General features: G+C 38.6%; 1 protein-coding gene and 1 pseudogene across 1 annotated transcript; one reads left to right on the forward strand and one right to left on the reverse strand.

Moving 5' to 3' along the window:
- LOC116630449 overlaps positions 1–1,421 on the reverse strand; it is a 1,525-nt pseudogene extending 104 nt beyond the window's left edge.
- A 49,163-nt stretch (positions 1,422–50,584) lies between these two features.
- AASS (aminoadipate-semialdehyde synthase) lies at positions 50,585–121,501 on the forward strand. The gene is made up of 25 exons (XM_032401685.1): positions 50,585–50,662; positions 51,107–51,185; positions 71,248–71,472; positions 77,066–77,242; positions 79,924–80,008; positions 82,970–83,037; positions 83,134–83,280; positions 84,206–84,284; positions 84,413–84,540; positions 85,930–86,078; positions 87,498–87,620; positions 87,956–88,067; positions 97,651–97,710; positions 97,857–97,924; positions 100,316–100,437; positions 100,621–100,747; positions 104,330–104,440; positions 104,533–104,641; positions 106,467–106,607; positions 112,107–112,274; positions 115,749–115,844; positions 117,396–117,511; positions 118,396–118,484; positions 119,213–119,389; positions 120,546–121,501. Exons 2-25 carry the CDS (start codon positions 51,162–51,164, stop codon positions 120,662–120,664), a joined length of 2,820 nt encoding a protein of 939 aa, XP_032257576.1. The 5' UTR covers positions 50,585–50,662; positions 51,107–51,161; the 3' UTR covers positions 120,665–121,501.
- Positions 121,502–121,896: the final 395 nt, after the last annotated feature.

Consider the following 121,896-nt stretch of genomic DNA (forward strand, 5'->3'; position numbering starts at 1 on the left):
GGGAACTAGACTTTGAAATTTTTATTAGTATCGGAGACATTCGTTTGGAGCAAATTCAGCTCCAGGAGCTGCATGGATGAATGCAGGAGGGGTTCCACCAATTGCCCCAATTCCTTCCATTGCAGCAGCTTGGCCAAAGCGTTCAGTTGTTGGTGGGATCGATCCCAAGGTTCCATCTGGCATCATGGTGACAGGTCCTGGAGGAGCTGGGGTACCAGCTGGTACTGGAGCAGGGGGAATGGCGCCTCTGTTGTTGATGCCCATAGCACCTCCCACAGCCCCTGGCCCATCCCTATCTCCTGTTCTCTTGCGTCAGGGCATGTTCCCTTGAATCCTTCCTGCTGTCGCTGCCTCATTTCTCCCTGTTGCCGCCGCATCTCTTCCTCACGGCGCCTGCCGTCCTCCTCCTGCTTGAGCTCCAGTTGCTTTCGTTATTGCCCTTCTTGGTTGTGCCGCTCTTCCATCCTCTGAAGTTCTTCTTGACGCCTCATCAAATCCTGTCTCATTAGCATGACGTGGTGCTCATGGCAAGCAGCCTCCATCTCCATCTCCGGCTTCTCACGAGCTTCTTGATGCTGCGGTCCACTTGGTCCTGCTGCTGCTTCTCCATCTCACTGAGTGCCTTCCAGCACGGGGCATGCTCACACTCAGAGGAGCCAGGCTGTGCAGATCTGGGTGGCTGCTCTCCCTCCTTGTGAAACTGCTGGTTCTTTATCACCAGCTTCCCTGGAAGTCCCTCTTCATCATCCAACTGTCCATGGGCTCCACGGTCACAGGCCAGGGCAACGTGGTTAGCAGGAATGAGCCTTCACTGCACCTGTCCAGAGCTTTCCGGGCAGTTGGCTTCCCTGAGAATTCAGCAGTGCCTTTTCCTGAGGGCCTTCCTCGATCATGCACGAGGACTACAGCCCTTTCCACCTGGCCAAACACCAAAAAGCCTTCCTCCAGCAGTTCATTGGGAACATACCAAGGAAGATTTCAGACTGTCAGGGATGTACTATGGCAGGCAAAGCGCACACGCAGCTGCTTTCCACGGAGCGGCATCTTGTCCAGCTCTACTTTGGCATCTCCCCTAGGGTTCGTGTTTCCAAGCGGATAAAACCAAAGCCCTTATCCTTATGACTGAGGACTTCGCCTGCCATCCCATATTTCTCAAGTTGTTTCCTCGTCTCCTCCTCAGTGATGTCAGGAGGAAGATTGCCCACAAAGAGCCGGCTACGTTGGGTGAAGTTCTTCTCTCCTAGTTTCCTAAAATTCTTCCGGTCAGTAGTCAAGCCTTAACTTTGGCTGCTGGCTTGTTGTCCATTTGCAGGTATCGGTGGCGGTGGTGGCAGCTGCTGGTGCTGCTGCTGGTGATGCTGATGATGCTTCCTTGGAGTATGGTTTTGCTCCTCCAAGTTAAAGGTTTTATTGCTCTGCATTTTTGCATCCTTCTACCGACTGTTCTCTCCTCAGAGTAACAGCGACACTACAGGGCCTCTACCATCTTAAGTCGAATTTTCTCATTTCTGTGTCTACTAAAAATAAAGCAAGTGGTTTGTAACCAAAATGTAATTTTTAAAATTTTAATTCAGTGTAGTTAACACACAATGTTATATTAGTCTCAGGTGTACAATATAGTGACTCAATAATTCCATATATTACACAGTGTTCATTAAGATAAGTGTACTCTTAATCCCCTTCACCTACTTCACTCATCTCCCCACCCACCTCCTCTCTGGTAACCATCTGTTTGTTCTCTATAGTTAAGAGTCTGTTTTTTAGTTTCTCTCTTTTTTGGTTGCTGTTTGTTTGTTTTGTTTAATTCCACATATGAGTGAAATCATAATGTATTTGTCTTTCTCTGACTGGCTTATTTCACTTAGCATTATGCTCTCTAGCTTCATCCATATTGTTGCAAATGGCAAGATTTCATTCTTTTTTATGGCTGAATAATATTTCATCATATATATATGTATATATATGTATATTTCTATATACCACATCCTCTTTTTTTTAAATTTTTTTATTGTTATGTTAATCCCCATACATTACATCATTAGTTTTAGATATAGTGTTCCATGATTCATTGTTTGTGCATAACACCCAGTGCTCCATGCAGAATGTGCCCTCCTCAATACCCATCACCAGGCTAACCCATCCTCCCACCCCCCTCCCCTCTAGAACCCTCAGTTTGTTTTTCAGAGTCCATCGTCTCTCATGGTTCTTCTCCCCCTCCGATTTCCCCCCCTTCATTCTTCCCCTCCTGCTACATTCTTCTTCTTCTTTTTTTCTTTCTTAACATATATTGCATTATTTGTTTCAGAGGTACAGATCTGAGATTCAACAGTCTTGCACAATTCACAGCGCTTACCAGAGCACATACCCTCCCCAGTGTCCATCACCCAGTCACCCCATCCCTCCCACCCCACCCTCCACTCCAGCAACCCTCAGTTTGTTTCCTGAGATTAAGAATTCCTCATATCGGGGCGCCTGGGTGGCTCAGTTGGTTTAGCGACTACCTTCGGCTCAGGTCATGATCCTGGACTCCCTGGATCGAGTCCCGCATCGGGCTCCCTGCTTGGCAGGGAGTCTGCTTCTCCCTCTGACCCTCCCCCCTCTCATGTGCTCTCTCTCATTCTCTCTCTCTCAAATAAATAAATAAAATCTTTAAAAAAAAAAAAAAAGAATTCCTCATATCAGTGAGGTCATATGATACATGTCTTTCTCTGTTTGACTTATTTCGCTCAGCATAATACCCTCCAGTTCCATCCACGTCGTTGCAAATGGCAAGATCTCATTCCTTTTGATGGCTGCATAATATTCCATTGTATATATATACCACATCTTCTTTATCCATTCATCTGTTGATGGACATCTTGGCTCTTTCCACAGTTTGGCTATTGTGGACATTGCTGCTATAAACATCGGTATATACCACATCCTCTTTATCCATCTATTGATGGACATGGGTTGCTTCCATAATTTGGGTATTGTAAATAATGCTGCAGTAAACAGGGGTGCATGTAGCTCTTCAAATTAGAGTTGTTGTATTCTTTGGGTAAATACCCAATAGTGCGATTATTGGATCACAGGGTAGCTCTATTTTTAATTTTTTGAGGAACCTCCATATTGTTTTCCACACTGGCTGCACCAGTTTACATTCCCAACAACAGTGCAAGAGGGTTCCTTTTTCTCGTCAACATCCTCGTAAACACTTGTTGTTTCTTGTGTTTTTGATTTTAGCCACTCTGATAGGTGTGAGGTGATATCTCATTGTGGTTTTGATTTGCATTTTCCTGATGATGAGTGATGGTAAGCATATTTTCCTGTGTCTGTTGGCCATCTGTATGTCTTCTTTGGAGAAATGTCTGTTCATGTCTTCTGCCTATTTTTTTTTTTTTTTTTTTTTTTTTTTTTTTTTTTTTTTTTTTTTTTTATTTTATTTATTTATTTGAGACAGAGAGAATGAGAGAGACAGAGCACATGAGAGGGGGGAGGGTCAGAGGGAGAAGCAGGCTCCCCGCCGAGCAGGGAGCCCGATGCGGGACTCGATCCAGGGACTCCAGGATCATGACCTGAGCCGAAGGCAGTCGCTTAACCAACTGAGCCACCCAGGCGCCCTTCTGCCTATTTTTTAATTGGATTATTTGTTTTTTGGGTGTTGAGTTTTATCAGTTCTTTTTTTTTTTATTTTTATTTTTATTTTTTTTAAAGATTTTATTTATTTATTCATGAGAGACAGAGAGAGAGAGAGAGAGGCAGAGGGAGAAGCAGGCTCCCAAGGAGCAGAGAGCCCGATGCGGGACTCGATCCCAGGACCCTGGGATCATGACCTGAGCCGAAGGCAGACGCTTAACCATCTGAGCCACCCAGGCGCCCTCAGTTCTTTTTTTTTTAAAGATTTTATTTATTTACTTGAGAGAGAGCGAGAGAGAGCACAAGTGGGGGGGGAGGGACAGAGGAAGAGCAAGAAGCAGACTCCCTGCTGAGCAGGGACCCTCCCCCCCCACCTCGGGGCTCGATCCCAGGACTCTGGGATCACAACCTAAACAGAAGGCAGATTCTTAATGACTGAACCAGACACCCCTCAGTTCTTTATATATTTGGGATACTAATGCTTTACTGGATATATCATTTGCAAATATCTTCTCCCCTTCAGTAGGTTGTCTTTTAGTTTTGTTGGTTGTTTCCTTTGCTGTGCAGAAGTTTTTTATTTTGATGTAGTCCAATAGTTTATTTTTGCTTTTGTCTCCCTTGCCTCAGGAGACATATCTAGAAAAATGTTGTTATGGCCAGTGTCAGAGAAATTACTACCTGTGCTCTTTTCTAGGATTTTCATGGTCCTTAATCCATTTTGAGTTTTTTTTTGTGTGTATGGTGTAAGAAAATGGTCCAGTTTCATTCCTTTGCATATAGCTGTGCAGTTTTCCCAACATCATTTGTTGAAGAGACTATTTTTTCCCATTGCATATTCTTGCCTTTGTCAAAGATTAAGTGACAGTGTGAGTTTATTTCTGGGCTCTCTATTCTGTTCCTATGATCTATATGTCAATTTTTGTGCCAGTACCATACTGCTTTGATTACTACAACTTTATAACATAACCTGAAGTCTGGAATTGTGACACCTCCACTTTTGTTTTTTCTTTTTCAAGATTACTTTGACTGTCTGGGGTCTTTTGTGGTTCCATACAAAATTTTGGATTGTTTGGGGCACCAGGGTGGCTCAGTCGTTAAGTGTCTGCCTTCGGCACAGGTCATGATCCCAGGGTCCTGGGATCGGCCCCTGCATTGGGCTCCCTGCTCTGTGGGAAGCCTGCTTCTCCCTCTCCCACTCCTGCTGCTTGTGTTCCCTCTCTTGTTATGTCTCTCTCTGTGAAATAAATAAATAAAATCTTAAAAATTTTTTTTTTGTTTTTTGGATTGTTTGTTCTAGTTCTGTGAAAAATGCTCTTGGTATTTTGATAGGGTTTGCATTAAATCTGTAGATTGCTTTGGGTAGTATAGTATAGATATTTAACAATATTTGTTCTTCCAATCCATGAGCATGGAATATCTTTCCATGTTTGTGTCATCTTCAATTTCTTTCATTTGTGTGTTTGATAGTTTTCAGAGTACAGGTCTTTCACCTCTTTAGTTAGGTTTATTTCTAGGTATCTTATTTTTGGTCCAATTGTAAATGGGATTGTTTTCTTAATTTCTGTTTCTGCTGCTGCATTATTAGTGTATAGAAATGCAGTGGATTCCTGTACATTGATTTTGTGTCCTGTGACCTTATTGAATTCATTTATCAGTTCTAGCAGTTTTTTTGGTGGAGTCTCTAGGATTTTTTGTATATAGTATCATGTCATCTGCAAATAGTGAAAGTTTTATTTCTTCCTTACCAATTTAGATGCCTTTTATTCCTTTCCCTTGTCTGATTGCTATGGCAAGGACTTCCAGTACTATGTTGAATAAGAAGTCCCTCAGGGAACTCTGAGATTAGTAAAAAACGCTCCCTCCCATCTGCCCCAGGTGTTTTTTCAAACTTCTGCTTCAATGCTGTACCTCCATGGGCTGTTTGTTGTGCTATCTCTTTAAGGATGAGGACTCAATTTCCTGTCACCCTCCCAGCTCTCCCAGGGCCATGCAACTGATTTTTAAAGTTCGAGGCTTAAGTTCTGTTGGTTGTAAGAACTCATAAAATTTGGCCTCTCTGGTTTTCAAAGCCAAATGATAGGGAGATTTATCTTACTTGTGCAAGCTTTCCAGTGTGATAGTCTTTCCTCTCCCTTCTCTGCACCTGTGGTTCCCTCCCCTCATCTCTGCCCTTCCTGCTCTCTTCAATGTGGCCTCTTCTCTATATTTAGTCTTAGAGTTTGTTCTGCCTGTCATCAGGTCATTTTCTGGGTTATTGACACTGATGGGTTATCTACTTGTATCCATGGGAGGAGATGAGCTTAGGGTCCTCCTACTCCACCATCTTCCCTGGAAGTCTCAATACCATACTGTTTTGATTACTATAGCTTTGTGATGTAGTTTGAAATCAGGAAATGTGATACCTCCAGGTTTATTCTTCTTTTTCAAGATTGCTTTGGCTGTTTGGAGTCTTGTGGGTCTACACAAATTTTAGGATTGTTTTTTTTCTATATCTAAAAAAATGCCATTGGAATTTTGATAGAGATTTCATTGAATCTGTAGATTGCTTTGTGTAGTATGGGCATTTTAACAATATCAATCCATGAACCTAGAATATCATTCTATTTATTTGTGTCTTCAATTTCTTTCATTAGTGTCATAGTTTTGAGTGTATAGGTCTTTCAGTTCCTTATTTAAATTTATTCCTGCTTTATTATTGTTGACGCTTTGTAAATGGAATTTTCTTAATTTCTCTTTCTGATAGTTCATTATCAAAACAGATTATATTTTATTTTCTTTCTTTTTTGTTTTTAAATTTTTTAAATTTATTTTTTTATTAACATATACTGTATTATTAGTTTCAGAGGTAGAAATTAGTGATTCATCAGTTGCATACAACACCCAGTGCTCATTACTTCAAGTGCCCTCCTTAATGCCCATCTCCCAATTACCCCATCCCCCCACCCATGTTCCCCTCCAGCAACCCTCAGTTTGTTTCCTAGAGTTCAGCGTCTCTTACGGTTTGCCTCCCTCTCTGATTTTGTCTTATTTTATTTTTCCTTCCCTTTCTCTATGTTCATCTGTTTTATTTCTTAAATTCCACATATAAGTGAAATCATTTGGTATTTGTCTTTCTCTGACTTACTTCTCTTAACATAATACCCTCTAGTTCCATCCACATCATTGCAAATGGCAAGATTTCATTCTTTTTGATGACTGAGTAATATTCCATTATATATATAATATATATGCCACATCATCTTTATCTATTCATCTATCCATAATATTCCATATATATTATATATATATATATATATATATATAATATATATGCCACATCGTCTTTATCTATTCATCTATCAATGGACATCTGGGCTCTTTCCATATTTTGGCTATTGTAGACATTGCTGCTATAAACATTGGGGTGCATGTTCAAATCACCATGACCAAACATTATATTTTAATTCCTGCTTTATTTTATTTAGCTTTGTGTAACCATTTTTATATATTCTCATTTTTAAACTTCCTCTGAATCACATTGTTTTAAATGTGTTCTTATAAATAATATATAATTTAAAAAATATCAAATATGAATTTTTCATTTTAGCAGATGGATTTATACTATATTTATTTTTTCACTGTCTTCCATTTTTCTTCCAAATTTTAATTTAAATTCTAGTTAGTTAACACATAGTGAATATTGGCTTCAGGAGTAGAATTTAGTGATTTGTCACTTATATACTATATTTACTGATATAACAAATATATTGTGTTTTATTTATTTTTATTTAGTTTTTGTTGTTTTATGTTAAGTTGTTAATGCTTTCTCCATAGTCTGTCTTTTGCTGCATGGATTTTTTTTTTTTTTTGATGTATGCATGTTTTTCTTTTTGTAATTTGGACAATTATTGTTTATTTTTAAAACTCTACTTACATTTATAACTTTATATATTATACTTAATCTTTTATTTTTAAATTTAGCAACTTTAGACAATACTATTCCTTGCAGAAGGAAATAAGAAAATCAGCAGTTTACACATTCTTTTAGCTCTTTTCTTATCCTCCACTTTCCAAATGTTATTAGTTACATTCTTATTTTCAGTCACTTTTGGTAGTTTGTTAGTGTTTAAAAATATAAATCTTGATTTATCAAAATAAGAATATTTTTATTCTCTAAGAAAGATGCTAAAAGTGTAAAATTTATATTTATTCCCATTTCCCTTCCAAATTTTTACTTGTTATTTTATAAGTGCCCAAATTTAAAGCCTTCATTTTCTGCAATCGTATTTCCATAGTTGTTTGTCTTAGTTCTATATTTGAGTAGGTTCAGTGCTCATAACAAATTATTTGACCCCAGAAGTTATTTAGAATTGTTGTTTTAAGTTTGCCTTGTGGCTGTAACTTTTTGTTGTTGTTGTTATTAATTTCCAACATATTTGCATTGTGGTTAGAAAATATGGTCTGAATGATAATTGTTCAGTTAAGTTTCTTGAACCTTATTTTATGGCTTGTGGTCAATTTTTTGTTTCTCATGTACTGGACAAGAATATGTATTCTTTATTTTTTTTAGGTGGAGGGTTCTGTATACATCTAGCCTATTGATGAAATCTTTTTTGCCTGTTAGCCTTTCAATAATAGAGAGCTATATTGATATCTCCCCCTCTGAAGGTGATTTGTCCATTCCTCACTGTGCTTTTAATTACCTTTTTCTTGCTTATTTTGAAGATATTTTACTAGGTATATACAAAGTTAAATTTTTTAAGCTGTCTTGACTAATGGAACTTTTCATCTTTTTATAGTGATCTTTTTTTAAAAAAAATCACATATAAAATGTTTTGTTGTAAGGTATATTTTGTTTGATATTAAAATACTTATCCCACTGTCTTTTGCTTATTTTTTTTCCTCGTATAGTACTGAAATCTTTTACTGGTTTCTATCACTTTATGCTTTATATTTGTCTCATTTACTTTTCTTTTTTCTTCCTTTTCTGTTTATTTTGTTTATTTTGTTTTTTTTTTTTTTGCTCATTACATACATTTTTCTCTATTAGTTGGAAATTATATACCCTATTTTACTTTATTGGTCATTTTTCTTGAAACTTGGTCATTTATATTTAACAAAGTCCAAAATTTATTCCTAACCCCTATCCCAGACAAGGATCTTAGCACATCTTAATTCTAATCAACACTTCTGTAACTTTATCTACAATTACTTTTTTTTTTATTTTTTTTATTTTTTTTTTTTACAATTACTTTTTTTTTTTAAACATTCATTCCTTTTTGCATTCAAATCTTTTTCTGGACTTGTTTTACTTCTTCCTGAAGCACATCTTTATGAAGTTCTTTAGTAGATCTCTATCACTCTGTGCTCAGTTTTTATCTTCCCACAAAGATGACGCTAGACCCAGACATATTTTTAAGAAAATTTTCGTTTCTAAAAGATAGTTTTAATGATTCTAAGATTCTAATTTTTTTCTTCAACGAACTCTGAATATATTATTTTACTGCTCTATCTAGCATAGTAGCTGTTGGTCTATCCATCAGTCCTTGCTTTCCAGCTGTCTTACAAATGTAAGGTTTTAAATTGGAAATGTTTCCTTCAACCTTCTTCTCCAATTTCATTACAGTATTTCTAGGTGTGAATTTTTATACAGTCTGCTTTGGTTTTGATATTTTTAAAATATGAGACTTGGTATCTTTTATCAGTTCTGAAAATTGCTAGTCATTACCTCTTCCTAGTTCCTTTTCTCCGTCTTCCCTCCTGTCTTTTCTTAGACTCCAATTAGACCATCTTATTTGAACTTTTTTAGCTCTTGAATTTCTTTCATATTTTTCATATTCTTGTCTCTTTGTGTTGTATTATGGTAATTTTTAAGCTCTCTTTTTTAGTTCTTCAGTTGCTTTCAACTGTGCTTAACATGCTGTTAACCTATCCTCTGAGGTAGTATTAGTAGGAGTAGTAGCAAAAAATGTAAGTTACTAGTTCTTGGGTTAGGTGGTGAATTTCGAAGTGTTCATTATATTTTTAAGATAGAATAAAATTTAAATGACCATTCTTGGCAAATGAATCTAATGTGTCATTATTCAAGGGTTATGATTAAACCAATTCTATGTACCTAATTTCCAATAAAAATAATAAAAGTTTTCGAATTCTCAGTTCTCAGATGCTTTATTTTTTGAGCTATTTTATTTTATTTTTATTATTTTTTATTGTAGTTGACATACAATGTTGTTAGTTTCAGGTGTACAACATAGTGATTTGATAATCCTGTACATTACCCAGTGCTCATCATGGTAAGTGTAGTTACCATCTGTCACTATACAAAGCTATTACAGTGTTACTAAGTATACTCCTATGCTGCACTTTTCATCCTTGTGACTCATTTATTTTGTAACTGGAAGTTTGTACATCTTAATCCTCTTCACTTGTTTTGCCCATCCGCCCACCCTTTCCCCTCTGGCAGTTGGAAATTTTAAATAATTGTTTTTCTCATTCAAAAAAATTCTATTTTATATTTTAAAATATTTCCCACCTAGTAATTTGACATTATATATCTTAATTTCAATATCTGAAGCCTTTAGTTTTTGGAATCTATTGTTTTGTTTTGTTTTTTTTTAAAGATTTATTTATTTTTATTTTAGAGAAGGGGAGGGGCAGAGGAAGAGGGAGAGAGAGAACCTCAAGCAGACTCCCTGCTGCACGTGGAGCCCCGTATGGGGCTCAGTCTCACGACCCTGAGATCATGACCTGAGCTGAAACCAAGAGTCAGATGCTTAACTGACTAAGGCACCTAGGCACCCCTCTGTTGTTTGTTTTTAATGCAGTTTGTTACTCATGTGTCTTGTAACTAAAAAGGAAAATATAGATAAGTTGGACCACATTAAAATCAAGAACTTTAATTAATCAAAAAAAGCCATTAAGGGGCGCCTGGGTGGCTCAGTCCGGTTAAGCATCTGTCTTCGGCTCAGGTCGTGATCCCAGGGTCCTAGCATGGAGTCTCACTTCGGGTTCCCTGCTCAGTGGGGAGTCCACTTCTCCCTCTCCCCGCCCCCCCGCCCATGCTCTCTCTCTGTCTCTCTCACCAAAAAATAAATAAATAAATAATCTTTTGAAAGAAGCCATTAAGAAATTAAAAGTAAAGATTTAGAAAGAAATATTTTTTTTGCACCAATATATCTGATTAAAAACATATCTAGAGTAAGAAAAAAAAGCACCTATAAATCAGTAAGAAAATTACAAACCATTAGATAATTGGGCAAAGAACTTGAACAGGTACTTCACAAAAGAGGGTTTCTTTTTTTTTTTTTTAATTTTTTTATTGTTATGTTAATCCCCATACATTACATCATTAGTTTTAGATATAGTGTTCCATGATTCATTGTTTGTGCATAACACCCAGTGCTCCATGCAGAATGTGCCCTCCTCAATACCCATCACCAGGCTAACCCATCCTCCCACCCCCCTCCCCTCTAGAACCCTCAGTTTGTTTTTCAGAGTCCATCGTCTCTCATGGTTCGTCTTCCCCTCCGATTTCCCCCCCTTCATTCTTCCCCTCCTGCTACATTCTTCTTCTTTTTTTCTTTCTTAACATATATTGCATTATTTGTTTCAGAGGTACAGATCTGAGATTCAACAGTCTTGCACAATTCACAGCGCTTACCAGAGCACATACCCTCCCCAGTGTCCATCACCCAGTCACCCCATCCCTCCCACCCCACCCTCCACTCCAGCAACCCTCAGTTTGTTTCCTGAGATTAAGAATTCCTCATATCAGTGAGGTCATATGATACATGTCTTTCTCTGTTTGACTTATTTCGCTCAGCATAATACCCTCCAGTTCCATCCACGTCATTGCAAATGGCAAGATCTCATTCCTTTTGATGGCTGCATAATATTCCATTGTATATATATACCACATCTTCTTTATCCATTCATCTGTTGATGGACATCTTGGCTCAAAAGAGGGTTTCTTAATGGTCAGTAAGTCTACAATAAGGTGCCCAACATCACTACAGTGCTGGGAAATTAAAATTTAAATTAAATAATTACGTATTGGTACACATCTGACATAAGGCTAAAATGAAAAAGACTGGCAATCCCAAGTGTTTGTGAACATGTGGAATTCCTATACACTGCTGCTGGGATTGTAAATTGATGCAATCTTTTTGGAAAACAGTTTGGCAATATCTACTGAAAATAAACATATACATACCCTATGACCCAGCACTTCCACTCCCAACAGAAATGTATACATATAAGCACTAAAAAGCACGTACAGAGAATCTTCATAGTAGCATTATCCAGTAACAGCTCCAAGAATCCATCAACTCTAGAATGGAGAGATAAATTGTGGTATAGTCATACATGGAGCAATGAAAATGAAGTACTGTGACACCACAGCAACATAGATTAATCTCAAGACATAATGTTGAAGGGCGAGAAGCCAGACACTAGAGTACATACTGTACTAGAAAGTTTAAGAATGGGCAAAACTAATCTATGGTGTTAGAATTCAGAACACTGATTACCTTTGAGAAGGAGTTGGTGACAGGGAGAAAGAACAAAGGACTGGGCTTTTGAAATCCTAGTAATGTTCTTTTTCTCAGTTTGGGTCTGTTTATATTTTATTTATTTTTTTAAATATTTTTAAAAAATTTATTTGTCAGAGAGAGAGAGAGAGCACAAGCAGGGGGAGCGGTGGGCAGAGGGAGAGGGAGAAGCAGGCTCCCCGCTGAGCAAGAAGCCCAATGTGGGACTCGATCCCAGGACCCCGGATCATGACCTGAGCCGAAGGCAGACATTTAACCGACTGAGCCACCCAGGTGTCCCTTTATTTTAAATATTTATTGAGTAATTCACTTATTACTTGTGTATGTTACTATACGTATTTGTATTTCAGTAAGAAGCTAACTTGAAAAAACAACCTGTATATTCTTGATAACAGTTTGATACTAACATATTTAATATTTGTGTTCAGTTTTTTAAATGGCTCAAATTGGCCTTTGTGGGCTATTTTATGTATAACATCTACTGTTTCCTAGGAAGTGTACTAAATATTTTGCATTCATTATTTTAAATCTTCACAATAATCCTGTAAGTTAGAAATTAGGTCCATTTTGTATATGAATAATTGAACTCAGAGAAACTAAGTTTTTGACCAAGATCACACAACTATTAGTATATGCTATCCTACCCTGACAATATTTAAAGCTACAGGTTAATTTTTAGAACAGAAGCAGTTTTCAAATTGGAGTCTTGGGCCTGGAGACACATACAAATCATTTAACCTGGGTATCTTCACTTACTACCTCTCATATAAATTACATTTGACAAGTAGAGCAGTGCTGTTTGTTTTTGTTTTTGTTTATTTTAATTTCCTGAGCTTTTGGGCTCCTGTGAACAGAGGGAAAAGTCATAAACAGCCTCTGTTAATACCAAATATTTTACCTGAACATGTTTGCCTGAACTACTTTACAAATAAAATGCTTAGAAAGCTGATTGTAATATCTCTCTATCTGTCATTGACCAAAGAATCCTATCCAATCACTGGGCTTCTGAAGCTCTGATAAATACTTGCTACTGTTTGTCTTTTGATGCCTTATACACGGAGGCAAACTGCATAACACTCCAAAGGGATTCTCTTTCCGCTATGAAACATATTGTCTGACATTATATTAAATAGCTTGAAAATACTGTAACCACTGATGCACTGTTGTTGTTAAAGTATCTTAGAATCAATGAAAGAAATTAATAAACAGAAAACCCAGTCTTAAGAGAGATCTTCTCCTGGTTTTCTAGTTAAGAAAAAATAAATTAGCACTCTCAGCAGGGGGGAAAGCAGTAGATTGTGTGGGATTCTTTTGAAAAAGAAGAACTTCACTCACAATGTTAATTTAATTTGCATGCATTTCTGGAGAAGTCATTTATCACCTTACTATGCATATACCTTGGATAATATTTATGCTTCTATATAAGCTTTTAATAAAATATACTGTCCCCAGCATACCAATTCAGAATTGGTTAATGAAGGAAACAATTGAAGGAAAGTTTCGATAAGAATTTAGTATAATCCCTTCACATATCATTTAGGGACTATACGATCAAAGACTGAGAACAAGGTTGTATTTATTCTCTTCTAGCGCTGTTTATGCTACCCTGAGCTTCTCTTTGATTCACACAAGCCCAGCTGGCATCAGTACACTGATTCCGTTTTTAGTAGGCATGAATTTGGGGAGCTCAGATAGCTTCAAAAGAAGACTAAAGCTGATTTGTCTTGCAGATTCTGAGCAACATTACTGATATCAGTTCGAACTAGGGTGTAAGTATTCTTAACCTGCTCCTGAATGGATGTGCTGGGCAAATAGTTATATTAGAAAGTGAAGCGACTCCGCCATCTTACCTTTGACTGTTTCATCCCCAACTGGGACTTGCTGTTGGGATGCTTCTATCTTCATGGCTGTGTGAGCTCCCAGTTCCAGGTTGCTTTCTGCTTAAAGACAGAGCTGTCCAGTTTTTACTAGGTATCTTAGTGTTTTGGTTTCCTCACTTGTGTAAATTAAGCCCCCTCTCCTTGCCATGATATCCAGAATAATAGATCAGACTGTCAAAATTACTTCATATTTCATAGGAAGAAGGTGAAGGCCAGATATTTGAAAACCAAAGGGATTGCAGATGTTTACTAGATAAGGAAACACCAGAAGGTAAAGAGGGCTGTGTCTGTGCTGCTAGCAGCGCAGTGTAATAGTCAAGAGGGACTTGGACTGCCTAGGTTCATGTCCCCATACCTCCACTCACTGTGAGACTTTGGAGAAATTACTTAACAACTCTTGAATCCTCAGTGTCATTGACTGTAAATTAAGAATAACACCTAATTCTTAGTGGTGATGTATGGATGAGAAGCAACTCTAGGGGTACAATGGTTACTAGTTATATTAATTATAATTACAATGTTTATGTAAATATATATAAGCATAATTTATACATGCATTATATTCATATTTGTGTTATTATATAGTTATATAATATGAAATTATATACACTGACAAATTATATATAGTTATATATTTATAAGTATCGGTAATTGATATATAAATAAATGAGCATTGTATTATTTTTATTATATTCCATTTACTACATTATGTATTTATCATATATATAAATATTTATATAAGTATGTATAACTATAATTATAGTAATTATATTCATTACAATTATACTGCCTGGCATGTTTTAAATATCTACTAGATATTGAATTTTTTTTAAAGTTGAACACTTCTTCAGGTCTGCTTAGTACCTCCACCCCCCTCCCGCCTTCATTTGGGAGAGCACAAGATTTGGGCACATAATTTGGGCATAGCCTATCAAAATGTCCGAAATTATATATCCGGTTATCATAATTAAAGTCGAGCAAGTGACTCAGCTGGGTCAATTATTCTAGATCTTTTTGATCTTCCTTAGCTAATACAGTTGCTTAATGCAGCAACTATAGTTGTTCATATGTTTAAATAATAATGTAAGTAATGAATAAATAGTAAATAAAAATGAAGAAATTTATCACATTTTATGGGTTAAAGGGGGAAAGAATGGGAAAGTGGGATGACTATTAAGTAAACATCAATTTCTAATGGAACTAATGAGTATATTAGCCCATATATTTCCTTTTGTTTTATTCCTTAAGCTGGTTTGAGTAAGAGTTCCATCACTCACAATAAGAAGAGTCCTGACCGGGCGCCTGGGTGGCTCAGTTGGTTAAGCGACTGCCTTCGGCTCAGGTCATGATCCTGGAGTCCCAGGATCGAGTCCCGCATCGGGCTCCTTGCTCAGGAGGGAGTCTGCTTCTCCCTCTGACCCTCCCCCATCTCATGCTCTCTCTATCTCATTCTCTCTCTCAAATAAATAAATAAAAATCTTTAAAAAAAAAAAAAAGACGAGTCCTGACAAGAAATAATAGAAGTAGTCCATGTCCGAGACACTGTACAGTGGGCACTGGGAGAAGTCCTCAGAGCAGCTTAACCTAAGTGCTGTGCAAATCAAAATGAGGCCAGATTTGGATCTTTAATAAAACCATAACATGAAGGTCAGTTTGTGCAAACCAGATTTTCTTTGGGGTTTTAAGAATTTTTATAAATCAGATTTGGGAAATTTCAAATGCCCGGATGCTGGGGTAATTGATATTCGAAGTTAGAGTCTGCAGGGGCGCCTGGTGGCTCAGTTGGTTAAGTGTCTGACTCTTGGTTTCAGCTCAGGTTGTGATCTTAGGGTTCTGATATCGAGCCCCATGCCAGGCTCTGCACTGAGCGCTAAGTGCGGAGCCTGCTTAAGATTCTCTCTCTGCCCCCTCCTCCCCCCGCACTCTCTCTCTCTCTCAAATAAATAAATAAATCTTAAAAAGAAAAAGTTAGAGTCTGCAACTTCTTCCTTTTATTAGAAAAAAGCTTCTTCCTGAATATTTGCTGCAGGCTGCAGGTCTCAGGGCAAATGTCATTTTTCATATATCATGGAATTAATCATTTTAGTTAGAATCCCTTATGTTCCTGAGAAAAGCTTATAAAATTCTGTCTCTCAGTTAGCTAGAATGTATTGTCTGACAGCTACTTAAATTTAAATCTTACTCATTGTGTGTGTGTGTGTGTCCTATCTGAAGTTTTAAATGGAAATATAAATTCTAATTTTTAAAAATTTAGCAGTAAAATAGTTTGGAATGATGAACTGATTGACTTATGTAAAGAATTTTAAGCATGATTTTTCCTTATGTTTGCTTTCACCCAGTGGTGATCATTTTCACCCAAACAGCTTTCAGTACTTGATTGTGAAAACAATGCTCCAGAAAATCTGATATCTTAATGATAATGAGATTGGTCAGTGACATTTAATTGTGTCTTTATCCTTTATCTAGTTGTCTGTCACATCCATTTCATTAGTCATTCCAATATCTGGTCTTCTCGTGTTTTATCTCCAGGACAGAAAATTGCCTGTATTAGAAGACTCTGTAAGTAGCTGTGGGCTCTGGGCTCTCTGCTGCCATTTGAGTAAATAATGCTTTTTAAATAAAAAGACTGTGCAATTTAAAGGTCACATTATAATGACTCACTTTAGTCTTTAATATGACCAGCCATCAGAGGTGGAGTTGGCAGTGAGATTTGGATAAGAAAGATTCACAGTTCTGATTTTCATCTATGCACCTTAGCAACAGTTCCTGAGGACAGTGTGAACGAAACTCCAAGACTAAATAGCCCATAGGATAATACACTCTCTAGCATGCTGAGAAATAGAGAGTGAAGAAAATTAAAGCTCCAATGGTCTCATATAAGGATTTCATAAATTATTTTCTAGTACAAAAATGAGTTTGAAAATAGCTCTCATAACATTTTTTAGACTTGTACCAGATTTAGAACTATGACAAAAATCCAAAATTATGAAGGTATTGACACTTACACAGTGTACTTAAATATGAATGAATATAATTTTAATTGTAACTACTATGTATTGAATACTTATGACTTGCCAGCCACTGGGCTTAGTGCTTTACAGACCTTAGCTCATTCAATTCTCACAACAGCTCCAATGTGGTAGCTATTATGAGGTCCATTTTATACATAAGAAACTGAGGCAAATAGAGATTAAGGAACTTGCCTGTTTCTGCCCAGGGCAGGACCCGGGGTTCCAGTTTTGTGGAGCTTGGACTTTTCTTGACAGTGCTGTTCCATGGAAATATTAAGTGTGTTTGCTTATCTTCTCTACAGATACTCATCTATTTATCATTTCCCACAACTAAACACAAGGTTTTTTTTAAATGGGTTCAGTTCACACACACATATTTATATATTTTTTAACTTTTTACTTTAAAATAATTATAGCATGTTAGAGTTCTCCAGAAAAACAGAACCCGTAGAAGGATATAAATAAATATGTGATTATGGAGGCTGAGAAGTTCCATGAACTGCTGTCTGCAAGCTGGAGACCCAGGAGAGCCAGTGGTATAATACGTTCAAGAACTGGAGGGTCAGTGGTGTAAGTCCTGATCCAAGGGCAGGAGACTACTGATGGTCCAGTTCAACCATCAGGCAGAGAGTGGACTTACCTTTTCACTGCTTTTCTGTTCTATTCAGTCCCTCAGTGGATTGGATGATGCCCACTCACATTAAGGAGGATACTCCAAATACTAATCTCATCAAGAAACAGACACACCCAGAAATAATGTTTAATCTGAGCACCCCATGTCCCCGTCAAGTTGACACATAAAATTAACCATTATATAGAGATACACAGAAAGTTGCCACACACACACACACACACACACACACACACACACAAAGTGCATAGGGAGATACCATGTGCTCGTCACCCAGGCGCTGCCGAAAGTAACATCTTGCGTAATGATAGTACACTGTCAAAACCAGGAAATTGACATTGGTGCATTCCACATAGTTTATTCTGATTTCATCAGTTTTATAAACATTCTTTGACCACCATAGTTTGTTATAGGTTTGTAATTCCTTCCATCATATGGAAGGTCCTAATTTTCTCTAGTCAAATACTTTACTCTTTTTTTTCATGGCTTTGACTTTCATAAGTTGCTTACAAAGCCTTCCTCACCACCAAATTATGAAAATATCTCTTATTAAGTATATTTTCTTTTAGTACTTCATTTCTTTTAGAATTTCCTTTTATGTGTAGTATAAACCGAATTTAATTTTTCCCCCAAATGAACAGCCACTTGTGATATAGCCAGTCCTTTCCTACTGATTAGAATGCCATGTTTATCATATAGATTTGTATGTTTTTGTACTCTCCATTTTGTTCTATTTTTCTTTGACTCTACCAATACTGTGTTACTTATTTATTTAATATTAGACAGCTTAGTCTTTTTTAAAAATTTATTTATTTCAGAGAGGGAGAGAGACAGCATGCAAGCAAGTGGGAAAGGGGTAGAGGGAGAGAGAGATCCTGAAGCAGACTCCCTGCTGAGTGAGGAGCCTGACACAGGGCTCAATCCCAGGACCCTGAGATCATGACCCAAGCTGAAATCAAGAGTCAGCCGCCCAACTGACTGAGCCACCCAGCTGTCCCCAGTACTGGGTAAGTTAGATGTAATTTTCAAATGTGTATAAATATTGTACCTTTCAACAAGAAAATAACATTGATCAGAAGCTATGGAGCATGAATGACTTCTTTCTCTAAGCCCATCATGGTCCAGTGGAGAGCCCTAACTCAAATGCTTCTGGTAACCAGGCAAGTATCAAATGTACAAGGAGGTCAGCACTAAGTCCATAAAGATTGGTTTATACCATAAACATGATTACATATCTTTCCTAAAAGCATCCCATTTCAATTATTTAACATAACTTTCTGTCCAAACACTTCTGTCACCTTTGAATGTCTACCTCTAGTCTAGTGGAAATAATTTGGTATTAGAATCAAAAACCTCCTCAAGCTTCCCCATTTATTAAATGGGAGACTTTAAACAAATTACTTAACCTTTCAGAATCTCAGTTTCCTTATTCTGTAAAAGAAAATGGTTGGACTAATTATTACATGAAATAATACGCATCAAAACACTAAGTATAGCATCTTGTACATGTTTTTTTTGGTACATAGATATTAGTGGAATTTAGGCAGTAACTTATTTAGGGAGGGAAACAAATCTTGTGATCTAGATAAACGTCCATTTTAACCCATTAAATTCAGGCAGCTAGCAAATTTGTAAATAAGCATTTATTGTTGAGCTTTTATGTATGGTACTATTTTGGGTACAATCTGGGGAATACAAATAATTGTCAGATGTAGTACTTACTCTTGATAAGTTTGTGGCCTGGTGAAAACACAGACGTAGAGTTTAGGACATCTTTTTTTTCCTTCTTCTTCTCTTCCTGTCCAACATCTTTTCTCACCCTTTCAGGACTTGACTAACTTACTCTCAATTTGTATATTGGGTTGGGGTTTCTCCAGAGGTAGGCATCTATGTCACAGGCCTGGCCTTTGAGAGATGACCACTTCCCAACTATCATGATTCCTTCAAGACTGGGCATGCGACCTACATCAGCTCAATAAACTGAGAGTTTTGCTGGAGCTGTTGGGAAAGAAACTGTACAAATTGTTACCCCAGGAAAATTTGAGTCTGAAGCTGCCCATGGGCCATCATAAAACAAACAAACAAACAAACAAACAAACAAAAAAACCTGTGGGGCATCTGGGTGGCTCAGTAGGTTAAGTGTCTGATTTCGGCTCAGGTCATGATCTCAGGGTCCTGGGATTGAGCCCCTTGTCAGGCTCCCTGCTCAGTGGGGAGCCTGCTTCTCCCTCTTCCCCGTCCCTCCCTCTGCTCCTGCTCTCTCTCTCTCAAATGAAAAAATAAAATCTTAAAAAAAAAAAACACAAAAAACCAAAACCAAAACCAAACTTCATCAAAAAAGCCAAAACAACTACAGCAACAAAAACAAGCCCAAGAAAGACACCAGCACAGAAGGCAGCAGAGTTGAGAGACAGGGGAAGAAGAGACCAAGGCTGATGCCATTGCTGGAACCCTCAAATTCAGCTGCCTGTGTGTTCATACCTTGAACTTCTTGTTACCTTTTTGGTTTGAAAACACAGTTTGAGGTGTCTTTCTGTTATTTTCAACTAACAGTTCTTACCAATATAGAAATATAATGCATATATGAAAAACATGCAAGGAAGCTTACAAAGCAACATAATCAGTCCTTGAGAAATCTGAAGGTTCATTTCTCTTCCCAGGCATAACTGTTCCAAGTCTGATTCATACAAGCTGGGGAGGAGTTTTGGGAGTAGATAATAGGCATTGGTACAATTTTTAAAAATATCCTTAGAGATTGGGGTTCCATTGACCGTCAAAGATAACGGAACCCAAGATTTAATATCGGGGGACTTTCCTTCTTATAACTAGTCTGTATTATGTATCATGTAGTTTCAGTATATTTCCTGAGTATTTCCAGCATATTTCCTTGGGGGAAATAGTGAAATGGAATTAATAAAAAATATGGAGAGAATTCATTTTGATGTAAAGATTAATGGGCAATGTTTAGGCATGACAGAAAGTGTCCTGAGGTGGGAATGGCCTGCAGAGGGGGCTTTCTTCTGCTGCCCTCCACCCCCAGCTTCCTAACTTTCACTGGGAATATCTTTTGGGTACTGGGAACCTCTGCCTGCCCCGCATGTCTCCCTCTGCCACAGAGCATGCCTCCCTCTGCCACAGAGCTCAGCACCAAGGCCCCTCTTTTGCATGACATTACATCTTTACATCAAGACGTTACATCTTTACATGAAGATGATTCCACCAAACACATATAATCGTGTTTAAAAATGGATATTAGGGATGCCTGGGTGGCTCAGATGGTTAAGCGTCTGCCTTCGGCTCAGGTCATGATCCCAGAATCCTGGGATCGAGCCCCACATCAGGCTCCTGGCTCAGCGGGGAGCCTGCTTCTCCCTCTGCCTCTCCCCCTGCTCATGGTCTCTCTCTCTCTCTGTATCTCTGTGTCTCAAATGAATAAATAAAATCTTAAAAAAAATAAATAAATAAAAATGGACATTAGAGGGGCGCCTGGGTGGCTCAGTCATTAGGCGTCTGCCTTCGGCTCAGGTCATGATTCCAGGGTCCTGGGATTGAGCCCCGCATCGGGCTCCCTGCTCTGAGGGAAGCCTGCTTCTCCCTCTCCCGCTCCCCCTGCTTGTGTTCCCTCTCTCACTCTCTCTCTCTCTCTCTCTCTGTCAAAAAAATAAATAAAAAACCTTAAAAAATTTTTTTTAAAAAATGGACATTAGAATTCATAAAGCAAATTTTTGTCTTTGAGATCAGTTAATAAAATTTCCCAGCCCAGAGCTGAGGCACAGAACTGGGAAGTTCTGATCCAAGTGAGGTGGAAGGGTGATGGAATCTGAAACACAGAGAAGAACCAGCCACCGTGGCCTCTGGCTTCCCTGTGACAATGCAAGAGAGCGTTGTGAGAACAAGGGCATAAAGAATTAGGCTGATCTAGGTTTGGGTCATGGCCTTATTGCTTACCTTGGCAGGTACTAGGAGCTCAGGGTCCTCTTCTATAAAAGGATAAAATGATAATACCTGTCTCAAATGATGTTGAGAGCATTTGCTAGGTATTGACCACAGACCACAGAGCCCGGGCACATATATACATGCTGTTGTCATTATGATCATCATCGATGTTGGTTTTACTATGATAGGAAAGATAGATGCTTTAAGGAAGGGGCTGTGCTGAAGGTAGCTTGACTCTTCACAGGTTTGCTTCAGGAAGGTAAATTTTTGCTATCAGGAAGTACAAAAATTTACCTTAAAAATCACAACCTTTCCAGTCAATGGAGACGAAGAAGCCATTGGATGCTTTTGAGCAGCAGAGTGATATTTCACATTTAGCAGGATCCTTGGTAGCTGTTTTGACAGTAGGCTGTAGGGAGGGAAGGTGGTGGCAGAGGCCGGTTGTGAGGCTATTGATATAATGGAGGCAAGAAATGGTAGTGGCTCAGAGCAGGGTTACAGCAAAGGAGTAGAGTGAAGTGACTGAGTCCTTGTCTTGGTCCTTTCAGGTTGCTGATAACAAAATACCACACTCTGGGTGGCTTATAAAGAGCAGAAATCAGTTCTCAGAGTTCTGGAGGCTGGAAGTCCAACCCCATGTTGGGTTCCGGTGAAGGCTTGCAGACTTCTTGTTGCATTCTCACATGGCAGAAGGGGCCAGGGCTCTGTGGGGTCTTCTTATTAAAATACTCATCCCAGGGCACCTGGCTGGCTCAATCAGTGGAGCATCTGGTTCTTGATCTCAGGGTTGTGAGTTTCAGCCCCATGTGGGGCATAGAGATCACTTAAAAATAAAAAATCTTCAAAAAGAAAGTAATCTCATTCATGAAGGCTCTACCTTCATGACTTAAGCACCCCCCAAAGGCTCCGCCTTTAGGATTTCACATTGGGCATTAGGATTTCAACATACGAATTTTAGAGGGACACAAACCATAGCAGTCCTGAAGGTTGGGAAATAGAGCTAATGGATTAGTGTGAAAAAAAGAGAGTCAAGGATAATTCCATGTATTTCTGGTCCAAGGAACTGGGAGAAAGGAACTGCCCTATGGGACTTTTCTCTTGCCTCCCATGAACTATCCTTTTCTGGTTTTCCTCCTTCTCCTGTGCACAGTTTTTCTTGGTAGTATGCGAGAATGCTGGTTACAATGCCCAACCAGCCCATATACAAAGTACAACTTTTTACCCCTGGTTTTATTCAGGTATAATAGACATATAACATTGTGGGAGTTTAAGGTGCAGAATGTGATGATTTGATACATGTATATATTGTGAAATGATTAAACTACAATATTGGATTGAATTTATAAATTACCATCAGAGGAAAGAGGAAGGATGAGCCAAGAACATGTTGAAGGTTTACACCCTTTAAGAGAAGGCCACTTTGATAGGGAAATCAAAAGATGACTTCTCAGACCACAGAAAGACTAAGAAAACCTATCAAGGGCACAAAACACGGGAGTGAACTTTTAGAGCATATTGTTTAAGAAAATAGGTGGCTGTCATAAGCTTTAGTTACTGTCCAACCTGAATTCACAAAGTTGGAGCACATTTGCATTAATTTCTGTGTCTTTGTACCAAGTTAGAGTGCATTGTGACATGTATTTGAACAGTTTTCCTTTGGGTTAATCTAATTTCAAGTTTAAACATTCATTAGTGTTGTTACATAGAATTTACTTTGAGTCAGCACTTTGTAATTGATATGTTCATTTGTACACATACCCATGCTTTGTTTCTTCAGTTACAAACATGTGGTGAAACAGTGTTGGTTTTTAGCACTGACTTGGGGATCAGGGTGTGATTTTACCTGATTGAAGTGTTTAGTTCTTGATTAACTCCTGTAATTTAAATATTTACTGCTGTTCACCAGTCTCAATCCAATTGAAAATTGATTTTAAAAGGTAAAATTTGGTGCCATCCAGTGGCAAAATTGCAAATTGCAGCACAAGCTCACTTGTGAAGAAAAGGATTTAAAATTGAAATGGTAACTGGCTCATTATTATACCCTGTAATTCACAGAGATATTAATATTTATGAAAGAAAAATAGTATAAATTTGGAATTACATTTAACTGCAACATGAGATAATATAATATAAAAATTAAAACATGGAATTAAGAGACTGGAGACAGATATTCTGGAGTTGTTTCATTTGTAAGATAGGAATATGTTACCTGTATGATGGCGGAGAGCTGGAAAATTTTTATTTTTAAGATATAAATTACAATTACATATCATACTTTGGCATTGACTGAATTTGATTATAAAAGAAGATTTTTATATTACACTCTGTTAAATAACATCTTTACATTTACATATTTGAAAAAAAATTGGGGGTGGGGTCAGAGGGAGAGGGAAAGAGAGAATCTTAAGCAGAGTCCACATCCAGCACCCAGCCCAAAGGGAGGGGGCAGTGCTCAATGTCACAACCCCGAGATCATGACCTGAGCCATAATCCAGAGTTGGACGCTTAACTGACTGAGCCATACCGGTGCCCCTGAAAAAGATTTTTTTAATGTTTTGTTTAACTTACAAGAGCCTTGTAAAAGTCTGAACTTTTGAAAGTCATTTACAGGCAAAATATGAGGAATATTGCCCTACATGCTAAAATTAAGAGTGAAAATATCCATTGTGTAGGAGACTCTTCCTGCTCACAGATGCATTTTGTGGCAGTACTAGGAAGTTTTTTGTCATTCAGGTTGAATGACAACCATATGTGTTAAAAACACTTTTTTAAATAAGAGATATATATTTATAGCAAGACTACCTGGTCAGGACGTGTGTTAGTTAGGATACAGGTTCGCTTGTTGAAAGTCACTCGGTAATAACAGTGTTTAAATAAGATAGAGATAAGTTCTCCTTCATGTTAAAGTCTGAGTAGGTGATTTAAAACCGGGGAACTGTTCTACGATGTCTATGATTATCCAGGACCCAGGCTCCTCCTATCTGTGGCCTTGAACATGAAGCTTCCATCTAATGGTCCATGATGGCTGTCTTGTTCCTCTTTTCATCCATAGCTTTCCCTATACTTCTCCATCTTTTTTTTTTTTTTTTAAGATTATTTATTTATTTGAGAGCAAGAGAGTGAGAGAGCATGAGCAGGGTGGGGAGGGGCAGAGGAAGAGAGAGAAGCAGACTCCCTGATGAGCAGGGAGCCTGATGCAGGACTCAATCCCAGGACCCTGGGATCATGACCTGAACCGAAGGCAGATGCTCAACCGCCTGAGCCACCGAGGCACCCTTATACTTGTCCATCTTTAAAGCCATAGGAGGCAAATGGGTGGAGGAGAGTTCTCAGGACTAGTATGGTTCAAGACTTACTGTGCCTCGTAAGTTCGTGTCTCTTTTTTATGGAAAGTACTGCTTCCAATAGAATATCTGGTACAAAACCAAACCAATATACTCTCTGTTAGTGAAATATGCATGTATACATTAATTTAATTATACCAAAATTAAGAAAGAAGTTAAACTGATGCAACTGGTCCCATAAAACCAGTGTTTCAAAAGCAATGTTCTCAACCTTTGTTACATACTGTAATCACTAGGGGAGCTTTAAAAATACTGATGCCTGAATCAAGCAATCGAGGTTCTAATCTAATTGGCCTAAGGTGTGCTTTGACCATGAACAAATTTCAAGACCTCCCCAGGTGATTCTAACTGCAGCAAGATTGAGAACCATTTTTCTAGATCTTGGTGTAAGTCAGGATCACACCAGGGGCTTCTAAAAGCCCACATCCCACCCTTCATTTCATTATGCTGAAGTTAATCTGGAGTGGGTCTTAGGCATCTGTTTTTTTTTTTTTTTTTTTTCTTTTTTAAATTTCTGAAGTGATTGTAATTGCAGGCAGGGCTGAAAAATCTCTGCTATAGATGGAAAAGTTTCTTTCATGATTTTTTTTTTTTTTGCCACTCTACATACTGACACTTATACTTGAATTTATAGAGCTATTCTGTTAGATTAAATGAGCAGTTTCTGGGATTAGAAAACTATAACTATGTTGTAGATTTAACCTTCTCATATGAGCACTTCTTTGAATCTCAAATTTCCCCCAACTTCACCTGGAATGCTAAAGTAGCGTCAGCAATAAAATTAACTACCATTTTACACACCTGTGTTTGCATACAATTTCTTAACATTTTCAATTGTTAGGTAGCTTTAAATAACTTGATTACAGTTAAATGGTTAAAACTTTCTTTTGTCATCAAAAGATTTGAGAGAGAGGCAATTTTATTGATGGAAAGACTCTTCAGAAACCATAACCTTTCGGGGCGCCTGGGTGGCTCAGTCGGTTAAGCGGCTGCCTTCGGCTCAGGTCATGATCCCAGGGTCCTGGGATCGAGCCCCGCATCGGGCTCCATGCTCGGCAGGAAGCCTGCTTCTCCCTCTCCCACTCCCCCTACTCTCTCTCTCGCTGTCTCTCTCTCTGTCAAATAAATAAATAAAATCTTTAAAAAAAAAAAAACCATAACCTTTCTCTACTGTTGCCAACACATAGGTTATTCTGGGTTGTACTAGGAACCTCAGAATCTTAATGCAATCCAGTTTGGCCAGGAAGTTGTTGGCCAAATACCTACTAGAGCCAATAATTTCTTTGTGCTCCAGATTTCCACTTTTGGGGCCAAAGGTTTTTGTTTTCTGTTATGATAATTAAAATGAATCCCAACAGTGAGAGCTATTGAGTATTTGCATAAATTTGGCCAGATTCTTTAAGAAATGTTTCAAAGAAATCCCTTAACACTGTATGCAGAATGTGTATCCCACTGGGGTACTGTTAAATGCTCCTCCAGGTTAGGGGACCATCTACCCCTAACTCCTCATGTTTTCTTAGAAGGAAGAGAATTTCCATTCTCCTCTGAAGGAGGGAAAGGCTACAAGTGGGACACTTCCATCCTTTTCCTGTTGCTTTTCTTTCTTCTTCCTGTGAGATTGACTTACTGACTGGTGAGTTTTGGAGAAGTTGCATATGCTTGGCTCTGCCACTTCACATTCTCTCCTTTTGAGATCTATTTGTGCAAAAAGGAACTGTAATCCTGGTCCTTGGGGCATAGTATAGCAACCTGACATAGACTGTGCCCTTACATTCATGTCTACTAAGCTCAGGTGCCTCCCAGTGACTGTACCACAGTTTTCTAGTCCTGTCCCACCCCTACTCTCCCCGATGAATACTCCATTCTTCTCTTATCTCATTATGCTTCCAGCACGTCCCTCCTTGAACCACAGGATCAGCTGATGACGCTTATTCTTTCTTTGCTGAGAAAATAGAAGTTATTAGCAAGGAACTTGCACAGGATCCCACTACCTAATCTACTAAAGCTAAACCCACATAACACTCCTCCCTCCACTTAAAGGAGATGAACAGTTTAAGTACCAATCTAAGGCCGCTTTCTCTACTTGTGCCCTGGATTCCGTTTCTTTTCACCTTCCTAAGGGCATTGCTCTAGCAAATTCTCCACTCCCTCTTCAGTTATTAATTTGTTTGATCTACATGATCATTCACATTAGCATATACATGTGCTATAGTATTTCTCACCTTAAAAAAAGGTTCCTTTGACCCTCCTCCCCCCCACTGGCTTCCACCATTTCTCTGCTCCCCTTAATAGCAAATTTTCTCAGAAAAGTAGACCACCTTTTCAGTCTCTGGTTCCTCTCCTCCCATTCCTCATGAATGTGCTCTAGTCAGGCTTCCATCTCCATCACTTTGTTCTAACTGAAGTGAGAAATTACCTCTCCATTGCTAAATGCAGTGGTATATGTAAGTCCTTAGTTAACCTGATCTCTCAGAAGCATTTGACACGGTTGGACACCATTTTCTCCACATCATTGGTTCCTCCTTCTTAGTCTCCTTTTGGGGATCCTCTTCATTTTTCCATATCTTTTTCCTCTTTCATTTTCCATTCTCAATCACTTTTCTTCTCTTCACTCCCTAGGTGACTTCATCCATTTCTACAAGTCTCTTTTTTGTGTGTTTGGGTATTCATTCTTCTCCTAGTTGATTTACACTCCCTTTTTGATATCCTGTTAATTTAAATATTTAGTTAACCACTATTAACACATCTTATGTTAGATAATAAGGAGTAAAGGAGGTAAGAAAACAAAAATAGTCATATAAAGCTAAGTAAAAACACTGATAACTATTACAGTTCTCATTTCTGCAACAGGTCACGTGGATGTAGCTAATATTTATAACTGCCTTCTTCTACTACCCCTTCAGTATTTCCTTTGCTCTGAGCATTTACCTCCACTGGTTGTGATTCTTTGCCTGGTGAGGTGACCATAATTATCATTCTTGAAGGGTCTGAGCCATTAGCAGTTCTACTTAAATTGATTGTTGTAGTTTTCCGTGCACTTTACTCACAGGACATGATAGTATTAAGAAGTGTCCTACAGGACCTTCTGTTTTCCAAATTCATTTCTCTCATGTACTAGCAACCTCATTTTCCCTGTTTGCACTCAAGATCAATCAACCCCTAGCCATACATACTCCTTTTGCCTGTTGATTCAGTGTCACGAGGAGCAGGTGCCAGTCTCAACTCCCAGTACAATGAGTTCACTGGACTATTCCTTAAGCATAAGCTCAATATGGTGGCAAAGTGTTAGGAAATTTATTGAGGCTGATTTTTTTTTTTTTAAGATTTTATTTATTTGAGAGAGAGAGCATGCACGAGCAGGGGGAGGGGTAGAGGGAGAGGGAGAGGGAGAAGCAGACTCCCTTCTGAGCAGGGAGCTGGACACAGGGTTCTGCCCCAGGATGTGGGATCATGACCTGAGCTGAAGGCAGCTGCTTAACCAACTGAGCCACCCAGGCGCCCTGAAGCTGATCATTTAAGCCTCATCCTCCTAGCTTTATCATTAATAAAGTTCATGCTTTGGGGCATGAACTTTCCTTAACTGTAATTCATTACAAAGTGTTTTCTGGTTTCACACAATGTAAAGGAGGTTGCCATAAAGCTCATTGTGCAAAGAAGAAAGGTGATTGGTTAAAAAAAAAAAAAAAGGTATAGCAATAGCAGTCCTTTGAATTCAGCCTGTAAAGCATTTACTATCCAAAATATTTTGTACTTCTTCAGTTATGCACATACTTTCTGCTTTTGGAATATTTTGACAATTGTAACCAGAGAGACAAAGGATGGGAATTTTAAAATAAAACTGCATTTGTAAGTCATTTGTATTAGAATATAATAAATCTCCCTGATGTCACCTGTGCTGTTCAAAAGCAACTACATATTTTAATTGCTAGTGACAAGCTATACAACTGAAAAAAAAGATCATCTAATCTAATCTAAATTCCTTTCTGAGAGAATCAATCAATGATGTTGCTAATAAAAAGGAATAGAAAAACTGTTCACCTTGTAGCCATTATTGCACATTCATTGTTGAGACTTCTGATTTGGTTGCCATTGAAGGATTTTTCTTTGAAAATGTGAAAATCAGGGTAACAGTTTATTGTCAGACTTTTGTTGCTATGGAAGTATTCATTATCTTGGAACAGCTAATGCAATGGAAACAAATACAATTATTGGAGGCATAAATGGAATATGAACTTGTGACTCTCTACATTGCAGCTAGAGTAAGTCTCTTTCCTGACCTTTCTCAGTAGGTTATCTGAAATGAATCTGTGAGAATATGGGTTGGTAGTTGGAAGGGGTCCATTAAACAAAGTCTGGGAGAGCTGAACCAAGACATGTCACAAAGATCACATGAAAGACTGGTTACTCTCATTACTGACTGTCTCCAAAGCAATTCAGACAGCATCCCATTCATTCCTTCTAACTAACCGTGTCTTCTTTATCAGGTCATCAACTCCTGGTCCTTGGTGCTCAATGCCAATCTCACTGCAAATCTTAGGTCTTACCTCCAGATTCTGAAGGGCCATTTTGGCCCTCCTGTTGGTTTTTTTCTACTGAGCAAAATTTTCAACTAGCTTTAAGCTGGTGTAACTCTGGAATTTCTCTGTGGGAAAAGCATAGGGGTGGCAAGAAGGTAGGAAAGCAGGGGTTGGGGAGCTGTAGACAAGTTGCACATGTGTGGTTAACACATTGTTTTGATTCAGCTTGTTTATTACAGAGCAATTAAAATGCAAAGTTTTAAAACGATACTTAGGGATAAAATTGAGAAAATACTTATACCCAGGAATTCTGGTCTATCTTAATATTTGTGATGGCTTAGACAGAGGCAATTAATGGAGATCCTATGGGATTGGGGAATAAAACCTGGCATAGCCCAAGACCTTCATTTTTAAGCACCACAGATTCCAATACCCTGTTGTCCAGCCTATGCCTTTGATTGCCCATCAGAGGGATCTGAGAAGACTGCTAGCTGCACCCAGATGTGGCAGGGTATATTGCCTATATCATAAAACCTATGATATATTGGTCAGAGCTTTTATAACCACGGTGACAGAAAACCCAATCTAAGTTGGCTTAAGCAAAGAGGTGTTTATCTACTATAAGAGAAATGTACAGGGCTAGTGCCTGCTTCAGATCCACATTGCTTCAGAGGCTGAATGTGATCTCTCTCTGTCCCTTGGCATTGTTCTATTCCATAGGTTAATGTCATTTTCAGATGGGCTCTCATCTTGCCACAGTGAGATGGCTGCAGCAGGTCCAACTTCACATTGTCACCCAGAAGAATCCAGGGACCTCTCTTCCTGGTAACTTCCCTGCAATTCCATGAATTCATGAAAAATGGACAAACTTGTGTCACATGCCTATCCCTGAACCAACTTTTATAGTTAGTGAGATGAAGTTGTACTAATTGGGTTCATATTCATTCCTGAACCAGTCACTATGACAAAGGGAACTTGGTATTCTGATAGGTTTGGTATGAGTCACATTGAAATCCCTGGAGGTAGAACCCCATCTTAAGCTCCTGGACTGAGGGCAGGAAAAGCTGGGCTTGCCAAATGCAATTGAGATAATGATCTTGGAAGAGTGGGGAATGGATGTCAGATGGCAAAACTACAACTGCCCACCTCACATGACTAATTAAAACTCAGGCATTGCATCTTTTTCTACCTTCTATTTTCACCATGGTCTTAATTTACAAGTTATGCATTCCATCATTTTTTCCCTTCCCCTTAAATAACTACAAAGCATGAAATAGGATGTTTATGGGACTCTATGCAGGGGCTTGAATGCTTGTCTTAGCCTGTCACTTTTAATTCAATAAATTTGTATTAGATGCATTTATGTAGGCACTGTATTTGATTGCTTGATTACAGAACAGAAGACCCAGACATGCCTACTTTTTACACATGATAGGCATTTATTTCTTGGTAACATAATAATTTGAAGAAGGTGTTCCTAGTTGGCTCTCACTCATGCAATGAGTCAGGAAGCCAAACTCCTTCCATCTTGTGACATCACCATCCCGGGGGCTTGTAGTCATGTGAATCTAGCTGGTGAAGGTAAAGAAGGTGCATGTGCTTCTTAAAAGCCTTGGCACTGAGCAGGACTCTTCCACTAACATTTCATTGTTGAGAACTGGTCACATGGGCCACATACCCGTGCAAGGGCACTTAGGAAATGTAGTTCGTAGCCATCTTTGCCATAGGTTCTGTGCAAGTCATGGTGTGAGGAGATGTGAAAAAGACACAGTCTGTTTCTTTAGAAGGAAGTTGATTTCCACAGACACAACAGTAGCACATAGCAGATAATAAAAAAATCAATTATGGGACCCCTGAAGAGGGAGATGTGATTCATCCTGAAAAACTGAGCATTTTGGTTTTGTTTCACATTTTAACTCCTGAGTGCTGGGCATAAAATGTTGAAATTCCTTTGCATACTGCCATTCCCTGAACTATGCACATACTTAGTGATGTTTGAAGCTGATATTGTTCCTCTTACTAAGGGCAGGTTCTCCTTTCTTTGAAATTCCCCATGTGTCTGGTACAATGACATGCTCACAGCAGGTACATAGGAAGAGTTGGCGGGAATGCATGGAACAGCTCTACCATTATGATCTTAACCTTTTCAATTTCTTTCCTCAACTTTCCCTTTCTCTCCTACTGGAGCTCTTCTTGGCCTTAAATCATGAGCCTTGGACCTCCTTATTCCCAAGAGTGTCATTCCTGGTTTTTCTAAGAGCAGCCACCCAGTGGTACTTATAGTGTCACACTCAGATCCACTACTCCCTTGAATGAACCATAGCATCAAGACAGTATCACCTAAATATTATTTTGAATGAAATTCAACTGTTGTGTGAGGATCCATCCCATCATACTGGAACAGGTTAGACTTTCTCATTACTATAATCTGTTAATTACTACATGTTCTTCACTAAGATCATCCTTAAAAAAAAAAAAACAACCTAGAGAATATATCATTTCAGATTTTTACATAGAGTATTTTCTGCCTTTTTTTTTAAGTGAAGCTCAGCTACAATCAGTTTCAATGCTTTTGTGCCTTTCTCTCTGGGTGCCATTTATCCAAGGCAAATTTTTTCTTAGGAGAATCTCACAATTCTGAAATAAGGGCACATCTCTGTATCTTAATGTGAGCTGTTTTCCATGTTATGTTCATATAGCATATGTTGAAGCACAGTTATCTTTAAGCCTTTAACTCAAACTATTTTATAGTCTCTAACAGAGAAGAGAACCCTAAGAGAATGCATGTTAGAATAAAGACCAGGTTCTTGTAACTGTAGAAATCTCAAGTTGGAAAATCCTTTCATGTGATTGAGTCCAAACACTTTATCCAATGCTTGTTCACCTGACTCATTTATAACCATCTTTTCTAGAATTCCAGTTCTATAGTTTTTGTTACCAAGAGAGTTTTGACAGTGGCATGAATATTGACAGCTTCTTGTTTGGGGAAGGAAAAGGAAATAAGAATTAAGGAGGGAAGGGTGTGTTCTTAGTGGGAGCTCTGAGTAGCACGATGAAGTGGGAAAAATGTTGAAAGACACCAAAACAGACAAATTGCAAACATGGGGATGGATTAGGCAGACCTAGTTTTGTGAGGTCTGAAACTTATACAGTTTGAGGGGCCTCTTTAAGAAAAAAAACATAAAATTATAAATGCATAATTAGGTACAAAAGTTAATAGTTATTTAGAATGAGAAAAGAAATAACAAGTTACACATTTTTGAAAAGGTAGTAAATGCCACAAAGTCACAAAATCAAGAAAAACTGACACACTTCGCTAATACTTTTTTGTCTATATCTTTTACTTTTTAATCAGTTCATGTGAAATGACATTTAATTTAAAGAGAATAGAAAATTAGTCCAGTATTTCATCTAACATGGTTAATTGAAATTTGTTTTTTGACTGTTGAGAGACGTAAAACATGTAACATTTACATAAGTTTGTACACTATAATCGTAGAGATTGTAATAAATTCTATTTCAAGTACTTTCCATTGAAAAAGAAACATCGTGCAGTGGCTTTATTATGATTGTACATAAATGTCTTATTGAATATGTTCTTCATGTCAGGGAGCTTCCATTTACATAAGATGCCAATGAGAATCATCTCCTTTACTGAAATTTTACATGTCTCATCGTTGAAAGGATTTTCCACTCACTGGCTTTTGGCTCCACACCTTTCAACCTTTCTAATAACTCTCTGCTACCCACATATATCTGGTCCTAGATGCTGCGGCACACGTTTATATCCTGCACTTTTCTATCGAACTCCAGACATGTTTGCACATTAAAATTTTAGGAATATCTTTTTTTTAAAAAAAGATTTTATTTATTTATTCATAAGAGACAGAGACAGAGAGAGAGGCAGAGGGAGAAGCAGGCTTCCTGCTGAGCAGGGAGCCTGATGCGGGACTCGATCCCAGGACCCTGGGATCATGACCTGAGCCGAAGGCAGACGCTGAACCATGATCCACCCAGGCGCCCAGGAATATCTTTAGAAAGGTGTTCCTATGTTGCAATAGCTAGAAATAACTATTCATGGAAATGACCGCATCATAAATATATTGACTAAACTCAAACTAAATATATCTCCAGCTCATCTTCCCCTTAGCAAGATACCCCAAATGCCTGTGGCAACTGCAACACCATTCCACCAATGTGGTAGGGGGCAAGTCAGAGTGGAAAGAGATCAAGTATCTTACATACTGTGTTTTTAAAAAATATGCACACATTAAGGTCTGTGTCAGTCAGCCATAGAAACAGAACCAGTAGGGGATATATAGCAAGAGGGTGATTATAAAGAGTAGATTTATATGGTTGTGGTAAGTCTGAAATCTTTAGGGCAGGCTGGAACCTTCAGGCATGAAACTGCTGTAGAGGTAAAATTTCTTCTTCATCAGAGTTATCTCAGCTCTGCTCTTAAGGCCTTCAACTGATAAAATGCCAACATAAAGTCAACTCATTATGGACTTTAATCACATCTACAGAATGTCTCCACAGCAATACCTAGATTTGTGTGTGATTGAATTATTGGGGATTGTAGCCTAGACAAGTTGTCAAAAAACCTTAACCATCACAGGAATGTTTCCAGTCTTTAAGATGGTCCACGTAAGAGAGAGACCCTGAAGCTTAACCTTCATTCACTTTATTTATTTTTTTGTTTGAGTATAGTTGACACATAATGTTACCTTAATTTCAGGTGTACAACAGAGCGATTGGACAGATTTTTACATTATGCTATGTTTACCACAAGTGTAGCTAGCTACTATCTGTCCCATACATTGCCATTACAATACCATTGACTATATTCCCCATGCTGTACCTTTGTTTCCATGACTTATTCATTCCATAACTGGAAGCCAGCATCTCCCATTCTCTTTCAGTCATTTTGCCCATCCTCCTACTCCCTGCCCCTCTGGCAACCATCAGTTTGTTCTCTGTATTTATAGGTCTGATCCCACTTTTTTGTTTGTTTGTTTATTCATTTGGTTTTTTAGATTCCACATACAAGTGAAGTCGTACGGCATTTGTCTTTCTCAGTCTGACTTATTTGACTTAGCATAATACCCTCTAGGTCCATCCATGTTGTTGCAAATGGCACAATCTCATCCTTTTTTATGTTCTGTGTAATATTCCATTATCTATCTATCTATCTATCTATCTATCTATCTATCTATCTATCTCTCTCCTATTCCATTCCGTATATATTTCATTATGTATGTATATATCTCCCATCTTACTTATCCATTCATCTATCAGTAGACACTTAGATTGCTTCCATATCTTGGCTATTGTAAATAATGCTGCAGTAAACTTAGGGGTGCATATATATTTTCAAATTACACTTAGGGGTACATATATATTTTCAAATTAGTGGGTTTTTTTCCTTTGGGTACGTACCTAGTAGTGGAATTATTAGAACATACAGTATTTCTGTTTCCATTTTTTTTATTTATTGATTGATTTTTTCCACTAATTTTGTTTAAACTTCTTAAAATTTTAATTCCAGTATAGTTAATATACAGTGTCATATTATTTCAGGTGTACAATACAGTATTTTTTCTTTGGAGAAATGTCTGTTCATGTCTTCTGCCCATTTTTAAATTGGATTATTTGATTTTTTGGTGTTGAGTTGTATCAGTTCTTTGCATATTTTGCATACTAACCCTTTATCGGATATGTCATTTACAAATACCTTCTCCCATTCAGTGTGTTGTTTTTTAGTTTTGTTGATTGTTTCCTTTGCTGTGTTTAGAAGATTTTCATTTTGATGTAGTCCCAATAGCTTATTTTTGCTTTTGTTTCCCTTGTCTCAAGGGACCAATCTAGAAAAATGTTGTTACAACTGATGTCAGGGAAATTACTGCCTGTAGCTCTCTTCTATGATTTTTATGGTTTTGGGCCTCACATTTTAAGTCCTTAATCCATTTTGAGCTTATTTTTGTGTATGGTGTAAAAAAGTGGTCCATTTTCATTCTTTTCCATATAGTTGTACAGTTTCCCCAAAATCATTTGTTGAAGAGACTGTCTTTTTCTTACTGCACATTTTTGCCTCCTTTGTCAAAGATTCATTGACCATATAATTGTGGGTTTATTTTTAGGCTGTTATTTCAATTTTTAATTTTTTAAGGAACCTCCATACTGTTTACCACAGTGGCTGTACCAATTTACATTCCCACTAACAGTGTATGACAGTTCCTTTCTCTCCACATTTTCACCAACACTTGTTTTTTCTTGTCTTTTTTATTTTAGCCTTTCTCTAAAGAAGACATACAGATGGCCAACAGATACAGAAATATACTCAACATCACTAATCATCAGGGAAATGTAAATCAAAACCACAATGAGATATCATCTTATACCTGTCAGATTGGCTAAAATCAAAAAGCTTCATTCACTTTAGACAAATTTCTGCCTAGAAAGGACACAGATTAGGAGAAGGAAGGAGTAAAAAAGATTATCCAGAAAAACTTCACAATTTTGGATCAAATAAGTCTTAGAGCCTCATTTATTTATCTCAGGCTATTTATTTCATAAATTTCCATTAGTCTTCAGTGATTTCTCTAGGTTGAATTTATAGAAGGAATTACATTGGATTTCTCCCGTGTTTTACCCCTGAAGAATGGGAAATTCATGGTTATATGGAGTAGCATATCATATAGTGAGTGTAAATAGAGTCATTTGCTTCTATTGCTATGTATTTAAGAATAATAAAGGTCAATACCTGAGTAACTAACTTGTGAGAAATTTTGTTAGTTCTAAATGCTCACCATTCTCTGCCTGCATCTAGTTTTCTGAAAAAATAAAGACTTTCAATATCGAGAAGGCAATAAAAATTACCAGGGTTCTGAAACTAGTGATCTTTCAAAATCAATCTATTTGACTGCGTTTTCTCACTGAATTGAAAAAAGGAGTCTTTTAAAATAAATACCAGAGACCCGAATAATGCTTTTGAAACATTGTGCATTAGGGTGAGACACTTAATTCCCCCTTTTCTCCTTCATATATAGAGTTTAGTCAGAACGATGTTTTGTTAGAGCCACAGGAATGCTTATAAGTGGCAGTGTTCAATATATTTGGACCTTGGCTTTGAAATGTTGGTAAAAGTGTTTGAAGGATTAATTTTTGTTCCTTTTGTTCAAGGCACAAAACAGGCTGCTACTGCAAAGGAAGGAATAGCTTCACTGTTTTCTATATCATGTCAGTGAATCTTTATTTGTACTTGTAATTTCATAAATTCTTTTAGTTTGCCAGAGTTTATTTAGCTTTTGCCTTGGGTTCCCTTGACCAATGCTAACTTTTAAGTATTAGGCTTTTAAAAATGTCTACATGAATATGTACTTAAAACCGAGGAGAAAAAAACATACACATCCATATATCTCTAAATCCAGATTAAGAGCTCTTAATACATCCAGATTTTGACACTTTCTTAAGATGTAACCAAACAAAATATATCTGATAATGCAAAATAGGCAAGATATTATTTGGCTGTATTGCCGTCTGTCAGAAGTTAGTAAACTTAGGTTTAAATCACCTGGAAGAGAGATACTCCCACAGCGAAAAGATTAGCATGAGTGTCAATAACAGGGATGGGCAGTGGTGTGCTGAAAAATTAGCCCTCTAAATAAATAAATACATACATAAATAAGCAAGTCCCTATTTCATAGTCCTTGCTGATTTCTATGGTGTAAATACTTCCATCATGGTGGCTTTTAATCTAACAATGGCTGGCTCTCAAAATTTCTAAATCTTTAACCATCAATAATATCCTGCTCCAGTTGGTTCCTGTACATTGCTATCCATTTCCTTCTCTAATTAATTGAATGAACACTTACTGAGCATCTACTGTGTATTAGCCACCATGCTAGATGTTTATGAGAATAAAGAGATTAATTAATATGTTCTGGTCCACCAGGAATTTATCATTCACTCTCTCTTGAAATAAAGAAGTTGCTTAGAATTTGGGATATAAAACTGAGGAACAAATAAAGAACAGCATCTCATAATTTGGGAAGATTGTACCAGTTCATTAAGTAAGGTATGGAAACTTTTGTTCCGAACATTCAAGAATAAATTGGAGTGGGGGTGCCTGGGTGGCTCAGTCGGTTAAGTGTCCAACTCTTGATTTCAGCTCAGGTCATGATCATGGGGTTGTGAGATTGAGCCCCATTTCAGGCTCCACCTTTGGCGTGGAGTCTGCTTGAAATTCTCTCTCCCTCTATGCCCCTCCCCCCCTCAAAAATAAATAAATAAAATCTTAAAAAAAAAAGAATAAATTGCAGTGCACATCTGGTTACCGTTTTCATTGTTCCATAATTCATGAGTTTCCTTGAAAATCAAGTCAGCTGATCTTGTTTTCACTTAAAAAACACTACAACCCAATAATTAATTCTATTTCCTTGTTGTTTAAAATGAGCCTACGACTTGATTTGTACTAAGTGCCCTTCCTACACTAGTCAGTGTTCCTGTTGAAATCTTTGGGTTAATTAACTACTGTGGAAGAGGGGAAGCGTTTCCCCTTCTTTCCTATGTTTCTGTGTCTGTTCATAAACAAGAGACTTGGGGTCCAACCCACACTCACATTTTAGAGGAATTTGAAGTGACCTTCTCTGACCGTCTTTTTTTTCACCCTATCCTCACTCCTCTCTGTGGGAGGAGGAATTACAATCCTGATTCATTGGAGTCTGTCACTGTGCTACATCTGTGCCTTTTGGTGACACAGTCTCTTGGCCTCTGATACGCTCTTTTACTTAAATGAAAATTTGATATGCCCTTGGACTTAAATGAAAATTTGATAAATTGGATAGTGTCTTCACAACAAGCAGAAGACTGGGTAAGTGAAGTAGACCTACCCTTCTCATTCATGTGGCTGGTTGGGTTAGTTAATTAGATTAATGCTTTGCACATCATCTCTCCCTCCAAATGTCCTTCCCTTTCTTCCAGTACTCATAAGAGAGTAGATCTCCCTTTAACTTTGAGCTTTAACTATATCTTCTTATTTATCATTTACCATTGAGATATAGGGCATGTACCAAGTGTTAGTAAATATGACAATAAATTTTTGCTTAGCTATTGATTTTTAGAATATATTCTTTCCATCAGTCTACCTCAGAAGGGCGGAGGGGCAAGTTATAGGAACTCAAGTGCCACTGAAAGCCCTCCAATTACCTTTCACCATTTTTTCATCCCTACGTAGTTTAACCTAATTTTTTTTTTTGTGAATTCTGCCCAGGCCTATATCTCCTTGAATCTTCCCTCTTGACAATAGCTCTCTTCTTTCTTGATCATTCTGTTGTCACCAAACTCCAAAATATTCTGAATAGTCCTGTTACTTTTCTATTCAACAAAACCCTGACTTTGTCTGATGAAACTACATTTATGTCTTACAGTATCTTGAGTACTTTATCAGGTATTTTAGCCCTTCATATCACAGGATGAAGATAAAAGAGCATGAGGTTACTTTTATTATTCCTCTTAACCATTTCCAGCACCAGTTTGTAACCCTTCATTCTAAAATAGCAATTCTAGTCATCAGTGATTTTCAGAACTGGACAACAGGAAGGGACAGAAAATCATGCATGCAATAAATGGTTAAAAAGATGATATTCTGGTGGTGCCTGGGTGGCTCAGTTAGTTACGTATCCAACTCATGATCTCGGCTCAGGTCATGATCTCAGGGTTGTGAGATGGAGCTCTGCATTGGGCTTCACACTCAGTGTGGAGTCTGCTTGAGATTCCCTCTCCTTTCCCTCTGCCCCTCCCCACCCCTTGCTCTTGCTCTCTCCCAAATAAATAAATAAATATCTTTTTTAAAAAAGACGATATTCTGTAATGATATGCTAAGCTGGGACAAAGGAGGGACAAGGACTCACAAGTATAAACTGCACTGTGTTTAGAGTGAAATTGGTCCATGAACACAAGATGTCATTTCCATTTATGTGTGTCTTTTAAAATTTCTTTCATCAATGCTTTGTAGTTTTTAGTGTACAAATCTTTCACTTCCTTGGTTAAGTTTTTTTCCTAAGTATTTTAATCTTTTTGGTGCTACTGTAAATGGTATAGTTTTTTTAATTTCCTTTTTGGATTGTTCAATGTTAGTGTATAGAGATGTTAGTGTATACATATTTGTGTTTGATTTTGTATCCTGCAACTTTGCTAAATTTATATATTAGTTCTAATGATTTTTAAGATGAAATCTTGTTGGTTTTCTACATATAAGATCATGTCATCTATGAACAGAGATCATTTTATTTCTTCCTTTTTGATTTGGATGCCTTTTATTTCTTTTTCTTGCCTAACTGCTCTGGCTAGGACTTCCAGTCTATGTTGAATAGAAATGCCAAGACTGGACATCTTTATCTTATTCCTGATCTTAGAGGAAAATCTTTCAATTTTTCACCCTTGAGAATGATGTTAGCTGTGCACTTCTCATATTTGGCCTTTATTGTGTTGAGGTAATTGCCTTCTATTCCCAGTTTTCTGAGTATTTTTATCATGAAAGGGTGTTCAATTCTGTCAAGTGCCTTTTCTACATCTATTGAGATGATCGTGTAATTTTTATCCTTTGTTCTATTAATGTGATGTATCAGATTGATTTCCATATGTTAAACCATCATTGCATTCACCATTTGATCATGATGTATGTTCCTTTTATTTTTTTAAAGATTTCTTTACTTATTTTAGAAGGGGGAGGGGCAGAGGGAGAGAGAGAAAGTGTCTTAAGCAGACTCTGTGCTGAGCATGGAGCCTGACATGGAGCTTGATCTTACAACCCTGAGATCATGACCGGAGCCATAACCAAGGTGCCCTGGTGTATGTTCCTATTAATGTGCTGTTGGATTCATCTTGCTAGTATTTTGTCGAGAATATTTGCATCTATATTCATAAGAGCTTTGACCTGTAATGTTCTTGTAGTATCTGCCTAGCTTTAATATCAAGGTAACGCTGGCCTCACAAAATGAGTTCAGAAGTGTTCCAAGACAAAATATTGTTAAAATTTCCATACTACCCTAAGCAATTTACAGACTCAGTACAATTTGTATCAAAATCCTAATGACATTTTTTATAGAAATATAAAAAAAATCATAAAATTCATATGGAGTAACAAAAGACTCCAAATAGCCAAAATAATCTTGAGAGAGAAGAATAAAACTAGAGGCCTCACATTTCCTAACTTTTAAACATATTACAAAGCTACAGTAATCAAAAATGTATGGTACTGGCATAAAGACAGGCATATATATCCATGGAAGATAATAGAGAGCACAGAAATAAACCCACACTTATGTGGTCAAATGATCTTTGACAGGGGTGCCAAGACTACATAATGGGGAAAGGAAAGTTTCTTCAACAAATAGTGTTGGGAAAACTGGATACACACATGCAAAAAAATGAAACTGGACCCTTATGTTACACCAAACACAAAAGTCAACTCTAAATTGCTTGAGGACTTAAATGTAAGACCTGAAACTTAAAACTTCTAGAAGAAAATACAGAAAAAAAGCTTTATAACACTGGGTTTAGTATTAGTAGTATTTCTTGGATATGATGTCAAAATCACAGACAACAAAAGAAAAAATAGACATATTGGACTACATCAAACTAAAAAGCTTCTGCACAACAAAGGAAACTGAGTGAAAAGAGAACTATGGAAAGGGAGAAAATATTTGCAAACCATATATCTGATAAGAGATTGGTATCCAAAATGTAAAGAATTCCTACAACTCAAGAACAAATAAGCAAATAACCCAATTTAAAAATGGTCAAAGTACTTGAAGAGGCATTTCTCCAAAGAAGATATACAATGGTTAACAGGTATATGGAAAGATCTTCAACATCACTAATCATCAGAGAAATGCAAATAAAAACCATAATGAGATACCACCTCACCTGACCTGTTAGAATGACCATTATTAAAAAAAACAAAAAAACCCCCCTCAAAATAGAAAATAATGTGTTTGAGAGGATGTGAAGAAATTGGAACCCTTGTGCACTGTTGATGGGAATGTAAAATAGTGAATCTTCTATGGAAAACAGTGTGGAGGTTCCTCAAAAAATAATAAGCAGTACTACCATATGATCCAGCAATTCCATTTCTGGGTATTTATCCAAAAAAACTGAAAAGAGAATCTCAAAGAGATACTCGCAGTGTTGTGTTCATTACAACATTATTCATAATAGCCAACCAGTGGAAATAACCTAAATCTCTATCAATAAATGAATGGATAAAGAAAATGTCACACACACACACACACACGCACCCAAAAATAAGAATATTATTCAGCCTTAAAAGAAGAAGGAAATTCTATCATAAACTATAACATGGATGGACTTTGTAGACCTTATGCTAAATGAAATAAGCCAGTCACAGAGTCTACTTACATGAGGTGTCTAGAATAGTCAAACATTCTCAGATGAAGGAACACTAAGAGACTTTGTTGCCAATAGAGCTGCTCTAAAATAATTGCTAAGGTACATTTTTCAGACAGAAAGAAAATGATACAAGAAGGAAACATGGCATATCAGGAATGATGGAACAGCAATAGAAATGGTAAATATCTGGAGGCACCTGGGTGGCTCAGTCCGTTAAGCATCTGCCTTCGGCTCAGGTCGTGATCTTGGGGTCCTGGGATTTAGCCCTGCATCAGGCTCAATAAATAAATTCTTAAAAATAAATAAATAAATAAATAAATACTTAAAAAAACTGGTAAATATCTGAATTAACATAATAGAATGTTCACCTCTTTTTGAGTTCTGTAAAGTAAGTTTGATGGTTGAAAACTGGATATAAGACCAACAAAAATATTGATTATATTCCACATATTAACAATAACAGTTGAAATTACATTTTATTTATTTTTTAAAAGATTTCATTTATTTATTTGACAGAGAGAGACAGAGCACAAGCAGGGGAGCAGCAGAAGGAGAGGGAGAAGCAGGCTCCCCACTGAACAGGGAGCCCCATGTAGGTCTCTATCCCAGGACCCAGAGACCATGACCTGAGCTGAAGGCAGACATCCAACCGACTGAGCCACCCAGGCGCCCCTGAAGCTGACATTTTAAAAATGCCTTTTAATAACTCCAAAACTTGAAGTACTTTGGTATGAAGTTAACAAAAAAATATACAGGATCTCTATGCTAAAAACTGGAAATTTTGAGGAAGGAACGCAAAGAAGTCCAAATAAATGCTCATGGATTAAAGGACTTAAAAATGAGGATATCAATTCTTCCAAATTGATCTACAGATTTAATGTAATTCAGATGAAAATCACAACAGGATTTTTTTTTTTATATATAAACATTTGTATGTGAAGGCCAAAGAATTAGGATAGCCAAAACACTTTAAAAAGGAGGAATTAAATCAGAGGAACTATAATACTTGATTTTAAGGTTTACTGTAAAGCTAGAACAATTGAGGTTGTGTGGTATTGGCAAAGAGACACATACATCGATGGAACAGAATATATAGTCCAGAAATAGAGCTATACAAATGTTGATTCATTTTTGACACAGATGCAAAGGCAATTCAATAGAGAAAGGGTAGCTGTTTAAACAAATCATGCTGGAGCAATTAGACGACCACTAGCAAAAAAAAAAAAAAGAACCTTGACATAACCTCACATCTTATGCAATAATTAATTTTAAAATGGGTCATAAGTCTAAATGTAAAACTTAAAACCATGATAGAGCCATTCTGGAAAACAGATTGGCAGTTATTTATAAATTTTAGAAGTAAACCTAGGAAAAATCTTTATGGGGTCAAACAAAAAGTTCTTGGATAAGGCAGCAAAAGCACAGTCCATAAAAGAAAAAAATATTAATAAATTAGACTTCATCAAAATTAAAACTTTTCTTTCTGTGGAAAGCACTGTCCAGGGAGTAAAAAAGAGAAGTTACAGATTGAAAGAAATATTTGCAATTCAGATAGTCTATAAAGATTTTATCTCCATAATATATAAGATCTCTCAAAACTGAAGAGAAAGAAAACAAAGACTCCAATTAAGAACATACAAAATACTTGAAAAGTCAGATCACCAAAGGGTTATATGGAAGTTCAACAAGCAAATAAGCACATGAAAAGATATTCAACATCATTAGCCGTTAGGAAAACACAAATGAAAAGCACAATTTTGGGGCACCTGGGTGGCTCAGTTGGTTAAGTGGCTGATTCTTGATTTCACCTCAGGTCATGATCTCAGGGTCCTGGGATGGAGCCCCGCATCGACCCCCGTGTCTGAGCTCAGCGGGGAGTCTGCTGTAGGATTCTGTCTCTCTCTCTCTGCCCCTCCTGCTTGCTCTCTCTTTCTCTCTCAAGTAAATAAATAAATCTTAAAAAAAAAACCACCACAATTTTAATGCCATCATAATACATGTATTAGATTTTCTAAAATTACGATGACTAAACATACTGAGTACTGGTGAGGATGCAGAATACCTGTAACTCTTCCGGATTCCTGGTGGTAATAAAACATGATAGAGCCATTCTGGAAAACAGATTGGCAGTTATTTATAAAGTTAAGCTTCCCATAAACCTCATAATCCCCTTCCTGAGTAGCAAAATGAAAACACAACATATCAGGAAGAAGGATCTCACCAGGAACCAAATTTGCTTGTGCATTGGTCTTGGACTTCTAGCCTCCAGAGCTATGAGAAATTTCTGTTGTTTAGATCACCCAGTCTATGGTATTTTGCTGTAGCAGATTTAGCTAAGACAACTGCTATCTCAGGGATATGTTAATACACCAGGAATAATAGATCTTCTAGTCATAGAAGCTTGGGTAATGTGTCATAAATTATTCTCTCAGAGCTTCACAATAAACAATAAGATATTAAAGACTCTAGGAAACACTTTGTCATAATAAAAAAGAAAAGAAACCTGTTTGACTGAGTTGAGAAAGTTCCCCCCCCCCCATTAAAGCTATTAATTTCTCTTGAACCATTTTCCTGAGTAAACCAGTTTGGGAAGTTCTAGTGTTCAGTAGTCTTGAGAAGTTTGTCAGCAAGTGAAAGAAGATCAATGGGTCTTTCACCTGATAGGGAAGAAAAAAATCAAAATAAGAACTTGTATAACTGTTACTTTATTTTAAAAATAAACATACATGGGGCTCCTGGGTGGCTCAGTCAATTAAGCGTTTGACTCTTGGTTTCAGCTCAGGTCATGATCTCAGGGTCGTGAGATCAAGCCCGGTGTTGCGCTCCCCACTGGTCATGAAGCCTGCTTAAGATTCTCTCTCTCCCTCTCCCTCTGCCCCTCCCCCACTGCACACATGTGCGCACACACTCTCTCTCAAAAAATAAAAAATAAAAATAAACATACAGTAAAATTTACTCTTTTTTTGAGAACAAATTTACGAATTTTAGCATATGTATAAATTCTTAAACTCTAACCACCACCACCACAGTCAAGATACAGAACAGTTATATCATCCACAAAACTCCCTCACGCTAGTAACATCCTGTGTAGTAACATCCCATTCCCATCCTTAACCCCTGGCAACCAATGATTTATCCTCTGTTGCTATAATTTTGTCTTTTCAAGAATGACATATAATTGGAATCATAGTCCAGTCCAGAAGGGTTCCAGAAGAGTTTGGTCCTCAACTCTCTTCTTTTTCTTTGCTTTCAGTATCCTCACCAACTCCTGGTTTGTGTTGTCTGTGCATACACACACCAAATCCTTATCTACAGCCTTAAGTTTTCTAATTCTAGTCTTGAATTTCCCTGTATATGGTCAGGTAGGTATCTTGCTGCAACATTATATTTGGATTTTCTTTTTTTTTTTTAAGATTTATTTATTTTTTTTGAGAGAGAGAGAAAGAGCACGAGTGGGGAGTAGGGCAGAGGGAGAGTAAGAGAATCCTCAAGCAGACTCCTCACTGGGCACAGAGCCTGATGCAGGGCTCCATCCCACGACTCAGATCATGACCTGACCCAAAATCAAGAGTCAGACACTTAACCGACTGAGCCACCCAGGCGCCCCTGCATTTGGATTTTCTAATACAACTCCTCAACTCTGTCTACTGTAGTAGGCATTATCCTCCTACTCAATTGTTTTCAGTTCTGCTGTTTCTTTCCCTGTCTCCCCCTGGTTTCCAGGCATCTTCAACGTTCTATAGATTCTACCACTGTACTATTTTTCTCATCGATATGAGCCTTGCTTTTCATGCCTATACATTCTTCTGCTTTTGAAGTGCTCCAGGCACACCGATGCTGACAGTCATGAAAATTGAAAAGTCTCTTCAACTGCTTATGCTTTGGTTTGGAAACTTCTTCAGATGCTCTCTTATTCTTCTTACATTAAACTTCCCCTTGTATTGGCCCCTTTTGGTTTCACATCATACTTTCTTAGTACCCTTTTTCTTTTTCACTACTCCAGCATGTGCTCCCCAGCGTTCTCTACTATCTACGCAGTCAGACTCTAGCCCCATGCCAATATTTGTATAACTAAGTGATTCCTGATAGGTATCAATATATCTCAAGAGACTTCCAAAAAAATTATTACCTGTCACTAGGCTACTTCATCATGTGCTTTCACAATAGGAACCGCATGCCAGTCAATGCAAGGGGGAAAGAAAAGGAGGTAAACATTAGCCTGGTGTTGACAGAGAAGCAGGAATATGGCTTGTACGCAATGCAAGGCTGATGTTGCAGTATAAACACATCATCCATTATGGGTTGAATTGTGTGTCCCTCAAAATTCATATGTTGAAGCCCTAACATCCAGTACCTCAGACGTGACTGTATTTAGAGACAGAAACCTTTAAGAGGTGATTAAGTTAAAATGAGGCTGTTAAGTTAAAATGAGGCACTTTAACTGGCAGCCTTATAAAAAGAGGAGATTAGTACATACAACCAGGGATGTACCTGCACGGAAAAAAGGCCATGTGAGGATACAGTGAGGAGCTGGCCGTCTACAAGTCAAGGAGTGAGGCCTCAGAAGAAATCAGATCTGCTGACATTTTGGCCTTGAACTTGTGGCCTCTAGAAATGTAAGAAATAAATTTCTGTTTAAGCCATCCAGTCTATGCTATTTTGTTATGGAAATGCTAGCAAGCAAGCTAACATTATCAATAAAATAACATTACCAATAAAAACAGTAAAATGTATTCATGGCACAAGACGTAAACTGGTGTAAGTATTAATGCTCAAGCTTCAGTGAAACAAACACTGGACAAATTTGGCGATCATAATGAAGTAGGGAAAAAAGGAAATTGCATTTCTCCAGTTTCATCCCCTTTCTTCATTTATTGAGATAATAATATACATAATAGTCATTAGGTCATGCTAATGTCATTTTAAATATACATATGTTGAAATAAATTTATCTTTGCAATAACAGCAGCAACCTGAACACAAGCCACCTCTTTCCTGCTTCCTCTCCTTCACCCAAAATGGGAAGTTTATGGGGAGCAATAATAGTAGGTGTTTCTGGTGAGACTCTGAGAGGAGGACATGCAGGAAATGAAGCTTTTGCATACTCTTCCTCAAATTTGTTTTTGGCTCTGTGAAATGGATATGACTGGGCAGGAATAAAACCATCCTGGCCAGGTGATGAGAAATTTAAAAAAAGGCCACATTTGCTTTGGTAATTTTGTTTGCTCTAAATAGCATTGGCAAACATGTACAATATTGTTGAAGGAATATTTCTAGTTGTAATTATATCAAATATAATTTGTAATAAAATTATATTCTAAAACTGATAAATTCCATTTTAACGAAATTGCACCAACAAATTACTCAAACTCATTAAACCTCAAAAGGAAAATATAATCAAAGTAAAATAATTATAAGTCATGTTGGCATTTGCCAAGTAATCTTCCCATTAAGAAACGGATTTATTTTTTAAATTTTTTATTTAAATTCAATTTTGTTAACATATAGTGTATTATTAGTTTCAGGGGTAGAATTACGTGATTCATCAGTTGCATAAAACACCCAGTGCTCATTACATCAAGTGCCCTCCTTAATGCCCATCACCCAATTACCTCATTCCCCTGCCAACCTCCCGTCTAGCAACCCTCAGTTTCTTTCCTATAATTAAAGAGTTTCTTATGGTTTGCCAAGAAATAGATTTAGATAGTGGGGTCCCAGGCCTCTAGAACAGAGAGAGTCTTCCATACATATATAGTCTTTTATATTAATTGATTTAAAGAAACAGATACTGATATTTTTATCCAGTAAGGAAGATTTAAAAGTCTCCTGAAGCTTAAATTTTATAGTTCAGGAATTATAACCTAAAAAACAACTTACTTTTTCAAAAAATGTCTCATTATTATCTGACTACTCCATCTCACCCATTCTCCAGGTTTCTCTGACTTGTTCTGTGACCTTTATGGATTGCATCCCCAGACTGTGCCCTAAATTTTCTTGTTGAGTTGGGTTGATGAGATACTCTGGCCAAAGTTTGGAGTAGGGAAGAAAAAAATGCCAAAGGACTCTCTGAGTGTACTATCATGTTTCTATGAGACCCTGGCTGATATTGTTCTGAGAAGTGACCCCAGGAGGCAGATCCTCAAAGTGGCATTCTGGGATTACAGTGCTCACATATTTGAGTGTATGGATAACTTCCTTTAGGGGGCAAAATGGGATATAACATATCACGTGATGATATCACATTACTCAAATTATTGTTGAAGGTAGCATGTGATGGAATACAGGGAGAGGACTAAAGAGAGATCAAATAGTTGTGGCACTTAGTTGCCACGGCAACCATGAGATAAATTGTGAAATGGATTGGACACTTCTTGCTGCTCTGGAGAGTGTAAAAAAGGGATAGACGTAAAACCCACAATTCCCAGCTCAAAGCACTAGTCAATGAGAAATTGCAATAGCTTAAAAAAGTCAGAAATACCAAGGACTCAGATTTTGCAGGAAAAAAGGTTTTGTTAATTTAGTAGATAAAGAATTCTGTTCATTCCCATCAGCAGTGTATGAGGGTTCCTTTTTTTTCCACATCCTCTCCAACACTTGTTATTTCTTATGTCTTTTATTTCAGTCATTATGACAGGTATGTGTACACACACACACACACACACACACACACACAGGTACACTGGAAGATTACACAGACTTAAAAAAGGATGAGATTAGCCATTTGCCACAATGTGGATGGACCTAGAGGGTATTATGCTAAGTGAAATAAGTCAGACAAAGACAAGTACCCTATGATTTCACTCATGTGTAGAATCTAAAAAACCAAATGACAAAACAAACAAAAAGCAGAATCAGACCTATCAATATAGAGAACAAACTGATGGTTGCCAGACGGGAGGGGCTTGGGGTAATGGGCAAAATGGGGGAAGAGGAGTGGGAGATACAGCCTTCCAGTTAAGGAGTGAGTAAGTCATGGGTATAAAAGGCACAGCATAGGGAATATAGTCAATGATATTGTAATAGCTTTGTATGGTAACAGATGGTAGCTACACTTGTGGTGAGCATAAGATAACATACAGAGAAGTTGAATCACTATGTTGTACACCTGAAACTAATGTAATATTGTGTGTCAATACACTGAAATTAAAAAAAAAAAAAGAATTCTGTACTGCCAAGTATTGGTAGTGGGTAAGGGAATGAGTGATGAAACAGGGAAGCTATTATCAATTTAAGTCTTGTGACCAGCTTCAGAGCACTGTAGAAGCTAGTTTTAAGTTCATTAACTGTTTTCTTCTTTTTCTTCTTACATTTTAAGAAGAGTGCTAATAGTGGCTAACATTACAGTTTAGTTTCAGTAGCAGGTATGGCAGAACTGACATCACTCAACAATGATACTGTGGCTGATGAGACTGTTTCCCCATGATGGGATCAGAAGTTTTTCAACCAGTTAAAGGTTAAGAGTGGAAACTGAGTAGCAAAAGGGAGATGGACTGTATTGGTTATTCTCAGTTTGCTTCCCCCCACCCATATCTTGATCCATACCATGCCCTTCACCTTGTGTGCCCTAGAACACTGACCTCTATGGATTCCATTACCAGTGTTCCTTTGCCCTTTGGCTTCTAGATCAGTTTGGTCAAAGGAAAACAGCCATGGAGTATTGGAAAGTGTGAAGAGAAAGAGGTTGGAGTATTTATTCCCCCTCTCCAACCTTTGCTTGGCCACAGTTTTGGCAGAGGCTGTATTTTATGGTTATATCAGCAGTTCTTCTGTGGCTCCAAACTTTTTCCAGTTTCTGGAAGCAATATTCACCATTCTTGCCTCTTCAGTTCAGGTTGACAATGATTTCCACTATTGTTCCCTGGTGTTTCTCCAGACCTTTTGCTCTCCCTAGCCTTGTCCATCTCTCTCTCTCTCTCTCTCTCTCTCTTTTTTATTTAAATTCAATTAGCCAACATATGTAGTGTTCAATAATTCATCAGTTGTGTATTAACACCCAGTGCTCATCACATCATGTGCCCTCCTTAATGCCTATCACCCAATTAGCCCATCCCCCCAGCCACCTCCCCTCCAGCAACCCTCAGTTTGTTTCCTATAGTTAAGAGTCTCTCATGGTTTTTCTCCCTCTCTGATTACTTCCCATTCAGTTCTCCCTTCCTTCCCCTATGATCCTCTGTGCTGTTTTTTCTATTCCATATATGAGTGAAACCATATGATAATTGTCTTTCTCTTATTGACTTATTTCACTTAGCATAATACCCTCCAGTTCCATCCATGTCGATGTAAATGGTAAGTATTCATCCTTTCTGATGGCTGCATAATATTCCATTGTATATATAGACCACATCTTCTTTATCCATTCTTCTGTCGATGGACATCTTGGCTCTTTCCACAGTTTGGCTATTGTGGACATTGCTGCTAGGAACATTGGGGTGCAGATGCCCCTTCGGATCACTACATTTGTATCTTTGGGGTAAATATCTAGTAGTGCAATTGTTGGATTGTAGGGTAGCTCTATTTTTAACTTCTTGAGGAACCTCCATACTGTTTTCCAGAGTGGCTGTACCAGTTTGCATTCCCACCAACAGTGTAAAAGGGTTCCCCTTTCTCCACATCCTTGCCAACATTTGTTATTTCCTGTCTTGTTAATTTAACCATTCTGGTCCATATCTCTTTGAATAATACTTTCATCAAACCCTTTCAGGTCCAGCCTTTGTGCTTATCATTTCTTTCCTGCTAGTACATGAACTGATACACTATGGAAAGAAGGACAAAGTGGGAGGCATCAGGTGAGGACAGCCATTGGCATTGGGATGCAGTTACAAGTGGTAGGAGACACGCAACTTGGAAAGCAGAACACAGAATATAGAGAATATGGGCAGATAACCAGTTAGTATTCTAGATAAGCAATTGGCATTACAGAGTAATAGCAAGGAGTAGTGGTATGAATTGATGGGCATGTGGAGTAAGGGAGTGAAGAATCTAAGAGAAGGTAGTCTTTGGGAGAATCTGGTGACCAGATAGACAATGAGAGAATCAGGGTTTCCAGACATCGAGACTTCAGGTGCCAGAGTTCTTGTCTCTGTCTGGCACTTGGCAAGTACATGGAAAAGCTTCAGTCTAGATGATTCAGTCCCTAAACAGATTATCAAACACTGGCTAATTTACTCCATATGTCTGTTTATTTGTTCATATGTTCATAAAATATTTATTGAGCTCCTTCTGTATTGTAGGCTCTGAGATGGACACCAAGACTGTAAAGGTGAATAAGATACATTATCTGACTTCATGGGGCTCACAGTCTACCAGAAGGTAAAGACATGCATGAATGTTCGTGCAGTACACAGTGACTAGATATCTGTATACATATTCTGCAGTATTGCAAATGAAATACACATGAAACTTAACTCTTCTTCTTCTAAAAACTCATCCCCTCCTCTACCACTCCATTTCATAAATAGCACTGCTATGACCTTGTACCAGGGAAACAAGATGTGATTCTTTTTAACGAAGGCCCTGGTTTATCCCTTGTTCCAATGGCAATTGATCATTCCTCTTTTTTAAAAATCTATTTTGTATATTGTTATCAGAACATTTTTCTTATTTGTGATTCTGCTGCACAGCCAAGGGCAAGAATCACTGTATTAGATATAAATTCATCCTAAACTGAGATCGTAGCTGGTCTTTAGGGAATGGAGTGAGCTGTATCTTGTGAGGGTGTGTGTGTGTGTGTGTGTGTGTGTGTGTGTGTGTGTGTTTGTGTCTGGGGAGGGGAAGAGTCAAGTATTTCTTGCTAAGTGGATATATGGTCTTGGAACTAGGTGGTACTGGTGAAGATGTCAAAAATACAGTGTGGCTGGCTGGTCAACTATGATTCTCAGTATGGTGTTATTTGCTAGGGACCCCAACATTTAACCTCCCTCATTGTTGTCAGCACTTTTTGTTCTTAGGGACTGACTCATGCAGATTGAACTCAAAAGAGATTGAAAGCCAAAATGTCTGTTTATTATTAATTTGCAATTAGAAGTACATGTCACTGCTTGACAGGGCATTCTCTCCTGCTCAGGGAAGTCTGTGTTACAATGCAGTCTGGATGCAACCTTCTCTGCAGAGGTAGATGTAACATAAAGTAAAAAACCCTTCAGCTTTGGCGCCTCCCGTACTTGAGCCCTGTGAGTGCTGGGAACGGCTGGGAGCTGTAGTGTGTTCTACATAGAGAGGGGAAGTCAGAATTGCAACCAGGAAGACTTTCTATAGACACATTTTTGGAAAATTGCTTAAAGAGATTTCAGAAGAATGGGACTTGAATTTGCAAGCCTCTGATAATTCATTGTAAATTCTTGTCTTTGTATACATAACTATTTACTTTTGTATTTCATTTTGAATTCACAATTTTGCCTTTTATATTAAAAAGGTCCCCCAGGGGTGGCCTGGCCAGCTCAGCTGGTAGAGCATGTGACTCTTGATCTCAGGGTTGTGAGTTCAAGCCCCATGTTGGGTGTAGAGCTTACTTAAAAAAAAAAAAAAAGAAAAGAATAGAAAGAAAGAAAGAAAAAGAAGGTCCTTCAGATAGTATTTCCTCAAAGTCTGGATCTACCCCTGTGTCTCTAGTGTAGGGATATAGACACTCTCCTGGCTTGGGTACAGGGCACTCTTTCATTGCACAAGACCCTGTTTACCTTTTTTTAGATTCCATGCATCTCATTACTCTTCTGTTACCATATCATTCCTTTAGGCGGAAAACAAGCAATTAAGTTACAGTTCGTTTATATTATTGTATCTCATAGAGATCTTCATGAGAAGACAACAGGGTCTCCTAAAGAAGCGCTGGGAAATTTCTTAGTCTTTCAGCAATTCATTTAGAAACAATTTCTAAATTTGGCCACTTCCCTCCTTTTTGCTGTTGTTCATCTGTTTCATTTGAGGGTCATACTTTTCTGACTTTTTTTCTCACATTCTGGGGTTTATTGTGCCCAGTGTACCATGTATAATAATAACAATGATGCTGTTTTCAAGATAGTATTCACCATTTCTGTGATAAGCTTTTTTTCAGCCTACATAATGAGGGAGCATAAGTTACAGACAACCTGTCAAGAATGAAACGATAAAAACAAGTTTGTTTCCACCACTTTTCTTTTCACAATTTTTTTGTAAGTGAGATACTCTTGCTAAATGGGTCTGTAGAAATTGTAGGTATAAGGCTGCTTCTCCAAAATCCCTAGATAAAGGTCTTTTAAAAATAGGATCAAAGAGCTTCAGTGTACCTGTATTTCAAATTGATTTTAGAGCTCACAGTGAGGCTCTAAGTCAGCTTCAGTTTTTCTAGACATTTAGAGCAAATAATCTTTCAAAGATCAATCTAACAAAGTGATCTTGACTTTACATTTCTGCTTGTGAGGTTATTGTACATTTTAACTTTTTTTGTTCATTGTATGATTTTTTTTTCAATAATGGAATTCCCGTCCATTTTTTTTTACTTTTTAAAAAAAATTTTATTATGTTATGTTAATCACCATACATTACATCATTAGTTTTTAAAAATTTTTTATTGTTATGTTAATCACCATACATTACATCATTAGTTTTTGATGTAGTGTTCCATGATTCATTGTTTGTGTATAACACCCAGTGTTCCATTCAATACGTGCCCTCTTTAATACCCATCACCAGGCTAACCCATGCCCCCACCCCTCCCCTCTAGAACCCTCAGTTTGTTTCTCAGAGTCCATAGTGTCTCATGGTTCGTCTCCCACTCCAGTTTCCCCCCCTTCATTTTACCCTTCCTACTATCTTCTTCTTTTTTTTAACATATAATGTATTGTTTCAGAGGCACAGGTCTGTGATTCAACAGTCTTACACAATTCACAGCGCTTGCCATAACACATACCCTCCCCAGTGTCTGTCACCTAGCCACCCCATCTCTCCCAACCCCCACCACTCCAGCAACACTCAGTTTGTTTCCTGAGATTAAGAATTCCTCATATCAATTGTGCAAGACTGTTGAATCTCAGATCTGTACCTCTGAAACAAAGAATGCAATATATGTTAAGAAAAAAAAAAAAGAAGAAGAAAGCAGGAGGGGAAGAATGAAGGGGGGGAAATCGGAGGGGGAGATGAACCATGAGAGACAATGGACTCTGAAAAACAAACTGAGGGTTCTAGAGGGGAGGGGCTGGGGGGAGGGGTTAGCCTGGTGATGGGTAATAAAGAGGGCACGTTCTGCATGGAGCACTGGGTGTTATGCACAAACAATGAATCATGGAACACTACATCTAAAACTAATGATGTAATGTATGGGGATTAACATAACAATAAAAAATTAAAAAAAAAGAATTCCTCATATCAGTGAGATCATATGATACATGTCTTTCTCTGATTGACTTATTTCGCTTAGCATAATACCCTCCAGTTCCATCCACGTCGTTGCAAATGGCAAGATTTCATTCCTTTTGATGGCTGCATAATATTCCATTGTATATATACAACACATCTTCTTTATCCATTCATCTGTCGATGGACATCTTGGCTCTTTCCATAGTTTGGCTATTGTGGACATTGCTGCTATAAACATCAGGGTGCACGTACCCCTTCGGATCACTACATTTGTATCTTTGGGGTAAATACCCAGTAGTGCAATTGCTGGGTCGTACTGTTTTCCATACTGTTTTCCAGAGTGGCTGCACCAGCTTGCATTCCCATCAACAGTGTAGGAGGGTTCTCCTTTCTCCACATCCCCACCAACATCTGTTGTTTCCTGACTTGTTAATTTTAACCATTCTGAATGGTATAAGATGGTATCTCATTGAGGTTTTGATTTGGATTTCCCTGATGCCGAGCGATGTTGAGCACTTTTTCATGTGTCTGTTGGCCATTTGGATGTCTTCTTTGGAAAAATGTCTGTTCATCTCTTCTGCCCATTTCTTGATTGGATTCTTTGTTCTTTGGGTGTTGAGTTTGATAAGTTCTTTATAGATTTTGGATATTAGCCCTTTATCTGATATGTCATTTGCAAAAATCTTCTCCCATTCTGTCGGTTGTCTTTTGGTTTTGTTGACTGTTTCTTTTGCTGTGCAAAAGCTTTTTATCTTGATGAAATCCCAATAGTTCATTTTTGCCCTTGCTTCCCTTGCCTTTGGCGATGTTTCTAGGAAGAGGTTGCTGCGGCTGAGGTCGAAGAGGTTGCTGCCTGTGTTCTCCTTTAGGATTTTGATGGACTCCTGTCTCACCTTTAGGTCTTTCAACCATTTTGAATCTATTTTTGTGTGTGGTGTAAGGAAATGGCCCAGTTTCATTCTTCTGCATGTGGCTGTCCAATTTTCCCAACACTGTCTTTGTTGTTGAAGAGACTGTCTTTTTTTCCATTGGACATTCTTTCCTGCTTTGTCGAAGATTAGTTGGCCATAGAGTTGAGGGTCCATTTCTGGGCTCTCTGTTCTGTTCCATTGATCTATGTGTCTGTTTTTGTGCCAGTACCATACTGTCTTGATGATTACAGCTTTGTAATAGAGCTTGAAGTCCGGAATTGTGATGCCACCAGCTTTGCTTTTCTTGATTTCAACATTCCTCTGGCAAAGAAACACATCGACAACAATACAATAATAGTAGGGGACTTTAACACCCCCCTCACTGAAATGGACAGATCATCTAAGGAAAAGATCAACAAGGAAATAAAGACTTTAAATGACACACTGGACCAAATGGACTTCACAGATATATTCAGAACATTCCATCCCAAAGCAACAGAATACACATTCTTCTCTAGTGCCCATGGAACATTCTCCAGAATAGATCACATCCTAGGTCACAAATCAGGTCTCGACTGGTACCAAAAGATTGGGATCATTCCCTGCATATTTTCGGACCACAATGCTTTGAAACTAGAACTCAATCACAAGAGGAAAGTCAGAAAGAACTCAAATACATGGAGGCTAAAGAGCATCCTACTAAAGAATGAATTGGTCAACCAGGAAATTAAAGAAGAATTAAAAAAATTCATGGAAACAAATGAAAATGAAAACACAACTGTTCAAAATCTTTGGGATGCAGCAAAGGCAGTCCTAAGAGGAAAGCATATAGCAATATAAGACTTTCTCAAGAAACAAGAAAGCTCTCAAATACACAACCTAACCCTACACCTAAAGGAGCTGGAGAAAGAACAGCAAATCAAGCCTAAACCCAACAGGAGAAGAGAAATAATAAAGATCAGAGCAGAAATCAATGAAATAGAAACCAAAAGAACAGTAGAAGAGATCAACGAAACTAGGAGCTGGTTCTTTGAAAGAATTAACAAGATTGATAAACCCCTGGCCACACTTATCAAAAAGAAAAGAGAAATGACCCAAATAAATAAAATCATGAATGAAAGAGGAGAGATCACAACCAACACCAAAGAAGTACAGACAATTATAAGAACATATTATGAGCAACTATATGCCAGCAAATTAGATAATCTGGAAGAAATGGGTGCATTCCTAGAGATGTATAAACTACCAAAACTGAACCAGGAAGAAATAGAAAACCTGAACAGACCTATAATCACTAAGGAAATTGAAGCAGTCATCAAAAATCTCCCAACAAACAAGAGCCCAGGGCCAGATGGCTTCCCAGGGGAATTCTACCAAACATTTAAAGAAGAATTAATACCTATTGTTCTGAAACTGTTCCAAAAAATAGAAATGGAAGGAAAACTTCCAAACTTGTTTTATGAGGCCACCATTACCTTGATCCCCAAACCAGACAAAGATCCCATCAAAAAGGAGAATTACAGACCAATATCCTTGATGAACATGGATGCAAAAATTCTCACCAAAATACTAGCCAGTAGGATCCAACAGTACATTAAAACGATTATTCACCACGACCAAGTGGGATTTATTCCTGGGCTGCAAGGTTGGTTCAACATCCACAAATCAATCAATGTGATACAATACATTAATAAAAGAAAGAACAAGAACCATATGATCCTCTCAATAGATGCAGAAAAAGCATCTGACAAAGTACGGCATCTTTCTTGATCAAAACTCTTCAGAGTATAGGGATAGAGGGTACATATATCAATATCATAAAAGCCATCTATGAAAAACACAGCAAATATCATTCTCAATGGGGAAAAACTGAGAGCTTTCCCCCTAAGGTCAGGAACATGGCAAGGATGTCCACTATCACCACTGCTATTCAACATAATACTAGAAGTCCTAGCCACAGCAATCAGACAACAAAAAGAAATAAAAGGCATCCGAATTGGCAAAGAAGAAGTCAAACTCTCACTCTTTGCAGATGATATGATCCTTTATGTGGAAAACCCAAAAGACTCCACCCCAAAACTGCTAGAACTCATACAGGAATTCAGTAAAGTCGCAGGATATAAAATCAATGCACAGAAATCAGTGGCATTCCTATACACCAACAAGACAGAAGAAAGAGAAATTAAGGAGTTGATCCCATTTACAATTGCACCCCAAACCATAAGATACCTAGGAATAAATCTTACCAAAGAGGCCAAGGATCTGTACTCAGAAAACTATAAAATACTCATGAAAGAAATTGAGGAAGACACAAAGAAATGGAAAAACGTTCCATGCTCATGGATTGGAAGAACAAATATTTTGAAGATGTCAATGCTACTTAGAGCAATCTACACATTTAATGCAATCCCTATCAAAATACCATCAACTTTTTTCAAAGAAATGGAACAAATAATCCTAAAATTTGTATGGAACCAGAAAAGACCCCGAATAGTCATTGTATGATTTTATTTTGTTTTGTGTCTTCAGATAGTGGTACATGAACGATCACCCAAACATTGGATGACAACCTGGCTCTTTGGTGATTTGCAAGTCTATTAGTTTCCTGCTGCTGTAACAAAGTGCCACAACTGGGTGGGTTAGAACCACAGGGATTTATTGTTTTACAGTTCCGGAGACCAGAGTCTGATATCAAGGTGTCGGCACCATCACGCTCCCTCTGTAGCCTCTAGGGGGAGAAGGAGAGAATTCTTTCTTGCTTCTTCTAGTTCCTGGTGCTTTTGGGGTTCCTTGGCTGTGCCAGCATAACTCCAGTCTTTCCTTCTGTCTTCACACGGCCTTCTTCCCTGTGCCTTTGTGTGTTCTTTTCTGTCTCATACAGTGGCATTTTCACCTGAATCCAGTATGATCATATCTTGATTCTTACCTTAATTTTATCTGCCAAGACTGTATTTCCAAACAAGGTCACATTCTGAGGTTCTGGGTGGACATGAATTTGGGGGAGACATTATTCAACTCAGTACAAAGGCCATGGAACTCCGTTAGGTGCTTAGGGACACAGTACCCTTCCTTTCAGGTGAGAAGGTATTTCACTGTTGTGGCTCAGCGGATAGCACAGCCATGCTTCCACAAGTCAAGCCATGGAGCTTTCACGGCCACCAGGAAGAGGCTGAGGCTGAGAGAAGAGGCCAAGGATGTCAGCAGGCAAGGGCAGCCTGTGCCTAAGAAGGGGATTAAGGAGCAGAAGGTATTGCTAGCTATGAAACGTTTCTTGAACTAATTTGCTTCCTTTTTTTTCTTTTTCTTTTTTTAGAGAGAGCAAGCCTATGTGTGAGCAAGTGGCAGGGCAGAGGGAGAGGGAGAGAGAGAACATTAAGCAGGCTCCAAGCTCAGCAGGGAGCCCAATGCGGGGCTCGATCTCACCACTCATGTCCTGAACGGAAACCAAGAGTTGGACGCTTAACTGACTGAGCCGTCCAGGCACCCCAAACTAGTTCCCTTCTTAAAATTAGACAGAGGAATTCTAAGATTTGGGTGTTTTCACAAAATCTTTGACTCTTTTTCCCTTTCTGAAAGGGCAGCTCATTCTTTTCCCTTTCTGTTCTCAGTGGCAGCTCATTCTTGTTTCTCTTGCACTGGACTTGCACACAGTGAATACATTTTGCTTTAATTCTCCTGCTATAGGCCTGGCCCTCTCCACTCACTTCATTCTTTATCCTTGTTTTTTCCACTCTCCCTCATTTTGTTCTTTTCATTTCCCTGTTTTATCCGTGGTTCAAATCTATTTTTCCCACGTTACAGCATGGATCCCTCAGGACTCAGTGTGTTTAGGGTGAACAATAGATTTCAAAAACAGAGCACAGAGTCTCTGACTCCTAGGAATTTATACATTGGTGTGGTGTTTGTCTTGACATATCTTTGGCATTGTGGGCATTTGGCTTCTTAGGGTAGGGGAAGTGTTTATTTAAACTATGTTTACAAAATAGCAAACAAACATTTGGAGTTAGCCTATGTATATTGGTCCAGACAGCACTCTGGCAATTTTGTGAATTCTTGTCTTTTGCCTTTGTTTTGTTTTAGACGGTGGGGTCCTTCAGTAATAGTTAAGTGATAGTGACACAAAGGCCTGTGCCTATCATGGGCAATGTCAACATTACACCATCCAACAGGAACTTCCTCCTTTGGTGTTCTTTTTCTGTTCTTTTCAAATTCTGTTATATTTTTCTGAGGAACTATACAAATGGCAATTATCATGAGAGTCAGTTCAATGTCAGGGATACTTTCTCCACCTGATTTTCTGCTTCCTGCTGTGACCTTGCCAATGCTGAGATTATTTCTCTTAGCTGCTACTTCTTATATTGCAAAAAACCCAAATTTTATGTGGTTTTTTTTTTCCCTCATTCCTAGCTCTGTAGTGAGATGACAACAGTAAAAGATTGGTTTCATTCAGTACCTGACCCAGACTGGGACTAGAATGAGAAGGTCCTGACTCTCCTACCTCCTAAACCTGATCTGCTAGTTGTTTCTGGCTCAATTACACTTACAGATACGCCAGAAAAATTATACTTGTGTTTTATTTTTACTTTGATAACCTATCCCCTCCTTTCTCCAATCTTTTCTCAGCCCCTCAAGTCACATTCTCTCTTGAGACTTTCATTCAAACAAGACTGAGAGGAAAAGCACTGGGTTTTCTTCCTTGATTTGAATTTATTAGATCCATCATTAGTCAGGGAGATATAATCCAAAATTTGCATTCCTCAAATTTGCTTATATTATTATAACTTATAATTCTCAACCAATTTATAAAATACAGTGATATGTAACTGAAAACATGCAAGTCCTAGTAGACTTCGAATAACAGTTACTAAGCAGGCGATGATGGGCAGCAAACTCACCGATTGAGGTATACCTACACACACTTAACTCTCACGGGATGCCAAGACCCTTGAGGACTTTGTGAAACATTAGAAACCAGTAAACGTTGACGCTGGAACTGCAAAGGAGCTTTGAAATTTTCTTGAATTTTATTTTCTTCAGGAATGCTTGTTAAGGACTGCTAATGGTAGAGGAGGTAAACTAGGAATTAGATTTCTCTGCATTTTTATAAAAGGGTGAGTGGGGAACAGTCCCCCAGGACATCACTATCTCCATTCAGAAACTGTTTGCAGGAATTACGATTTATCTGTGGGTGGTTCCTGCTTTTGCCTTACCTGATCAGTTTTAAATTGCTTGAAGATAGGTAGGTATGTTTCATTCCTAAGATAACTGGGGAGGCAACAATAGTAATTGTCATTTAGAAACTTTGCCTTCCTAAACTATTTTTTTTAATTTTGTACATTTGATTTTGCACTTTCTGTCTACAAGAAGCCTGTGTTTATAATAGAATAATTTATTATGGTGGGCAGATTATAGCTGATATAATAAAAATTGCTGTTCATGTAAGAATATAAGGTCTTGAGAAATAAGTAGAACAAACTTAGTAGCATGCTGGATTGCTTCTACCTCCTCCCTCCAAATGTCCATCTCTTTTCTCTTTATGGCAAAATTAACTTAAGATTGAGAGTGGGGGGCGCCTGGGTGGCTCAGTCGTTGAGCGTCTGCCTTCGGCTCAGGTCATGATCCCAGGGTCCTGGGAGCGAGTCCCACATCGGGCTCCCTGCTCTGTGGGAAGCCTGCTTCTCCCTCTCCCACTCCCCCTGCTTGTGTTCCTGCTCTCGCTATGTCTCTCTCTGTCAAAAAAATAAATAAAATCTTTTAAAAAAAAAAAAAAGATTGAGAGTGGGTTCTGAACACAAAAAAAAATGGGGGGGGAGGAGAAGATAAGACAGAATAAAATAGTGAGCACCAATAATAACTCACATATATTGAGAACATGCTTCACTTAATCTTCTTGAGAACTCTATGATTTTTCCCATTGTCCTGACAAGGAAACGAAGAAACAAAATGGCTTGTTAGTGAGTGGAAAAGGAGGATTAAGTCTAGGTCCAGCTCACTGCAGTGTTCAGATGCCTAACTACTACCCTCAGGGTCTTTCAGGAAGGACAGAACCAAAGTGAGGAACAATTAGGGAAGAAAGAAAGCCAAAGAAGGTGGGAGAAAGGCAGCTTGAGTGGCCCCAAATCAACTTTCTAATTTAGGAGTGTCAACCTAGCACCCCACATGGGTAGAAGGGGTCTCCCATATTGAGGGTGTCTGAGGGGTTGACTGTGGGAGCTGACTTGGGGTATATCCAAGTCCTGTTTTTAATCTCATCTGTTGCCCCTTTTCATTGTGAAGAAATTTCTGAGAACTGTCACATTTATTAAAACAAATATCACTATGATGAAAAACATTTGAATTCCCCATTTTAAGGAACAGTATTTCTCATTCACATATTTTGCAAAATTCCTGAATACCATAAGCATTTGAGCAGTAGTTTGGAATTTACACAGGGGGGATTTGGGGCCAGGTTAGTATTTCTTCAAGGTGAGGGCAGGTCAGAAGTGGATGGGGTTTCAAAGTAAAGCAGGAGAGAAGCTGACTGAGCCTCATGGGCCCTTTGTGGGGTCACCATGGTCCAGGGCCCTTTTCCAAATTTGTCTATTCAGGGAAGTAATTTTGATAGTTTTCCCATGAATGTTCAACCATTTGCAGAGTAATTCACAGTAACCAGTCATATGATTCATTAATTTTGACAAGCATTTGCTGAAAACCTTTTGTGCTGAATATTCTCCTTTGAATCTTCTAGAATTTCTGCCCCCTTCTCTACCTGCTCTGTCCCTGAGGGACTAACATTTATGGACTACACCAACCCTCTGGCTTTTCTTGTGTTCAATTTGTAGATAGCACCAGCAGGAGATGGGAGGGTAGGAGAATGAAGGGAGGTTATTCATTCCTTAGGCCAGAGGTCTATAAACTATGACCCCTGGTCCATATCTGCCCTGCAATGTTCTTATGAATAAAGTTTTATTGGCACACAGCCACACCTATCCATTTAAGTATTGTCTATGGCTGCTTTTATACTCCAAATGACAGAGTTGGGTGTTGTGACAGAGACCTTTCTGGCCCTTTACAGAAAGAAGTTTATTGACTTCTGCCTTAGGTAGCTCCCTCTGGGTGGAGTTTTTTGTTCCTTAGGCAGCTCCCTGCCTGCTAAAAGCCACCACTCTCAAGTGGCACTCCCCATAGGTTTAGCTACACCACAGCTACAGCTCTTTCTGAGTTCTGGTAACCATCTCTTACCTGGCCGCATGAAGGCCTGCAGGTACTTCTCACTGTTGCTAGTCCCTGGGGGGTGGGGGGGAAGGCAGCATCTTTTTGTTGCCTTCCTCTATTGCTGCACACACTTACTCCTTTCATGTCTCCTAACTTACTCAGTTGGATTGTGCCATCTGTTTCCTTCTGAGACTCTGATCTATCACATGCATAGTATTGTGTTAGAAGCAATGGGGAAAAAGTGAGTAAGGATATATATACACACACATATATACTTGCTTTTATTAAAGGTTTTATGAGCTGATAGTGAGGACAGGTGAGAGATGGAGATAAGCTAGATACAAATGGCTATTGTATAAGGAAGACTGTGGTAAGTACAACAAGAGAGGCAGACGGAGAGAGAAGGGAGAGAGCGGATCTGCTTGGTATTCAGGGACAGCTTCATTGATGAAGTGGCATTTGAGCTGAACCCTAAAGGATGGATTAGTTTTGGAGAGGTGGACATTTTTGTAAATGAGAATTACAGAAAAGTGGACAGCATGAGGTACTGGGGGAGAAATAATAATTGTCAGTTTCTTTAGACACTTGGCAGAACACTTTGGACATCAGCTTATTTTGTTATCATAATGACCCCGTGAAGTAGTTCCTATTATTATTCTATCAACAGATAAGGGAACCTAGTCTTTTTTGAAAATGAAGTAACTTCCCCATGATTTACAGCTTGAGGGGGAAAAGTAAGGATTCTGATTCAGGCTCCTAATCCTTAGGGATATAGAAAAGCACAGATTGTGTTTCAGTGTCAGTTTAAGGCTGGTTCTACTATAGAAATAAAGCTGAGATGGCTGATTTGGGCCATATCTTGAAGCAACTCATATGTTGTGTGAAGGACTTGGGGCAATGGTCTACAAATAGTGGATAGTCTCAGGGGCTTTTGCTCAGGCTAATGATATGATCAGAGTTGTGTGCTTAAGGGAATATGATCTAGGTAGTGCATAAAAGGGGTTTGGGTGAGAGTGATAGGAGAGGGATTTTAAAGGACAGAGTCAACACCAGGGATAAGGTTGACAGATGGAAGAAGAACTGAAGCAAATTTGGTGTTTCAGGCCTGGCTCAGTGGTGATTAGGAAGCCGGTGATACCAAGAATGGAGCTGGGAAACCCAGCACAAAGGGAAGACTTTGATTAGAGAGGAGTGATTAGGAGTATGATTTTGGGTATGTGAAGCTAGAGATACAGAGGACAGTCTCAGCTTCCAGAAAAGATTTTAATTTTCTCTGCACTTGGAGTACAAGTGGAGTTTATAAGAATGTTCTAGGCTCTGGATTATTGACACAAGAGTTTCATGGTTAAACACATCTGTGGTAGGTATGAGAAAAGTCTGTGTTGGAGAAAGTTATAAGAATAGGAAGGACAGGGGCGCCTGGGTGGCTCAGTCGTTGGGCATCTGCCTTCGGCTCAGGTCATGATCCCGGGGTCCTGGGATCGAGCCCCGCATCGGGCTCCCTGCTCCGCAGGAGGCCTGTTCTCCCTCTCCCACTCCCCCTGCTTGTGTTTCCTCTCTCACTGTGTCTCTCTCTGTCAAATAAATAAAATCTTTAAAAAAAAAAAAAAAAAAAAAAGAATAGGAAGGACAGTTACTTTTTGGCCATTGACTCCCTAAAGGACCACAGATGGGCGTCTGGCATTTCTTCAGCCTCTAGTGCTGAGGCTAGTCTTCATGAAGTGCATTTCCCCCTGTCCCTCTAGGGCCACTTAAAACTTTTTAAGAATATAGACTTTGTCATATACACATAGATTCTTAATATTCATTGGATGTGGATACACTACATTTAATTTCCTAGTCTCAGTTTGTTGGACTCTAAAACTGTTCTAAGAACCGTCATCTGGCTTCACAGGCTTATTATGAAGCTGTGAAACGCTTCGAAAAGTGTGTATCGCTAAACAAACATAATAGACATGCGTTCGCAACTTTTTTCCAGGAGATACACACATCTATCTAGGTGTAATGCCCGTACTATTTTCGTCCTCTGCGTCTCCGCCTGTCCTCTGCTACGGACAGTTACAAACTTGGTCAATAACTGTCCTGGGAGGACGTGGTGCCCCCAGCTAAGGACGCACGCAGGTCAGAGATCTAGAAGGCAGAAGGATTTTCGGGGAGGAGCAGGGGCAGGGCATGACTGAGCACCTGGCAGCGCCGCCAATTGGCGGAGGAGAAGGTTGTTCCCTCAGGGCGGCCGCTGATTGGCTGCGGGAGGAAGAGGCATGACGTCCTCCGAAGTTGAGCAAACACCTCCTCCTCCCGGCCCCCATCCCAATTTCTGCTGGGAATTCGGAGCCTTCTATATCCGGACCCAGAAGCTCGGAGGCGGCAGGACCGGTCGGAACCTCAGAGGGGACGAGGTGAGGAGGGCTGCCCGGAGGGGGCTGAGCCGACGGGCGGAGGGCCCAGCCGGCGAGATGCGCTTGGAGATCGCCGGCGAGGCTGCGACTGTCCTCCGAGAGCGGCGGGCGAGCTCTGCCTCCTACGCCCTGCGTCGCGGGCCACCCGGCGACTCGGCGGAACCCAGCGGTTGCCCGGACGGGCGAGGGAGAGGGTGGCGAGCTTTTGGGCCTCCCTTGCGAGCGTTTCCCTTGGAGCGAGGGAGGGCTGTCGGCGCAGTTCTGGAATTTCTGAATAGCAAAGGGAAGGGATGGCAATTAATTTTTTTTTTTTTCTTTTCTCTTTTTTTTTGGCGGGGAAGCGGGAGCGGTTGCTGGGGAGTAAAGGATAGGTGTGGAAGCTGCAGAACGAACACCCTGTTAATTTTCGGACTGCACGCTTATTTAGGTCGGCTGGCTGCGGGGTGTGGTTGATGGAGATTTTGGGGGGCAGTCCTCTCCCTTAACCCCAACTTTATCTGTGCGCGGTTGCCGGTCGACCTTTCCAGCTCTGGCTTGCTTAGCCAAACTCTGATCACAAACTCCTAGCCCTGACCATCTCGGGCTGGCCATTCTCTTTGAGATGGGGCCTCCCCCCCCCCCCCCCCAGCAAACTGCTGCTCCTTGGCTACACTGTAACAGACCGAGAAGGTGTAAGAAATTTGGGCACCCTGAATATCAGCGACTCCTGAACTCCTGAGACCCTGCAGGGGCTGCGAGGCCAGTGTGAGCACTTATGCGGGAAAGGGGCCCAAGCAGACGCAGTTCGTTGCTACTCTGCCCGATTGAGTTGGGCTAAATGCCCTGACAACTTAGAGAAGTGATGTCCTTTTCAGACACTGATTTTAGGGGAGTGGGAGTGGAGTGGGGCCTGGGGAGAGGAAGAAAGGGACGAAGGGAGAGAGAGCGATCAGTAAGCTGAACAAAGGTGAACATTTTTTGATATTGTGGGTCATCAGTTATCAAAATGTGAGGAAGGTGTGGCTGTGATTATGCAGATGTAGCTTTTCATGGGACTGAGGGATCATTTACTCAGGCGGTAGCTTTCACATACTTTATGGTAAAAACAAAAGTCAACAGTAGCACTTTGCATGGATGTCTATATGTCTCTGCGTGTATATTTTGTCACTTGCACTCCCCCCCACCCCCTTTTCCGCATAGATGAGTGAATCTAGGGGTATATGACCTTCTGGCAGTGTAAACTTGTGCCATTCTGCAAAGTGAGTTAGGAGGACAGAGATTTAGGCCAACAACTTTCCCTAGTGCCTTTCCCACTCTCCAGAAAATCGTATTTGTTTTCAATCTCACTTGCTACTGGTGACAGCATTATCAGAACTTTATTTTGATTTATTTGCAATGGAATCCTCCTACCCACCCCCCTCTCCCCGTCCCAAGCTTTTAAGCTTTAACAGACCTTAACAGCTCAGGATTTTGGAAGTGATCTTTGGTATGTATGCAGTGCCCCTTTAACAGAAAAGTTGTCATTTTTCCAAATATTCTTTTATGAATTATCTCATAGAAATAACATTGCAAACTGTGGCAAGTTGGTGAGATCACAAAAAAATTCTATGGAATTAAGAAACTATACATTTGGCATGGGGAATAACATTATTACTGTTTTCATTGAATCTAAGATGCCATCCATTGTAAAATACATCCCTGTTTCAGGGATGCTAAAATGTGAAAAAGTGTGTCATAAATTTAATGAAATACAGTATTAAAATGGTAAGTTATCTATCTTGAACACCTAGGCCGGAAGGGTGAAGTTGAGGAGAGGGCTTACTGGGCTCCTTTTTGTTTTCCTTGACAAATGGAAAGAGGAAGGGGGTGGTCAGTGTGGAGCCACTGTGGGGCCTTACTACTGTGTAACAAAGAGAAGGAGAAGGTAGTGTTTTCTGCTAGTGGTGTGGTTGTGCTCACCCTTGAGGAGTAGGCAGGCTTGGGGCCTTCTTCGGTTCTTGACATTTATTGAGCATTAACGGCATGCAAGATACTACTCAGTACTTTATGCATATTAGCTCAGGTAAACTTCACAGTAGCCCTGAGAGGTAGATATTAATATGAATCCATTTTGCAGATGAGGCACAAAAAGGTCAAGTGATGTACCAAGGTCACAGAGTAAGCATTTATAGTTTAGCAAAAAGACAGATAAGCAGATAAACATTTTGGATTAGACTCCAATTTAAAATTAACTTTGCATTCCATCTCAATGATACTAAATTTGTGGGCTAAAGACCAGAAGAGTCATGGGTCTTAGATCTTCGGATGACTTTGAGTAGCTGCTTGAAAACATGAATATTCTTAGACCAGATTAATTAATATTAGTAGATTCCCCCTGCCCCAAGTTTACTGTTTTTGTTTGTTTTTTAACATATGGTTAACTGTTTTATAAGGAGTTTAATGTGGAAGCATTAAAAGAATGTACCTATGCAACAGGAAGTGAAAGTCTGGAGGATGATGTTGCTGCTTGCCCAAGCCTTGTCCTAGCCAGCCTTGGGGTTGAGAGGCATTTGGATCAGTTCTAGGCTATCACGAGGTGTTCTATTAATTTGGAACCCTTTTGGGCCTCTCCAGGATTATTATGGTCTGGAAACCAAGTATGTAGTGTGGGCCAAGACTCAATGCCATGGAGCTGTGGTCCTCTGCTCTTGAAGGTAGCTTTTCCTTAGATATAATCTTTTATAAATACATCTCACAAAATCTTCTCTGGTTCCTTTATGTGATTTAGGATGGTGATATACTCAGTGATCATGGTTTATTTCATAGTAACTGAAAGAAAATGGGGGGTATGTATGGAATTCTAGGCTTGCTCTATCATCTTTATCTCTAATGACCATTTTCCTGTTCACTTCTTTGAAAAGGTTAGAAAATACCAAGAACATTTAAGGGTGTCCTCCCTCTGCCCCATTCTCATGTATACATTGCAAAGATAGGTAATTTGTAAATTAAAAGAAGTTCTTAAGTCTTTTTCCCATTGAAAGATGGAAAGAGAGGTACGGTGGTTATCGTAGAATATGTTCTATCGCTAAGTCCATCCACTCATTGTCCTCCTATCTCAGTACATGTCTGTGCAATTCACTATAATACTCCTGTGACTTTTTAGAGTTATTTCAAATTCCTGATTAAAAATGTATACTTTAGTGCTGTTCTTGGTTTACAAAAACAGAGAAGAATCTTTTAAATTTCATTTTTATGATAGTAGGAACATTGGCATTTTATATGTTGAAGGAAAAAGACTGTTTAGAAATTGTCAGGGGAAGGGTCTTATTTCCCTCCGCTGACTATGTGACACTTCTCTTCCTACCCTTTCTCTTCTCCTGTTCCTCCTCCTTATTTTCCCTAATTCTTTCTTTGTCTCTTCATGTCCTTTTCTTGCTTTCCCACCTCCTCCTTGCTCATCCTACAGGCTGTCATTAGCACTGTCAAGTGGTCTCACTAGAGCCAGCAGGTAAGCCAGGGGTCTTCCTGCTTTGTTTCACTGAAAGCATTGTCAGAAATATACCTCAGGTTTACTTCCTGATATTCTTGGAAAAGCCCACAAAATTCAGGACAGGGAAATCCAAAACAGCCCACCTGGGCATTTCCATGAAGTACCAGACACCTGCCGTGCCCTATCTAAGAGCAATTAAGAAATTCTCACTACTGCAGATTTCTTGATGACCTTAGAATGAAATGAATTGTGGGCCTGGAAGGTTCCATGTTGAGGCCAGATTTTGAAGTTCAGGCAATTACTAGCACAGTAATACCTGCTACAATTAAATATCTTGTTCTAAGCACCCAGAAACCTAGAATTTACCTTGGCAGTGACTCAGGAAGGATTTTCAGTGGCACATAGGAAAGGGATCGATAGAAGCACTCCATGCTGGGGAGATAACTGATCACTTACTCTATTAAAGTTGATGCCATATGAATCTAATTTATTTCTAAAATGAGCTGGCAGCAGTAAGATACATCAGATCTACATGGTGTGGATCTGTAGGCTTCGGCGAAGAGAAAAATCCTGAGTGTTAAATATTAACTTAGGAATCCTGCTTCTGCTTAGAAGCAACAGCTCTAGGCAGATTCCAGTTCAGTTTTTTCACCTGTAAAATGAAGAAAATAATAGTATCTACTTATTAAGATTTTTGCAAGGAGGAAATGAAATAATGTCTGGAAAGTGTTCAGCATAGTGTTTGGCATATAAGGTTAAATCAATGGTAATTATTGTTACATTTATTTAAAAACAAAGTTAGAATTATGATTTGAGAATTCCCTACAAAAAGTGAAAGTGAAAGCAGCTTCCCAAAGAAACTTCAGAGGATCACTCCCTGCTACGCTTCTTTTCTAGTCTACAGAAAGTCTGCCTTTGCAGATACATATGTGTGTATTATATGTGTGTATGTGTCTGTGTCTCCTCCCACACCATATCCCCTACCCCAGACAAGGGAGGTAAGGAAGAAGTGGAGGGATGGTCACTGAGTAAGGTGAGGCTGTGATTATAAATCAAGTTTGGGCTGAGGAGAGACACTAAATTATCTGAACGTCTTCCCTCATATTGGCTCCAAGAATTGCTACTAAGAATAGAGGATGCAGGGTCATTTCGTCACCTATGGTATGTGAAATAGGCCCTGTGGGGAAGATGGGACCCTTTCTAGGCTCATTTGTGTGTTCAAAAAAACTCACTTGTCTTTGGAATTGGTTTTATTTGAGAACCGTAGGGATTTAAGTCCTATGGGATTGTTGCAGTTTTTCCTTTGGTTTGGGGGAGAATAAGTGCTATGGACTTGGGCTTGAGTTTGGGCCTAATATAATCTCTTTTAAAAACAAAACTGTATAGGGGCGCGTGGGTGGCTTGTGTCCGACTCTTGACTTCTGCTGAGGTCATGATCTCAGGGTAGTGAGAGAAAGCGCTGTGTTGAGCTCTGTGCTGAGTATGGAGGCTGCTTGGCATTCTCTTTCTCCCTCTGCTCCTCCCCACTGCTCACACATGCTCTTTCTCTTTTTTTCTCTCTCTCTCTCAAAAAAGAATTTTAAAAACAAAACTGTATAAATAAACCAAAAATTAGATAGAGTATATAGCAGTCTTTTACTAAAATATTGCTCATCAGTATTTTGGCCAAGTGAAAAAGCCTGAGTTGGTTTCATCAGCATGTTCGCTTGCTGTGTGCATTATTTTTCTTACGTCCCTCTTTCTAAAGGCTTCTTAGCTGATCTCCTTGCTGTTAGCTTTGTTCTTTTAGTCTGTTGTGTTGTGAGTTGACCTATACATTTTCTATTTCAAGTGTTAAGTAGTTGCTCCCTGGAAATGTACTTGTATGTGCCACTGTTGAGACAAAACTTCCCCATCTGTGAAGTGGGTCTGATTTAGAAGATTGCAGTCTGATGTAGCAGAAATGTATTCATAAGAATTTTGATGTATGTTAGCAGTGATTGGTAGGAAATTTCTAGAAAGTGTGAAATTCAGTCTCTATATTTTGATGCCAACCTTAAACATAAAAACTAAGGCTTAGCATTGAAATGATCCATAAATTATCGTCTGAAATTGCCAAGTGTATGTAACTATTTGAAGAGGGACAGAGTATTGTTTGATATTTATGCTTTAAAAATCTATATAAAATTTACTCTATGCTGGCACATAGTAAGCCTCTTGTAAACATTTCTTGATTGAATAAATTAGTGGAATTATGCAATCTGGAATAGCAGCTAGAAAACTGGTTGAGACAGGTCTGGGTTTAATATCATAGCAGGAGGAAGTGGTATGGAGAGGAAACCCTGAAAAGGGGAACAGCATGTTTATATCAACAAAAGGTTCAGGGAGGGTTAGGACAGTGCTTCTTAACCTTTTAACACCTGTCATGGAGAAGCATGTTTGTTTTGTTTTCTTAAATTTCCCATCTGCCAGGACCAATACTTTCATAAAATTCAGTGACAATGAATTACAGAAAAATGGTCATGTGATATAAAGGTTTCCAAGCGCTTACTTTCTATTTCTGTGCATAGCTCATCCAGGACCAGTAAAAAGCAGGTCACCGACTACCAACAGGCTGCCAAACATACTTTGAGTAGCACCAGTTTAGGGAATGGTCAGAGATGAAACTCCAAAGAGATTGGAGCTGGATTGTCAAGAATCTTGCACACGATTAAAGGATTCCAACCTTTATGCCATCAAAATTGGCATAAATTATCTTCCTGTATTTGCATTGTAGGTTAACATGCTTAAAACTTTTGTGCCGAATACGTTTGATGAAACATGTATTTAAAAAACTCTTTCGGCTTAGCAGATACTGGCTAGTGTCCTATAATTTGCTCAGTACTTTTTTTTTTTATTATTTTGGAAATAAATAACCTCACTAGTGGAAATTTGGGTTTGTTGGGTAAAGAAGCACCTGATGTCACCCAAGGTTTCCCTCCTCTTTTCTCTATCTTGTATCTGTTACATCTGAGTTGGTTGGATTTTACAGCCGATTTCTCAGGAGACCAGAACTGATCTGTGAGCCCTCCTGCCTTTTGTTGTCCTGTTCTCTTATGATGTCTTTACAGTCACCAGGTTTTAAGATGCTGCGAGTACAAAGGACCAAACTGGGCAGGCTGGGGCTCAGCTTCTCCAAAGGGCTTCACCACAAAGCGGTGGTGGCCCTGAGGCGGGAGGATGTGAATGCCTGGGAGAGAAGAGCACCTCTGGCTCCCCGGCACATCAAAGGCATCGCCAACCTGGGATACAAAGTCCTAATACAGCCTTCCAATCGGCGGGCCATTCACGACAAGGTAAATAGTTCTAATTTTTTTAAATATGTGGGAATAAAATGAAAATGAAGGAGCATCTGAATAAAAATGTATATGAAATCAAGGAGCATCTGAGTAAAAATAAAATGATTGCCAGTGTCATTTAAACGCCACATGACAATATTCCTTTCTCTTGATTATAACGAGATATCTAGTTAGAATTTGTACTTGAGTCCAGAATTTAGTCAATTAAGTATTATTTTCACTCCATTCCATGCTTTCTGCAGCTGAGGGATGGAGGGATTGCCTTTAGAACAAGGTAATGTCCTTTTGTCATTGTCTCCATGTGCAACCCTGGTTCTGGGACTGGGGAGACTAAGGCCACTAAGACATTACTGCATTTCCTAGGAATAAATCATTCTCCTGCATAACCATCATCCTGAAAAATTAGTAATTCCATAATACCATCTCACATAGCCCGTTTTAAATTCCCCATTCTCTCAAATATCTTTATGGTCTTTTATTTTAATTGAGGCTTACTTAAGGTTCGTTGCATATATTGTTATGTCTCTAGTTCTTTTAATCTAGAACAGCACACCCTTTTGATTTGTTTGTTCCTAGGACACTGACTCCTTTTTAAGAGTCCAGATTAGTTGACTTGTAGAATGGTCTGCTTCTGGGTGTTATCAGTCTGAGTTTTATCCTGGTGATTAGATTCAGGTTAAAACACTTTTGATATAAATATTATCCAATGGTGTATTTTCTTCCCACTCTATCACATCAGAGACAGAAAATACCAGGTTGTCCCAAGGTTAGGAATTCGTGGTCACTTGGCTCAGGTAGTTGCCACCAGATCTCTCCATTGTCTAAGTACCTTTTTCCCTTTGTAATTACTGAGTCATCTGTGGGGTGATGTTTTGAGACCTGTGAATCTTCTGTTTGTTTCTCAACTACCTTTTGTTAAAGATATTAGCATATGTTGATAATCTTTGCCTGAGTCATTTTTTATACATGGGAAGCTTGCAAAGTGATGATTTTTCTGATTTTATCGCTCTTCTAAGTTTACTTGCTGATTTTCTTCTATAGAAAAGACATTTCCCTTAGTTTCTCTTTTCTCTCTTGCTCTTTTGAGTATCATTACAGTTGCATGGGCCTTTTTCATTTAATGTATGATAATCTATTAACCATTTTTTTTTTAAATGTCTCAGTTATCCCAGATTTGAGATAGAGGGTTCCTTTAAGGGTGCTCCTATGTCCTTTGGAGTACTTTTATCTTTCAGCTTTCTTGTTTTCTGAAGCAACAAATGGTCTTAGTCTTACTTGTGCTTTTCTTGCCCCACACCTGGAATTAGCCATCTGTCTCATCAGGGAGCCCTGATTTCTTTCAGTATATAGAAACCAAGATCTGATATCTGGTTGTAGGTGTGCTTATTTTTACTGGGATATTGTGGCTTTTAGCACTTTTAGTGAACAGAGCTAAGAAACACACAGATTACACATACATATATATACATATATATTATTTAATATTATTCAATCATGAATCAATACTGATATTTCCAATTAAAATTTTTGACATTGCAGGTTTTTCTTACCTCTAAAATTTTATATTTGCCTCTGTTTTCTACAGCAGTGAAAATTTTAATTCTTTATAATATTAATGCATGTTTTTTGCTTTATCCTATATTATACATAAAATAGCTTTGGAATCATACTGTTACTATAACTAATAGTAAACCTATAAATGCTAAGTGAGTAGATCTTACAAGTTCTTATGTAACTATGCATGGTGACAGATGTTAACTAGATTTATTGTGGTGATCATTTTGCAGTACATACAAATATCAATTATTATGTTGTATACGTGAAACTATATAATGTATGTCAGTTATACCTCAATAAAAAAATAAACCTATTAAATGGAGTTTAATATTTTTGAGTAAAAAAAGTCTTTTTGGTTTTAGAATATATCTTAAAGAATATTCAGATTGCTGTATTCAAGTTATTTGAATTATTCTTTCTGTGTAGTTACATTGTCAATGTGATATACAGTTGGATTTATCTATGTTTTTTCTATACATTTTAAAGGTTGCTTTTAAATCCTTTTTGATTTAATTATATTTTTAAAATAAGTGAAACATAAGTTTCAAAGATTAAAACTGTGTAAAATGATACAGTGCAGAGAAGTCTTCCTCTTATCTTAATCCCTTACATCCTATTCCCACCCACTCCATAGGTTACTATCGTCCTTAGTTTCTTTTTTTTAATTTAATTTTATTATGTTATGTTAGTCACCATACAATACATCATTAGTTTTTGATGTAGTGTTCCATGATTCATTGTTTTTGTATAATAGCCAGTGCTCCATGCAGTACGTGCCCTCTTTAATACCCATCACCAGGCTAACCCATCCCCCCACCCCCCTCTCCTCTAAAACCCTCAGTTTGTTTCTTGGAGTCCATAGTCTCTCATGGTTCGTCTCCCCCTCCGATTCCCCCCTTCATTTTCCCCTTCCTTCTCCTAATGTCCTCCATGCTATTCCTTATGTTCCACAAATAAGTGAAACCATATGATAATTGACTTTCTCTGCTTGACTTATTTCACTTAGCATAATCTCCTCCAGTCCCAACCATGTTGATGTAAAAGTTAGGTATTCATCCTTTCTGATGGCTGAGTAATATTCCATTGTATCTATGGACCACGTCTTCTTTATCCATTCGTCTGTTGAAGGGCGTCTTGGCTCTTTCCACAGTTTGGCTATTGCGGACATTGCTGCTATGAACATTGGGGTACATATGGCCCTTCTTTTCACTACATCTGTGTCTTTGGGGTAAATACCCAGGAGTGCAATTGCTGGGTCATAAGGTAGCTCTATTTTTAATTTTTTGAGGCACCTCCACACTGTTTTCCAAAGTGGCTGTACCAACTTGCATTCCCACCAACAGTGTAAGAGGGTTGCCCTTTCTCCACAACCCCTCCAACATTTGTTGTTCCTTGCTTTGTCAATTTTCGCCATTCTAACTGGTGTAAGGTGGTATCTCAGTGTGGTTTTGATTTGAATTTCTCTGGTGGCTAATGATGATGAACATTTTTTCATGTGTCTGTTAGCCATTTGTATGTCTTCTTTGGAGAAGTGTCTGTTCATGTCTTCTGCCCATTTTTTGACTTGATTATTTGTTTTTTGGGTGTTGAGTTTGAGAAGTTCTTTATAGATCTTGGATACCAGCCCTTTTTCTGTAGTGTCATTTGCAAATATCTTCTCCCATTCTGTTGGTTGCCTCTTTGTTTTGTTGACTGTTTTCTTTGCTGTGCAGAAGCTTTTTATCTTGATGAAGTCCCAAAAGTGTCTTTGCTACCCAGAGCGATCTATACCTTCAATGCCATCCCGATCAAAATTCCAATGACATTTTTCAAAGTGCTGGAACAAACAATCCTAAAATTTGTATGGAATCAGAAAAGACCCCGAATCGCCAAGGAAGTGTTGAAAAAGAAAAACAAAGCTGGGGGCATCACGTTGCCCAATTTCAAGCTATATTACAAAGCTGTAATCATCAAAACAGTATGGTACTGTCACAAAAATGGACGTATAGACCAATGGAACAGAATAGAGAGCCCAGATATGGACCCTCAACTCTATCGTCAAATAATCTTCGACAAAGCAGGAAAAAATACGCAATGGAAGAAAGTGTCTTCAATAAATGGTGCTGGGAAAATTGGACAGCCACATGCAGAAGAATGAATATGTGACCATTCTCTACCACCATACACAAAGATAAGCTCAAAATGGATGAAAGGCCTCAATGTGAGACAGGAATCCATCAAAATCCTAGAGGAGAACATAGGCAGTAACCTCTTTGACATCGGCCACAGCAACTTCTTTCAAGATACATCTCGTCATTAGTTTCTGATCGATTATGCCTATGTTTCTTTCTGTAAAAATGAGCGTGTGTGTGTGTGTGTGTGTGTGTGTGTATCCTTAGTTCCCCCTTAGTCTTACATAAAAGGTTGTAAACTATACATACTCTATTGTACCTTGTTTGTTTAGTCAACAACATACCCTGGAACTCACTCCTTGTCTGTTCATGGAGATCTGCTTCATTCTATTTAATGGCTGTGTTTTAATTACTCTGTCATCATTACTCCATCATTTGTGATTTATTTAACCAGTCTACTATAAATGGACAAATAGATTACTTTCAAAGAAACCAGGTATGAATCACATTTTCATCCTTGTAGTGTCTATCCATCTATAGTTTCCTTTAAAGTAGATTCCTAACTGGATTCGTCTTATTTTATTCAACTGCTACTTTTGATGCTCCTTTAATTCTGCCTGGATCATGCTAACCCTTTATTTAGAAATCTGAAATGACTTTCTATTGCCTCCATGTACTAGCTATTCAATCTCAGTTAAATGTGTAAACCTCAGGTTTCCCATTGATAAAATGGCCATAATAATAATACCTACTTCATGGGAGTTTTAAGAAAATTAAATGAGATAATTCCTGAAAAGAGCTCAGTAAAGCAAGTACTAATTTATTAATAAATGTTGATTTTTATTTTTTATCCAATAAAGATCATATTCACCATGATAATATTTAGTCTACTTTTCCAAATTGATTTATCCATTATGCCCTAAACATCTCCTTACTTTCCTGCCTCCATATTTGTATATATTTCTTCAGTACTTTCTACTGATATTACCACCTTGCATTTCCCATCTCCATCTCTCCAAATCCTACCTAGCACTCTGAGAAACGAACTGAGGGTTTTAGAGGGGAGGGGTGTGGGGTGAATGGGTTGGCCCAGTGATGGGTATTAAGGAGGGCACGTATTGAATGGAGCACTGGGTGTTATACGCAAACAATGAATCATGGAACACTACATCAAAAACTAATATGTAATGAATGGTGACTAACATAACATAATAAAATAAAATTAAAAAAAATCCTACCTAGCCTATTAGATTACTTTAAAGTTTCATATTTCCTTGATAATCTCACCCAGGAATTATCTCAATATCCATTAAACTAATGTATCACTTAGCTTCTGCTGTTCATAATTCTTTTGAATTCAGCCTCACTTACTATGCTCCTGACTTCTTTTTACTGTATCTTGTGAGCTTCTTTATAGGAGGGATGTTGTCTGCCTTTTTAGTTTTTTATCATCTCATCTCTAGCACAGTCCACTGGACAGAGTGGGGCAGTAATAAATACTAATTGAACCAAAAAAAAAAAGCAAAGTAAATATTGCAGATATATGCCTTTCTTTTAAAAATACACCTGAGTAATAAATTACTATTTTGCCTTTAGCATTTCAGTACATTGTTGATACAAAATACACATTTCACAAATATTTTTAAATCATATGTGCTAGTGGTTATGATCAAACTATTAACTGCTCTTAAATAGGAGTAGGTGGTAAATTTTCTAAGTTTTTTTTTTTGCTATAAAGTCAAACTTGTTAAATTAATCTTTAGCCAGAAAGTAAAAATATTAGAAGTAATTATTACTTGTTCTAATCCATACAGATTTTATGCCGCCAAAAGATAATGCTTTTAATTGCTATACTTATTTATTAAAGAAAATAAGAATCAACAAATTAGGGAAATAACTTTTAACCCAAATTGCATTCCCAGGAATATGTCAAAGCTGGTGGCATTCTTCAGGAGGATATTTCTGAAGCTTGTCTAATTTTGGGAGTTAAAAGACCCCCAGAGGAAAAATTAATGTCTAAGAAGACTTACGCATTCTTCTCCCACACAATAAAGGCTCAGGAGGCCAATATGGGTTTGCTGGATGAGATTCTGAGACAGGTAATTAGTGACCAGTAGTCATAAATGTTAACATAGAAACAATTTTTCTTTCGACTTTTAAATGTCAAGTGGAGTTTTAGTTTTCTTTCAGCGTCTAGGAAGTACATCATGTTATTCACCTCAATAGGAAAGGTGATCTGTGAGTTAGTGCTTGAATAGTTCTGCAGCTCTTCGGGCTCCTCTGCTGTGCTAGTTTGGAATTTGTAATGAGAAGCCAAGCATTTCATTCCTTTTGTACTGCAATGGAAAAAAATGGTAGAAGTGTTTCTCCCCCAAACGATTAGCACTTTATGAGTCCAATTGCTCAGATATTCCCAAGTAGAATTGAGAGCTAAAAAGAGCCTCAGGGATCATATAATCCACCTCCCTCATTTTTCAGATGGAGCCCAGAGAGGTGAAGTGACTCGACCGAGGTTGCCCAGCTCTGTAGTGCCAGAACTGGACTGGAGATTATTTTTACATTTATTAACATTCATGAGGGAAGAAATCATTTTTTGAGTTATAAGTACTATACAAAAACTATCAGCTGTTTAAAATACAGAGTACTCATTCAACAAATATTTACTGAGTGTCTGCAATGTGCCTGACCCTCTTCACTGCAATGGCAATAAAGTAACTGTCTTCACAGAGCTTACATTCTAGTGGGAGGAGACAGATGATAAATATATAAATAAGATATCTGTCACTTAGAGATATGTGTGATGGACATAAATATGATACAGAAGGGAAAAAAGGGGTTCTGGGCACTGTGGGTGGTGACAGTAGTTTAAATAGGATGATCAGGGAGAGCCTCATTGCAGATTGGGCATTGAGCAAAAATTTGAAGTAATGTGAAGGATCAAGTCATATCCATCGGGGAAGAGTCTTCCAAGCAGAGAGCATAGTAGCACAAAGTCCCGTGGGTCTGGCTGAGTGGAGGGTTGGTGTCAGTCATGTTCTAAAGTGCTTCTTCAGCCTGCTGTGTGGATAATATTGGAGATGGGAGGAGAAAATTGTTAAGATTGTTAGTTTAGACTAGTATGGACCCCAGGTTCCAAATGACAGTGGCTTGCACGAGGCCGATGGAAGCAGAGGTGGTGATGCATAGACCCAATATTGGGTGGATTTTAGAGGTCCAATCCTGCAGAAGTTACTCGTGAGACGAATGTGGAATATGAGAGAAAGAGTGGAATGAGATGAGTCCAAGGTTTTGGCCTGAGCAATTTGAAGGAGTTGCCGCAAACTGAGATGATGGTACTGCAAGAGGGAGCAGGCTTGGATGGGAGGATCAGGAGTTGAGTTTGGGGCCTGTTGAGTTTAACTTGTCAATTAGACATTTAAGCAGATTGCAGACTTTAGACATTAGATTTTAAGGAGGGAGCCATTGATAATGAGTTTGAGGCTCAGGGCGGCTCCTCCTGATACGTATTTGTAGTTGTCAGAGACTTGATGGCATCTACGACCATGAAACTGGATGAGGGTAGGCAGTGAGTATAGATAGAGAAGTCCAAGGTCCAAGCCCTGGGGTACGAATGCTAGATAAGAGCATTAGGAACTAGACTAGAATCTGAGAATAGGCAGAGAACAGGAGACTTCACAAACAGTAAAAGCAGTGGAAGAAAATGTGTTCTGTACAGGCCTATAGAATACATTCCTACTCATTTCAAATATGCTAGACCTGGCCTAGTGAATTCCCAGTGGTTTTGAAAAGCAAATTCAAAAAGTAACTAATGGAAATAATGTAAGAAAAAGATTGCACCTTAAGCAGATAAATTCCTTTAAAAGTACTTTAGAAGCATTTTCTTTGTTATGGATTTTTGTTCATTACAAGAGAATTAACAAAAACAGAATGGGCATGGCTGCTTTTTGGCAGTATTTTGTAACCAGTTAGTGTTGGATGACTATTAAACATTCTTAAATTCAGGCACATGGTAAAAATCATAATCTTTGAGGAAATAAAATGACTATTTAAAACATTCTATAATTACAGTGTATCAATAGCTTTTAAGCATGAGTTAATAAGACTTATTCCTGAGAGGGAAGATTCCCAAAGATAGAGGAAGAATGTGGTTTCAGTGAAGGTGAGAAAGTGAAAAGCAGGCAGTATGTGTTACTTTGTAAATGAAGCTTACTTGTAAAAGGATGGAGAGAAAAAGGAAAGGAGGAAAGGAGAGAGAGAAAATGAGATAGATTTGTGTGTATGGACTTGAGAGGGGGTGTTGTCATTTTTAAGGTAGGAAGGAGCAGTGTACAAAGGGATAAGGCAGGAAAGAAAAAGTTCAAGAGTGGTCTTGGAAGACATGGGAAAAAGCTGGGATCCAGCTCACAGGGATTAGCCTTGGCAGGGACTTGTTTTCTTTGAGACTAGAAGGAAGGATGTGGGGGTGAGTGGGACTATAGATATGTATGTAGGTGGTGCTGGCCTAAAAGTTAAAGGAGATCATGTCTTTGCTATTTTATTGACTACCATCAAGGGGCATTTGTCACCCTGCTAGGACCATCTCTAATCAAAACCTATCATTGGTTTGTGACCCAGCATTTTCTAAATATTTCATGGTGCACCTGATGGTAACTTACAAAGTCAGGTCAAGATATATTTTATAAGCGGAAGAAATGTGAAATATTTATTTGCTCATATATGTGGTCTACTCATTGAAATTAAGCTTAATGGGTCTGGGTGGAAATTTTTATCCTTTCTTCAGGAAATCCGACTTATTGATTACGAGAAAATGGTGGATCATAGAGGAACACGGGTAGTGGCGTTTGGACAGTGGGCAGGTGTGGCAGGTAGGTATGCCAGGGTTTTTACACCACCCACTTTCTAAATTTGCCTGGGAAGTAACTGTGTTTTCTTTTTTTCTATGGCAAGGGCATGGAAGTGTTCATTTCCACTAAAAAAATAAACATGGGGGTACAGCTAAGGGTGATGAATATTAGGGGAATAAAATAAGGTAAATCATTACACATCTTTATTACAAAAGTTAAAAAGAAAAAGAAAGCAGGAAAAAGGAGAATAACTATGAGTAGGTTCTGACTTTTTAGGTAGTTCTGTCTGGAAGACTAGGAGAGGTCAATTTGGTGATTAGAAATTGTGGAAAAGAATAAAGGGGGAAAAAGAGGGAAAAGATACAGGGATGGGAACCAAGAGAGGAGCAGTCTAGAAAGGATAAGAGCTGGAATTGGGGGAAAACTCCACTTGATTTTTGTCCCAAATTAGTACTTTGAAACTTCTTTAGTTGAAGAAGCACCACTTTTATATTAGAGCTCTGCATCAGATTAGCGTACTTAAAGGTCTATAATTGTTGGGACAAGTAGAAAATTTGTGGGGATATAGAACAGTAAGACACCGTCGGCCACCCTGATGCAACTGATGGTTACTGAGCACTCGCCCAGATGGCCCATAAGAACAAAACAGTTCTTAATAAACATAAAACGTTTGAAATCATAGAGTATGTGCTCTAACTATAATAAAGTTGATGTTGAAATAATAATAGAAAGATATCTAGAAAATTTCCAGATATTTGGAAGATAATGTATTTTTGAATAACCCATGAGTCAAGAAGGAATCACAGGAAAAATTAGTAAATACTTTGAATTGAATGAAAATTTAAAACAGCATACCAGAATTTATGGGGTGCAGATAAGGTGGTTACTTAGAAGGAAATTTATAGCATTTAATGCTTTTATTAGAAAAGAAGAAAGTCTAAATTAGTGATCTAAACTTCTATCTTACAAAGCAAGAAAATGAAGAAGTAATTAAATGCAAAGCAAATACAAGGAAAAGAGTAATAAAGAGGGAAAATCAATGAAATCAGATGCTAGTTTTTAAGCAAATCAATAAAATCAATAGGCCTCCAGTTAGACTGATTAGAAAAAGAGAGAAGCCACAATTTACCAGTATTAGGAATACATGAGGGGTCATGACTGTATTTCATATAGACATTAAAAGGGAAAGAAAGTATTATGAATAGACCAATAAATTTGACAATGTTGATCAAATAGGCAAATCCTTGAAAGACAAAAATTACCACAACCAACTCAAGAATTAAAAAACTTGAATATCAATGTACATAAGAAATTCTACTCATGGGGCACCTGGGTGGCTCAGTCGTTAAGCGTCTGCCTTCGGCTCAGGTCATGATCCCAGGGTCCTGGGATCGAGCCCCGCATAGGGCTCTCTGCTCTGTGGGAGGCCTGCTTCTCCGTCTCCCACTCCCCGTGCTTGCGTTCCCTCTCTCGCTGTCTCTCTCTCTGTGTCAAATAAAAAAATAAAATCTTAAAAAAAAAAAAGAAATTCCACTCATAGGCATTTATCAAGAGAAATGAATTATTTTTTATAAAGACTTATTTCTAGTAGCTTCATTCATAATAGCGTAGAAACAGTCCAAATGTCCATCAGCCGAAGAATGGATAAGTAAGTTGCGATATACCCATAAAATGGAAACTCCTTGTCAATAAAAAGAAGTAAACTACTGAAACTACACTGAATTATGTATGAATCTCAAAAATATGCTGAGTGAAAGCAGACACACAAGAGAGTATATACTTACAATTTCATTTATATGAAACTGCAGAATTAACTACTCTATACAGAGAAAAATAAGACCAGTAGTTAGTTCTGGGGCAAAGGAGTGGGGAGGATTGACTGGGGTGATGGAAATACTCTGTATCTCGATTATGTTGGTGGTAATATGGGTGCATACATATGTTCAGTTATCAAATGGTACACTTTAAATTGGTGCATTTTATTGAATATAAATTACACTTTTAAAAGTTGACTTCAGAAAAAAGATCAAAGAATGTTTGGAAGGGATACAGAGAAGGAAAAAGGAAGAGGAGAATGGATGCTGAGGTCTTTGCTATGGGTATGCTGAGTTTTCACTATTTGAGTCCAAATTGAGAAATCCATAAGGTAGTTGGTCAGGTCTTGAAATAAAATATCTGTGTTAGAGATACAGACTTGGGGTCATCAGCATATACAGAATACTTGAAATTTAGGACTGGATAAAATTAGCTAAGGAAAAAAAAATGTAGAGATCGAAGAGACTAGGGCCCTGGACAGAATCCTGATGCTAATTAATTTAAAAGAAGACCTTAAGGGAGGGGGAGAGGACACTAATTTAAAAGAAATGGGCATGGGAAGAGGCACCTAGAGAAATGTGGGATGAAAATTTTTAAGTCAGGGATGCTGAGGGAAGAGGGTTCCAGTAGAGAGAGAGTCCACGTTGCCAAATACCTCTGACAGGTAAGATCTGACAATTGTTCACTGAGTTTAGCTATTTAGGTCACTAAAATTGCTGCTGGCACTCATAAGGTCAATGCTGACCTTGTATTTGTTTGTTCATTAGTTTTGGTTTGAGAGGAATGTAAGTGTCTTTAAATGTTGATAAGAGTGATTCAATAGGGAGGGATAGTGAAAGGAATAATTTCAAAAGTGAATTCCTTAGAGAAGGAATGGGAAGGGATGGGATTTGGAGCAAAGATAGAATAACCTCAGAAAAGAAGAGGGACACTCTTTTCATTTTGGCAGGATTGAAAGTGGAAGGGAATAGGTAGGGATGCAGCTGGGTTAGTGCTTTTGATGGCAGAAAATTGAGGGGATGGATAAGGTGACCCCTGGGGCCCCTTCCAAATCTGAGATGCTGTGATCTGTGCCTCGTCAGAGCACGGAGCAGGTTGGAGAATGGTCAGAGAGAACAGCTTCAACTCCTGACTAATGGCTTTTCTGTTGGTCTGATTCTGCAATAGGGATGATCAACATTTTGCATGGAATGGGGTTAAGGCTCCTTGCTTTGGGACATCACACACCTTTTATGGTGAGATGTGTATTTTGTTTATTTTTTTTGAAAATACATATCAGGAAAGTGTCTCAGGTGGTCAACTAACTTGAATTCCTGTATGCTTGCTTTCAGCACATTGGCATGGCTCATAACTACAGGAACAGTGGCCAGGCTGTGCAAGCTGTCCGCGATGCTGGCTATGAAGTATCTCTGGGATTGATGCCAAAGTCGATAGGGCCTTTAACATTTGTGTTCACAGGGACTGGTAATGTATCTAAGGTAACTTCTTAGATACTTCCAAGAAAGTCCTCTTTCTGTAAAGCAACCAAAACCCTGAAACTAACCCAAGGAATGCGAACATTTTGTGGTCATTTCAGAGCCTTGCTTCTGGATGAGTAGGCGTTCAGAATTTTTGGTACTTTTCTTACCTATGTAACTTTCCCCACAGTATAGAGCAGTAATGATCCAGACTTATTTTCTTTGCTTTCAGTTGACTCCAAGCTGTCAGAGTCTTTGAACACTTTTTCTTTTTAAAGGGATAAATCATTGTTAATGGTATAAAGGTCTGTTCTTAGGGTGATCTGTTTTACCTTCATCACTGAGATGTCCAAAAGTTTGGAATTGAGCACAGGATGTAAATTTTTTAAAGTGATTTGAAGTTTTGCCAATAAGATTTTAGGAAGCTTAATTCAGGACTGGAATTCTTACTTTCTTTCTTCTGGGATGGTTTTGAGAAGGCATTTGTGATCCCCCAGAGAAATTTATAATTGTAAAATAGGTCTTCACTCAATGAAAATACTTTACGAACAGGACCTCACTATTTGTATTATACTGTGAGATAGGCATCTAATTTTTTTTCATGGGAAATACAGTTTCCCCACTTGAAATAATTCTGCAACGGAGCAAAAAGTAAATAGAAATATTTTATTGTGCTCTCATTTTTAAACACCCTTGTGTCTACTCTGAGTAACTTAAGTAAAAAAAATTAAAGCTCCTTCCAACGAATGCTGTTCATACAGGAATAAAAGCTGATTTGTAGACTGTGTGCGAGAAGTGTATCTATACTTCTGTGTTGCAGGCCTCGTCGCTGGGCCGGATAAGTGGAGCTAATAATTGTGGGGAAAGTGAATTGGAATCGTTGCAGAAAACCTTGTTGGCTTTTTTCCTATTGATTTTTAGATTTTTACTCATGCATTATTTACAGGGAGCCCAAGAAATCTTCAATGAGTTACCTTGTGAATATGTGGAACCACATGAATTAAAAGAAGTTTCCCAAAATGGAGGTAAGGGGGAGGGGGATGACTGTATGTATCTTTTAACTGTTTTTAACAGTTTCTGTGTTATAATATTTTATCACCATAAATCTTTATCATTTGTCACCTACTTTACTAATTTCTTTCTCCTCTGCAAGACCTGAGAAAAGTGTATGGGACGGTGTTAAGTCGCCATCATCATCTTGTCAGGAAAACAGATGGTGTGTATGATCCTGTAGAGTATGACAAATATCCTGAGCGCTACATAAGTCGTTTTAATACTGATGTGAGTATCACACTCAGCTTCTGAGCTGGTTGCTCCTAATACACTATAGTTAGGCTGTTTTCAAGGAGAGAGGTTATAAATGTATACATTGGTTTTCAGTTCCCCATATTGACTTGTGAATCCTTTGGGTTGGCCTTAGGAGTTGTTGGCTTTAATGATGTTTGGAGTGGCCTTTGCTTAGTGGTTTTGGTGGATATGCCCTTTGCTTCACTGCCTCTGTTTCTGCTTCGGGTCTGCATGTGCCCAATAACTCTAAACGATGTCCTGTGGAGTACTCTTTTCTGTATTTATCCTGGACCAGTTAGTACTATTAGTAAAGCCCAGTGTCTGTGAGGTTTCATCTCAACCTAGGGTTCTATGGCCACAAATTGCAGTCATAACCTCAGCCAGCTGTCTTGGAATGCATGACATTGATGACGGGGGACTAGGGTGAAACAGCACAGCTACGTAAGCACAGACCCGTCCCCACTGTACAGAAAGTTACCTATAATTCAGAACCTTCTGATGGGGACACACTGGCTTATCTTTTAAGAACAATGTATTTATGTGTTCTGTAGGAGTCACTGCAAAGTTCTCCTCAAAATACACCAACAAACCAAAAAATAAACAAAAAGTGTATGCATTTATTATGAAAAGGAATGTTTTAAATTTTAAATATGTTTGAACAATAAGATTGAAATATAGCTGGTATGAAATATAGCTGTTATGGCATGTAGAGCATGTTGTAGAGAAGGACTTTTACCTGTAGCTTGAGAATGCTTGAGTTGCTTGTGAAACAAAAATTATGAAACTAGTTTGAGACTGAAAAAAATCTAGTAAATTTCCATCCCTTCTCTTTCCCCCAATCACAGAAATATTGGTGATTGGATGCATCCTAAAATTTATAATGACCTAGTTACCACGTGTGCATGTATGTAGCGCATTTGTCCGTGGAGCTTACAGATGTTATCTGATTTAATCTTCACAGCATTCCTTTGAGGAATGGGGTACATATTATCCCCATCTAGCAGGTAAGGAAAATAGAGCCCAGAGAAGTTGAGGTAGCATGATGTAGATCACCCTACTGGTAGTTGAGCTGGAAATAGAGTGGTAGGTCACTTGATTCTGTCCTTTCCCTTTTCTTGGCCATGCAGTACATTAGAAAACAGAAATATTAATATATTTATGTTCATATACTTCTCTGTCATGGAGCAATTCTGCACTGAAATCTGGGTGAGTATTGATTGTCTTCACCTCACAAAATGACCACTGACATGGCAAATTATTAATAAAGTCAATTCGAAGTAACATTAAATTATTTCTTACGAACTTTACTGATAGCTCTCTTTCAGCCTACTGCATTGAAATTTGCTATTGCCTATCTTGTTGAACTGGGCACTTGCTTTACAGATTGCACCCTATACAACTTGTTTAATTAATGGAATCTACTGGGAACAGAACACCCCTCGTCTACTAACTCGCCAAGATGTCCAGAGTCTCTTGGTCCCAGGCAGGTCCTCTGTTGCTGGTGTGGAAGGCTGCCCTGCATTACCACACAAGTAAGGACTTTACTTCAGTAATGATGGCAGTTTTCAGCAACAGGGCCCACTCTTAGGGTATCATCTATAGGGGATTCACATATCATGGGACTTGACTGCTAATGACTGGTGGTCTGCTTTATCTCACTTGATCTTTTGGCAGCATTTGACAGTTAACCTTCCTTCCTTCTTGAAACTCTCTTCTATTAACTCTACATGAAGCTCAAAGGTAACCTCCTCAGAAAGATCTTCTGTGTTCCCATCCCCATCTCTCTCTAGTCTGTTACTTTTTTTTCCTCCTGAAATTCATGATCATTTATTTTCCTGTGTTTATGATTTTTCTCCCTCCCATTAAAATTTAATCTCCTTAAGGATAGGGGTCCTATTTGTCTTGGCGACAAGTACCCAGTACATTGCCTGATATACAATTTGTATTAAATAATTATTAAATGTTGAATTACATAATCAATAAATATTTGTTAACACCTACTCTGCCTGGCACTCTGCTAAGCTGAAGGATAGAGAAAAAATATGATTACTACCCTCAGGCATGTAGCTGGCATGAAGTAAATGCCAAAGGAATGCTAGGAGCAATAAATAGCATAAGAATTTAGAAGAAAGTGGGAACATTGGGCTCAGCAAAGCCTTGAAAAGGAAGACTGAGGAGAAAGAGAATTTCAAGTGGTAGGATTGGTACTTGATAAATATGGAACCACCAAGACACAACTTAACGACGCAGCGAGTGAGCAGTCTAGCTCTAGTGCAGGGTTGACAAAGTCAAATGGTAGTTGGAGGTTGGGCAGGAAATTTTTGGTCAACCCCTAAAGGATTTCAAAAGCTGGGCTGAGATTTCTGTTCATAATTCTAGAGATTTCCCTGTATTAACATGTGAAATTATGTAGTGGCTAGATAAGCACAGACCTGTCCCCGCTGTACAAAAAGTTACCCACAATTCCAAACCTCCTGATGGGACACACTGGCCTCACTTTATATGAAGAACGATGTCTTTGTGTGTTCTGTAGTCATCAGTCATACAAAGTCCCTCTCAGAATAAACCTGGTGCCACTAAGCAGGGTGGAGGTAGTGTAATCAAACCTTCGTAAGTTATTTAGAGTTGGCTAAATAGGTTAACTTTAACTAGGCTGTTTCTTATGATTTCTCTAGGGAAGGGGTTTTCCACTTTGATTTCCTTTTTTCTCCTCCTCCTCTTCTTTTTCTTCTTACTTTTGTGTGTGGAGACTAAAGCTTGTAGTGGGAAGATTGTCTATATCCTAGAAGAACACAGTGTCCTGAACAGTGAACTGTAGGAAAAAGAGCTGAAGAGCCCAGGAAATAATTGGCACCCACACTGAAAGTTGTTCAAGTACCTTTCATTTTTATTCATTTTTAATCTTGTTTAGAAGTTCCATGCTCTCATCTGAGTATCGCTGTTATTTTCAGACTTGTGGCAATATGTGACATTTCAGCTGACACAGGAGGATCAATAGAGTTTATGACCGAGTGTACGACAATAGAACATCCCTTTTGTATGTATGATGCAGACCAGCATATTATTCATGACAGGTGAGTTTGCTTGATATACTAGTGTAAAATATTCACTGTTTTACATTTTTATGAAGGATATGCAAATATCCAGAGATATGCTCAACCATATTTAAAAATTTGGTAGAAAAACGACATGCAAATTCAAACACTTAAATACATGATTATTATATTTAAATGGGAGATGGGTTGCTAAAGAAGGGAAGTTTTGTTTGAAGTCTTGTTTATTTTCTTTTATACTTTGATACACAATTATAAATTATTTTGGAACAGATATAATGGAGTAGATGCCTGGGAAAGTTAGAGCTTACGAATAACATTTTATACAGCTGAATAAAGCATATTGCTTCTCCTAGTGTTGAAGGCTCTGGGATTCTGATGTGTTCCATTGACAATTTGCCAGCACAGCTTCCAATTGAAGCTACAGAATACTTTGGAGACATGCTTTACCCTTATGTTGAAGAAATGGTAAGCTGACTGGTAGCATCCACAATAATTCTGTGGCTTTAAATAGAACTGTGGAGGGATCTTAGGAATGTTCTGGTCTTCTATACCTAAGAAATCGGTTGTAAAATGAAATGCCAGCCCTCCCTCAAAAGTATTTATAGATGCTCTTTTATATATTCTGCTTACTTGTCTTATGGGGAATATAATTATATAACTGCCTTCATGATTAACTACAATTAGATTTATCTCTCATTATTTTATTAAGAATGTTCATGACATGTGAGATAAGATTTCCTTTTTTTTACTCTTCCTGCTGTCTAGGTCAATTCATGTTAGAACATTCTTACTGTGCTGTGATGAACAGATTTGAAAAATGAGAAATGCAGAAAATTTTATTGGCTGTTTGTCACTAATGCTTAGTGAAGTGACAGCTTTTGTTGTGGTCATGTATTTTTCATTGTAATCAGTGATTGACTATTGAAATACTGTGTTATCTAAATTCCATTCATTTGCCAAAGATAAGCGTTCTTACTTCAGTATTTATCTTAAGCATACTCTTCTGTTTCTGTGCTGAGAATTTCTATCTTTTCATACATTATGAGTATACTGTTTTTTATCATATAGACAGAGTTAGAAAAGCTACTTTATAGTCTTTGCATCATATTTCCAAAATTCTATGTCAGCTTGTGGTTGAACTTTATTGTCTTTTCCCTTGAAAATGGGTCAGGTCATAGTTTTCTGGTTTTCCAGTTGAATAATTTGGGGTTGTATCCTGGATGATGTGAATAGTTATGCTGTGGAGATTCTGGATTGTTACATTTTCCTGAAAAGTACTGATTTTTTGTTTGTTTGTTTGTTTAGCAGAGAATTCATTGGTTAGACTTAAATTGAAAACTTTGTCTCACCTGAAGTGGGGGTAGCTCAAATAAAAGTTCAGCCCTTTCATCTTTACCTGGGTTGCTTACCTACACACACTCAGTTTGGGGCTTACCCAGAGACTTGAACAGAGTTCACATGAAAGTTGGGCTTCACTTTTTCTGAATCTGCCATTTCTGGCATTTTCCACTCACATTTTGGAGGCTGTGGTTACTCTGGGTTCTATTCCTGCTACACCCACAAAAAGTCATGCCAAATGCCAGACTCATCTCTTTGGGCTTTCTTTCCCAGAATTATGGTGCAGCAAGTCTTATCTACCTTAAAAATTTTTTTTTAAATTTTAATTCCAGTATAGTTAACATATGATGTTATAGTAGTTTCAGGTATACAATATCACTATATTGTATATATTGTTCAACAGTCCTATACATTACTCAGTGCTCATCATGCAAAGTGTACCCTTAATCCCCATCACCTATTTCACACATCCCCCACTTCCCCTCTGGTAACCATCTGTTTTTCTCTATAGTTAAGAGTCTGTTTTTTGGTTTGTCTCTTTTTTTCCTTTGTTCCTTTGTTTTGTTTCTTTAATTCCACATAGGAAAATCATATGTTATTTGTCTTTCTCTGACTTATTTTGCTTAGCAATATATACTCGGTAGCTCCATTCATGTTGTTGCAAATGACAAGATTCCATTCTTTTTTATGGCTGAGTAATATTCCAGTGTGTGTGTGTGTGTGTGTGTGTGTGTGTGTGTGTATTACACCACATCCTTATCCACTCATCTATTGCTGAACACTTGGGCTGCTTCCATGATTTGGCTACTGTAAATAATGCTGCAATAAACATTTAGTTGAGGATTTTTGCATCTATTGTCATTAGAGATATTGGCCTGTAGTTCTCTCTCTCTCTCTCTCTCTCTCTCTCTCTTTTTTTTTTTTTTTTTTGTAGTGTCTTTATCTGGTTTTGTTATCAGGGTAATGCTGGCCTCATAGGATCAATTTAGAAGCTATCCTTCCTCTTTTATTTTTTGGAATAATTTGAGAGAAGTAGGTATTAACTCTTCTTTAAATGTTTGGTAGAATTCACCTATGAAGCTATCTTGTCCTGGACTTTAGTTTGTTGGGAGTTTTTTGATTACTTACTTAATTTCATTGCTGGCAATTGGTCTGTTCAAATTTTCTGTTGCTTCCTGATTCAGTATTGAGAGATTATATGTTCCTAGGAATTTATCCATTTCTTCTAGGTTGTCCAATTTGTTGGCATATAATTTTTCATTATATTCTTTTACAATTATTTGTATTTTCGTGGTGTTGGTTGTTATTTCTCCTCTTTCTTTTCGGATTTTGTTTGAGTCCTCTCTGTTTCCCTCTCTCTCTCTTTCTGGATAAGTCTGGTTAAAGGTTTATCAATTTTGTTGATGTTTTCAAAGAACCAGCTCCTAGTTTCATTGCTCTGTTTTATTGTTTTGTTTTATTTCTATTTTGTTTATTTCTGCTCTAATATTTATTATTTCCTTCCTTCTACTGGTTTTGGGTCTTATTTATTTTTCTTTTTCTATGTTTGAAGTTTTTTTTGATTCTCGAAGTAGGCCTGTATTGCTATATACTCCCCTCTTAAAACAGCTTTTGTTGCATCCCAAAGATTTTGGACCATTGTGTTGCATTTTCATTTGTCTCCATGTATTTTTTGATTTTCTCTTTGATTTCTTGATTGCACCATTCATCATTTAGTAGCTCATTATTTAATCTCCATGTATTTGTGGTCTTTCTAGATGTTTTCTTGTAGTTGATTTCTAGTTTCATGGTGTTGTGCTCAGAAAAGATGCATAGTATGACTTCAGTCTTTTTGAATTTATTGAGACTTGTTTTGTGGCCTAATATGTGATCTGTTCTGGAGAATGTTCCATGTGCACTTGAAAAGAATGTGTATTCTGTCTTTTAAGGATGGAATGTTCTGAATATATCTGTTAGATCCATCTGATCCAATGTGTCATTCAAAGACAACTGTTTCCTTGTTGATTTTCTGTTTGGATGATCTACCCATTGATGTAATTGGGGTATTGAAGTCCCCTACTATTACTGTATTACTATCAATTACTTCCTTTATGTTTGTTATTAACTGCTCTATGTATTTAGGTATTCCCATGTTGGGTGCATGAATATTTACAATTGTTATATTTTCTAGTATATAATATATATATATATAATTCTTTATATTAATATATATATTCTAATATTAGGGTGTATATATATTTCTTTGTCTCTTGTTACAGTCTTTGTTTTAATGTCTATGTTGTCTGATACAAGTATTGCTACCCTGGCTTTATTTTCACATCTATTTGCATGATAAATTCTCCATTTCTTCACTTTCAATCTGCATGTGTCTTTAGGTCTAAAATGGGTCTCTTAAAAAAATAAATAAATAAAATAAAATAAAATAAAATAAAATGGGTCTCTTGTAGGTGGTATATAGATGGGTCTTGCTTTTTTATCCATTCTGTCACCCTATGTCTTGATTGGAGCATGTAGTTCATTTACATTCAAAGTATTATTGATAGGTATGCAACTATTGCCATTTTGTTACTTGTTTTATGGCTGTTTTTGTGGATCTTCTCTTTTTCCTTTCTTCTCTTGCTCTTGTCTTTCACGGTTAGTTGACTTTCTTTAGTGATGATCTTGGATCCTTTCTCTTTTATTTTTTTGCATATATATTGCTGATTTTTGATTTGTGTTCCTATTCAGTTTGTATATAACATCTGCATATAGCAGTCTATATATAAAGATGAGGGCCATTTAAGTTTGAACCCATTCTTTACTCCTTTCCCTCCCACATTTTAGGTATATGGTGTCATATTTTTTTTTTAAGATTTTATTTATTTATTTGACAGAGAGAGAGACAGCGAGAGCAGGAACACAAGCAGGGGGAGTGGGAGAGGGGGAAGCAGGCTTCCCGCAGAGCAGAGAGCCCGATGTGGGGCTCGATCCCAGGACACTGGGACCAGGACTTGAGCCGAAGGCAGACGCTTAACAACTGAGCCACCCAGGTGCCCCTATGGTGTCATACTTTACATCCTTTTATTTTGAGTCCCTTAAGTATACCCTATAGGTATACTTAATTTCACTGCTTTTGTGCTTCCTACTTTTCTTGCTCCTACTTATGGTTGTTCCTACCCACTCAGAGTCTCCTTTAACATTTCCTGTAGGGCTGGTTTAGTGGTCATGAATTCCTTTACCTTTAGTTTTTCTGGAAAACTTTATTTCTCTTTCTATTCTGAATTATAGCCTTGCTGGATAGAGAATTCTTGGCTGCAGGTTTTTTCTTTCAGCACTCTGAATATATCATGCCACTCTCTTCTGGCCTGCTAAAAGTTTCTGATGAAAAATCCACTGATTTGGGGTTACCCTAGTATGTAACTGTTCTCTTTTCTGTTGCTGCTTCTAAAATTTTCTCTTTATCACTAGTTTTTGCCATTTTATTTATTATGTGGTTTTGTAGGGATCTCCTTGGGTCAGTTTTGTTGGGGGCTCTCTGTGCCTCTTGGATCTGGATTTCTGTTTCCTTGTCCAGACTGAAGAAGTTTTCAGCTCTTCTTCAAATACATTTTCTACCCCCTTTTCTCTTTCTTCTCCTGGGATCCCTATAATGTAAATGTATTATACTTGGTTGTGTAGATGAGTTCCCTAAGTCTGTTTTCATTTTGTATTATTATTTTTTCTCTCACATGTTCAGATTGATTTTTTCCATTACTCTGTTCTCCAGGTCCCTGATCTTTTCTTCTGCTTTCTCTAGCCAACTATTTATTCCATCTAGTGTATTTTTAATTTCATTTATTGAATTCTTCATTTCTGGTTGGTTCTTTTTTATGTTTTCTATCTCTTTGTTAAGGTTTTTACCGAGGCCCTCTACTCTTACCCTCAAGAGCATTTTACTTATCTCCATTTCATTTAGGTATCTTGCTGTGATTTTGTCCTGTTCTTTCATCTGGGACATATTCCTCTGTCTCATTTTGTCTAACTCTTTGTGTCTATTTCCATGTGTAAGGAAAGTCAGCTACATCTCCTGCTCTTGAAAGTAGTGGCCTTATGAAGAAGAGGTCCTATAGTGCCCTGTAGTGCAATGTTCCTTATTCACCAGAACTGGGTGTCTCCTATATGTGCTGTGTGCACTCTGTTGTTGTGGCTGAGCCACTTTTTTCTTCTGGTGTCATCTGCAATGGCCCTCTTTGCCTATTATGGGCAGGATTTGGTCCCTGTGATGTTAGTAGGTTGGTCTGGGGCTGCCTTGGGCTTGAGTTGTGTCCGACCTGGCATTTGCCGTGGATGCAGTAGCACTGAGGTGCAGGTTGCTTTCCCTGTTTTGTCTTCTGAAAAGCTTTTGTGGGTGGGGGGGACCTGCCGTCAGATCAGCTATCTGTCCCCAGCCCACTGCTGGGGTTCAGTCTGACTGGTGTGTGTGGTTTCTTTCCCTGTCCCTGGAGCAGGCATCACTTTGGAGTGGTGCTGGTCCATCAGGGCTGCCTGCATACTGCCAGCCTTGTGGCAGCACTTTGGATGGGCTCAGACCAAGAGTATATTGGAGGGGCTTGATCTGCAGAAGCCTATGGTGGCAGATGTGGGGTGTTAGCAAGGCTTGCATGGCTCTTCAGTGGGAGGAGACATTGAGCTGAGGCCTGGCTTGAGGGGGCGTGTCTACAGGGGAACACACAGGTAGGGCACACTGTTATCAAGTTAGGTAGAAGTGTAGGTGGTATGCTGCTTTCAGCTGGTGGCATGTGTTTACGCTGGGGGGTGGGGCAGGGAAATAGTGTAGGCCAGCTCCTTGATTCCTAGAGAAGTCTCTCATGGATTCTTGCCCCCAATCCCTGGCACATGCTCTGAGATTAGTAAACAAATCTTCCTCCCATATACCCCAGGCATTTTTCAAACTGCTACTTCTATGCTGTATCTCAGTGGAGCTTTTTCTTGTGCTGTCTCTTTAAGGGTAGGAACTCAATTTCATCTTGCCCTCCTGGGTCTCCCAGAGCCAAGCCCGCAGATTTTTAAAGTTACATGTTTTAAGTACCGGTGCCTGTAAAAACCTGTGAAATTCAGCCCTTCTGGTTTTCAAAACCAAATATTATGGGGATTCATCTTTCCTGTGTGGGTTCCCCGGTGTGAGAGTCTGTTTCTCTCCCCTCCCTGTGCCAGTATGGCCTCTCCCTCCTGTGGGAAGTCCTGAGGATCCCTGCATCTCAGCCCTTCCTACCCTCTTCATTGTGGCCTCTTCTCTTCATTTAGCTGTGGAGTGTTTGTTCTGCCAGTCTTCAAGTCATTTTCTGGGTTATATAAACTGATGTGGTTGTTATATAGTTGTGTCTGTGGGAAGAGGTGAGCTTAGGGTCCTCCTATTCCACTGTTTTCCCCAGACAAAAAAAGAAGTTTTAGTACTTTTTTGAAGCTAAGAACTGAGGCTTTTCATGTTTTACCTGGTTTTACTCAGTGGGAAGATTGGTCTGAAAAGATCTAATTCACCATTGCTGGAAAGAAAATGTATATTTAAATAGGCGATATGTTTTTGCTTACATAAACTGGCAGTTAATAGACTTTTAGGCAATGTGACAAGGTTAAAATTACCTGACAGTGAGGTGTTGGAGATTTTTGGTCAGACTGAGGCAGATGATATTGCACAGATGTCTGACTAAGCTGGCTTCTCTAAATTGTCACACCTTTTTCCTTTTATGTATCATGATAGTCCTCCAAACAGTGTGGTAGGATTGTCTTGGGGGCATCTATCTCAGCACTGTCTTTAAGCACTGGACATTTGTGAAAATTTATGGCTTTATATTGTAGTCTTGATATGTGTGTATCTGCTTACCACTAAAAAATTAAGTATGTTGTCTGTGTTCTCTTCTGATAACTGTATGGGAACTGTATTTAAAGTATATGCACTGTCAGGGTGCCTGCGTGGCTCATCGCGGTTAAGCATCTGACTCTTGGTTTTGGCTCAGGTCATGATCTCAGGGTCGTGAGATAGAGTCCTTCATGGGGCTCTGCTTGTCTCCCTCTCCCTCTCCCTCTGCCCCTCCCCCTGCTCTCTCTCTCAAATAAATAAAATCTTTTAAAAAAAAGTATATGCATTCTCTTTTACCCCTAGATTTTCCTTTTTGACATAAGGTTCAGAACTTGTGGCATTAAAGGTTATCATTCTGAACCAATAGAGAAGTTTGTTTCACTCGAATTAATTACATATTTATTGTCTGCTGGAACAAGGCTCATATATGGATGAAGAAAATTAAAATACACCTTCTGACCTATAGAAGCATGAGGTCCAGGAAGTGGATGGAGACAAGTGACAGCCATTAGGAAAATGCTAATGAAGTTGTGGAGGGTGAGGCTCTGTCTTGTTGGGTAAAGTCAGAAAGGTTTTTTGAAAGAGGTGACATTTGAGGCAGCTCTTGATAGATGTATAGGATCTGTTCATTTGCATGGGAATGGGAGGCACACTATATGATGGAGAGAGGAGAGCAAAGCTGGGAGTTAACTTAACAGAGGGTTTCTGTGAGCTGTCAAATCGAATACAGTAAAGGGAAGTATGTTGGTTCCATATTGGAAATGGTCTTGATACCAGGATAATAGCTTGAAATTAATTTAGGAAAGAGTGATGAGCTCTCAAAGGTGGTATATGTGAAAGTGACATGGCATGCCATATACTTTAGGACCCTTGTGCTTATACTTTTGTCATGGTTGAATTCCAGCAAGGAAGACAGTTAAATGCAATCATTCAGCAGCCTTTTGTTGTCTTTCATTTTTGCCTTTCTTTAGGTGGACTCAAGATAGTTACTTCATTTTCCTTGGAAAAATCCATATGATTATTGCATATATCCATTTATCTATTTATTGAGTATTTACCATTTTATTGCACAGGCAAGATGCCAAGTGCAGTTCTTAGCTTCAGTCTGCTTGGGGGCAGATTTTGAGAAAGGCTTCACAGAGGAGGCAGTTCTTCAGCTGTATCTTGGAGGATGAAGAGTGGGAATTCCATGTAGAGGAATAATAGCATGTGAGGCATCCAAATGGTATAGCACAGAGGCATGGGAATGCTAATGCAGATGAGCATCTTCACAGTGTTGATAGGACTAGAGTTTTGGGTATGAGATGAAGGGAGAATTGAGGTTGGAGAGGCAGAGACAGACTATAGAAGTCTTGGGGACCACATAAGGAACTAGAGACTTTTATCTTGAGGGTTTTGGAAAGCTACTGGATTATTTTAAATAGACACAGAAGAAACAGTCAGGTTTGTGTTTTAGATTGAATAAATGGAAGGAGAGAGGTGGGAGGTAGTTCCCCTGGTCTCAGAAAGGCTTGAGTAAGGCTGCAGAATTAGGTATAACAGTCGAGAAAATGGAAGGATACACGAGTTTGGTGACTTAGGCATATGCCAAGTGAAATTCGAATCCCATGTTGTTATTCACCTACGGCTTCTGGCAGGAGACAGGGTTGGTAGGTGGAGGAATCAGCTTGAGGAAGGAATAGTCACAGGTGCCTGGGTAAAAGAAGCAATGGAGGACACCAGGTGTGCCAATTCCATGAGTTTCCCCAAAGATGCCCTACCTGCCTTATAGATATATATCTTTTTTTTAAATGCCCATATCCCAGGAATAGATAGCATAAGTGTTGTATGTTTTAGACACATGAAAGTAGTTTTGATATTTATTTTTTTAAAGATTTATTTATTTATTTTAGAGAGAGAGCACAAGTGGGAGGGGCAGAGGGAGAGGGAGAGAATCTCAAGCAGACTACACACTGAGCACAGAATCCAACATGGGGTTCGATCCCACAACCCTGAGATCACGACCTGAGCCGAAACCAAGAGTTGGATGCTTAACTGACTGTGCCACCCAGATGCCCCTCATATTTATTTTAATACAGTAAATAAATATTTCTCTGCCAGTATCTGGTAGGTACATTTTGCTCTTTCTCAGCTGGGTGAGTGCTGTAGACTTTAACCTACAAGGATAAGGAGGGAATGGTTGTCTCATTGACCCTAAGGTCCTGACCATCAGAAGCAATACTACTAACTTATATGACCTTTACTCTTGGCAGCCTATTCAGGAATTGGATACTTTGTAAGAAAAGAGGAGGATTAGAAGGATGGTGGGACGTTAATCTGAGAGTTGTGGCTTTTGTTATTGGCCATCTGACTCATTCTTGTAAGATAAAGGGAAGACTGGGTGACTTTTTGAGGTCTACTTTTTTCTTGATACTTTCGAAATGCTGATGTGCCTGTACATTGAATAATATGGGCCTGAGGGAGACTCCCCTATTGCAGGCTTGATGGCTTTTTGTCTGAAAGGCCCATTCTCTTTTCGGATAGAACAGTGTGAACCTTTGGGGTGGGATTCGGGCCTTCAGAGTGGGAACTATGGCTGTAAAGCTTGTGGTGATGTTTGCCAGCATGTTCAATATGACACATCGAACTGGTGGGGAAGGATAAACCATTTTGTGTTTTTAACAAGCAAAGATGATCAAATTTTAGTTTTAAAATTGGAACTTGTGCTGAAATAGGTTCTTAGGGGACAAAATTCATTGCTTGTGGACTTCTATTACCAATTATTTATATTCAGTGATCTTCAGAAAACTTTTATAAATTCTTTTTTTTCTTTGACTAATATTTTAATATGGAAACAAACACCAGGAATTCTTCTCTACAATCATTTATCTCTTACCAATCTCATTTTCCTTTCAGATATTATCAGATGCGACACAGCCTCTTGAAAGTCAGAATTTTTCTCCTGTGGTGCGAGACGTAAGTTACGAAAATAGTTTTTTTCCACTACCATCCTCTCTCCCTCTCTCACTTTCCCTTTCTCTCTCCATCTTTGTTATATGAGCCCCTGTTTGTGGGTCTAATATATGGACACTAAAGAAATGTCTTGTGTCATACACATTTAGGCAGTAATTACATCCAACGGTGTATTGACTGATAAGTATAAATATATCCAGAAACTCCGAGAGAGCAGGTAAGCATTATTCTTATCTTGGTTTTGTTGAGTATTTTTAAATGCTTCTTTTTGAGTTAATGATACTAGGTTTATACAATTTGGAAAATGTACATATAGGAAATCCAAACTATGTGACTGGCTGACACCAGTGGGAATTATTTTCCTCTGAACATCATTTTGGCTTTCTAATCTCCTATTGTAGACTTGTGTGTAAGCAAGCAGAAGTCTAAAAAGTTGTCCTTTGAGTAGCCCCTTTTTCTTTCTCTAGCATTTTGCATATTGACATGTCTCAGCTATTTTCTCACAGAAAATAAGCACACTAACCCTTTCTGCGGTGCTTTCAGTCTGATTTTTAGTTGAGGGTTTGGACTCTATTTTGTTTAGTAAAATGTTTAGGCAAGTGGGCTCTTATTTAGAAAGTAAGAGAAGTCATGAAGAAAGAAAATGGTGAGAGGTCAGTTTTCCCTGGGAATTCTTCTTAGGATGAAGGTGCCAAACAGTAATGTGGTAAATGTATCCAAGAGAATAGTTCTCTTAGAAAGGTACTTAGCTAAGGGCCTTGTTTCCTTAATTGATTTTACTGCTCAGAGTTTGAAAACATTGACATTTCTTTGGAATGTTCTGGTCCTCTTCAGCTGATTGCACTTGATTTGTGTTTATATCTGCTCCACTAGTCTATTCACATTTAACAAAATAACCCATGCACTGAATTCTCAGGAGAGACCAGAGTGGAAAAATTAAAAAGGAGCAAACAAACTGCCTTATCTTCCTTCTCAGTTCTTCTGTCTCTAAGAAGTAAAGAGATTTGCTTGGATCAAGTATACTACTGCTGTGCTTGTCCATCCATGATGTGTCGGTGAAATGTTCTGGCATAAGAGACCAAGAGAGATTTGTTTTTGTTTTTGTTTTTGTTTTTAAACTGGCTAGCACTATAGTCCTGTAAGAGAGTTTCTTTTAGGGGAAACTTCACATATGTTCATTTTTCATAACTCTCTATTGTTTGATTCTTACCATCTGATGATCTCTATATTACTAATCCTAATAACATGTCTAACATGACTGGTCACGATGATGTTTTCACTCTTACACACCATATTTCTTGTAGCAGCAAGTCTGCTAGGACTTCCTACCCCCGCTTCCTAGTGGAACTTCTGATAATGAAGATTGTATTTTGAAAGGAAATTTAAGTTGTCTTAAATACCTGCCTTACTCGAATAGCCTCTTCATCACTTAGCACAGTGATTATTAACTTCAAGTGTTTGAGGTAGCTGATGGGGTGGACAGTATTAAAATCTAGGAGCGAGTTTTTAAAAATGTATTTTGAATATTGTATTTTTGGACATCAAAACAATGAAATTTAATTACTTAAACTATAGAAAGTGTTGTTAGAAAGGATATACAATAACCAAATAATTGTGTTCTTTTCTGGGGGGTGAAATGGATGGGAGTGGAGGTTAAAGGAGACTCACCTCATCAGTAACATGAGTGTTGGGGGTGAAGAGGAGCAGGGACATTTTGTATTTAAATTTATTTTTATTCACTTAGAATTAATCGAAAGGTTAAAGTTTGAGAGACATCTTGGCCTAAAAGATTCCAACAACAGAGCCTTCTGTTTATGTCCCTGGCATCAAGCCATTCCCGTGGTCTTACATTGATATTTGTGAATTTGAATCAACAGAGTTTTAATGAGTATCTTCCATATTTAAGACAAAATTTGTTGAGCACTAATGGGTTTATAAACATGAACAAGACAGTCACGGTGTTGGAGGTCATAGTTTGTAGGAAAGACAGAGAGTTAATCTGTCAGGAAGGGACAAATTCCAATAGAATAAACTGTTCAAGCATTAAAATCCTGCCTAGTAATTCATCTTAGGTTTTTATATTTAACCCATGGCATTTGTGATTTCAAAAGTCTGGTTTTAATTGTTTTCAAGTGACCCTAATGATAAATGACAAAACAATGCCTAATATGGCTAATAACAATCTCCTTCTCAGATTGTTGTCTCCTCAGATTGTTGTGAAGGGTAAGGTTTCTGAAGTATAGCCCCTGGCATGATTTTGAATCATGTCCCTTGGAAGGATAAAGTGTGAAACCAAGTTACTCAATTGTGAGTAAGCCAGGCGATGGTCCAGCATCTGCACCTCATCAGTGGTTGGGAATTCATGAAAGTATGGACATACACCTCAGAGAAGTCAGGGTCTGTTATTTATCATGCAAAATCTCAAATAATTAATGAAAAATGTTGGTCTAGGGAACTCCTGTTGAGGTTCTTATTATAAGAAATGTGGGAAAAATTATTGCTTCATAGTCTAAGGTTTGGTTTGTTTGGGGGACAGCAAGATTTTGTTATTTGAATATTTTTGTTGTTGTTGTTAAATTTTTCTCCCCTTCCCCTCTTTTATTGATAGGGAACTTGCTCAGTCACTTTCAATGGACACCAAGAAAAAGGTCTTGGTTCTTGGATCTGGTTATGTATCTGAACCTGTATTGGAATACCTGTCAAGAGATAACAAGATAGAAATAACAGTAGGTAAATAAGCCCTAATTTTTAAAGAAGAAGGAAAACCGATTTCAAAGCATGCTTACTCTGTGAATTTTAGATGACTATCTTGTTTCTAAACTCTGAGAAATTATTTTTGGAGATGTTAAAATGTGTTTTACTCTCTGATAGTGAAGGTAATCTAAAAATTGGACTTTTGTATTCTTGAAATAGGCTCTGACATGAAGAACCAAATCAAACAGTTAAGTAAGAAATATAATATTAATCCTGTTAGCATGGACATTAGTAAACAAGAAGAGAAGTTGAGCTCCTTGGTGGCAAAACAGGATCTTGTCATCAGGTTAGTATCTAGGAAGAGATGATTGTCATATATTTTGTTTGTGTAGGAAACACAAAATATATGATCACTGTTGTTATGTCTCTTTCCTTATTTTCTCTTTCTCCTAAGCACATTTTTTCTTTTTTTCTTTTTTTAAAGATTTTATTTATTTGACAGAGAGAGACAAGAGTAAGAGAGGGAACACAATCAGGGGGAGTGGGAGAGGGAGAAGCAGGCTTCCCACCGAGCAGGGAGCCTGATGCGGGGCTCGATCGCACGACCCTGGGACCATGACCTGAGCCGAAGGCAGACGCTTTTAACGACTGAGCTACCCAGCTGCCCCCTAAGTAAATTTTCAGTTGAAGTGTGCACCCAGAAATGTACCCAAATCATAAGTGTATATAGTTCAGTGAATTTTCTCAGTGAACACACTTCATAACCATCATCTACCTCCAGAAACAGAATAATAGTACCCCAGAAGCCCACCATGTGTCCGTTTCCATTATTAGCCCTATCCCTCAAGGGTAAGCACTATCCTGGCCTCTCATGTATACATTAATTCTTGCTAGTTTTCAACTTTGTACATTTGGAGCTACTCAGTGTGTCCTCATTTATGGCTGCCTTCTTTCTGCAACACTGTGATTGTGAGAGTTGTTTGTGTTGTTGCCTGTAATTATAGTTTATTCGTTCTCATTGCTATGTAACATTCCATTGTGTGAATATACCCCTATTATCCATTTGACTGTTGATGGATGTTTAGATTGTTTCTGGAATTTGGCTATTATGAATTGTGTTGCTATGAACATTTTAGTATTTGTCTTTTGGTTGCCATATATACACATTTCTGTTGGATATCTATCTAGAAGTGGAATTGCTGTGTCAGAAGTATTAATGTTTCATATATTTTGGTGGCTATTTTATCACTTGGACTTAATAAAGCTTAAGTGAAAATGAGTAGATTTTGTAGCCTTTTAACCATTTTTAGTCTTATTGGAGGAACAGATCTTGAACTATAGTGTTTACTACTGATAAAAATGCAGATCTAACTTCTAGGTACAGAGCTACATGAGGGTACTCTATAATTAAACTGGGTTTTAAAATACTGAAGTGATGAGAATAGTCATTTATTCTTAGAATATAATTTTTCCAAGATGGAAGAAAGCTACCTGCTCATCCATAATGAGGTGACTTTCATAGTTAGATCAGATTGAAATGATATCTTTGGAGGAAGTTCTGTGATGTCCTACTTTAAAAAACAGCAACAACAACAACAACAAAAGGGTTTAGAAAACATACAATAGGAAAGGTAATCCTGTGTGGGAACTTGTGTATTATCTCTTGATGTATTTAAATTATAGGCTCGCTTTAGGCACTTAAAATGTTATTCTATTTATATAAATTTAATGTGCAATAATTTTTATTCAGCAAAAATTTACCGATGACCCATAGACCTTGTTTGTCATTGATATGATTATGATTCATAATGGAATGTTCTAGCCTCCTGAATAAAACAAAGGGAATTTGTTTCGCCACACATAGATACCTAAATAAAACATTGTTTTTCTTTTCCATAAAAAAAGAAAACATTATAATACACATTTAGAACTAAATCTGAAGCAAAATATGACTAAATAATAATGCATATTTAAAAATTTAGCAAACTGATGGCCTCGAAAAAATTTAACATAAACAAAATCTGTTTTATATTTAATTTTTCTCAGTTCGTTGAGTTTCCATGCTGAATAGTGGTAATGTGATTAAACACTGTTATCCTGTAGCATTCTTTAAATTTTTTATTTTTTAAGTTGGAGAAAGTGTTTTGATGAAAACACAGTAATAGTGACTACCAAAATAAAATGAAGAATATGTTTCACAAAAAAATTTATAATAATATGTTAAATCCTCATGGTTTTAATTTGGCGATTCAAGTTCTTAATGATTTAATGCAAAGTAGTAATTGAGTTCGGTAAGTTACTTTGAAAATTCCATTTGTATTTTGTGTGTTTTAACAAGTGGCATTTCTAATTATTTGGATTAATTGGGTTGGAGTCAACTCAAATCATTCAAAAGTTTTGTCCCTTTAGTAGGTATTATATTACATATGCAATGAGTTATGAATGCTAATCCTTTTGTCTAAAATAGGCACCATTAATCAAAGTTCTGGCATTCTAGTTCTTAGCATATTATTTGGTTAGTGCAGATTATGCCAGAGTTTTAAAATGTTATTAGATCTTAATAAAATTTTTATTAAGAAAGTTTTTAATGTGGGGAATGTGACCAAAAAACTCTACTTAATCTTTAAGATGATGTCATTGTACATTTTCTATTAATATTTTTCCAACAAAGAGTTTTGCATGTATTTTTTCATTGGCTTTTAAGGGGTTACCATGTTTGGTAATAATTCTTTTTAATTAAAAAAGTCAAAAAACAGAGATTGAGAGTTTTCATACTGACACTGGCAAAATATGAACACAATTTTATTCCACAGGATAATAAATCTAAGTAGCAATACTTTACTAACCTGAGGAGGCATAAGTATCTCAGAGGTGGTTTTATTTTTTTGTTTTTAGAGAAAATCTGAAATTTGCAGGATGAATTTGACAAATACAGTGATAATAGTGTGATCATGTTTACAAGTTTGTATTTGTATTTTCATTGTACTATGTAGCTTGCTTCACCAGATAGTCAATAAGCTAGTAGAACTTGAATATTGTTATGCAATTGACATGATGTTTTATTATTCCTTGGATAGAACATGAATATATTCATTTATATTAACAATTACTTAAATTCATTTTTTTGTGATTGTGTAGTCCTAGTGCCAAATTAAAACACCAAAGCCAGATTTTTAGAAAACTGAGTTGGAGTTAAGTTTTGAACACAGTTTCATTTTTTTTGCTTAGCATATAGATTTCTAACCATTTTGAAAAGTTTTGCACCAATCAGTACCATTAAAGCTTATTTCTTCCTTTGGACCTTCTTAGATTCTACTCTGTAATGTAACATCTGGGTCACTTTGACTTAGTTTAACCCAACTGATAGCCATTTGGGAAATATGGCAGAAAAAGAAAAAGAACCTTATCTTTTAGTAGAGGAGCCAAGATAGAAAATCATAGAAATATAAGGATGAATGGTATAAATCCCATTAAATGTTGCAAAGAAATAGCTGAATGAATGCAGAAGAAGATCTGGCTTTGGGGGAATCTGGGAGAGCTTCTTAGAGGAGGTGACTTTCCAGACATTTCTTCAAGTAGGGTATGGCCTGGATGGGGGTGAGTGGGTGGACATAATATTCCAAGTAGAAGGTACAGAGTAAAGTTCCAGAGCTGGAAAAGTACAGGCTGTGAGTGGAGAATTATAATAACTTCTTTGGTTCCCATTTTGGTTTATGAAGAAGATAGAGGGAGAATAATGGAAAGATTAGGTGAAAGTCAAATTGTGGAGGGTTTTAAATGTGATAACAGGATGAATTTATTCTGTAGTTCTCAAAGAGTCATTGGTCACCTTGGAGAGAATAATCAGAGTGATGTCTTTAGTGCAGTTTAAGGTATATTCAAAGGTAGGGTTGGGAAAGTTTTTGATTAGTTTCACTCTCTTTTTAAGCTTGTTGCCTTATGCATTGCATCCTCTTGTGGCGAAGGCATGCATCACAAGCAAAGTTAACATGATCACTGCAAGCTACATCACACCGGCGCTAAAAGAATTAGAAAAAAGGTACGTTTCAGTCATTTTCAACTGAGTAGCTCCATGGCATTATTTTTATTTTATATCCAACTTTTTCTTCCTCCCCTTCCCACCTATTGTAGTGTGGAAGATGCCGGCATCACAGTCATTGGTGAACTGGGATTGGACCCTGGTCTTGATCATATGTTGGCAATGGAAACCATAGATAAGGCCAAGGAAGTGGGAGCCACGGTGAGTCTAATTTACACCCAAAGGTCCATTTAGGAAAATATTAAAAGGTCCAGATTTTGGTGTACAGAAATTATCTTTTTATAATTTTGATTAAGGCAGCTGCTATATTCTAACTCATACGTTGACTAGAAATTTCTAGTAAAATCCTTCAACTGCAGATACATCTGTATGGTAAAACAATGTCCAAGGCTTAATAATAGATTTTTAGAGAAATAGATGCTACTGTAATATTTTGTTTTAATGAAAGATTTTAGACTGCCTTTGGAGATGGTAAGGTTTGACTTTTATTTTTTAGTTTTTTTAAAGTAGTCTTAAGAACAGTCATTTTTATTTTTCCCCACTTGATTTGTTTTTTATTATTTTTAATTATTTTTTAAATTTAAATTCAATTAACATATAGTGTATTATTTGTTTCAGAGGTAGAGTTCAGTGATTCATCAGTCTTACATAATACCCAGTGTTCATTACAGCACGTGCCCTCCTTAATGCCCATCACCCAGTTACCCCATCTCCCCACACCCCTCCCCTCCAGCAACCCTCAGTTTGTTTCCTATAGTTAAGAGTCTCTTATGGTTTATCTCCCTCTCTGATTTTGGCTTGTTTTATTTTTCCCTCCCTTTCCCTATAATTCCATTTTGTTTCTTAAATTCCCCATATGATTGAGATCATATGGTAATTGTCTTTCTCTGGTTGACTTATTTTGCTTAGCATAATACCCTCTAGTTTCATCCACATCATTGCAAATGGCAAGATTTCTTTTCTTTTCTTTTTTTTTTTTTTTGATGGCTGAGTGGTAATCCATTGTATATATACATATACTATATCTTCTTTATCTGTAAATGGATAAAGGCTTGACTTTTTTTTTTTAAGATTTTATTTATTTATTTGACAGAGAGAGAGACAGCGAGAGAGGGAACACAAGCAGGGGGAGTGGGAGAGGGAGAAGCAGGCTTCCCGCGGAGCAGAGAGCCCGATGCGGGGCTCGATCCCAGGACTCTGGGATCATGACCGGAGCCGAAGGCAGACACTTAATGATTGAGCCACCCAGGTGCCCCAAAGCTTGACTTTTAAAAGTGGGGAAAATTCGGGGCGCCTGGGTGGCTCAGTTGGTTGAGCGACTGCCTTTGGCTCAGGTCATGATCCTGGAGTTCCTGGATCGAGTCCCCCATCGGGCTCCCTGCTCGGCGGGGAGTCTGCTTCTCCCTCTGACCCTCCCCCCTCTCATGTGTTCTCTCTCTCATTCTCTCTCAAATAAATAAATAAAATCTTTAAAATAAAATAAAATAAAAGTGGGGAAAATTCTTTAGAATAGTCAATCTTTTGGTATATAAAGTATCTTTTGCACATGAGAAGGAACTATTGGATATGAAAATGTGATAGAATCAGATTAAGTGCTTTAGGTTATATATATGTAACAGTTATGGAATCAAATATGGAATCAAATTAATTAGAATTATATTTTATATAAATATTAATTATATATTAATTCTGTTTTAATAGTAATTATTTATACTTATGTATTACAAAATATATAATCAAATGTATCATTTGAGCACAAAAGTCAGGAGGAACTGACCAAGCAGAATTGAACTAATAGTTGGATTTTTAGCTAGCAAAATATTAGTCACAATCTCCAGTGGATTTTAAAAATGTATATATATATATAATATAACTGACTTAATCAAATAGCATTTGGCTTTAAGGAAGGCTTAAAGGCTTTAAGGAAGGCTTTTGAAAGCCTTTATAAGTTTAAGAAAAAAAAAACATAGCGAGTTTACCTCATTTACCCCATTTCTGTTATTGTCTTTCATCCCTTATTTTACAGATTGAATCTTATATTTCCTACTGTGGTGGGCTTCCAGCCCCTGAACATTCAGACAATCCTTTGAGATACAAATTTAGCTGGAGTCCAGTGGGAGTTTTGATGAACATAATGCAGCCGGCCACCTACCTGCTTAATGGAAAGGTGAAGGATTATCAGCAAAGCTTTAGAGATACAAACCTGCAGTAACTGTCTCAGAAAGTCCACACTCTTCCTCCCTGATACCGAGACCTTTGATATTGGCTGTTCTGTGTGTCCTCCATTCTCTCCTCCACCAGTGTTTCCCAGTGGGTATTTTCTGTTCCACTTAGTGTGGTCTACATGCTGTTTCCAGCAACGCCTGTGCTCATTCTTTCTTCTTCACCTTCTTGCAAGTTGTTTCTGCAGTTTGAAAATTTACTTCTCAACTTGTGCATATATAAATACAGGTCATCTTGTGATTTATTTCAGCAGGACAAACATTTACTGTGTCCTAAATATGTGAATGAAGTTCCTGACCTCAGAGAACTCATAGCTGGAATGGGGGTGGCTCTTGGAATGGAGGGTTTAGTGGGTCAGTGAAAGAAGCTAACTTTCTTTCCCAGCTGCTGTGTGTCAGAATTAATTCAGTGTTATTTTCATCATCTTGCGGTAAGGAAACTGTGGCTCAAAGAGAATGTTCACGATTATTCAGCTGGGATTCAAACCCACGTCTAACTAATCCCAAAGCGTTTTCTCTTCTCTTTTACCAGATTGCCTCATGGGAGGTAAGACAGACACTGGGATAAGTGGCTAAGCTCCAGCAGGAGAAGTTCTAGAGTGTGCTACACTGCCACAGAACGCAGATGAGAGGGCAGTTGATTTGACCTTGGCGAGGATGGGGGAGAAGAAAGCAGAAAAGAGATGTGCTTGGCCTGGGAGGATAAGCAGGTGCCAGCTGGGCAAGGATGTTGCCACCTTAACTGCTGAGCACCAACCTCATTTGATTCTTGCGACCACCCTAGTAGGTGGCTTAGCGACCTCAGTAGGAAGCGTAGGAAGTGTAGCTAACTCAGCCACAGTCCAAGAGACCACACGTGGCACAGCCGGGGCCCACAGCACGCTCGTTTGCCTTCCTAGTTCATGCCTGTGGCCATAAGGAAAGATTCCTGTGAGGAACACATGTGACGGGACTAAGGGCTTCTCTTGAAATTTTGTGCTCTGGACACCTCACCTCTCCCTAGCCCTGCAGGGAGTGGTGAATGATGTGATCAGCTGCGTGTCTTACAAAGATTATTCAAGCAGCAGTATTAAATTCCCAGTGTATCTGAATTTAAACGTATTTTGTGTACAGAGGAGTAAGTTGAAAGACACAAAGTGAACGTTCTTATCAGGCATTGTCTTCTGGGCTTACGATGCGTAGAGTGTACATCGTGGCCTTAGGTGCACATTGGAATCATCAGGCAGTTTAGAAAATAGAACATAATGATGACTGGGCCCATCCCCAGAGATGCTGATTTGCCTGGGTTTGGGGATCTTCAAAAACTCCCCAAGTGATTCTAATGTGCAGCTGAACTTGAGAAGAGCTGACTTAGTGACCAGAGGACCATATGTGGCTGCACTTAAAACACTAGCAAACAAGCAGGACACTTTGATGCTACACATGCATGTGTTTCAGGATATGAACCAGGACCCCTGAGTTCCGGTCCAAGTGCTGACATCCTTCACCGCACCACCAAAGTCCAGGCAATGGTAAAGACCCACTGGGCATCAGCCTCCTGATGGTAATGTGGCTACTGATGTCCCACCCAGTTCTCCAGTTCTAAGAATCATGAAGGTTTGGGCCCGAAACAGTCTGACGTTCTGTAAAGCACGTGCTTATACGTCACTGCCTGCCTCCTGTCACGTGTAGAATCTCCTTCCACCTCCTGCCGTCCTGATAAAGAGACTGGCCCATGTTTGGTGTACACTAATACGTGAATGCAGGGAAAATTCCTTGCTTCCATTGGGCAAATGCTTATTTTCGGGAGGCCATATAAACGAAAAGGTGATAACCATGGAAGGGTCAGCAGAGTGCAGCCTGTGTGTGAGAAAGAGCACGGGCTCTGATGTTAGTGGGCCTGGCTTTGCCATGGCCAGCTGGGTGGTACTAGAACTTGGTGAATCTCTCTGAGCTTTGGGCTCCTGGTCTGAAGATAAGTACTTGCAGTGGGGCTCCCTGGGGTCTAATAGATGGTAATCTGCTTAACAGCAGGTTCTCAGGCAGGGCGTAAGTCCCCCGCAAAAATTAGCTATGTAAAGAAATTGAGGGTGGTGAGTGCTCAGGAAAAGCAAGAGGTTATTTTCAGGCAGCAGAAGTTGTATATATTGAATTTGAAGTTTTTCCCTTTCATCCTAAACTCCTTTTGTAAAAAAGGAATGCTTTTTGCATCTCCCTGACACTGTGGGGGAGGCTGAGAGAAAACACGATGCTTTTCTTTTCTTTGCTAAAATGATACTTTTTTCAAGGTCCCACTCAAGTTCCCTCTTGTGGATGCAGCTTTTCCTGACAACTCCAGCCCCTATTCACTATTCTTTTGTCCAGACTCCCACACTTTGTCTGTAAGAAGCTTCCGGATGCTGTATTATTCGCTCAGTAATTCAAGTGCATCTGTGTGTCTCCCAGCCCAGATCGTTAAACTTCTTAAAGCTTCTCTTGTATTCTTGTCCCTCCATCCCCTCTGCCGCTATCACCCCCACCACGAAGCAGGCCTTATATAATTCAGGGAATCGTGATGGAGATTCAGGTGACGCCTCTGGCTTCTGCTTAAGGTTGAAGCCTTAAACTTTTCCAGCAACTCAGGCAGTGGCCTATGAACTAGGATGTGTCTTACTGTCCTACAGCCTTGCAGGAATCTCCAGCCACTGGCACCATTTTTAACTTCTAACTTCTAATAGTATTTCTAGCAAATATGATTCCCTTCCACATATTTGGAAGACAGTGGCTGTGTCTTCTTTTAGTTTGAGGGTGGTGGGACATCGGTGGCTCTGGGGAGTGACGTGGTAGAGCACCATCATCTCCTTTGGCCCCCTCTCCTAAGCGACTCCCGGTGAAACAAATACTCTCGGGATCATGCTTGCTCTGAAAACACAGCTCTGAGATAGGTTTTGTAGCTTTCTTCCCATTGCCTGCCCCTAGCTGGACTGCAGCACCCAGCCCTCCTTTGTAGGAAGAGCCGCTACTCTCCATTGCCCGCAACCATTTTGAATGCAGTTAGCAAGTGCCATGATTGGAATGCTGCACCTTGTCAATCAGTAGCCTTCTCGAAATACTGATCCACAAATAAGCACAATTAGGGGGACAGTATGGTGTAGTAGAAAGAACGTGGACATTGGAGTCAGACAGATCCGGGTTCAAATCTGCCTCTGGGTGACTCTCAGTTTTGTGTGTATAAGGCATCTAGCTCAGAACAAGTCCTATATTTCCTGTATTTAAATGTTTTGTCACTTTAGCGATCAAGCTTATTGTCAGTCAGTGGTTGGGGAAAGACGTGTGGGTGTGGGAAGAGCTGGATTTAGAGCAGCCTGTGGCCGTAGTGGGTCATGAGCCACTATTTCTGCTCCCAGTGGGTGTTGGGAGTGAGAACCGTCGAGTCAGAAAAAATGCGTATTCTCTGCCAAATAAATAAATATGCCTTTCTTCATCTAAGCCATTAATAAAATATTAAACAGGATAGGGCTTATTCATGAACCCCACGATATAGCCCTAGAAATACAACTCTGCATCGAGGTCAAGTGACAGTGATTACCCAGGAATTTGGGGGACAAGTTGTTTTGGCAGCTGTCTGTCTCTAAGTGAATCATGACTATTCAGTTGCTATTTCCCTAGTTTCTTCCAAGGATCTGATGATAAACTTTTATGAACCAGCTGATTTCTTTCTGATTGGTAAAGTGCTGGAATATAAGTAGTCTCTACAGAATTTTTCTTTAAAACAATTTCCTCACCTTCAAATAAGTAAAAAACAAACAAAGTTTAGAATTGCCATGAGTTCTAGAAGTGAGATGTGTGTGTGGACCCTAAAGGTTAACATTTGCTTGCTTATTAGATTTTTTTTTTTAATTTTACTATTCTGATAGAAGAGATTAGTGTGAAAGCCATAGGGCAGAAATAGTCCCTCTGGAAATGTTCACTCTGTAGTCCAGGGGAGTTTCCTAAGAAAGTTAAATGAGAAGTCCTCCTCGAGTCCTTCAGCTCTCACTCCTGGAATTTTAGTGGTGCTTGGTGCTCTGCACACCTAAGCCTTTAACTGCAGAGATGTCACCAGGCCTGACTCCAGTCAGCAATGCCCATTTCCTTCTGGGCCTTCAGCGACCTACACAGACATTTCCTTTTTCTCTCTCAGACCAAGGCACATGCAGAACCTATCTACAAATAAACTCTAGGGCTCATTAAGTTTAGCAGAAGACTCCTTTGGGTGGTTTTTGCAGCTGCAGACATGTGGTCAGAAGCTGTTTCCAGTGGTGCAGGAGGGACAAACCCAGTTCTACCAGCAGCCCCCAGATTCTCAGCCCTGATTTGATCACGCCAGATGTTTTTCATCATCTCATAAACTTCACACACCAAAAGAACAATTTAGTCCTTTCATCAAAATCAAAGGGAAAAATTCGCTTTGGTGCGTTTTGACTGTGATCGGGGAGGGAGCAGGTAGGAGGATTACGGAGAAATCAGAAGAGCTTGGGAATTGACTTACTTCTCACCAGCAGTAAGACTAGCACTAGCACTAAGGGGTAGCACTTCTTTGAGTTTCGCTGTATGTTCACACGTTGTCTTTCTTATAAGGGGACATCTCTCCCATTCCCTGTCCCCAGCGTACACCCGTAGGGTGACTAGTCCAGGCTGTGAGCTCCTTGTACTTGCTCCAGCACAGCTCCTTGTACTTGGCGGACATTCAGTAAATGTTTGTTCAGTGAATGAAGGAGGGAATGAAGACAGAGATTGCAACTTCTTTATCTTCATCACTCTCCTTCCCTCCACAATGAGTGTGGTCCTGGCATGTACATAGGTGCCCCATTAATGCTAGCTGTGACAGAAATGTCCAAGACTGGTGCCTGATATGCAACATTCAAAGGCACGTGTAAGTGAAGAGTGAAGTGAGGATCTTGCCACTCTTATCTGAGCATAGCCATTGAAATGAGGGTCTGTTGCTTTTTGCTTATTGTTTATTTAAAAACAAACCCCTAATGGGACATAATTCAGTGCCATCTTATCTAGATTTAAGTCAGATTTTAAAGCTTGGGAGAATCATGGCCTTCTGAATTGTTGGTGGAATCGCTTGAGTATGGGATGCCAGTTATGGTAGTTTCATTAAAATTTTTTTTCTCAAATCCTCTAGTGCTTTCTTTTAAAATGTTGATTTCTTTTTTTTTTCTAAACATTTTATTTATTTATTTGACAGAGAGAGATAGCGAGAGCAGGAACACAAGCAGGGGGAGTGGGAGAGGGAGAAGCAGGCCTCCTGTGGAGCAGGGAGCCCGATGCGGGGCTCGATCCCAGGACCCTGGGATCATGACCTGAGCCGAAGGCAGACACTTAACGACTGAGCCACCCAGGCGCCCTGTTGATTTCTTTTTTATGCAAATGATGCAGATAAGTCCACAGGGGAGCCCAACGTTGTAACCCCATTGTGCGTTTTCCATGTTCTTCAGGTGGTGAGTGTGGCAGGGGGCATCTCCTTTGTTGACGCAGTTACTCCCATGGATTATTTCCCCGGCTTAAATTTGGAAGGCTATCCTAACAGAGACAGTACAAAATATGCTGAGATTTATGGCATTCCCTCTGCACACACTTTGCTGCGGGGGACACTGAGATATAAGGTAAGCTGCTGTATTTGAGATGAAACATATTTCCTGTTTTGATGTAAGTGATGTGTACGCTTAATTTTTCTTAGTAATCAAAATAATTAGGATAATAAACCAGGTTGGAGTCTGTTTTCTCAGCACTCTTTGAGTGAATGTTTTAAGAGACAACTCAAGATGGCCTGAGCAAAAAGGGAACTTTTGACTCATGAGGACTTGGGGGGGGGGGGGGGGGGAAGGGTCACCTTCAGGTGTAGTGAGTTTTGGGGTCAAGTGACCTCAGGGGCGCTTGGTTTCTCTTTGCCTCTCATCTCTTCCTTGGAGTGCTGGCTGCAGTCCCAGGCTGTACATGGTGGCACGGTGGTGAAAGCATCCCCAGCCTCTTTGGTTCAAATCCAGTGAGAATGAAAAAGTATAGCTAAAAATATCAGTGGGGTCAGTGGGATAAAATATGCCAATCAGCTTTTGCCTTTTGTTTTCATGTCCTGAAAGCTGAAGATATAGTCAGCATCATTTTCCCCAAAGCAAATCTAAAATGTTTTTACCACAAAGTGGGGTGTAGATTCTAGGGGTATAAATGCAAATGTCCACCACACATTTAAGTATTAATCACAAAAGAGTAGTGACAAGAATGACCAGATTAAGACAATCAGTGTAGTTTCCTAGGGCTGTTCTAACAAATTGCTGCAAACCATGTAGCTTACAACAACAGAAATTTATTCTCTCACCATTCTTGAGGTCAGAAGTCTGAAATCAAAGTGTGGGCAGAGTTGGTTTTTTTTCTGGAATTTTGGAGGGAGAAACTGTTCCATGTCTCTCTCCTCTACTTCTGATGACTGCTTGCAATTCTTGGTGTTCTTTAACTTGGCACACTGGTCCAATCTCTGCCTCTATCTTCATATCACCACCTTCTGTGTGTGTCCCTCTGTCCTCTTCTCTTCTTGTAAGGACACCAGTCATTGGATTTAGGGTCCACCTTAAATATAGATTGGTTTCATATCGAGAGCCTTAACTAATTATATCTGCAAATATCCCAATGAGGTCATAGTCTGAGGTTCTGGGTGGATGTGAATTATGAGGGAGACACTTCTCAACCCACTCCAAGCAGCATCTCTAACATACCACCTCTCTGAAAATCAAAGATCTGGTTTTAGATCTCGATGCCCCATGAGATTTCCTGGTGAGGGCAGAAAGGGGGTTTGTCATGTGGTGTTATCCACCATTCACTAATGATCTTTTTCTCTGGAAGATGGAAGACACATAGGCCCATCGGTGATAACCCTTCCATTCTTGTGCATGCTTTCCCCTTGCTCTTTTCTCTTCACTAGCTGCTGCTTTTGCCCGGAACTTTTTCTCTCAGATATCTTCACACTCTCGTTTGGCTCCTTCAGGACTTGGCTTTCATGAGGCTTTCCATACCATGTTATTTAAGATCACAGGTCCCTCATCCAGAACTTTTCCTGTCCCCCTTCCTTACATGGGGTGGGCCTCAGGAGTCAGTGAACACTGGGGGTGTTATTCCTGTGTGCACAAAATTCACGTAAAAGCAGAGGTTATTTCCACAGTGTTGGCACATGAAGTCTGGCTTCTGGTTTGCTTTGCTTCTCCACGTCAACTCCTGTTTATTTATTTATTTGTTAGATTGATTTGTATTTATTTTGGAGAGAGAGAGAGAGAGAGCGAGAGCAGGGAGAGAGGCCAAAGGAGAGGGAGAGAGAGAATCCTCAAGCAGACTCCCTGCCAAACATGGAGCCCCACCCTGAGATCATGACCTGAGCCAAAATCAAGAGTCAGCTGCTCAATGGACTGAGCCACCCAAGCACCCCAACTTCTGTTTATTCTTTTTTTTATTATGTTATGTTAATCACCATACATTACTCCTGTTTATTCTTAAAGAGAGAAAGCCACTATAGTTCTTACTCTTTAAAGCTTTTATTACATTTATTGGCACTGAGCAGCACTTTTAGTTAGGTTTTTATGTATATTTTTGTTGTCTCCTGAAAATGATTGTAAGCTCCTAGAGGGCAGGTACCTGTACTCCTGTGAATGTGATGTCCTCATGATCCAGGAATCAAACAAGATGTCAGTGAAGACAACCAAAGGCGATCTAGGAACGATGGATGTTCCACAAGCCTCTAAGCACAGCAGAAACTCTAGTCTGAACTGAAGCCGTAACATCTTCAGTGCTGGCAGATTTCTTGATTCTGTTTTTTTCATTTTGTTCTAAGAATATAGTAGTTGCATTTTTGGAAGGGTTCAGGAATTAGGATTTTCTTTAGTCTTTTTTTTTTTTTTTTTTTAAGTAGGCCCTATGCCCAGTGTGGAGCCCAACATGGAGCTTGAACTCAAAACCCTGAGATCCAAGAGCTGAGCTGAGATCAAGGGTCAGATGCTCAACGAACTGAGCCACCCAGGCGCCCCAGGAGTTAGGATTTTCTGATAGCTTTAGATACAGTCTCTTGCCAAACATGTAGACCCAGGAATAGAATATTTTAAGAGCTTTAAGAATTGGGGCACCTGGGTGGCTCAGTCATTAAGCGTCTGCCTTCGGCTCAGGACATGATCCCAGGGTCCTGGGATCGAGCCCCACACTGGGCTCCCTGCTCAGTGGGAAGCCTGCTTCTCCCTCTCCCACTCCCCCTGCTTGTGTTCCCTCTCTTGCTGTGTCTTTCTCTGTCAAATAAATAAATAAAATCTTTTTTTTTTAAAAAAAAGAGCTTTAAGAATTAAATAAAGCTCTCAAGGATGTGTATGGATGACAGCCATTCCCACAGAACCCCAGAAGGTGGAAGATGTTGCAGTGTTCATATCCATGGGGGCCACCATTCTGGGCAATGCCTTCAGTTACCCCTCAGTAACCCAAATATTCTTTCCAGCATTAAAGATGAGACACTATCATCTGAGTATGACAGAGAGGCCTTGGTTACTCTCCTGTGCCTGCCTATCACCTGCGTGTCCTTGCAGACCCAGCTTGCTGTCACCTTCCCATGCGATCTTTCCCAACTCCTTCTCCTTGACTCCCCTCCCCCACATTTGTGTGATTTCAGAAGAAACTCTCTGATTCCTACCTCTCTTCCTGCTCCCTATGTGCATTAGGATAGTGGCTCCTAATCAGCAGAATGGATTATCTCTTTTGTGGGGTATAAGAGAGGGAACTGTTCTGCTAAATACTATTCTGCTGAGCTGGAAGTGCATAACACATGAGGACATTTGCCCTTCTGCTGCCAGAAATACCCCTCCCATGTTACTCAGAAACAGAAGTAAAGACCCAAGTCTTTGAAGGTCTTTTAGGTAAGCCGGCAGAATTGCTGTGACACTCTTGATTCCAGTCTGAACCTGAAGGTGTTTGCATCCATACAGGCAAGTCAGATGACTACTTTCAGCCTGTCTTCTACATGAATTACAAAGACAGATCCCTCTTTTCAAAAAAGCATTTTAAATTTTTTCTTTGAAGGGAAAAATTTCATACACTACTTAATAATTCTTTTATAGGGGTATGCCAAAGCTTTGAATGGATTTGTAAAACTGGGTCTTATAAACAGAGATGCATTCCCTGCCCTTCGACCTGAGGCCAACCCTCTCACCTGGGTGAGTGACTCCAGAATTACATGTTGTTTGCTGTTCTTCAGAAATGGTCAGGTTTGAACTTTGGTTTGGACCAGCAAGGTACCTATCCTGTGGCTTAGATAAACCCTAACCCTCCAGACCCCTTATTTTTCCTTGTTTGTGGAAGGTTGGAGAGATCATGGGCCTGACCCACTGGGCTTATTTCCTGTAGCAGCTTGTGCTATTTATTTGCTCCCTCAGCCCTGCGAAGAGATGGATTTGGGCTCTGAGCTCTACCACTTGTCTAAGTGGTGACCCAGTGACAGTAGATAAACTTGGGCCTCCTGCAATTGATAACCCAGGAGAGCTATTGGTGGTATCACAGAACTGGACTCCCTACCCCCAAATCCCATCAGTTCTCTCATTTGATCATTTTTAACCATGAGTAATTTGAGTTTTCAGTTACTGAATTTATGCCCATATTTGTGTTGCATTAAAATCTTAGAGTCTCCAGGTTGGAAGGGACTTTGAAGGCTTAGAATTGAATGTAAAGCAGAGCTTCCCCTAACTACCAGCTGTTACTTGTTGGTCATCCGACATGAACCAGTGTGCCCATATTCCAGTAGAAATGCCAGCAATTTATCACAAGGAGAAAAAGATCAGTATTGCTAACTTTGATATTCTTGCTAGCTATTGCTTTGGATTCCATTTTCCATGTATCTGAGAGCCTTCCAAATCTGTTTTACCTTTGATAAATGTACATGTTAGACAGGAGTGAATGTACATTTATAGAGTGAATTCTGAGGTTGACGCAGCTGGATTGGGAGGGCTGGTACAGGTATTCTTAGGGGTAGTCTCAGTATTTTGGTAGCTACAGTTTAGAATAGGGGCTGGCAAAATTTTTTTTGATAAAGGACCAGATTGTAAATATATTAGGCCTTATGGGCCATACGTACTCAATTCTGCCATAGACAAATACATAAACAAATAAGCATGGATATCTTCTAATAAAAATTTTCTTTACAAAACCAGGCATTGAGCCAAATATGGCCTGTGAACCAGTTTGTTTTTCCTTAATTGAGAGCTTAACTTTTTCCCTTGAAATCCTGGAAAAAAGCCTTATTTAAGAAAGTACAAAAAGCTATGACCATTGCTTAAGTGTTACTGCTTTGAGATTTTATTATCTGCAAGGTCTTTCTCATCTCTTGAACCTACGAAAGAACTCTGGTTGCTACTGGCAACCGTAGCAATGGGCCCCTTCCACTTGATCCTGGCCAAAATGGGCTACTGGAGGGTGAGGGAGAATGGGTGAAAAAGTAATGGAGAGGATGTGATGGTAAATATGATGCCATCTGTTTAGTATTGATTTTATGTTATGACCCATTTTTATTGCTGAAATATTGTTTTGGAATATAATTTATTGATGGGTGAGTGTGTAGACATGTGTGGATGTATGTGTAAGCATTACCATTTACTATTTCTAGTCATTTCTAATTTAAAATTTGAGGTGCATTTGTGATCAAATGTCTTAATAGGATAATTTCTCAACTGATTATTTATTAGGAACTTAGAATTCTTTATTTTTATGACCAGAAAGAGCTCCTTTGTGATTTGGTTGGGATTTCACCCTCCTCCAAGCATGATGTGCTCAAGGAAGCGGTCTTTCAGAAACTAGGAAGAGACAATACCCAGCTGGAGGCTGCTGAATGGTAGGCACCCACCAGTCAACTCAGCAAAATACTGGATTCCTTCAATATCAATAAAAATATCAATGATTTTTTTAGTCCTTTCTAGGCAAAAAGGGGTCAAGATAGAACCAGGCATTTTACATTGTCTTTGATTAATTTACTGTTCTAATGTTGGCCTATTGTAGAGAGATTGCCAAGTACTGTGTTCACGTGTGGATAAGAAAGTAGATAAAGGGAGAAATTTAATGGCAGTTATAACTTGGGAAATACTTAACTTGAGACACTTCAACTACTCAGTTTCCAAGCAAGGTGGGATATTTTTTTCTTTCCTGGAGGAGATTCTCCTAGTCTTTTGCAACTACTTTAAAATGTTCATTCACACAGCTGTGGCACATTATGCCGGTCTCCCTAATGTGGGAGAACTAACCTGTAAATTAATCTCATGTGAAACTTTGCAACAGCGTGGACTTACCGTGTGTCAGTTCAGCTCCAGGGAGCACTGCCTTGGGGAGTCTGATGCTTCTAAAGATTAAAACATTACTATTTTATTGTTTTTTTTTTTTAAGATTTTATTTATTTGTTTGAGAGAGAGAATGAGAGACAGAGAGCATGAGAGGGAGGAGGGTCAGAGGGAGAAGCAGACTCCCTGCCGAGCAGGGAGCCCGATGCGGGACTCGATCCCGGGACTCCAGGATCATGACCTGAGCCGAAGGCAGTTGCTTAACCAACTGAGCCACCCAGGCGCCCACTATTTTATTGTTATTTACAATGTAGGAGAGTCCTGTAACTTGGACTGTCATCTTGCTATTCTTCCCTTTCAAGATAAAACCCAAAGAGCTCCCTTCTTCCCAAGTGAGATTCTGTGTAGGACTTGACGTAACACAGCCACCTCTTGTGCTTCTCAGGTTGGGCTTACTTGGGGATGAACAAGTCCCTCAAGCAGAGTCTGTGGTGGATGCACTCTCCAAGCATTTGGCCAGGAAACTCTCCTATGGTAGGCTATGGGGTATTAGCTACCCGTCCCAGAAACAGCACCCTAAGATGCAGTCAGCACAGCTAGTGAATATGAGGGGAGGGCTGGAACCAAGCAGTAGGGATGGGGAAGTATGCTAGGAGGGAAAGAGCACTTGGGCTATTTTTCCAGAGGGAAGAATAAGAGAACTATCAAATAGGAATGAACTTGGGGAATATAGGAAAGGAACAAATTATTAGTTTTTTTTTTTTTAAAGATTTTATTTATTTATTTGAAGAGAGAGAGACAGCGAGAGCAGGAACACAAGCAGGGGGAGTGGGAGAGGGAGAGGCAGGCTTCCCGCTGAGCAGGGAGCCTGATGTGGGACTCGATCCCAGGACCCTGGGATCATGACCTGAGCCAAAGGCAGATGCTTAACGACTGAGCCACCCAGGCGCCCAACAAATTATTAGTTTTACTTTTAATGCATTAGGGAAATGCTGAAGGAGCTTTTGGGGGCAGAGTGGGCGCCTTCAGGTCTGTAGCCAGGCGACAGTGATACCAACCTGGACAAAGGAACGTGGCCAGAGTGATCACTTCTTGAGTTTTTCTCTTGGCCTTTGGGCTAAAGAGTAGTATAGGTAATTGTCTAGGGACCACGTATGATGGGAGAAGAAACTTGTGAGAGCAAAAGGGTAGGAGCAGATGAATTGCAGTATTGGAGTTGTGATGATAATGACATTGAAGAATGTCTGTTTATTTATCTTAAGGCCCTGGAGAGAAAGATATGATTGTGATGAGAGACAGTTTTGGAATCAGACATCCTTCTGGACATTTGGAAAATAAAACTATTGATCTTGTGGTTTATGGGGACATCAATGGCTTTTCAGCCATGGCTAAAACTGTGGGGTTACCCACTGCTATGGCAGCCAAGATGTTGCTTGATGGTAAGTTCTTTCGTTGGAGATCTGAACCTGTCACCATGTCATCTCCAAGTCATTGAGTGCCTGGATGTCAAATAATTACTCTTGAATATGACACTGGTGTTCACTAAAAGTGAGCTGTCTCAGAAGTTCTAAATACTGACTGACTGGTTATGGTGAGTAAAAGCCATGAGTTTTAGACTTACACATTTTTGGCCCAGTTCAATGACAAGAAGGCAGAGTGATGGGGTGCAAGTTACTCAGCATATCTGAGCTAGAGCTCCCTCATCTTAAAGTGGGGATTGTTATCCTCATTCATAGTTTCGTGGGGTTTTTAAATTTTTTTTGTGATGCTGAAGTGAAATAATACATGAAGTTCCTAAGTTCCTACCACATACATCACCCCCCAGGCAATGCTAACTCTTCCTTTCTTCCCTTCATTTTTCATATTTTAGGGGTGTTAACACTGAAAGAGCAGAGGGTATTCACTTCCAGATCCCCAAAAATACAGACCATGTTTTATTAATCTTCATTTCTCAGTATATTGTCAGCACTCAATAAATATTTTGAACTAAGTTCAAATTTCAACTCTTCTCTCTCCCCTTAAGATCAGCTATACATTCAGTAAGCATTACCTCTGAGTATAATCCTTCATTTGACACTTGTGAGTGTGCAAGGGGAGTAACAAACATCAAGCATCTAAATGTGAAATACTGAAACAATGTATCCACAGTAGCATATTAGCTAATATCAAATTAAGCGACCTACGTAGTTACCGAGGAACCAGAGTGAAGAGGTGATGAGGGGTGAGGTCATCATGGACTTTAAGGAAAGAACTCAGACTTGCTGTTTCAATCATCCTAACATAATTATTATTGTGCCCAAATAATCAGATTGGTTTTAATTCATTCTGTTGGTGTTATGCTTTTTTAAAAAAAGCATCAGCAAATAAAGCAGACAAGTTAGGTTTACTTTACTTTCTTACTACACTTTATTCTCTGATCATTTTGGCGATAGTTAATGCAGTTAAATGTGTAAATTCTGATACTGTCCCTAAGTCCAGCTCTGCTTTCGATCTGTAGTTAACGCCTTTCCCTGTTTATGGTATGGAGACTCTTGCTGTGGAAATTAACCTTAATAATAACTTTAAAATGGTAACTACAAATTTATTTTCTTCTAGGTGAAATTAAAGGTAAAGGCCTGATGGGGCCCTTTTCAAAGGACATCTATGGACCAATATTGGAGCGAATTAAAGCAGAAGGCATTGTATATACAACACAGAGCATAATCAAACCATAATTGAGAATTATATCTTGTTTTTATCTTCCCAGGCACTGTAGCTCTGAACATTTGTGCAACAAACCTGCTTGCTAATGTGCTGCTTTGAAATATAAAGCATGATATTTTTTGAGTCAGTCAATACAATGATGTTTTTAAAATACAAATTATTTTAATATGCAAACATTTGGAGCAGGAGATGCCAGTAATTACCAGAAAACTTCAATAATTCTACATTCATTTTTTTCATGTGTATGCAAAAGTGAGGATTGTGCTATATGTTAATTTATTGTGCAACTTTTTTCTTGTAAGAGTATATTTTCCTATGATCAGCAGATAAACTTTTTAGTAAGAAAAAAATTTTTCACACAGCTATATTTTTGTATTTTTCAAATTGATTCACTTAGATACTCTTAGATTACCTATCTATAAACCTTTGCAATAATTATATTTTATGGCTTTTTTGGTAAAATTATGATTTATCGAGTAAATCTCATTTCTTACAGTTTTCTCTTGAGTGTTTGGAAAAGGAAATAGGTAAGAGTAAATCAAAATCCACATGATCACCTCATTAGGGACAGAAAAAGCATTTAACAAAATTTAACACCCTGGCGTAATAAAAAGATTCAACAAACTAGGAATTGAAGGGAGCTTTCTCAACCTGATAAAGAACATCTGTGAAAAACCCATAGGTAGCATCATACTTAATGATGAAAGACTGAAAGATTTCCCCTTGAAATCAGAAACAAGAAAATGATGCTTTTGGCACTTATACTCAACTTGTACTGGAGGGTCTATCCAGGGCAGTTAGGCAAGAAAATGAAATACAACACATCCAGATTTGGAAGGAAGAAGTAAAACCACCTCTATCTGCAGATGGTATCGATCTTATACATAGAAAATTCAAAAGATACTTTAAAAAACATTAGACTTAATACATGAGTTCAGCAAAGTTGCAGGACACAGGTAATAATACAAAATTGATTGTATGTCTATACAATATCAATAAATGAAACAAAAATGATACTGAAAAAAACCAATTCAATTTACAGTAGCACGAAAAAGAATAAAATAGGAATAGAGTGTGAGTCCGGAAATAATCCTCATATTTATGGTCAATTGATTTTTGAAAAGGGTGCTAAGACAATTCAGTAGAGGAAAATAATATTTCATCAAATGGTGCTGAAACAACTGGATATCCACATGCAAAAGAATGAAGTTGGACCCCATCCTCACAGCATATATAAAAATGA

Source organism: Phoca vitulina, unplaced genomic scaffold (assembly GCF_004348235.1).
Source record: "Phoca vitulina isolate PV1807 unplaced genomic scaffold, GSC_HSeal_1.0 scaffold4, whole genome shotgun sequence".
NCBI lineage: Eukaryota > Metazoa > Chordata > Mammalia > Carnivora > Phocidae > Phoca > Phoca vitulina.

Bases quoted from the DNA above. Each gene is read 5' to 3' on its own strand.
- AASS (XM_032401685.1), top strand. From the start codon at position 51,162: ATGGGGCTCACAGTCTACCAGAAG. The intron at 104,441-104,532 runs GTACGTTTCAGT...CACCTATTGTAG, and splicing joins CTAAAAGAATTAGAAAAAAG to TGTGGAAGATGCCGGCATCA. The intron at 104,642-106,466 runs GTGAGTCTAATT...CTTATTTTACAG, and splicing joins CCAAGGAAGTGGGAGCCACG to ATTGAATCTTATATTTCCTA.